At 36.8% G+C, this 144179-nt stretch overlaps 1 protein-coding gene across 2 annotated transcripts; it reads left to right on the top strand.

Annotated features, from left to right (window-relative positions):
* Positions 1-36215: 36215 nt before the first annotated feature.
* LOC131030638 (ribonucleases P/MRP protein subunit POP1) lies at positions 36216-115485 on the top strand. 2 transcript variants are annotated; one of them, XM_057961540.2, is made up of 10 exons: positions 36216-37336; positions 49154-49250; positions 49566-49679; positions 49793-50026; positions 108657-108775; positions 108938-109570; positions 113476-113584; positions 113790-114445; positions 114685-114858; positions 114960-115485. In XM_057961540.2, the coding sequence occupies exons 1-10, from the start codon at positions 36867-36869 to the stop codon at positions 115150-115152; spliced, it is 2799 nt and encodes a 932-aa protein (XP_057817523.2). In that variant the 5' UTR covers positions 36216-36866; the 3' UTR covers positions 115153-115485. The 2 variants fall into 2 exon arrangements, with proteins under 2 accessions (XP_057817523.2, XP_057817524.2); XM_057961541.2 differs by lacking the exon at positions 108938-109570 and having other exon boundaries at positions 36217-37336.
* Positions 115486-144179: the final 28694 nt, after the last annotated feature.

Below are 144179 nucleotides of genomic sequence, written 5' to 3'. Positions count from 1 at the left end.
ACATAATTAATTCATGATGCACCTTTTAATGTTTTTAATTCATGTTCCACCTCTAGCAGGTCCTAATAGTAGAACTATGCCACCCCGAGGAGATGGAGATAGGGAGAGTGACTATATATGTGACATTTTTTAAACTTTGTGTTTATTTAGGGAATTTGGAGTGTTTATTAGCTATGTGATGGATGTTGATTTAAAATACATATGTGATGGATTACATGTTTATGATGATACATGTGACATTTTTTGAACTTTGTGTTTATTTATAGAATGTGGATTGTTTATTACCTATGTGATGGATGGTGATTTATGATACATATGTGATGGATTACATGTTTATGATGACACATATGTAATGCTTATGATGCTCAATTACATATTTGATGCTTATGATGCTTATTATACATATGTATTTATTGTTTATCAACTTACAAATGTAATGCTTATGATGCTCAATTGATGGTGCTGATTTCATGTACATATTTTGTGTGATGCTATCACCCTTGGTGGGAACATGTCATTGACTACAGACATCATCAACCCTTTAGTTGAGGATCTTGCATAGTCTACATAAAGTAAAGGTAAGGAATTAAAAAATTTACAATGATTATGATGACAGCATATTTTTTTTATTTAATACTCTTTTTGTCAACAAAGTTCATGTTGTTCATGTTGTGTACTATGTAATTTTTAGGTAACATAAGATAATTGAATTACATGTGCAGGAACTTGAACCCCTTTGACGAGGATCCTGCACAGTCACATGGACCGACAAGTATGAGTCAATACACCTTATAGAAATAGTTTATTTTTAAAAAATTATTTGGAAAACAAACTTCCTCAGTTTATCAAACCTCGACATTAGCAGCAAATCTAATACAATTATCAACACTTGAGGCCCCAGTTGGACTTATTCAAATTTTTATCTCAACATCAACTTTAGGGTTGACTTCTTCATCAACATTACCCTCCTTTGCAAAATATCTCTCTCATTACCAACTAAATATCTCATTTGATGGAGTGCAGGTACCACCAAATAGGTTTTTGTCAGATGTGTCTTCCTCGAGTGAGGGAAATGCAGGAATAGAAAATGAAAGTGAGACATGTAGTAGGTCTACAATAGGGAGATCAACTAGAGGTTAAAAGATTAGAAGAAAATTCAATAAACACATGGAATTTTTCCTTGCTCAAGGGGGGTCATGTTCTTATGATGATGAGACCAAAGGCGACATTGAGGTGCCCTTGAGGTACAAACATCTATAGAAATAATGGGTACCCAAGGAACTTCCTCCAATAAACACTAGTTTTTGTGTTAATGATAGGATATATTGTATAGCACCTTCGTCATTACATGGTTTGGGCCTATTTTCCATGGATGAAATAAAGGTCTATTACAACAAAGTTGTTGAATTGATAGAGTTTGTCGGACCTTGTTACAATTACAATAATTGGATGCAGATTGTTCGATATAAAAAAAGTATGCGTAGGTATGCACTGTCAGCAAATTATATACAACAGAAAGATAATGATCAAAGTAAACGAGTGGTTGTATACATTGATGGAAAGCCAAAAGCAACAGGGAATATTGCAAGTTTTATAAATAGTACGCGACTAGGGTCAACTAATAAACAACCCAATTGCATATTTGAGGCACGCGAAGGAAATCATGTATTCGTATGTGCGATAAAATCAAAAGTGTAGGGGAAGAGTTGCTAATCGATTACAATTTAAACCGTATAGATATAAACAAAGTTACTATCATGGGGGTGGTACGTACTATATACCATTTAAATTAACCAACCTCCAATTAATGACTCCAATTTACCATTTTATTATGAAGTTTTTTTGCCAAGTCTATTGGTTTAATTTCGCTAACATTTTTATATTTTTTCTTTATCACATGGCAACATGGATCCATCACATAGCACAGACAGGGATGTAGGTTGCGACAGGGATGGATCCATCACATAGCACAAACAGGGATGTTTTAGAGTAATTTTGTAGTTTTTAATGATATTCTTGTCACAGATGGATGTTCGGGGAAAGGGAAAGGGAGCTGCATTACCTAAGCACCTCTCTAGGGATGTGGACTCAACAGGATTAAGCGATGATAACATCACAAATTCCACAAACCCTATAGATTTGATAAAAAAGGTCTATTAGAAAAATTAGTAGAGATATTGTTTCTTTGGCATCTGTGGAGCCTCAGACTGGTGAGATACGAGAGAGGGTGCAAAAATTGATGTGGACAAAAAAAAAACTTGCAAGTAAGTAGTAATGAAAGCTTTAATTATAATAAAAGTTCAATAATGGTTTATATTTTATACTCTTTTATGTCATTAACTAAAATATGTACGTGTTGTTTTTACAACAATTTATGCTTCCTCATCAACCTAGTGGCCATGATCAGGGTATTGCAGGTAGTTCAGGTGATGACGATTTTCTTGACTTATCACTTTGAGTACCCAAAATACATCATACTTGATACCGTCAATGTTCATAATAAAGATTCATCCTTGTTTACAATTCTTGCACTTTTCATATATTTAATGTTTTATATATTTAATGTATTATTCTTCAGGTGTTGTCAATGTTCATGTGCAAATGTCGTCAACACCTCATCATAAGTTAGCCCCACCTGTATTGCCAACTACAATGTCGGCAACATGCAGCATGCAGACATCCTCTACTGCATGTCATATTGGCCCACCCATTGTTGGTAGATCCCTCTTTTGCTCTATTTTCTGTTATGTGTTTATTTCCAGTCAAGCATTCTTTCTTGGGGGCATTTCATAGTGGATTCATTTTCTGCAGCAGGACATGCACATGAGGATGCACCAGAGGCGACTACTGCTGATAACATACCATCATTTCCTGGATCTTCTCGTATTGCTAGTACGAGATTGTTGCAGGCCACATTGGTGGTGAGCGACGAAGAAATGATTACCTTAAAGATACAGAAAGTTCCAGGTACTTTAAAATTATTATTATATATAGTCTAATTGTAATTTACTTTCTGATCACTCGTTTTGGACTAATGATCCCATGAATTTTTTGCAGGAAATGATATTTTTTATAAAAATCTTAATGACATTGCATTGCAGATATTTGGGCCCACCATACGTAAAAGGTGGAACATCATATGTGAACTAACCCTAATCCACTATTTTGATTTCATATCATTGCTAGAATAGTTTTCCTTTGATCCATTTCTTGAACTATAATAAATGTATCTTCAGTTCATTTTTGAATCTAACAGGTTTATTTTTTCTTTAAAAGGTGGAATGACCAAGAAAAAAGGTTAAAAGATGAATTGACAAACCGTATGGTTGAGTTGTTTGGAAATGACACATTCGACAAAACGAAGCTCCTTGAAAAAGCTGGCACATATCTAAAGTATGTGAGGGACCAATACAGGACCCATTTAGAGAAGAACGTAAAGTATGGGCGTCCCCCCATGATTCCAGAGAGGAAGTGGAAGGACCTGATTTTGGATGCCAAGGAGAGAATTGAAAGGAAAAAAGAAAATACACCACCAAACGCCAAAAGAAGGTAGGGGACACTATTAAGAATGTAATTATGTACTAATTAATTACTCATTATATTTATATAATCTAACACATTTCAAACTTTTCATAGACTTAGTGACACATCAAAGGCAACCAAGGCAAGACAAGAAAAGAACGGGAAACACAAACTCGACTCTGGTGGTTATATGAAACTTGCCGCACGAATTGTATGTATCAGTAAATGAAATATCGCATCAACATATTTATAAATTGGAAACGATTTTTTTTTATCAAACAATGCAAGAAAAATTCACGATACCAAGCAAAAATGCAGGGCTCTGAATTCAATAGAGCACCCATAGAAGATGACGAGAGAATTGCCTACCAGCAACGCTATACAACCGTGGTTGGACGACTATGAGAATTGAATGGGCAAACACAAGATTTTGGTGCATCCGTCACATAGGTAAATAAGATAAATGAAAATTGTTTCAAATTGAATACTTTACCAATAATCTAATTGATGTTGAGTTCCAACATAAAGTGACTATATCTGTTTTGAATAAGCAAGCAATGATAACAATGTGCATGACATTGGAATGCAGCCTACTAATCGTGAAACACCACTTGCACATGAAGGTCCAGATGTGCATCCCAGTAGTGGAGGTATTCATTTTCTATTCAAATTTTTTTATGTAATTATTAATATAATTAAACATCTTAATTTGTAATTAGAGTAGTAGTTAATGTAACCTTTTTTGTTAATATTTTAGAGCATGTAGTCGGTGGTGACCAAGTGGAGCATGATTCGGGTACACAACATCAGGAACGTGATGTTCCCCAATTAGGTAAAGAGGACCATTGTTATTCCTTTAAATAAATTTAATTGTAATTGGTGTTCAACATTAATGTAACCTTTAGTATTTCAACTCCAGAGGATCTAGAGGGTGTTCAGCATGTTGAGGTTGAGGCTAGACAAAATGATGTGGCCCCATCAGGTAAAGAGCGCAACATTTATGTTCTGTAAATTAATGAAATACTTGTAACAATAATAAAAAATGTTTTGAATTTAACCATTTCCTTGTTATTGCAGAGGACCCCCCTTCGCTTCAGTGTCCTTGTCCTCAATATAGGAGTAGGCATACATCGAGATCATGAGTAGAGGGCAGAACAACTGAAGAGGGGGCAAATGATGAAGAAAATGATGCTCCACTTATTCTTTTCATAGCTTCAAAGAAAAAACAAAAAAACAAATGAATGTAATCTACCTTATTTGATAATGACTGATTTTTATGTGTTAACATGAATGTAATTATGTGCTAATGAATGGTTATGAATGATATGTGTTAATTAATATTGATGAATGTTGTGTGTTAATTAATGTTAATCAATGTTATGTGTTAATGAACATTATGTGATATTAATGAATGAATGTTATATTTTATTAATGGTAGAAAAAATGAATGAAAGTTAGATGTTAACGGGGAATTTAGAGTGATGATAGGGGGGAGAGGCCAAATGAGCTTCCACCTTCACGTGGTTGGCCCTATTAAGTAGAGAATATTAAACTATTCTCGAAACCAAGCGAAGCTCAATAAGATAACACACTTTTCAATATTTCATTATGTTGCACAGTTAATCTTATTGAATAATGTATATTGAATCTTAATTGCAGGGTCCAATGGAGCCAACATGAACAACAACACCACAAGTTGCTAGGTATAATGAGCTCCCATATTGTCTTGTATGTACACTAACAGTATGAGTTGCTTCTAGTGTTGATATCCATGGCGGGACTGCAAAAGTTATGAATATGCCTCATCCTTGTAAGTTTTTTATTAGTTGACATTTTCTTTAGCATTTTAAAATTTTCCTTATCATTTTAAGTCTAACCACTTTTATATGAAATTTATTGTTCTAGTTTTTTACTATCTACCAAACATTATTGATACAAGGACTTGCATTGCATCCATTTTTTGAATTAGGTTGTATTTGTAAATATCTCTTTGAGTTCATCCAAATTTTATAACTGTTACCTCACATCTCGTTATTGCTTCATATCTCTATGTTCTATGAGGAGAACACCTATGTTTTTCTTTGCCAGTCCTCTAAGACAGTTTATGACTGCTAATAATTGTATATTTTGATCATTTTATATTGTCTCATACCCATGATAATAGTGATAATGTATCAATAGAATAGATGGATATAAAGTTCTTATCATGCTATAACTGTACATTGGACAGTGTTCTTTGACTCCATGGTTGCTTTGTGTGAGGATTATTATGACTATATGTTGCTATTACTTGGTGATTCATATGGACTATTAATTAGGCATTCTCCTTATCACAGTTGTATGATCTACATGGTTTCTATCTTATATTTTTCAACCAATCTTAGATTTTCCCTCGATGATCATGTATTTTCTTGCTATTTGTATTCCCCATAATTTGAGTCTTTCTCATACTATTTTTTATACGCTTTCTCATCGCCTAGACTAGTGCATAAAGTTCTATCATAAGCTAGATAGTCCCTCATTGTTGAAAAGAAAACCTTTGAATAGTAGCTGTGATTGTGAACCAATAACTAAGCAAACCTTTGGTTGTCCTAAGTTAACAATGATTGTGACTGTCTTAGCAAAACTAGTGAGACAATAATTTCTTGTTTGCCAAATAGGGTGTGATGGGAAGTTCAGTGGTTGGAGTTTTGGGAAGGTTAGTACGTGGACCCTATGAAGTCTTAGAAGCCTTTTGGAGGCACTGAGGAGAGGGGAGGAAGGCCATGTTCATTATTGTCCCAAGCCTACATGATTGGAACGAAAGGACAACGGTGTAATAGTAAGACTTCCTTTGTACTTTGGTTGGTTGGTTGATTTTATAATGTATATAATAACTGCCTTATCTAGATTAGAAACTAACTTAGTAAGCCCTTTGCTAGCCCATAGAGGTAGGGCCCATCCACTGTAGAGAGTTCTAACTAATTGCCTTTACAAGTATTCTTTGTTCTTTGTAATGTTCCTAGTGTGCAGCCTTTTCTTACAAGTACAACTTATAACTAAGAGAAACATCATGAGACATGCCAAGTTCTCTCTTCTCAAAATCAATGGAGTAAATAAAAGGGGACATTACAAGTTCTCTCTTCTCAAAATCAATGGAGTGTTGGATGTTCAAATATCTTTGGCTCCTCCAAAGTAGCATTCTTTGTAGGTGGGTTTCTTTAGTGGGTTGAATATTCTATGATTATCTTGTCCCTCAGTTTCTTCTCTCATATGTCAATGATGGCATTTGGAACCAATATAAGTTTCTCCTTATCATCCAAGGGTAGTAGATCAATTAAGGATGCAATATTTTAGCCAGGTACCTTTTGGGGGCAAGACACATGGAAAACATTATGAAGCTGACTACCTGTGGGAAACTTTAACTCATAAGCCATTTCATGAACCCTTTTAAAAAATTTATATGGTCCATAACACAAGCTTTGAGCTTTTCAAATCCACTTCACTTTATAGTAGTTTTCTTATAAGGCTATTGGTGTAGGAGCACCTAGGACTTAGGCTCATAGTCCTTCCACAATTTTGGCTTGTACTGACCTTAGCCAAGTCAGGTTCCTAATAAGGACTCCAGGAGTGTCCAAGGTGTGTGAGTAAAGTTTGTTTTGAGTCAAGTGTAGGCCTAGTTAAGTTAGTTTTCTTCCTAGGTTTGCACTTTGTGAGTAGGTGGTAGTTTGAGTATGTAAATGGCCTTCTTGATGGTCAAAAGAGGCATAACTTGGTAAGAGAATTAGAGAGGTTTATAATAGTCTTAGGAATGTTTCAAAAGTCATGAGTAATGACTTGTAATAGGTTGCTTAGGTTGAAAAGACAAAAAGTGGAAAGTTGTAAAAGTTGTCATGACAACTTTGGTCCTAAAAGTGCTTAGTGATGGAGTTAGGGTTAGCACATTGTCCTAGGATGCCTCCACACATGGGGAAGACTATTTAAACCTCCTCTTGCATGGTTACCAAGGTTGGAAGTTTGTTTTTGTATGATTGACAATCTAAAACTACTCATTTTCGGACTGTTATCATTGTTTTTGTCTAAATTTGCATAAAATATGAGCACAAATGGATTGAATCCATTGATCCAGTTTTGGATTGTAGTTCTTTGGTGTGTTCTAGTATTATTTATTTCATTTCATGCTTTTTATATATGGTGTGTTAGTACTTTCATTGTTTTGTTTCCAAACAGCCAGTTTTGGCTTGTAAATAGCAAGTTCTTGTAAAATGGTTGCCCCATAAAATCCCTTTGTGCGACCATCATGGACTGTTGGTAAATAGAAGGAAACCCTATGTACAATGTAAATATGTAGGGAGGAGTTCTAGAAGTGGAGTTCATCATGGTTACCACCTTGTTCTAGGCAAGTCCAGGAGCAACCCAGCTAGAGAAAACAAGGTGAAAATTGAATGCATATTGCAGGGGTGAGTACCAAACCTTAGCCAATAAATTTGGGATGATTCATGAAGTCCATACAGAGTTTTAGTAGCAAGGAAAAACCTTGACATGTCATCTAGATGCCCATTTCACAAACTTGAACAGTCATTGTTGGTTAAAGGCCTAGAAACCCTAGCAAACCCTCATTTTTGGGTTAGGGCACTGTACGGTGAGTTGGAAGACTAAAACCAACAAAATATCCTAGGGTTGGGTGAGTGTTTGAAGAAAAATAAACCTTGTTGCAGGATCTTTTGGATCGATTCCCTTAAAACCCTTGAAAACCGGATTTGGCTTAATAGGGGCTCATCCTTGTAGCCCTATTTCTAGGCAAATTGGTGAAATCGGTAAGGAAGATAGTGAATACAAAACCACAAATGGGCCAAATTGAATTCATTCCATGGTAAATGCCACCTCCACACCTCTGCAATGACTCACAACGATATGGGGGGTGAAATTGACAATTTGTTGTCAAGATAGCAAGATTGAGCATATGGGAAACACTTTGAAATGGTAGGGTTTCTAGTCAAACACTTATTGCAAACACCTTGAGATTGGCAAAGAGAAATTCCTAGAAGAGATTGGGAAGGACTTAGAGGTATTGGAGCATAGCTAGACCTGGTGAGGTTGGTGGAATTGAGCAACACCAACTAGGTGAAGTGTGAGCAAGCTAGAGAAACCCTATCAGCTATAGGAGTTGAAAACCATATCTCCCACATTTAATGATCTCTTGATATGGTGTTGATCTGCATACAACTTTTGTTGAATGAATTTTAGGTGACCTCAAAATGTCTTGGTTATCTTTCACCAAATCATTGCTGCTGATACCCTGTTAGTAAAATTAGTAGATGATTTCCTTCGTTTATTTTCATGCATTGCTTTGTAAATATTTTAAATATTTTGCACCTAATTCTTGATGGTAATTCTCATGCCTACATATTGAGAAAGTCACTATTCATTGAATAATCATGATTGTTATTTTGAAATTCAGTGTTTATTCAATAGTTATTGAGTATGGCATTTCACTTCTAATTTACTATTGATGTTCTATTGTGTTTTATAACTTAAAACTTAACAATACCTAAAAGCTTTGTATTGTAGTAGGTTTTAGGTTAATATTTAAAATATCTAATTTATTATTGATGTGTTATTGTGCTTTATGAGTTAAAATTTACAATCAACAAAAGCTTTGTATTGTAGTAGGTCTTAGGTTGATAAATGTAGCTTTGAATGCAACTATTGTGTCTTAACATATAGCATTGTGTGTATGTGCTTGAATGTATCCAATTCGTGTGTTCTTGCATTGTTAGGAGTGTTTAATCTTAGGATTTATTTTCAATAAAAAAAGCATAGAATTCTTTGTCTCATGTTGAAAGAGCATCTCAACCTTTTACCTAGACAAACCCAAAAAGACTCATTTTAAAGTTTTTTAAAGTTTATATCGTTAGGAACCGGGAAGGACAACTGAGAGGGGGTGAATTAGTTGTGAACCAATTGTCAATAAATTATAATCCAAATGCAAATTATTCCAACTTAAAATTAGTGTCGGTAAGCCAAACTTAAGTGTCGGTAAAATAGATTAATAGTTATAGCAGTACCGATATAACTTAATGCATAAAACATAAAGAGAAACAACATCCACAACACATGACACAGAGATTTTGACATGGAAACCCGATAAGGGTAAAAACCATGGTGGGAAACCTTACCCACAATCAAATGATACTACTATAGATAGTAAGTGTATACAAATGGGGTTTGCACATGCAGAAAGGCCAACCGCTTAGAGCTCACTGCTCAATCACAAAATAGGAATCACACTGACTACAATTGAATGGTTAAATTCAATGATAATGTACTGCTCAAAATAACATCTGCAATGCTGGATTCAGTACCAGTTTAAGCTCTGAACATGAGTGTCAAACACCTTCATAACCTTCCTTCAACCTTCAAATAATGTCTGCGTGATTCGCACAAGGATCTGCTTATTTTCGCTCTTCAATATTCGAACACACTCATACCATATATGATCTTCAATAAGATCTTACAATCATATATACAAAACCTAAGACCAAATGTATAGGTCAGCTCACTAAAGATATTACAATTAAATCAATTACAAATAAGTCTTAATGCGATACAACATGTCGGCTCAATACATTTATCAATTAATCAACCATTTCCAAGACGTGTCATGCTGATCTGGAGTACCGGTCCATAACCTAGACCTATATGTTGGTTAAGACAAATCTGTCAACCCGATTAGACCAATAAGCAAAACACCAAATCCTAACTTCCAGTCCATGTTTATCATCACTGCCGGTGAACAATATATCTTGCTGGTGAGCACATACCGGTGACTGTGCATAAGTCACTAACCATACCAGTGAACACAATATGTCGGTTCAACAATAAACCAATATAACCATAGTGCCAAATCAACAATGTAGACCTCCAAGAAGATAAGTGTTGACATCAATGACAAAACCAATGCAACACATGACGAAGTCATCCATAATACCAACAATCTCCCCCTTTGGCATTGATGGCATCACTAAATGGAAAAACATCTAAGTGCCAAGAACAGAATGCCAAAAACCAATAAACCAACAATCTCCCAAAGATAGATCAATACAAAGTTCTATAACAAAAACAAAAACAAAAACCAAAAATACATATATCTAAAGAGTATATCTCTCCCTTAAGGTATAATGTTTTTCCATAGATATCTCTCCCACTTTGACATCAAATACCAAAGCAGTTAAGAATTCAAAACATAACATTCAGCTAACTACTCCCCCTGAGAAGTAGCTCTCCTTCATCAAAGCTGGAAAAAGATTTTTCTATTAGTCCCTGTCGGTTTTATGCCAATCTTCATTATTCAAGTCTCTGTCGATTGAGACAAATCTGTCAACCCGATTAGACCAATAAGCAAAACACCAAATCCAAACTTCCAGTCCATGTCTTCAACATAACAAAATGATCTCCAAGTTAACATTAACACCATTGGCTATTCCCCACAAATTCATGTTCATCAATTGTATTTGGTTTTTTACTTTCTAGGTGTGGAAGTTGAATTCAAAATATTTTTCTAATGGAATTTTCATTCCTAGACCATAGAAAATAAGGCTCTTCCACAAAAATCAAAATTTCCTAAAAAAATCACACTTTGGAAGATTATTTGAAAGATTCCTTTACAAAATTTGTACCTCAAAAAAAATTATTGAATGTAGCTGATCTTTAGCATTCACCCAAACTTTTCACAAACTATTCTCCCAATAAAACCTACCAATATAACTTTTAACATAAGCCCTAATGAGTGGATTCCCTATGCTTTCTCTCTTTATGATGTGTCTAGCTGACCTATTGTCATGGTCCCTACTTCACTACCAACTTCTACCATTTCCTCCATAAGTAATGTTTAGACAGTCATTCTAAAGTGAGGTACCAATAGAGTTGGTGATTTTTAAGGCCTCCAAACTGAATTTATCAAATATGATATGGACACCTTGGCCTCCTCTTCAACAAAGATTTTCAACAGAGTTATTTGTTCAAGGTTTCCCTGATCTTGGTCTCAACATAAATTCATTATATTCATGGCTCTAGGAATCTCTCCAATCCTAGCAACTATAGGACTATAATGATTGGTCATACATTTGTCAAACTTTTTGCCACAATGTTAGACCTGCAATTTTTTTATGAGTACCTAGAGAAAGGTAATGTTCGAGCTTGTGGGAAAGCTAGCTTCAAGGGAGATTATCAAACCATTGACCACATATTTACACTCTAGGCTATTGTTGATAAGGCTCACCACCGCTCTTCCATAATCTTTTGTTGTTTATAGACTTTTTGAAGGACTTTGACTCAATTGGGAGACACTTGCTTTTCCAATAAAAACATGATGTCAGCATTTTGGATTCTCTCATTAGCATTGCTTGTAGGCTTTATGAAATTTATTGTGTAGCTTCATGCTTACAATATCTTCAACTTGATGAGGAGAATAATTGGGGTCAAACAAGGGTGACCTATCTCCAACCCTTTGTAACATCTACATTGACAAGTTGGTGGAGCTTCTTTGACTACATACTCATATGGATGATAGTTGAAATTTTACATGAGGGGTTATTTCTAATCTACTTGTTGATGATATTGTTCTTCTCTCTCATTCTGCCAAAGGGTTGCAACATTACTTTCTTTTTCACTCATCTCTTCATTGGTACTTTAGAGTTGTACATGCCATCATCGATCCCTTTTGCCAACCCCTACCTTCAAACCGCATTCCTGGCATTTTTTATTACCCCTCTCAACCTACCACCCTTGGCATTATGAATACCATTAATGACTACAATAATTTGTAGCCTTGTTGTACCCCTTCAAATGCTTAATGGCCAAAGAGAATTTTTGTAGATAGATCATCCACTTCACATGCCACACATTTTTCAATTTACTTTGTGAGTAGTAATTGAAGTGGGCGATGATCAATTAAATGGTAGTCTCTTTGTTAAGAATATAGTGGCACCATTGTTTGATGACTTATATGAGGGTGCAAGGCTCCTTTTCATAAGTTGAATAGTGCCACAAGGTATCATTAATAGCGTTTGAGTGATGGGCAATAGGTTGCCCATGCCAAATTAGCATGATACCTAGTACATAATCAAATGCATCAATCTAAATATCAAATGATTTTGTAATATTCACTAGAGTAAATGCTAGCACAAAGTAGAGGTGTTGTTTGAGTCCATTAAAGGCATGTTTTTTGTGGATTCCATAGCAATGTTACCTTGTTGCATATAACCTTGTTGAGTGATCAAGCAACATGTTAAAATCCAAGGACTAACCTTTTATAGAAGTTCTCAAGTTTGAGAAAGCTGTGCAATTATTTGAGTTTGCATGGGTATGCTAGTATCATGTCACCTTGATTTTTTCAATATCAACTTCAATGGGAGAGTGGTTGATAATGTAACTAAATTTGCATGGTGTCAAAATTTCATTTGTTGAGGTTGGTTTGCAACTTGTATTGGCATAGCATATGTGGTACATGTGCAATGTGTAACATATGTTCTTCCAATATTGTATGGGATAGGCTAGTATTTAATCACCTTGATTTTCTCTGGATCAACATGAATGCAAGTGTGGTTGATTATGTAACCAAGGTGTTAATTTTGTGTGGTGCCAAAATGCATTTATCAAGGTTAGCTTGCAACTTGTGTTGATGTAGTGTATTTAGTACTTGTGCAACATGTAGCATGTATTCTTTTAAGATCTTGTTAAAGATTAGGATGCCATCCATGTAGACAATGATAACATTTTTTTTATCAAGAACGAGTGTCACAAGAGCATTAGAAACTGTCAAAAGGCATAGCCATCCATTCATAGAGTCCTCACATTTTGAATATAGTTTTCCAAAAAAAAAATATTGGATCGAAACTTGATGATATGTTGATTTGGTTTAGTGTGCCTAGAGATGACCCAAGTGATTGTTGATGTGTAGAAAGAGATACATGTTCTTCATTGAGATCTTGTTGAGACATAAGAGTCAATGTAGAGTCATCTTATGTCGTCTTTCTTGGGTGCAAGCATAATCAAACTACCACAAGGATGAACTTGACTTGATACTTCTTGAATTTACTAATTTTCGGACTTTGAGTTGATTTTGTTCTCCTAAAATGATGTGTTAAAGATATATTTGGAATAAGAGATTTGAGAATCAAGTCAATTTTGTATTGTATGAAGTAGTGCATAGGAAGTCTTATCGATAAAATATCAGTGTGGCTTCATGTGGGATTCCAAATGGCATTGAAACTTATCCCAGTATACTTGAAATTGAACTACTTGGGTCCATCTAGTAGGACATGCTAAAAGGGAACCAACAAGCACCATTGTAATTGGCATGTCTATTATTATTATTTTTTTAAATAAATCACCATTGGAATTCTGACATTGTCTCAACTTTTTACCGACGACCAAACCATCGAACAAACATCATCCTCGTCGATGCATAGTTCCTAGCAGGCGTCTAAATTTTGATGCAAATTGAAGAAACATCCGACAAGGATGTTGTATGTCTGATGGCATTTTATTGTTGAATGTTCATTGTAATCGTCATCGCTGCAAGTTCCTGGTAGGCGTCAGAATTTTGACGTCCATCCGATGAGGATGCTTTACGCCCAATGACATTCTTGGCTGGATGAGCGATCATGGCCATTGTCGGAAGAGTTCAGGATGTCGTCGAAATTTCGACGTTATATGGAACCGTTGGAATTACCGACGATGAGTTTTCAATGGCTTCATTTGTCGGCATTCCGACGAAAAATAGTCAAAATTCCGACGATAGGCCATTGAAAATCAGCCCCAAATGTACTAGTGAAAAGATCAAATCCATCATTTACACACAATCCTTGAATGCAACTTAGCAATGCTATAAAAATGAGAAGCCTCTATGATTGGAAAATTATAATGTTGTTGTAAGCACCCACATTTCACATGTTTTATCAACAAATCTTATCCAAAACCACATATTCTTGTGTGTAGCAAGGGGCTTCAATGAGACATTCTTGTTTTAAGTATTCCATTATTACTTTTTTCTCTTATGTTCTAACGAAGATAATGATTTTATATAGAATTTAAAAGGTAAAATGAATATAAAAAACACAACATACAAGGCATAAGAAAAAGGGTTAAGGCATAAAATCAAATAGAAAAACCAAATGGCAAAAATAAATGATATCCAACTTCTAGGTATGTGTGAATATATTCTATATTGATGTCCATAGATCATCGAGCAAACTTCTTAGATACTAACTTTGGAACCTCTATCTATGCCTTAATTGAATTATATTTGTTCCAAAATGTAACATCTGATTTATCTTCTTATTATTTTTATTTTTTGTTCTTCTTTACTTGATTTTTTAATTACATGTATTTGTTCTTGATATTCCCATTTTCTAGATGAAAACATATGTTTAACAAGTGTAACATTAGGCACTTTTCTTTTTACCCATTCTTGCTTTTAAACCTGTAGTTGTGGTAGAATGTTAAGCATTTCATGTACACAATGTCTTTCTTTGATTTCTAGATAGCCTTGTGTGTATGAAACTCAAGTGTTTGTATTTTTACTTCTTTTATTCTTATTTGATATTTTGTTACTTTTTCTTTGGTACATGCTTAATATGTTGCTCATAAGGAACATCAAAAATCATGTACATATCAAGACCTTTGTGAGAATTAACCTTTGGTTCTATAGCTTGAGGTTGTTTTGGTTTTTGAAAATATTTGTCTAGCCATTTTTAGATCCTTTATAACTCATCAATATATATCTTGTACAAATCATCTATAACATTATTTCTTTCATAAAGTAAATGTTGTGGTGTTTTCACAAGAGTGTCAAATATAAAGTGTCTAACATTAGATATTGGATTGTAATGAACCCTTTCAATTAACTAATGTATCAAAAAGGAATAACTTTATATTAACTCTTGGAGTAATTAGGACAATTATCTAATTAGTTAATTGATTGGGTCCTTTAATTACAAATTCACTTAAGCTAAACTTAGGTGTTTTTTCCTTTTATTTAATTAGGCTAATAATTTAGCTTAAGTTGTCCCATTCATTATGATTGTGACACTCGGTGCATGCTAATTTAATCTATCCTTTATCATTTGCATCTAAAGTTTTCATTCATTCTTTTATAAGGATTCATTCATTCATTGCAATGTATCTCCAATTATTTTTGTGTGCAATCAATACAAAATTCTTAGGTTATTATAGAGCATATTATCATTTCTTGATCTCTTTTGTGTAATAGGTGTTTTGCTTACAGATGATTCTTGACTCCTTTGTTTGTACATGGCATCAATGAAGATCTATCAAGTTTCTATCCAGTGATTGAGGGATCCAAACTTGAGTGATATTTTTGTGCACATTGGGCTCAAATAGAGGCTTCCATCATGTTTGCAACATCCCAAAACCCTAATGTTGACTATTGTTCCTTTAAAATCTAACTAGTTGAAGTTTTTTATCAATTTGGATGAGGGCACAAAAATCAAGGCAAAATATGGGGGTAGCTAAAAAATCTAGGCAATTTAGAATGAAGCAGATGTCACCATTATGCTCAGGGAGCCCGAGAACCCCAAAAATGCTTGCTAATTCATCAAAATTAGAGATCAATGAAGTTTTTATAATTTTTTTAGGGGACACAAAAAATTGTGTTGTACTACATAGATCCATAAAGTCGTATGGACCCCCGTACCCATACATAGATGGCCTTCAAAATTTTGCACGCAGGCAAAGGTCAAAGTAACAGGCGGTCACAAAAATCACGATGCTCATATTTGTTTTGAAAGATTTTAAATTAAAATTTTCTGAAATTAGAAGGGTCAAACATTATTTATAAAAGGGGATCTCAAAAGAAAATTGGCATGTAATGTACTTTATGTACAAGTATCTTATAGTAGGCATGCACATACAAAACATTCAGCCCCCATTTCATCGACCCTCCTCCAAATCAGTGGTTTTCCCTAAACTTATCAACCCTCTATATTTAGTGTGAATTCCTCTTTTTAATCAGCAAAATCTTGTGAGATTCTAGAGAATATTCTACATTTGGGAAGGAGGATAAATTTATTTGGCATAGGGATCAAGGATATTCTATCGACGTCAGCCCACTTATGCATGCCTTTTCAAGCCTTCAAACCCCAAAAAAGCTACTTGTAGTTTTTTGCAATAACTTGAGCATACGAGGTCAAAGTTGTGCAAACCCTATATTCTAATTAATCTGCAAAAGGATGAAAATAATTAATAGAATTTTTTTTGGCAAATATATTCTTCTTACTCAGCTATTGGGAAGTCATGCAATGTCAAAAGCATGTATCATGAATACTAAATACATAAATACATATTCACAATCATATACAAGACACTACAAATCACTTGTATTTACCAACAATATTCTACGAGTCATGCCTAGTGTCATTTTCATGAGAAAAGATATGGCCTCTTGTTTTGATTCGCATTTAGCTGCTAAAAATGCAGATGTCTCCTTCTTTTAAATCATTATCATGGACAAAACATCTCCAACCTACAAAGAAGATATGTGTATTATTGTCAATGATGCATCAAACTTTCCATTCATTGTCTTGCCCAACCAAAAGAGCTATTTCACTTTGTTGTTTAGGCAATCAAATTGCATTTGCATGGCACTTCTAGAGTTTATGCATTTGCAAATCATGTCATTTACAATGTTATTTGAACCAAGAAATCATTTTGTTAAATACTTGTAAAGTTATAGATTCTCTAGTTTTAATTTAAATTTGGAAATAAAAATATAAGGAAAGAAATTAGAGGATTTGATCTTACCAAGATCAGTGGTTGGTCTATGTTCCAGGATTTCATAACCGTTCTACAAAAAGGTTTATTTGATCTAAAAAGAGTAGCAAACTCAATTGGCATGATGCATGGTTGGCCTACAACAAAATTAAGTTTCTTGTTACATCAATTGTTGTAATTAAATCGAAATTGGAATGATTAATTTGAACGGTTAAGCAAGTAATGAGATTTACAAAACAAGAAATCATTTTACTTTTTGAGCTAAACTTTTGCTTATTGATTAATGAAGATATTTTTTTTCTTTTTGGTTTTCAGTGACTGCTTCAAGTTCATAATTGTTTTCATCATTAGAAACTAAATCAATCACCAATTTATTGTTCACTGTTTCCAGTGAACTATGCTTTTTGGGAGCAAGGAATTGAAAGGTATGAACGCTGGAATTTTTTTTGCACCCAATTCATGCATACATATCAACCTCCAAGCAAGAGTTCCCTATGTAGTTGAAGACAAAAAAATCTCCAAATTCTAGCATGTGATATTTGACAAATTCTTTCTAGCCATGCCCAAATTCCAGTTTATTGATTTTGTTTAGTAACTGCACCTTCCATTGTTTCCCGCTTGTGCCTTGCAATACCACATGTCTAGCTTTCTCGTTTGATAATCCAATAACAAATTCAGGGGGAATGATCTACATGTAACACATTCCACAATTGAATTTAACAAGTTCTAAATAATTTACATGGGTTTTTTTAAAGACAAAAATGTTGCAAGAAAAGAAGTATAGAACTTACCGGCTTCTTTGCAAATTCTCCAAGCATGAGATTAAAAAAAGGGGCATATTTGCCATACTTTTTATAACAATTATGGATACATGTTCTACATGGTACAAAAATGTTTTCTGATTTTTCTTTCTCCATGGCAAGTTTAGCTACAATGGCTATAAAAATAATAGAGGATAAAAGAAGTAAAAATTTGCATTGGTCTATAGGTTTACCGCCGAACTATCTTGATGCTTGTTGATAATATGATCCACATTGTAGGCATGAGAAGCATAAAACAATGAAAACCAATGACCTGTTATTTCAAAATGCTTTTGGACAACAATATTGTAACCTATTTTGTTTTAATTTCAAACTACAATCCTAAGAACAATTCCTACATGTAAATTCATAATGCGTAGAATAAATAAACCACTCTAAATATGAGAACACGTGTACAAAAACAACAAGTGTAGATAAGAGCAAGTGCCAATTGCAACCTAGAGAGAATGCATGAGATTTGGATTATGAAAGCTACAAACATTTCATATTGAAATGAAATAAAATTGTGACAATGAAGATGAGCAATTAGAAACAAATAAAAATTAAGCACGCCAAAATATCAATTGCATTGCATTCATATATGTGTTTGTTGTTTTCGATGAATTGGAGACAATAGTTAGTGTCCCTACGTTCATATTCGAATTTTTCCTTTATTGTGAAGTTTGTAAGGTGCACGCTTTTGCCACGCACTAGCTGGGGAAACATTGTATCAATCAACTTATTGTTCATGTTTGTTGTTATAGTCATTTGACGAAAACTATCAGCAAGGTTAGTTTGAGCGATTGGTGCTTTTGGTTGGCCTGTTGTATTTTTAGCAAATGCAAGGCCATATGTGACCAATAGCAAATTGGGTTGTGTAGATCACTAATATCCTTGATGCATGTGCAAGCTCTAATTTAGATATGTGGTTAGGTGTGACATAAGAAAATTTGTTGTGACAAAGGCAAGTGGTGTGTTTCACAAACCTAACAAAAATACTTATGAGATATGTGAAAACACTTGCCTTTTTCGTTGTTGATTGTCATTGGTATGGCTAGGTCTTTGTCTCGATGAGGAGTGACTATATGTGAACTGTAGTGAAAAGGACCATGCAATTTACAACTGAATTTGGCAAAATAGAATAGAAGAAAATGCAGAGTTTGCTATAAATAAAGAATAAGATAATGCAAAAAAAAAAAAAGGATGTATAGGAGATTGGATTTTGATCGTGAGTCCATTTTTTGGACGATAAGTTTTGTTGGCCTATTGCATTCTCCATTGTGCTGGTAGCTAGAGTCTACTATGTAACACTAAGAAATCAAACTTCAATGTATCAATATAATGCTTCACAATGCTGTGTAAATATTAATGGAACTAAACTTAGCATTATCTTGTAATAAAATGCTAAATGGATAGAAAAATAATTAATTGAAACAAAGAAACCAAACATTATTTTTATGGCCAGATATATTAAATTAGAACTATTGGTCAAGCAATAGTATTGTATATTTCTATGCACTTGCTGGTTACTTGCATATGATATGTAAAATGTGTTAGCAAACACAAGGCAAATGATTTGTTTCCTGAATGTTATCTAGTGAATAAATCACAAATAAATTCTCTTAATTTTTTGGAAGGATTTCTATTGTAATTTTTAACAATAAAATTTAAAAGACGTTGGCAACAATATTATGAGTAAACAGTAAATATTAGTCGCTTTTTTATTTTTATTATTAAAAATCAGAAGGAAAATATAATGACATTCAACAAATAATTCATGTGCCTTGTGTCTGCTAACATATTTTATATGATATTTGAAAGTATGATGATTAATTTTCGTGTTTTCATTTCTTCATTTAGCTCTAGTGGCTGAGCCTTTTGATTTCATATCGTTGGATGAAGATGTCATTTGCAAAAGCTAATGGGTAGTTGTATCTTTAACATTTACATTATTGAAAGAGGCAAGTTCTTGAAAACAGAAAAAAAAAAATTGTATGAACATTGTGCTACCAGGCTAGGCAGATATCATACTTTTAACAGAATATACAGTAACCTACATATGAAGTTGCAGTACATAGAAAAAAGTCTAGGATAAAAAAACTACCTCTAAAAATAATAGATGCTTCAAAATAAAGAATTCTTTTTTTTCATTTTAATTATGAAAAATAGGGGAAAAAAAAGTGTTCATGTGTGTTGTCTTCGTAATACTTGTACAACTGCAGGTACACGCCAATATCATTTATGATGTCACATTTAAGTCTCACACAGTATCCATGCTAGAGTTTATTCTGATGATTTTTTTTAAAACTCATATTATTTTTTTGTTTGAACAAGAGCAAAGCAAACTATTCATAGCAAGTTTTATGTGAAGATACAATATGACATTAACCTCTTCATCTTTAAGCATTGGTTATATACCGTTTTCAACTTTTTAAAGTTTTAGCTTTACCTGTAAGGTCACTTATTTTTGAAACTGTTCTTTGTTTGCTCCACCGTTAAAACAACTTACAAATTGTTTAGAATATGGAATTATAAAGCTAGGCATTCTAACAAGTACCATGCATTTAGGTTTTAAAAGGTTAGTCTAGAGTGAAATGATCTATTCCCCTTGGAGAGCTGAAGGTTTATAGTTAAATAATTGTTTGAAATAGTGGGTTCCTTATTGTTGGGTATATGAAGCCCAACAGTCACATGGTTGTTTGTCTTCCCCAAAAGACTCTTCATTTCATATTTGATATGTTTATATAAATGGTTGTGTGCAGCCCATACATGATGTATTGTGTAATTGGATATTGGTTAATAAGAATTCTCCTTGCATTTCTTGTGGACGTAGCCACTTAGTGGTGAACCGCGTTAATCTTGTGTCTTGAGTTCTTTGTTGTGTCTATTATTATTTATGTTGTTTTTTGTTCACTATTATGTGTTTTTTCTGCTTGTTTTTAAACTAACAATTGGTATCAGAGCCACGGTTGGCTTGAGCAGAGATGGGATTCGATTGGATAGTTGATCCTAGATATGGGTGCCCTTACTTTGTGTTTGATCCCGGAGCTGGGTGCTTTTATGTTATTGACAAATAGACTAAAGTTTCAGATGATGAGGCCGAATCAGATGATGAAGCCGAATCAGTCATCGAAAAATTTCTTGGCAGTCTAGACTCGGTAGAGAGTGATGTCCAAGTGGAGGATGAAACCAAACGTTATTGGTGGGATGGCTGGAAAAAGGAGGAGACTTCAGCTGAAGAAGAAGAGGGTTTGTTGTATTCGTTGTTTGAAGAAGAGACTGGTTTGTTTCCCTTCCAAGATGAGGAGGATGCCTCTCGAGGTGAGGAGGATGTAGTCTCAAATCTAGAGAATGAGGATGACCCTGAAGAAGAACAGGCAGATTGCAGAATTGATGATTTATTGTTGCAGATTGCAGTAGTGGAGGCAGAGTGGAATGCATTGATTGCACACTCCTCTCCCATGCCTTCAAACCTAGGAGTTGGGTGTAATTGTGGTGTATATGGATGGGCTTATCTTTTTGGAGAATCAACTGGGCTTTGGTGCAAACATTGCCAAGCTTTGGCTCCCGAAAATGCTGCGACTGTGATGGTCCTTAAAGGAGAAGTTGCTTTGGCAACAATCGTTGCTGGTAATACTGAAGAAGTTTCGGTTGCGGAGAAGGGGAGCATTGGTGTTGTTGACTGTAATGGAAGAATATATTTTGAACTCGTCGAATCTAGTGTTCTTGGTTATGGAATACGAGGTCAATTTGTTCGTGGAAGATTAGTAGGAGAAGATGTTTATAACTCTGATTTAATTTGGAGAAGATTAATCCGCAGTGTTCGTGAACAAGACTTCGCAAAATTAAAGTCTTGCCAACTGGTTGTAGTATGAGCCTTGGAATGGAGATGCAGGGAATGTTATAGGCTGTGTCGATTAGACTTCATGAGGGAGATTGTTGGGTATATGAAGCCCAACAGTCACATGGTTGTTTGTCTTCCCCAGAAGACTCTTCATTTCATAGTTGATATGTTTATATAAATGGTTGTGTGCAACCCATACATGATGTACTGTGTAATTGGATATTGGTTAATAAGAATTCTCCCTGCGTTTCTGGTGGACGTAGCCACTGCTTGTTTTTAAACTAACACTTATTTAATTGTTTAAGAATTAAATATTCTTGCATGCAATGATTAATGTTCACAGAAATGCAGAATCAACAGGCTTAATTTATTTCCGTAATACTTTGCAAGTGACCAAACACATTGGAAATGTAGAATCAACATACATGATTTTCGTTTGATTCAGAATTTAATAAATGCTTGTATTCTTCACATACCTGAAAAAACAATTCCAATCAGATTGAAATCTTTATCAGAAGAAACAATTCTGGCACCTCATGGATTGGTCAATTTTCCCTTGTACAAGGAGTCACCTCAATCCTTAACACTAGCCACTACCTATGATGGTTCAAACTGGTCAACAAAACAGAGTTAATCCATATTGCCTCCTATATCTTCTGAATCGCTTATTGTCTGTGGACACTTGGCTTTCAATCAATGATCCTTACTGATATAAATTATTCCCTTCTTAATTTTTATTAAATCTAGCCCAGGGAATTAAAGAGGCTAGAGTTTGACTGTCATTAGCCCGTCAAAATAACGGGGACATTACATAGAGCCAAATCAAGAACAAATTTTAAGCTATTAACTTTATGTGTGTATTGACAATGAAGCAAGACATGAACTATGTCAAATAAATAATCCCCAACTATGTAATTGAATAAGTTAATTTGGAAACATTGTGCATTATCTAGAGCTTGATAAATTGATATTATTGGTGAATGGTTTTGTGGTTTGTGTGTTTCTAATATGATCGAGTTTTGTGCACATTTTGTTTGTTTGTAGCAACATTTGCAAGCATATTGATGGATTAATTAATCATTGCAAAAAAATTTGTCTTTGAAATGTTTTGATTATGCACAACTAACTGTTTATAGCTTTGACATCTCTCTAGTTACCAAAAATTGGAGATGAGAATAGAAAGTGCAACTCAATGTGTGCAAAAAATTGTTTTTTTGCATTGCACTAGAGGTTAACCAAGGAATAGAAAAAAGAAAAGCAGTGACCATACCTATAGCCAAAGATATGTGTTCAAAAGTATTTCCTCAAGCGTGAATGCTACTAATATTATATATTGTTGTGTACCTACACAAATTATGCAAAATGTGTTAGCAAATATAAGAGACATGGTCTATTTGCTGAATGTTGTGCAATGAATAAAACACAAAGAACTTATTATAATTTTTTGGAAGGATTTGTCATCTAATTTTTAACAATGAATTTATAGAACACTACCAAAAATATAATGAATGGACAACAAATGCTAGTTGTTTATTCATTTATTATTATTAAAAATCAATGGGAAAATTTGATGGCATTCAACAAATAGTTCATGTGTCTTTCTCTGCTAACACTTTTTGTATGATATTTGCAGGTATGGCAAGTGACTTTCTTGTTTCTATTTCTTCGTCTAGCTCTATTAGATCAATCCTTTGATTTCATAACTTTGGCTGTAGGTATCATGACTATTTTTATTTTTATGAATTTCTTTATTTAGCTCTTCCATTATTCATAGTTCAAACTCTACATTGTCATTCTTCTATTGTCTAAACAACTTACAATTTGTTTAGAATATGCAATAAAGCTATTTTGTAAACATTAGCTTGCTTCCTAGAACAATAGTGTTGATAAGAACAATTCAAAATCAATTGCATTACATGTGCTATAATTCACAACTAGATTTAAAAAATAAATGGTCATATTGAAATAGCCATAGCTAAATCAAGAACAAATTGGAAATCATTTGAATAGTAAAGCAATGGCAATCTATAGTTTAAGCAAAAAGTCACAATAGAACTAAACCAAGAAATGTCTTAAAACAAAAACAATCACCATATGTCAAAGCTATTACTAAGCCCTTGCTCCTTGATCAAACATAGTGCAAATAATACGAGTTAAACAAATCCCATCAAAATAAACTCTGTCATGAATATTGTGTAGTCTTAAATGTTACATTAAAAAAGATGTACTGCCTGCACTCGTAGAAGTGTTACAAAGACAACACATGTGGACACTTTTTTTGTCCCCTATTTTTCATTATTTAAACTTTGCAAATGAGAGTATGATCCTATTTTATTTCTTGGCTATATAGTAATCAAGTCAAGTTTGTAGCTATAAGTAAATGTGGTCATTAGGCAAATACAATCATAAAATGGATACTTGCATTGTTTTATATGGTGTCATAAGGCAGCTAATAAGAAATACAATAGGAATAGTTTCATTTATGCTTTGTGATTGCAATTTTTTTTTTGCATGGCTTTGTTATCTTATAAATAGAGAGAAGTCTATGTGAATATTTTCATGCCCCATTCTCATTCTACATCTTTAATTATTTGTTTTTGCCACTCCAAACTTAACATAGATGGTTTTTACTTGGTCCAGGGATGCTTCAAGCAAAACATCACAGTGGTCACCATATATGCATCTTCGGAAGAGGAGGTACTCATTCATTCATTAATTCATTCATTTAATGAGGTTTGTTACCAATCATCTAGGTTCTTGGTGCAACTATGTTTGGTAAATCTTAAAGTATGGAGTAAGAAATTTTTAAATTTGTCTGTGCATTTATATTTTAATTTTATTATGAATAATTTTAATAGGATGTTTCCTTTATAATTTTCCATCCAATACACAGTTTTTAAAAATTGTTGATATTGTCATTCTAATTAAATAAGTTAGAGCCAAGAAGACAGTCACACTTTGCATTATGGAAGCAAATTTATGTCATTCAATCTAATGTTCCATGTCAAATCTTATGGTCTTAAACAATATCAAGATTTTAATAGAAAATGTGTATTGACTGAAAACAATAAAGGAAAAAATCATGTTAAAATCATTCTAATTGGTGGAGTTAGAGCTAGGAAGACTTATTTTAACAATAAAAGTAATAGCAAATGAAGTCCCACTTTGCATGATGAAAGCAATTTTATATCATTCAACCTAATGTTCCATGCCAAATCTTATGCTTTTAAAAAATCAAATGTATTCTGCTATTTTTTATCTAACATTTCAAGTACACCGAAAATGCTATTTGTGAAATCTAGATGTTAGAAATTATAGAAAAGGTAAAAAAATATCTTTAATTTGCATAAATTAATAGGCAAGAGCTCAACCAGAAACATTAGTTCCTGGCCTATATAGGGGTAGGGACTAATAATAATCCCTTTTTCACTGCTAGATTGTATAAAACCCCATCAATTCATCTGTAATATGGTATGTTCCAGTTACTTGCCAATATGGTGTATGAAACACACTAATGGAACTTGTAATAGAATATACTATAGCGTATATACAAAATGGTTGAGTATTTGTTTTGTATATGACAATAGTTTGAACAACAAGTCAAGCAAAACAAATTCAAGAAAACCCTACAATTGGACTCATTTTAGCCATTATGAGTAAGACTAATAAACAATTTTCTTCCCGCCAGAAGAACATTTTTAGGTTATCTTATCACATTCGAGTGACCACAGCTAAAGAAAGAACAAATTCTAACCCATTTTAATAGTGAAGATATGACAATGAATAGTTCAGACAATAGTTCACGCCACACCTAAATGTAAAAATCAAATGAAACAAAAAATAGTAACGATACCTTAAAGCCCTCACTTAGCCCTTGCTTGGCTCTTTCTGAGCACTTGCTAAAATAAAAATATCAAATAACAAATAGCAAAAAACCAACAATTTTTTTAACAAATTCAAGAAAGCCATGCAATTGGACTGAGATCTAAAACACATGCAATTTTGGTGATTGTGAGAAAAACTAATTCACGGTTTTGTTTCCACCAGAAAAATATTTTTAAGGTGGGTGATCATATTTGGGCGACTATAGCTAAACCAACAACAAATTATAACCCATTTCCTAAACCAAAACATCAAACAAAACAAAAAAAATTACAATTCTTCGAACTCCATGCCCAACTGTTGCTCAAATGATAATGGTGATAACAAACAACAAAAACCCACACAATTTTAAAACAAATTCAAGAAACCTTGCAATTATGTTGTAAAACCCACGTGCTTTTGGCCACTATGAGGAGGACTTGTTCACAGTTTCCTTCCCACTAAGAAAAATATTTTTAAGATAGATGATTATATTCGAGTCGCCATAGCTAAACCAACAACAAACTATAAACCATTTTAATAATGAAGCAATCACAATGAATAGTTTGAACAACAAGTCATGCCAGAGCCACGTCAAGAAATTAAACAAAAATAAATAAATAGTCACCATACCTAAAAACCCTTACTCAACCCTTCCTCCACTCTTTCTCAACCCTTGTTCAAATGCAATGCAAAAAACAAACAATACGATTTTTAAAAAATCCAATCAAAATAAACTCTGGCACACATATTGTGTGAGTCTTAATTGTTACATCAAAAATAATGAATTGACGTATACTTGCAATTGTACAAGTATTACGAAGGCAACACATGTGAACACTTTTTTCCCCCTATTTTTCATAATTAAAATGAAAAAAACCACCAAGAAAATATAATGAGCCAATCAGAAAAAAAAAATAAAATAAAAAAAAAAAAAATTCATCGAAGATGCTATTATGAAATCTAGTGTTGGCATAACTGATGAAGATAATGATGGGAAGATTGTTGGCATATGGAGATATTGATGAGATGAAGATGATTGGTAAAGTTTATGGAGATTGTTGGCTAGATGATGATGATATAGTTGTAAGTTGTTTGATGACTTTATTTGTGTTGTCATTGATGGCAACCATGTTTTCTTAGTCATCTAAGTCATCTAGACCTACAGGTATATCCTAACCAGTAGAGGAATGTGTTAGAAAACAAAACTGCTAAGTTGTTGTAAACCGGTAAACATGAACAAAGTGATGATCAAGTGATTGGTATAGACGATCGGTGAAGAGTTAGGTGTTGCGGTTTGGAATATATGTTTATGACATTGGCATAAGTCTATGATTGCAACCGCATCAACAGATTCGGTATATTGAGTGAGTTATGATTGGTTGTTGTAAACTCTATGAAGAAGAATGTATACCAGTAACAGATCTTTAATCGGTAATGATTTAAGGTTTGGCGGTGGATCTTATCATGTTCATAACTTAGTGATGACATGTCAGAATCTGTGTCTAATGATAAGATGGTGTTTGAGCGTGTACAAGGGTCAAATTTCTTGGAAAACAACAAAGTGCTTAGTAGAATGTGATAAGGGTTTGATTGCTTATCAAATTGATGTGCGGTGATCATTCAATGGTGGAAATTGTCTAGAAATTTGTTCTAATGAATGATTTGTAATGTAAATTCATTGTATTTTGAATGTAGTTAGGGTTATGTAGCTGACCTAACTGAAAAGTGTATTTAAGGCTAGTTGGAGAAGAGATTTTATGTCGGTAGTTTAAGAAGAAGGTGTCGTCGAACCAGAGTGAAGTGTTTGCATGTGTGTAGAAGAGTTGAGTTGAAAAGGATCTATACTAGCAAGCAAGGAAGTGTTGTGATCATATCATTTGCCATGTTGTTCCCTAACAGTTACAACAATTTGAAATCCCTTAACCGGGTAGATCCTAACAGGTCTTATGTTGTAAATCCCTTCATCGGGTGGCTCATTAGCTTGAGTTTAAAATCCTCTAACAAGGTTACTCCTAACAGAGTAGAGTTGCTAACAGGGCTGAGCCAAATCCCTTAACCGGGTGACTCCTAATAAGGTTTGCTCTTAACTAGGCATATTGTAAGCTCTTAACCGGGCTAGGCCTTTAACTAGGTGCATTCCGAAAGAGTGCAAATATTTTGTGGGTGCTAGTTCCCACCGTGGTTTTTCCCATTTGGGTTTCCACGTGAAAAATCTATGTGTTCATATGGTGGTTTCATTGTTGATATGTGCATTTGATATCTTTACATTGTTTGCATAATGATGAACACTTGAGTGAATGGTTTGTTAAATTTTCTAACCGGATTTGTTTGAGTAGTTACCAATACAATTTTGTGAAGTATTGCATAATTGTTTTACTATTGATTCATCCCCCCTCTCAGTAGTTACCAGATCCTCATAATAACAATTGGTATCAAAGCCTAATTCCCTTCAAGGCTTAACCGCTTGGGAAGGATCTCTAAGGCTAACATGGGGGAAGGTTCAATGAGTTACAAATAGCTTTCAAACAGGCTTGCAGAATCTAAAGAAGCCCTTGGTGAACTAAAGGTCAAGTACAAAGCTTCATTGGCTAAGAGAAAAGAGTTGGTTGAGCAGTTGTTGGAACTTAGTGAAAACAATTCATCTGATGAAGCAAACATTGATGCCTTGGTTAATGAGTTGGAAAAGCTTAATGATGATAAGACAAATCCGAGGAGAGAGCTGGAATCCCTTACCATTAGGATGAGTCAAGACTTGGAAGCCAAAAGGACAGCTGAAGACAAAATAAGAGATAAGGAGGATGAGATCTTAAAGCTGAACAGGGAAATTGGTACCTTGCATGTACATCTTCAAGAGGAAAAAGAGGAAATGCAAGCTGATCTAGACATGGCTATGTCTCTTAGAGAAAGTCTCACAAAGAAGAATGAGGTGCTTACCAAGGAGTTGGCTGATGCAAATGAGTTACTAGCTAAATTCAACAAGAGCACTGCTATGCTTGATGAGTAGATTCAGTCACAAAGATAGAACAAAGATACACATGACTTGGGATACACAACCTTTGAACAAGGAGAGCCATCTAGTACCAAGGACACCATTCATGAAGCCAAATCTGCACCAAAAACCAAGAAGAACATTGGTAATAGAACCTACAAACCAGTATGTTTTAACTGTCATAAGGTAGGTCATACTGTAAATGTTTGTAGAAGTAGATCCAGTACTTTTGATGGATATAGACCTAATGCATATGAAGGATATAAGCCTAGTACTTTTAATGGATATTGCTTCAATTGCAACAAGTATGGACATAGAGTTGTTGAGTGCAGGTCAAGAGTGAACAATCAGAGATCTTACATGGGTCAGAGGTCTAATGGTGAATGGCAGAGATCTTGCAATGACCAGAGGAACCCTAATTGGCAGAGACCTTATGTGAACCGGTCTAGTCCACATGAAATGGAGAATAGATGGAATGTGACATGTTCAATCTGTCACAACTTTGGTCATTTAGCTATTAATTGCCAGAGAAGAACTAATAGAGGCAATGTGGGACCCTAGAGAGCATCTGGAATGACATGTTTCCATTGTCACAAACCGAGACACCTTGCAAAGTTTTGTAGAGATAGAATGAACCATCTGGTTAATAAGTTTGTTGACTAGAAAGAAAAGAAGAAGGTAGATGTGGAAGAAACCAGAAGTGAGATGAATAAGATATGGAAGAAGAAAGTGAGGAGAAACCATCAGAGGACTCCAATTCTTCACCTGGTGTGGAGAATGCCTCACCGAAAAACTAAGCTATGTATGAAGCTTAGGGGGAAAATATTGTTAGATCCATTTCTGGACCCCCTAAATGGTATGCGATAAGTCAAATCTCCATATTTTGATGCAATATGATTTTATGAAGTGATTTTGAACTGGTTACATTTCAAACCGGTAAATTGGATGTGATATGTGAACTGGTAGCAAGTTCTATGGTGGAACGATGATTAGGGTATGTTCAACCGGTTTAGCAAAAGGCAAATAAAAAGGTGTTTTATAGTCTTATTTTTCACTTAGCATTTTTGAGAGCACATCTAGAGAGCAATAGAAACATAGAAGAGCTTTCGACTGCTACTTTGGCGAAGTTGATAGCGGATTGTGAAGATTGTGGAAGAGCATTCAGATCGAAAACCCTAGTTGCGAAAAAATTGGATGATACCAGCAAGTCTGATGCAGTAGATAAACAAAAGATAGTGATTATTGAACCGAAAGTTCAAAATGATGTTGAGCATAATAGTGTGGAGGATACTGCTCAACCAGAAGATGAAGATGAAGAAGAACAACAAGAAGAAACTTCTATACCAGAACCGGTTATACCTAGATATGTAAAGTTGAATCACTCTACAGATCAGATAATTGGAGACAAGAATGTTGGACTACAAACAAGAAGAAAGATCAGAGAAAGTGCTTGTCTGATTTCCACAGTTGAACCTAAGACAATGAGGGAAGCTCTCAAGGATGATGATTGGATAAAGACTATGAATGAAGAGCTTGATCAAATAGAGAAGAACAATACTTGGTCACTTGTCCCCAGACCGATTGATAAAAATGTGATTAGTACTAAGTGGGTGTTTAGAAACAAATTGAATGAAGATGGTGAAGTGGTTAGGAACAAGGATAGACTAGTTTGTAAAGGATATGCATAAGAAAAAGGTGGCGATTATGGAGAAACCTTTGCACCAGTTGCTAGACTTGAAGGAGTAAGAATGCTACTTGCATTTGCAGCATTCAAAGGATTCAAGGTTTAACAAATGGATGTGAAGTCTGCATTTTTTAATGGCATTATGGAAGAAGAGGTTTATATTGAACAATCAGATGGGTTTGCATTGATTGAAGACAAGGACATGGTGTGAAAACTTCATAAAGCTTTATATGGATTAAAGCAAGTTCGAAGAGCATGACATGAGAGACTTCATTCACACTTGATAAAGATTAGATTTCAATGAAACAGTGAGGACAACAATATTTACTTGAAGACAGAAGGAGACAAGTTATTGATTGCATAAGTATTTGTAGATGATATCATATTTGGAGGAGATGATGACATGAGTTTAACTTTTGCAGAAGAAATGAAAAAGGAATTTGAAATGTCTTTGATAAGAGAAATCAAAATTTTCATTGGTTTCCAAGTCCAATAGATGAAAGGAGGAATCTTTATCAGTCAATCCAAATATGTGAAGGAGGTATTGAAAACCTTTGGAATGGAAGGTTGTAAACGAATTGGAACCCCTATGGTTACTAGTTGCAGATTATCCAAGGAAGATGATTTAGATCCAATGAATAAAACTGAGTATAGATAAATGATTGGTAAACTACATTATGTTGTTCATAGCAGACCGAATATTGCTCATGATGTTGGTATAGTGGCTAGATTTCAGAATAATCCTAAAGAGACTCATATGGTTGCAGCGAAGAGAATTTTTAGGTATCTTAGAGGAACTATTGATTATGGATTATGGTATCCATACAAAGGCAACTTCTCCTTGAAGGTGTTCACAGATGTTGATTGGGCAGGTAATATAGATGACCGAAAGAGCACAACCGACGGAGAATTCTTTCTAGGAGGAAGACTGGTATCCTAGACTAGTAAGAAACAAAGTTGCATTTCTCAGTCTACAACAAAAACCGAGTATGCGGCTGCATCTATGAATTGTACTCAAGCAATATGGATGAGACATGCATTGGAAAGATTCAAGGAGAATATGACAGAACCGGTGGTCATATATTGTGATAATACAAGTGCAATAAGTATTTCAAAGAATCCGGTATTGCATGCTAGAACAAAGCATATTGAACTGGAGTATCATTTTCTGAGGAAAAGAGTGCAGTAAAAGAAAGTCAGGATGGATCATGTGTCAAGTAAGGTGCATTTGGCTGACATCTTCACTAAGCCATTGCCTAAGGCAACCTTTGAATATCTTAGAGGCAAGCTAGGGGTTATACCCCTACAAAAGGTCAACTAAGATGTTGTTGCAACATCAATCCAGTGGATTAATTGAAGATCTTTTACTGTGGATTGATGAGAAGTGGGCTACTCCTCAGGGGGAGCAACAAAGATGAAGAAAACACTAGCAACAGAAGGTGAATTTGACACTTTGGACCTTTGGCATTGTTGTCAAAGGGGGAGAAGTAAAGCAAAGGGGGAGAAGAAAAGCAAAGGAGGAGAAGAACAATAAATAGCAGAATTAGAAGAACTGATAAAGGGAGAAGATCAGTGTACAACAGTCATAACAGTTAGAGTTCCAGTTTTGCATGATGAGCTTTTGGTATTGCTATTTTGGTGTTGCCATAAATGCCAAAGGGGGATATTGTTGGCATAACTGATGAAGATAATGATGGGAAGATTGTTGGCATATGGAGATATTGACGAGATGAAGATGATCTGTAAAGTTGATGGAGATTGTTTGCTAGATGATGATGATGATATAGTTGTAAGTTGTTTGATGACTTTATTTGTGTTGTCATTGATGGAAACCATGTTTACTTAGTCATCTAAGTCATCTAGACCTACCGGTATAGCCTAGCCAGTAGAGGAATGTGGTAGACAACAAAACTGCTAAGTTGTTGTAAATCGGTAAACAGGAACATAGCGATGATCAAGTGACTGGTATGAACGATCAGTGAAGAATTCAGTGTTGTAGTTTGGAACATATGTTTATGACATTGGCATGAGTTTGTGATTGCAACCGCATCAATGAATTCGGTATATTGAGTGAGTTATGATTGATTGTTGTAAACTCTGTGAAGAAGAATGTATACCGGTAACAAATCTTTAACCGGTAATGATTTAAGGTTTGGCGGTGGATCTTATCATGTTCATAACTTAGTGATGATGTGTCAGAATCCGTGTGTAATGATAAGATGGTGTTTAAGTGTGTACAAGAATCAAATTTCTTGGGAAACAACAAAGTGCTTAGTAGAATGTGATAAGGGTTTGATTGCTTATCAAATTGATGTGCGGTGATCATTCAACGATGGAAATTGTCTAGAAATTTGTTGTAATGATTTGTAATGTAAATTCATTATATTTGAATGTAGTTAGGGTTATGTAGCCAACCTAACTGAAAAGTGTATTTAAGGCTAACTGGAGAAGAGATTTTGTGTCGGTAGTTTGAGAAGAAGGTGTTGTTGAACTAGAGTGAAGTGTTTGCATGTTTGTAGTAGAGTTGAGCTGAAAAGTATCTGTACTAGCAAGCAAGGAAGTGTTGTGATCAAATCATTTGCCCTGTTGTTTCCTAACAATTACAACAGTTTGAAATCCCTTAACCAGGTAGATCCTAACAGGCCTTATGTTGTAAATCCCTTCCCCAGGTGGCTCATTAGCTTGAGTTTAAAATCCTCTAACAAGGTTACTCCTAACAGGGTAGATCTCCTAACAAGGCTGAGGCAAATCCCTTAACCGGGTGACTCCTAACAGGGTTTGCTCTTAATTGGGTTGGGCCTTTAATCGGGTGCATTCCGAAAGAGTGCAAATATTTTGTGGGTGCTAATTCTCACCGTGGTTTTTCCCATTTGGGTTTCCACGTGAAAAATCTTTGTGTTCATATGGTGGTTGCATTGTTGATATGTGCATTTGATATCTTTACATTGTTTGCATAATGATGAACACTAGAGTGAATGGTTTGTTAAATTTGCTAACTGGATTTGTTTGAGTAGTTACCAATACAGTTTTGTGAAGTATTGCATAATTGTTTTACTACTGATTCACCCCCCCTCTCAGTAGTTACTAGATCCTCATAATAACAATCTAGATGCTCGAAACTATAGAAAAGGCAAAAAAATTACCTTTAATGTACACAAATTAATAGGAAAGAGCTCAACTGAAAACACCCTATGTATATATAGACATGGACCAATAATAATTTAATATGAATTATAATGTAATTTATAATAATTTTTATGCCGAAGGCATACCCTATACGAAGTTTTCAACTTACTAATTGAAATCAATGGTTCAAAATTGACTAGAAGGATGCAAGACGATTGTATTGATCTCAATCGTATATTTACATTAATATTAATTAAAAAAATGATAAAAAACTAAAAAAACATATTTTAATATGATTAATTAAAAAAAGAATGTGTACAAAAGAAAAATCTACTATTTTATGCTTACTCACAGTATTTGTTTTGGCAGGTTCCCTTATCATAAGTTCTCTCCTGGTTTTTGGTTTCATGTTAATCAATGGGTTGCAAAGTTGTGCTTCGTAGACAGGGATGGCTCAGTTTCAATGTTTCTTCTGGGTTTAGTGCACTTCTGACTGATGTTCATTCTCATAGTTCTTTATTGTATGCCTCTTCTGGCAGCTTCCTTTATATCTAATGAGATTGGTTATGTAATTGGGATGGTTTTTTGGTGGATTGGGCCTATGGGCTTTTTGTAATGGGTAGATAGGCTTATGTTACTTGAGCAACATTGAAGGGTTTTCTTACTGGTTCTTTCCCTTTAGTGCTCTTTGAACCATACACATGTAAAAAATAAATAAAAAATATTAATATAATTCAGTGGTTTCATCCACTTTTATAAAAAAAAACAAAAAAACAAGTAATAATTTAGAATTATTAGAATTCATTTAATTTATAGTTATTTGTCTTATTAAAGTTTAAATAATTGTAGAACACTTATTTTTTGAATTAGAAATCTATCATTTATTTATATTTTCTTTTGATAAGAACATTTTTTTTTTGCGCCAGTGGTATCCCCACGACCCAGCCCAACGCCCAACCTGCCTTACCTTGGACTTATAATGCCAAGTTGGGGTTTAGGAAGGGGCGAGCTGAGGCTAGACTAGTCCACTGGGGATGTACCAAGCCGCCCGCAAGCTAGGTGCATCGGGTGAGCTGAGGCGAGACTAGTCCACTGGTTGATAAGAACATATTTTAATTTAATCTTCTTTTATTAGGATATTCTATCTTATTTAATATTCAATTATTCTAATCATCATCTTCTTCTTTTAATGATTAATTTAAATCAAGGTAAAATTTAATTTTAATTATTTTTGTCTTATAAAGTTACAAATAATAATTTTAAACGATAACAAAATTAATTTAATTTATAGATTTGTCTTATTACTTTTTAATTCAATGTAGAATAATTATCTTTAAATTTTTATTTTTATTCTCTCTCTCTCTAACTCATAAACACACACTCCTTGTTTCTCTCTCTCTCTCTCTCTCTCTCTCTCTCTCTCTCTCTCTCCTTGCATATATCCATCTCTTGCTCCTCTTCCAATATACGTCTATCTATCCCTCTATCTCCCCATATTTCTCTCCCTCTCCCTTCATATCTATTTGTCTATCTCCACTTCTCTCTCTATATATCTATATATAAATCTTTGTATCTCTCTCCATCTCTCCCCCTCTTTGTCTCCTTATATCTTTATATCTCTATCACTCTATCTCACCATCTATATATCTCTTTATCTCTCCATATTCCTCTATAGACCTCTTTATCCCCCTATCTTTATATCTTTATTTGCCACTCTACATCTCTTTATCTCTATATCTATTTTATCCTCTTCCTCTCTCACTCTATCTTCCTTTCTACATCTATCTTTTTCTCCCCCCTTTATCGATATACACGTCTCACTCACATATTCATCTCTCTCCCCTTTTCTCTTTCCCTATCCCTCCTTTTAAACCTCTATATTCATATCTATTTTTCTCTTTATATCTATCTTTCCATATTTCTTCTTTTATATCCATCTCTCTCTCTCTTTACTTATTTTTTGAGCTTCCACATCTATCTAATCCTATCTTTTCTCTCCCCTTTTCCATCATATCTCTCTCCTTTTCTCCATATTTCTCTACTCTTTCTCCATATTTCTCTACTCTTTCTCCATCTCCATCTTCATCTCATCTCCATCTCCGTCTAATCTCTATATTTATCTCTTTACCTCTATCTCTTTCTCTCTTGCTTCCCCCCTTCTCCCTCTCTCTCCCTCTCACCTGATTGCAAACATAACATGAGCCTATTGGTTATGGAACTTGATTATCTTCCTAATTGAAAAGTTTTGTTTTAGTTGTAACTAGAACATTGTAAGAGGATGCAAAGTGGATTTGAAACCATCACTTCTCCATTGAGACCTTTGTTGCATGAGCAACATTATTTTCTAAATTTGGCCTATCAATTGATCTCATGTACTACACAAATTTATCGAAAAAATTGACCAAATTTTGCCCTAATTGACCTTCCACACCTCTTCCACATACCCATTGCACGCTAAAGTGCAATTGCTAATTATTTTTAAGTAGAATAATAAAAAAATTAGAGATGTGTCTGCATACTTTCTTGTATTTTTTCAAAAATAGATATGATAATTACTACAACTTTTCATTTAAAACTCTTCATTATCACTTCAAAGATTTATCTCCCTAATTTTTAAACATCAACGAATTCATCAACCCCACTTTCAAAAGACTTATACAAACGCCCTCTGCAACGTCACAAGTAGCAAGACCTCGATTTTTCTTTATCTGGATATCTAAAACCTTAAACCCTGAAAAATGGACAAATAAGAAACCTGAAATTGTTGGGCCTTCCGCTTGTAATATTTTTACCTCCGTTTTTTTTTTTAAATCATTCCGCATGAGACCGGACTGTGATGATTCAACGGTCCGAGTTCACAGACGTCTATGTATAGCAGACCAAAGTTCTACAGAGCTTACTAAAATTGTTCAAAATTACAGTATATAAACTGCCGAATGATTTCTTTAATGATTTCCAAACATTTTAAGTCGTAGCTGAGGCGTTTTACAAATAATGATTTGCTCCTTTTCCGTAAACGAGGTTTTCCATGTTAGTGTTTAGTAGTTTACAAAAAATATCACACACATTCTAGAATCAGGGTGTGTTTGAAGGAACACTTGCTGACAATTCGTGCTCAGAAAGGGACTTTTTTTTCAAAGGTAGAGAAAGCTCAATGCATTCAGAGAGATAATAGAAATATTTGGGATTTTAACAAAATAAGAATGGATTTATTTATCAACTAGGTTTTTTTAGGATTTTCATTTATCAGTTAGGGTTTCAAGGATGAAGCGCCCTCCACCTGCCTTGAATGTAAAAAGGCTCGCAAATGCTAGAGCTCCGGAGGTCGAAGCTTTGTACTCTATTATCAAGAAGAGAATCCGTAAAAGGAAAGGACCGGACGATGGAGAGCAAGATGATAATCAAGACTTTGCCGTGCCCAGGACTGAGCGGCGCAGGACTACCGGTTTCATTAACCGAAAGGCCAATTTATGGAAGAAAAGGAAGCGAGATGCTCTGAGGCGGTCCACTCGTTTCAAAATTAAGGGAGAGGAAGAGAGGGACGGAAAGGCAGACACGGTGAAGAAACTCTCCAGGCGTGTTCGCCGAAGAATTGAGCTAAAGGGCGGGAGCGATGGCGGATACGGATGCTCCACTGATGGTACTATAAGACTTGCGACGCATGTCTGGCATGCCAAACGGTTCACAATGACTAAGAAATGGGGTTATTATCTTCCTCTGGGACTTTTTGGCAGGTAAACTCCAACTCGCAATTTGATAACAAAATGCAGTTTTTTGTTTTATTAGTGGTGTTGTGGTTCAGTAGTGACGATCTTTAATGGTGCACATGTAATGATGGGAAGTTCAATTACACCAATTGTAGGATAAAATGGGGCATCTACACACCCAATGTTGAATTTAGGGAACATTGTAAGCAACGAAAAGCATTGTAGATTGTATAATAATACACAAATCTTTCCGTTTTGTTTTTTATGCCTAATATCAAATAAATCGGAGGATTTACTAATAATGCTAGCAAGATTGCTGATAATGCTTGCGAGATTGCAAATATCTTAAATTTTAAGGTTATTTGTTTTGAAAATTTTCCTAATTGGAAAAAGTTACAATTCAAGTTTTTTAAAAAAATTAGCCAGTCAATGAAAGTAACCCATAAAAACATATTTCCACGTCGTAGACTCCATTCACCATAACCTTGAGAAGTAGCTGCTATTTAAAGATGCATAAAATTGTGTTGGTATAAAAGTAGGTTGAATATGGGTGGTAGACGCATGCTGATGTTAGCTATTCATATGACGACACCATGTGCCATTGCTTAGTAGGCCTAACAAAATGGATGTGTATTTCACAAGCAAACTAAATTTTGATGCTAGGGTCAAGTTGATTTGTGATTAGCATAGATATTCAATAGCTAACTCATTAGCATTAATCTTAATCTATATATAATTGTTTTAGTGACCCATTCTTGCTTTCCTCTAAAACTTTTTCTTAAGAAACGGTAAATTACTTTCTAAATGAAATGCATAAGTTCTGAATATAATTATAAATTTATATGTAATTAAATACATGTGTTAAAATAAGTATAGAACTGGAACACCCAGAATAACAGGGCTCAACTCAATGGACTACCTTGCAGAAAGCCAATGCGGTAAAACTCCAGAATAGTAAGGAGTTTCATCTATCTTGCCTCTATCCTCCTGCAATATGACAAGCCAATTGCCTTCTTGAAGCCTCCAAGAATATTAGGAGCACATCGACAATGTTTTTCTAGCTTGACATTAATCTTAATCTACTCACAATTGTTTTAATGATCCATGCTTGCTTTCCCTTAAAACCTTCCCTCAAGAAACAATAAGTTATCTAATGACTCAGAAACATAAATTCTGATTATTATTGTACGTAGTTAATTTCATGAGTTGAAACAAGTAAAGAGCTGGAACACCCAAAAGAACAGGGCTAAACTCAAGAGATTACCCTACAAAACCCCAATGTGGTAAAACTCCAGAGGAGTAAGGACTTTGGACATTGCCTCTATCCTCCTGCAATATTACAACTCAATTTTTTTTGAAGCCTCCAAGAACATCGAAAATATATCAACAATATTTCAGTATCTTGACATTAATTTTAGTCTACATACAATTGTTTAAGTGCGCTATGCTTGTTTTCTCTAAAATTTTTCTTAAGAAACGGTGTATTAGTTACTACCTTATAAATGAGAAACATAAGTTGTGATTATTATTATAGGTCGTTAATTACATGAATCGAAACAAGTAAACAACTGGAACACCCAAAAGAAGAGGGCTCAATTCAAGAGATTACCCTGCAGGAACCCAATGTGGTAAAACTCCAGGAGAGTAAGAACTTTGCCCTATTTTGCCACTACGCTCTTGCAATATTATAAGCCAATTGCCTTCTTGAAGCCTCCAAAACATTATAAAGACATCAACAATGTTTTTGTAGCTTGTCTTAATCTGTAACTTTCTCCAACGCACTTGCCTACACTGTAGTTACATGCTACAACTTGGGTAAAATGTACTCAGAAGATTTTATGACCACCACGGTGTATATTTGAATACAACCCTAGCAAATGAAATGAAAAAGATAACAAATGGCAAGGGGACTTTTAAGGACATAATTCCATGCACTTGAGCTTCCTTGGATTCATTGGAAGTGTACCATTTTGTATAAACTATAAACTTAATGGTTTAGGCTGACGCATGTTATGGACCTGTGCATCATGCTTGTTCTGTGCAGGACTAGTTGAGCATGTTATGATACTGCCTGATGGGTAAGGCTGCAAACAAACCTGTTAGATAGGGTGTTTTGAGAACTACCTCTTAGCATCACAGTGTCTGGACCACCACTGAACCGTTCTGTAGCTATGCTAACCGTTCTGCACCTATGCTATACCCATGTGTCTTCTGCCAACTTTATTTCCATGCTGAATTCTCTTGTAAAGAGTACTGGGAGTATACAGTTACATTTTATATTATTGTCTTAACCCTGAAAATCTAAAATCTTCAGTACTGTGAGTGTTTGAAGCTTCTTTGCTTAGTCATTTTGACTGGCAAATGAGATAGTCAGCACAGTTGAACTGAATCTAACTTACTTTCATGATCTATTTCACATCACTTATTCACAAGTTCTTTATTACCCTAGTAATTAAATGGAAGAGTCAAATCCTTTGGGATTGAATAAAAGCTGGCTATGGCGAACCATCAAAGCTTTTCGGAGAATGTCAGGACATATACAATATGATTCTAATTGTTTTGCTTAAAGTGAAGGGTGTGAAAACGTTTAAAAAAACATTAATCAAGATGGAGAAAAGTTCAGTAATTAGTGAATATACAACTGCTGCTCATGCCTGTGTTGTCAACACCATATTCAATCATTTGTGTTGGAATCAAATTCCTGAAAACCATCTAACATGCAGCCAGAATAGCAAACAAACTTACCAAGCAATCAGGTAGTTCATAGCAAGAGTGTTGATGCTGTGGCTGTACCTGAAACATTTCTAGTATTGCAGTCTTCAAGACTAGGCTCTAAACTCCATAAGACCAATTACTCCTTTAGCCAGGATGCAAGGGCTTCCTATAAGTTCATAACAGACTGAATAACATAATGAGATAGAATTAAGATATACTTGAAAGTGGAAATCACGCAGTTTCATATCACTCCATTGTTTTATGGCACACGGGACTTTTCTTAAAATCACCAACATTTTTTAGACTCTTAATGGATACAACACCAACTTAACTAATTTGCATATATATATATATATATATATTAAAAACAATAACATAATACATAATTAAAATCACAAGCGGCAGCAACATTTAGCTAGGAGTCACGTTAACAGCCAATCAATTTTTAAAACAACAAATTAATACTTCATTTAGTTAACAAACATGACATACCTCTTTCTTACCCAAGTTGCTCTTGCCTTTCTCTACAATATATCCTCTTTGCCTCCAATCTCTGTTCCTGCAACATGTCTACACAACTAGATGTACAACATAAGGTCATTTGATAAGTAGTTACATGATCATCAAGATAAGCCATATCATTAGATTAGTTAGATAAATACAAAATTGTAATGATCTTGATTTGTGGCTGGGTCGACTAGTCCAAAATAATAAATAAACTAACTATTAAATAAATAATAAATTATTATTTTTTAAATAAGTGCTGGTAAGCTTTTTAAACATGACCGGTGATGCTGGCACAACACGCCCTCCAGCTCCATGTGAAATGCTTTTGATCCAAAGCTATGAACTGGTGAGGTCACAAATAAGTGCTGGTAAGCTTTTTAAACATGACCGGTGATGCTGGCACAACATGCCCTCCAGCTCCATGTGAAATGCTTTTGATCCAAAGCTATGAACTGGTGAGGTCACAAATAGGGGACCTCATCCCGATATAACAATGTTTAGGCTCAAACCCGTGAGCACATTGGATTAGCGAAGTCACAAGCCTTGCAATAACAATGGCCCAATGGGGGTTTGAATCTTGGTAGTCACAACAACACCACCACTTAACCAACACACTATGGGAAGAACCCCAATAATAATTTAAGCTTATTAATAAATGAGAATATTAAATAGTTCTGGGCCAACTTGGATGTGGCTAACAACTTCGGCTGACTTGTTTTATGGATGATAATTAATAATAATTTTAATAAAATCTGCTAGGAGGCTGACCTGCTTTGTGGTGGTTTCTTCTTTTTGTGGCCGACTTAAATAGATTGGTATTTATAGGTGTTTTGGAATAGTTTTTGGTATCAAAGATTTCATTTATCTTTGCATTAAATGAATGCTAACTCTTGTTTGGACGCAAACCTGGAAGGAGGTCTTTGTTGGACGAAACCCTTGTGAACACTCATGTTCATGCATGGATGCCAATCCAAGTTCTCATATCTGATTTGCAGTTAGTAGGAGATACCGGTAGCTGATCCAGGCCTAGCAATAATCTTGCATCCAGACTTGCTGCACATGTAGACGGCAGCAAGCCTACATAGGCAGGCCATTTGCTGCATACTACTTTGGAGCAAGGATAAGTGAATTTGAGTGTTAGTTAGTGAAGAAACAACATTAGAAGTATGTATACAAAAGGCTCACTTCATATTTGTATTTGTGAAGAATCAGGTCTGTAAGTGATTGTAAATTGAATGCATGATTAAGAGTCAATATGTGGAGCTGTGCCTGTTAATCTATATTTGTAATAGAATCCGCCCTAAAGTTTGCATAATTGAAGACTCGCCTCTTCAATGGAATAGTTTAGATATATACATTGTAAGACTGAATGAAGATATCTAATTATTGTTTACTGATTGAGTAGCCCGAGAATTGATTTATTGTTGAGATGTGCAAATATTGTGACTTGGTGAATTTCAGTGTATAAATTAGTTTCTGGTTTAGATTTTTCTAAATTTTAGTTTGGTGTATTTTAAAAAGTAGTTTACAACTGTATTTGTAAGGAAGGATTGAGTATGCATATAATTAAGAAGGAATAAGTTTAAAGCAAGTTTTAAAAAGATAGGACCTAAGGGCCAAACATATGCATCAGGGGCTCATCTCTGATGGCCTTGCCTATGCAAGCTGCAAGGGCTTCGTAGTTCAATGTTTCCACCTCAAACCTTCTCAAACTTGGTTTCTCGCATTAAGGGTATCTCCCCTTGGGTCCAAAATATAACTTTACTTCCATACAATCATAACCCAATAACATTGATATATGCTAAAATCAATTCACTACTCAATTATATCATATGCTCCCTATTCTATGAGTTATGAGAGTGGGTACAAAACTCTTTCTAGGGTCTAGTTCCTCAGACAGTTTGCTTGTTGGCTGCCACCCACTCAAGTGAAACAGGGACAAAAACCTAGCTATTCCCTTTCACTTCTATGTCTCTTTACTTTATGCATGAGGACATATCCTGGTAAGGTACCAATCTACATTTTATTATTAAAGACTCATGTAAGATTATATGTTAACAATAGCATGCAAAATCTACCAAGCAATAATGTCCTAACTGATACTCATTGGAGTTCATAACACTTTCCAATAATCATAGTTCTCATATTTAATGACATCCTATTCGTTTGACAAACGTCTTATGGTGATATAAGGTTAGCCATTTTCTTTCTTAGACATTTGACTTAGACTAAGATTTTCCATTAACATGCTATATAAACTACTAATGATGACTACTTTTGATTATAAATATAAAAGAACCTATTCATTCATTTTCTAATCAAGTTCTAAGAATAAGATGAGATATACATCGTTTTCTAATTCTAGATAAACCATCTCCTTTATTTGATTCTAGGGACTTCAGTGACTCATACATTGAAATATAACATTCAAGGAAACAATATTCTTGCACAATAATATCATTATCTGGCCTATTTAGACTTCTTCTACGCTATCCAATTAACTATCAAACGAATACTTAATCTAAAGGCATAAATCACCCAACCAGGTAATTTACTAAGATAATATAATTGTTATCATTCAATGAATATTCAGCAACATACACTTTATAGTTTGTATTTCTTAGAAACCCAAAAGATTTATGATGTGAATGAATTTATGTCAAAAACTAGTTGGATTTGGTAAACTTTCACCCTATTACACAGTAGACCCATTTTTTCTTAACACGCATAAATTCTACCTTAAAACAATGTAGGCCTAAACATCAAGTCCTTGATTAGTTTTAAAATCAATTATAATTTTATTCGTTAAAAGAAGGTAATTAGATAAATTTCCACTATAAAGGTCAACAGTACTAGTCTCTACATTTAGACAAGGCATAGATTAATTTTTTAAGCTAAGTGAAAATCACTTCGATACAAGTATTACTCTTTTTTCCTTTTTAAACCAAAAGTCTCTAATACTTTCTTTTCTTTAGTAAGATTAACTAATTTATTGGAGATTAATATATCTCCACAGTAGGGATGGTTTTTTTCCCCAAACAATGTTGTATATTGGTATCCTTTCGGAGTTGCTCCTCATACCTTCTCATCTTATGCTTGTTCCTTAACTTCGTTTCATAGTACTCTGTAGAAGACATATCTTGTCGTATGGCAGCACTCGAGGCATTATATTGATCATGTAATTGTGTCATTACATCTCCTTGAGTGGGTTGCTCCTCTTCCATGGTTGCTCTCCCTTCTATTTCCAAAAATTTGGAGCTGCTCCCTTCGTTACCTTTTTGAATGGGCCTACCAACGTACAATTGCTGATTCATGCCTCTTAAAAGTTGGACTATTTCAGCCACAGTATCCCTCATATTAGATTGAATTCTTTGGTTCCTCTGATGAATTTCTGAGAGTTGTCTTCATCTATGCCACCCATAACATCTCTTTCCTCTTCTTCCTTTGCTGCTACCTCAATTCTCTGTCACTCGAGCTTATAAATCTGCATCATCAACACAGGGTGGCAAGATCCCGTCGCTCTGATACCAATGAACATTCCACATTTCCCTATGAGGGTTATTACCACATTCAACTTGCACAGATTGCAAAACTAACAATAGATGGATAACATTCAACTTGCACAAATTGTAGAACTAATAGTAGACAAACAAAGTAACAATTCACACTTGTCTAATCGATGTTCTTTTCCAATTGAAACCAAAATTCAGTGTACTTTATTGAAAGAATTTCAAGCCTTTTATAGGCAATTTCAAGGCAGTTGTCCAAACTGGGACTAACCGTTCACAGGAGTTAAACTAACTCTAAAACAAACTCTAAAAATAGAAACTCCCAGTTCTATCATGAAGTCTCTAGAAATATAATAACCGATCTAAAAATATAACTAAATGACCATTAATAAACACATAGCTAAAAATAACAATTAAATATTCTAATACCAATTCCAACTTGAACAAATTACAAAATTATCAATAGTACACCACCAATCACTGGAGATTCAGAAAGAGTATTACATAATTTTAAATTCTGTTATTGCTAAAGAAATTACAGTCAAATGATACCCAACACAATTAGTGCTACTCAACTTTGATAGGCTGAAAGCTTGAACTCAGGGCTTGACTCAAAAGTATAACTGACCTACTATTTGTATGATCCAAACAACGTCTTCAGTTGGAATTCCAAGCAGGATCGGGTCCTTGTTTGTGTAGGAAGAAATTGCTTGGTGGTTGCAATTTAAGATAGATAGGCCGCTTCTTATTCTTCCGCCAATATTCTGCCTTGACTACTTATCTCCTTTTGTCCTCCGTTTTCTATTTATTGGTAACAAGTTTGATGATTCAATCCTAGCCTTTGTATTGAAGAATTGGCGAAATATCAGATAGGGGTGTGGTCCTACACGGCGTTAGTCATCTAGGGTTTTTGTCCCATCAGACCTGCACATCATTGGAATGCGATTAAAATCAAATTCGTGATACCTTCTTGAGAATAAACCAACTTCATAAATACCTGAACATGCTAAAATGGAATACAAGTTGGCCAAGAGAGTGGAAGGGGGTCGGCCAGTAAGATTTGCTAGGAGGACAATTCAAAATTTTGAAATTTATACTATATATTATGTATTTGTTAGTTAGGAGGGTGTTCAAAAACACCATTGTAAGTTGTTGGGCCGAGTCAGCTCAAAATTTGTAGTAGATGATAATGCAATAGCTGTCTATTTCTTCCAAAACCACGCAATTAGACTAAGATCAAGGCAGTAGATAAAACCAAATGTAGATTCAGGCCAAAAGTAGATGGAACCGTAAATCCAAGAAGCTCTTGATGTGTAGTGAATGCCAAAATTTGAAGTGCCTTGGATATACCTTAAGCTACATTTCACTACTTTCCAATGATTCTTGTGAGGATCTTGAGAGAAATGGAAACAAGACTAATGCCAAAAGAAGTATCAAGATTATTGCATGTCGAGTACAGAATACCACCAACCAATTGCCGTAGATGTAGCATCAAATGTTGGTGTAATGCAATTGGTAGACAGCGTGACACATGATTGGAAGGAGTAGGGTTATATTTGCAATCATTCATGCCAAATCTTTGAAGAAAATCTAGAGCATACTTTTGTTGAAAATTGGAACTCCTTTCAAAAGTCTAAAGAATGCTCTATATTTTCTTCAAAGATACAAGCTTTTTCTCCAAACTTTAGGGCCAAGGAAGAACATAGAAGCTTGAGATTGGTCATATCAAATTGCTCCATTGATGCTCTTTGAGCACCTTGGATCATGGAGGTGGAACTACATGTGAGAATCAAGTCATTCACATGTAGAACAAATATCAAAAGAACCTCCTCATGTGTTTGAGTGTAAACAAATGAATTAGAATGGCAGCGAGAGAAACCAAAAGCAAGCAAGAGGCTGTCCATCTTCTCATACCAAGCCCCAGGGGGCTTTTTGAGACCATACAATGAATGACAAAGCCTACAAATAGGAGAAAAGTCTTGCACAAAACCTGAAGCTTGCTCCATATAGATATCCTCATGAAGATCAACATGCAAGAAGACAGTTTTCACATCCGTTTGATAAATTGACCATCTTGTGATGCAAAAAGAGAATGTAAAAGAGGAATAGAGTCCATCTTGGCATTAAAGGTCTAGAATAGTCAATGCCCTCAGCTTGTGAAAATCCCTTAGCCACAAGAGGTGCCTTGTACTTGGGAATGGACCCATTTGTTGCATTATTTGGTTTTGTACACCCACTTTCACCAAACTAGTTTTCTTTGGAAGAGGTACAAAATCTCTTTTTTGATTCTTCATCAAAGAAGAATACTCCTCGACCATGGCATTGCTCCACTCTGGAGTACCTATGGCATTTGAAAATCTTTGAGGATCACTTGAGAGTGCACGACTCAAAAGATTAACAGTTTTTTGTGAATGAGTTAGGTAGGAATCTATAGGATCAATAGTCAAAGGTCTAACCTCCTTCTGTAATATGTGTTCAACGGGGCAAAGACCATCATTTTCATCATCCTCAAGAAGCAAATAGTTCATCTTACCAAAAGAAGACATACTGAGCTATAAGATCAAATAATTTGTAAGCCTGCACATCCTCAAATTAGCCAGCAAAAATCAGGCTAATTAGACTGCAATATGTATGACAGTCATACTTAATTTCATATATATATTCATAATACATAAGAAATTAGTATACTTAATAGTCTAAATCATGTTATTACTCAGTAATTAAGAAGATGGGAATGAGATGTTCCAAAGAGGGGTAGTTTAAATCCAAGCAATAGGGTAAGTCCCGAGATAGGGTGGGGATCAGTGACCCATAAGCCTTGAGGGTATAGACCCAAGATAGGTAAGGGCTTGGATCTGTAAACTTTGAGGGAACCTATTGTATATGGTCTCTAAGTGCTTTGGTAACATACATAAACCCTTCTCCATTAAAAACTGAAGTAGTTGTAGGGTCTGATATCTATATTAAGAACTTTGAATAATGAAATTAATCATCTAATGAGGAAAATAAATAAGCACTTGTTAATAACTAATTGAAAAACATCAATCAATTTTAGTATATTGACATAGATCAGGTAGAGGACATTACAGCAACTTGAAAATTTGTCATCGAAAAATTAACTAGACGACAATTCCAAGAAGGTTTTAAAGTGCCCAGAACCGAACAAATCCACAATGTTGCTAACGAATAGATTTGCAGGGAAAGGAAAAAGTTTGCCATTTCAGCCAAAAGATTGGATGCTATTGAAGAAGCTTGTGGCAAGAAAGCTTTTGAAATTAAAGCATGTACAGTGGGCCCAAGTGAAAAAATGCTAAGAAGAAAATCCTATCACAACAGAACAAAAATTATTATTGCAAACAAAAATATCACCTCTAGAGACATTGAAACCCTTATAAGAAATGCTGATTCTAAAAAAATGCATGCCCAGAATTTTAGAGATGCCACCAAGGAAGATCGCTACCAAAAATGATTAATAGTCCCAAAAAATTGACACCAACCGCAGGAATTTCGTTGAAAACATGGAAAAATTCTGTCAAAAATTGCCAATTTTTTTTTAAAAATCTAAAAAAAAAAACCATTTCAAATTAATTTTTTGTTGAAAAGGTTATGAATATTGTATGGTTTGTATGGATCCGCAACAGTAGTATGGAAGTTTTTAGTCTCAAAATTTGTACTCGCAAAAGAATTTGCCTTTTCTGCAACTAATCTAATTTTGATGATTGGATAGGTGAACTTAGGGGTTTTGACCCTTCAGACGCAACGGTGAGATTTGTTTGTGACGAAAATGCACCAAAAATTTGTCGAAGTCCATATCTTGTAGAAAACAAATACGGAATTGCAGATATGAAGCTCTGATACCATGTTGGAGTTGATCCCTCAACCCCACAGCTCCTGAGGATCACTTGCAATCAAGCATCTGTCGTAGAACAAGAGAAAAACAAAAGCTATGGAGACCATAGGTGAATTGATCCAGAAAGATGAATCATGTTGATTAAACAAACATCTTGAATGAATAGTAATGTTACAATGAATCCTTATAAAAGAAAACAAAACCTAAAAATAAAACAACCTATAAATAGGAAAAGAAACCTTAGGAGCTAGGAATCCTGGGCGAGGATGAGACTAGATCATGATATGTGTCCTCATCTTGAGACTTAGACACACAAAAGTAACATGACCTAAGCTTAAGCACTAGAGTACTAGATCACTCTAACAGTAAACTTTGAAGCATGGTACACAAAGGTATTACTGTTTTTCATATTGCATATGCCTCGTGCATATTCAAATCTTTTCCTACCATTTATCTCCAAGAGTTTGCTCTTGGTCTCCCTGGGTGAACTTTTGCTGCTTTAGATGTTTCTAACTTCTAACTTTGTTTTTAGCTAGAACGCTCAAGAATTAAAAGTGTAATCTTGATCTGTAACTTTGATGCAATTTATTCTGCAAAGTGAGATGCAAGTTTATGAGGCTGAAACTGCTTCGTGTGCTTATCTTCATCAGTTTTTCTACTTTGAATAATGACAAACAAAGTGCATGGTAATAAATATAAGTATTTTTTTATCATATGAAACTTCTGAAGATTTCTTTACTAGGATAATGTTTTTGTGGGTTGCTCCATTGTTGTTAAGTGGTAAGATACTAGATTTTTGTTGGTTTGAGGTTCAGTTCTATATCTGCAAAGCACTAATATTAGTCCTCACTTGGAGCATAATGTCAAACAAGCAACTTAAAGTTACTGAGAATAAATCTTATTGTCGGTGTTGCTTGTGATTTACAGAAGTGCTCAAGTGCTTCAAGGAACAATTCTTCTTGAAGTATATGTAATTGCCAATAGTGGCAAATTTTGAAATTTGGAAGAATGAAAATACATGAAGATTCAGATTAAAACAAGTACTGAGCTAGATTTTGGCAAGATGAGTTCTAAAAATTTGGGGAACATTTCAGGTTTAACTTTGTTTGGCAGCCAAAAAAATAATATTGATATTTAGCAATCAAATTCTCATTAGTACAAGATAGTGCCCAGGTTTATATGCTCAAGGAAGAGGCTGTCTTTACCTCTGGTTGCGGTGAAATAGAAATGCATTCACTTGATATATTGTTCTTTGAGATGCAGAGGCAGAGGATCAAGGGCTGTGTTGAAGTGGTCAAAGTCCACTGCATTGTTGCATGATGCAAGCTATTATAGCGCTGTTCAGCTGGAGGGTCCCGAGGCAAGTCCTTGCCTCCTAAAAATCATTGTTAACATTGGCATTCTCCTAGAGGAAGTACTGAGATCAACATATTCTCTTTGTTGGATTAGTCTTTGAGAAAAATGCAGATATTACGTCTTGAGTTGATAAGATGACTTGCCAAAATTCTTTTGGGCTCTATTACACAAGTTCTCTTTTTGTTTGGAATTCGCATATGTCTATATCATTAGGAAGAAAATCTTTGCATGCTATACAAGTCCATCATCAGGCTTTTTTGCAACCTTGTTACTATCTTTATATTGTCAATTTTGATGGTGTCCTTTTTCTTTTCATCAGGATTCACTACTGAATGTCTTAAGAAAGGTACTTGAGCCTTCTCCACCTTTAGTAGAAACAATGTCAGAGATGTTGATAGCTGAATTGTGTGGACTATGCTATGGGACTGCAATGGTAAGTTGTTTTATATAGGAAACTTGTGTATCCACTTTTTTTTTTGTATATTCTCAAGCAAAGTGTTCTGTATGGCATGGCAAAAAATATATCCATAACTGAATATTTTACAGTTGCACAAAGTTGGGGAGTCACCCTATGGATCAATTACGCCCGTAACATATTTATGGTGCCCATATTCTCCTGATGCTTTTAAAGCAACAGTAGACAGAGACATGAAAGACAGAAGCACTTATAATGATAAAGAAAAGAAGCAGAACAACCAGACACGATATTTGTGGATATGGATCCATGCTGCTGCTTTTCATGATGCATTTAATTCATTACAGTCTGCTTGTCAGATACAGGTACCACGTGTATGCATATTACATACTGTTTTTCTTTTTTTTTTCTTGTTCATGGTATTTTCCTTCTACCTTCAATCCAAAGGATGAAATTGTTTTACAAGATCCTGGTTTTTGACAAAGTAGAGTGTTGACATAAATGCAGAAGCAACTCACTATGTAGTAAAACAAGTGGTTGGGATCCAATATAGATTTTTTACTTATATTGCATTTCAATCATGTATGTGTTAGGAAAGAAAGAGTCTGACACAGCATTCTTTGGAAGATCAGACTGCTATGCATAGATGACCACCTTTATATCAGCCAATTTAGACAAGACATGATTCTTAACTAATCTCATAAGTGGTTAAGGTGTGCATCACCTAATCGGTCATTAAGATATGTTAAATTTTTTGAATTCAATGCTACAAGATAAATACATTTATGCATTATGATTTACATTACATGTAACAAGTGAATGTTATATTATATTTATTAGAATAATATCTTTCTCTTTGTGTTATTAATGGTCATTTAAGTTGTTTCTAATTTCACCTCTAGTTAACGATTGTTTCTTTTAGAAACATCGTCTTTGTAACTCTATTTAAAGGAGCTTTGTCTCCTTGATTAATTGAACAACATCGATTCTTTGAAATCCATATGCTTTTGCATTTGTATTATGGTATCAGAGCCTGAATAAAGAATTTGTGAATTCTTTTACGAGATTTTTCAGGCCTCTTAGTTTTGCTGCAGAGTTTCGAAAATTTTTTGTGTTCAAAAGTCTGTTTTGGACTGTGTTTATGCCGTGTAACGGGATTCTTCCAGTTTGCGTCTGTCTGGCGAGGGTTTTCGGCATTTTTCGGCACGGTACAGACCCGCCATTTTTTCTGCAACCTGCAACTTGGTCAAACCCGCGTTTTTTGACTTTCGGCTAGGGTTTTGACCCTCCAGATTCAGTTGAATTTTTTTTTTGAGTACAGATTCGTGGTGGGTTTTTCGAGATCTCAACTGGGTTGTCGTCAAAATTTTTTGGGTGCCTCGATTTTCGTGCCTCAATTTTCAAGCCAGCGGATCTAGATTTCAACAGTAGATTCCTTCTGGGTTTTTCGCAAGGATTTCTGGGTTGTCTTCGGATTTTTTTGGGTCAGCCAGAATTTTTTTTCGAAATCCATGCCATCCGTACTTCATTTTTCTTGAAGTTTGTACTTGCATCTGTCTTTGTTTCTGCATTGGGATTCAAATTTTTTGAATTTCGTGCCAGTGCTTTTTCTCGGTTTTTTTGTTTTCCGTGCATTGGGAAACGTGCAAGATGGCGTCATTGACCAACTTGATGTTGGAAGGCAGTCAGGTTTTCTGCACTTAGCATCTTCTCAGCACCTCATTTTTTCGTGCCTCGAAAAGCGTGAAGATGGCTTATGGGCATCGATGTTTGTTTCGGTTTTTAATATTTTTTTACTTAAAAAAAATTCTGATGGGTTTTAATATTTTTTCCTTTAAAAAAATCAGTGGGTTTTAATAATTTTGTCCTAAAAAATTATCTGTGGGTTTTTAAATATTTTTTGTCCTTGTAAAAAAAAATCATGAGGGTTTATGATTTTTTCCTCAAAAATTGTACTTTGCTATAGTCTGTTTTTCGTTGCACCTGGAGCTGTTGTGCGAACATCTGCACTAGTCTCTTATTTGCAGTCTATTTTCGGGCATCTTGCTCATCTGCAATAGTTTGGAGGGTTTGCCAATTTTTTCCTCAAAATTGTGACAACTGTTCTTGGTGTGTCTCTGGTTACAGGGAGGGACAATTCTCCAACATCAGGTTGGACGGTTGGTGTTGTTTTGGGTATCTCCAGAAGTTGTGCAGTTTCTGGGAGGGTTGGTGGCAGACTCATTTCAAGTGGCAGAGTTAGTGGCAGGCTCTTGTCTTCTGTTGCAGCGTGTTCTGAGAAGAAGGGGGCAACCTTCTCTGTTATTTCTCTTGGTAATAAGAACGATGACCATTAAGGGAGGGTATTAGAATAATATCTTTCTCTTTGTGTTATTAATGGTCATTTAAGTTGTTTCTAATTTCACCTCTAGTTAACAATTGTTTCTTTTAGAAACATCGTCTTTGTAACTCTATTTAAAGGAGCTTTGTCTCCTTGATTAATTGAACAACATCGATTCTTTGAAATCCATATGCTTTTGCATCTGTATTAATATTCATGTTCAATTTTGATCCAAAATCACCGCCTACTATAAATTCATTGTTTATCCACCCTAAATATGGTGTATGAAACCAAAGCAGTTATATTGGAAAATGAAATAAAACCCTGAAATGATTATGTTCTGAGAAGATGATTCGTTTAGCTCATATATGATGACCAATTAATTCCCCGTTCCTACTTGTGTAATTGTATACCATGCTTATTAGATTTGAAAAAATTGATTTGTTTGCAAGTTCAAAAGTAATTGGTTATCCAGAATGAAAAAAGTAAAAATCCGTAAAATTTCTATAGGATTTAAGATGTTTGGATTGACTCAGGCGAATCTGGCCAGTCCAAAAGACCCAATCAGGCCAGATTTTGTAACTAGCCTACTACAATAGGGACATTATAATTACATTTATCCACGACATCAGATATAATCACCATGGCTAGCACCAGGTACAGGGCCCCATTGTCTTGTTGGATGAACATCTGTCACATCTTTACTTTTGAGATGTTAGCAAATTTGTATTCTCAGTAATTCTGCAAACGTGGACAACCCTTACCATTGTGTCGGCAAATTTTTCCTTCCACATCTAAAGTCTTGCCATTTTGTGTGCATCTTTTTCCTCCATGTCCATTTGGATCACCATAGTCATGACAAAATCATTTCAAATAATTGTCAATATGTATTCAAAACTCCAATCATCTTAGCTATTATTAATTTTTGAAGGATATCTATGTGGTCTTTTGTTTCTCAAGCTTTCACATGTCATCATGAATCTATAAAGGTGCATTCTATAGAAAACACTGATCGAGCCAATTGGTTTACATTTGCTAGAATCATATTTGCCAAGTTTGGGATCTATTCAAAAGAAAAGAATCCATAAATCTAGATATCTCAAAGACATTCAAAAATTTGGAATTGTTATATATGTTTAAAATTTGTATCTTACATAGATATGTAACACATACAAAATATGAAGAAAGGCATAACAATTAATGCACATAATTTTATGTTAAATTTGAACCAAAATAAATAGATAACAGAAAACTAAACTTATGAACAACACAAACACAAGAACTTATCCTCGGAAAACCCTCCACCTGAGGGTGAAAAACCCAGCCCACTCAAAAATGAACTTTATTATATCTCTGAAAATGAATACATCTGTTGATAGTTTCAGATTACTATCAATCACAATAAGATAAGTTTTATTCTCCAGAAATCAATCATGACAATGAAGTCAAATGATACATCTCATGTACATTCTATGAACCTTCATAAGTCTGAAAATTCTGAACACAGAAAACATATAATATTGCTGATCTGACAGACTTCATACACGTTATTCTTAACTTGCTCTCTAACAAATGAGAAGTCACCAATATAACTATCAATCTGTCAAAGAAGAAGATCCACGAAAATGGAAGAGCGATGAATATAAAGAATCGAAATGCGAATGAAGAGACTCCACGATGGAAGAAGAAAAGACATCGACAGCCACATAAACATGAAGAGTCACTGACAACCACAAATACATCTTCACCGACAGCCACCAAAGCGATCATGAAAAGAAAACGGAAGCCAATGAATCGAAGCAAGAAGAAAACGGTAACTGAAGCCACAAAATAAGTAAGAAACATTGGAGAGGAGAATAGGTATCATCTTAGATCTCTATCTCAGCTATAACTTCAAAACTCCCTCTTAGCAAGAGAGAGATCTTCATTTCATCATCTCAAGACAGGTATATACAGCTGCAATCAAAGAAGGTCAACAAAGTCTCATCATAGATTTTATTCAATAAGGTTGTTATCTCATCATAACAATATTCACCATGGCTACTCCTAGAGGGTGAATGAAAACATAAATAAAAAAACATAAAGTCATACACATGACTTCCACCATAGCTACTCCCAGAGGGTGTATCAAGGGATTTCACCTCGAACTTCTCTCGCAGAGAAGAACTCATTAACAATAAACAAAACTCAATAACACTGAGACTTTCTCTTAGCAAGAGCTTCATTCTCCACAATTCAAGCTTATCTCGGAAGTAACAAAAGTTCACTCTCGAAAGCGGCTTGGTGAGAATGTCTGTTGTTTGCTCTTTTGTAGAAATATACTTGAGTTCAACTGCTTTTCGCTGAACCATCTCTCAAGTAATGATATTTAATTTCCACATGTTTGGATCTATCATGAAATATTGGATTAACTGAAAGCTTCACACAACTTTGATTATCACACATAATCATAGTAGGTTTCAAAGGCTGCCCAAACAAGCCTGCAAGTAATTTTCGAAGCCACACAACTTCTCTTGCAGCCACACAGACCGCAACATATTCTGCTTCAGTTGTACTTTGAGCAACACAAGATTGTTTTCTGCTGCACTAGGAAATCATAGCTGAACCTAGACTAAAACATCAACTTGAAGTGCTTTTTCTGTCAGGCACACAACCTGCCCAATCTGAATCTGAAAACCCCAGCAAGTTCAGATCTTCACAAGAAGAAAATTTAAAGCCAAATCCAATTGTACCACGTACATATCTCAATATGTGTTTGGCTGCCACAAGGTGAATATGCCTTGGTTCACACATGAACTGACTCAAGGTATTAACTGCATAGCATATATCAGGCCTTGTGTTAATCAAGTACATTGAAGGGCCAATTAATTGCCTATACATAGTAGGATCAACTAAATCTGAATTTGTTGCATCATCATGTAATTTTTTCAGATTTACCTCCATAGCAATCACCATAGACTTACACTCTAACATGTCAAATCTTTTCAAAATATCAATTGCATATTTTTCTTGACTCAATATGATTTCATTGGGTCTTTGTCATATTTCAAGTCCAAGAAAATAATGTAACAAGCCAAGATCTTTCATTTCAAATTCTGAAGCTAACTCCTTGCATTTGACAATGAGATCATCATTACCAGTGAGAAATAAATCATCAACATATAGCACTAAAATCAGCACCTTGTCATCACATACCTTGAAGTATAAATTTGGATCAGCATCATTCTTTAGAAAGCCCAAGCTCAAAAGATAGTGATCTATCCTCTCATACCAAGCACGAGGGGCTTGTTTAAGATCATATAAGGCCTTTTTCAGCCTGCATGCATGTGAGTTTTTATTATGAATAACAAAGCCCTCTGGCTGCTCAATGTAAACCTCCTCTTCAATTTTACCATTCAAGATGGTTGTTTTCACATCCATTTGATGAAGTTTCCAACCCTTAACAGTTGCAATAACTATGATAGTACTGATAGAAGTGTAATGAGCTACAGGTGCAAAGGTTTCTTCGAAATCTATGCCTTCCTTTTGGGAAAAACCTCTAGCTACAAATCTGGCCTTGAACTTTTCTATACTCCCATCAGCTGCATGTTTGATTTTGAACAGCCACTTAGAAGAAACCACATATTTGTTTTTAGGTTTTGGAACAATATCCCTTACATCATTTTTCATAATAGATTGATATTCTTCCATCATGGCATCCTTCGACACTTGCTGATTTAAAGCCTCTTCAACACTCGAGGGCTCAGAAGCTATCATATGACTCATCAAAGATACATATCCAACAAACTTGTGAGATCTTTTATTTTCTCTGAAAGTACCACGAGGTGCTGCATATTTTTTCAGCCTCTTCCATAGTGTGCCTAGCCCATAGAGGTCTTTTTTGATGAGCTGAATTATTACTGGGGCCTGTTGTTGTGACTATAGAGTCAACTTGATCAATTGGATCAGCTGGATCAGCCAAATCAGCAGGATCTTCTAAATCAGTATACTCCCTCTGAATGCCTGAAGATAGATTCGGATCAGGTGTATCTATATCTTGAGGATGCTCAAGATTTTCATCAGATTTCAAGATAGTCTCTTTGGATTTCTTGCAAGCTACATCTTCATCAAAAGAAACATCTCTGCTGATTTCAATCTGTTTTTGACCTGGAATGTATATTCTATATGCTTTTGAAGATTCACTATAACCAACAAAGATGCCTTTCTTGCCTGAGGGTTCTAATTTAGTTCTTTTCTCTTTTGGAACGTGAATATAAACATGGCATCCAAAGATTCTGAAATAACTGACATCAGGTTTGACACCCATAAAAGCTTCTTCCGGAGTCAAGTTGTCTAGAATCTGATGAGGACTGTGATTCTTAATGTGAACTGCTGTCCTGCAAGCCCCGGCCCAAAGAAATGTTTGAAGACTTTGGTCATGAATCATAGCCTTTGCTGCCTCAACAATTGTCCTATTCTTTCTTTTAGCTACACAATTTTGTTGTGGATTATAAGGGACATAGAACTCCCTCTTAATCCCAGCTTCAACACAAAAGTTATGAAAAACACTAGAAACATATTCTCCTCCATTATCAGATCTAAGAACTTTTATTTTCTTGCTAGATAAATTTTCAACTAGAGCTTTGAACTCTTTAAATCTGGACAACATTTCATCAGACTCTTTAGACTTAAGAAAGTAAATCTAGCACTTACGTGAAAAATCATCAATGAAGGTGACATAATACCAAAAACCACTAAGAGAAGCAACTGACATAGGTCCACATAAATCAGAATTAATTAATTCTAGAGCATCCTTTGCCCTCCTTTCACTACTATGAAAGGTGCTCTTAATGTTCTTACCCAAAGCACACCCCTTGCAAACACCTTCATGATTTTGATTCAGCTTAGGAAGACCATTGACAACCTTCTCCATTGCAAACAAAGTTTTGAAATTTAAATGACCAAATCTTTTATGCCACAACTCATTTGAACTTGAAGAATCATGAGCTAAGACTTGAATGAGAATAGCTGAAAGTTTATAAAGACTATCATGACGAACACCAATAACACGAGCTGAAAGTTTATAAAGACTATCATGACGAACACCAATAACACGAGCTGATTGAATACTTGAGTTCTTCTTCCATGCAAGTACTTTTCCATCAGCAAAAGCAACATGATAACTTTTGTCTTCTAATGCAGAAATAGAAATCAAATTCCTCTTAATACCAGGAACAAATAAGTACATCACTTAGATGAAGAGGAATACCAGAGTCCAACTGAAAGGAAGTAGAACCAGCACCCTTCACAGAATAGCAAGCATCATCACCATTGATAACTTGAAGATGAGAGTCTTTTTCTTTCAAGTTAGAAAGGTGTTCACGATAACCAGTGATATGACGAGATGCTCCACCATCTATCAACCACGTATCACTGTTAGTAGGAACATTACTAGAAAGTGCAGAAATAAATAAGAATCCCTCAGAATTTTCACTTGACTCTTTTTGAGGAGAAGGATTCTCAACATTTGCAATAGTTGCTTGAGGCTTTGACCTTGATACACAATCTCTAGCAAAGTGACCAAATTTGTCACACCTAAAACACTAAATCCTAGAAAGGTCCTTTCTCTTTTTCTTGACATCAGGAGCTGATTCAAAATTCTTATCTCTAAATCTTTTAAAGTTCCCTTTACATGTGTGAGCAGCTAGCACATGATCATCTTCCTGATGAGGTTTGCGACCATTGCCTCTTGCTTCTTGTTTGCATTCTTCCTGGATGCAATCCGCCCTCAACCTATCAAATTTAGGAAGTTCATCTCTTCCACTGATGCCTTGACTGAAGGATTCCCAAGAGTTGGGAAGTCCATTCATAGCTAAAATAACCAAGTCTTTATCAACAAAAGTATCTCCAATTGCACTAAGTTGATCTTTTAACTCAGAAATCTTCATGAAATAAGAAGTAATAGATTCTCCTCTAGACATTTTCACATGCAGCAGTTGACGCCTCAGAGCTAAAGCTCTGCTGGTGTTGTTGAATTCATAAAGGTCCTTTAGAGTCTAAAACATTTCCTTAGCTGAATCCAACTTAGAGATGATAGGTACCAGATGATCCTTAACAGAATCAATCAGAATTTCCTTAGCCATGATCCCATTCTTTCTACATTGAACCTTCTCTGCATCAGCAGAAGGTTCTTCTACATCTTTCGAGACATAGTCAAGGAGATCATTTTCTTCTAGAGTGATCAGAATTCTAAATTTCCAAGAAGAGAAATTTGATGACCCATCTAGTCTATCTTCTACTTTCAATCCATTCACCATTATAAATAACTTAGGCAAACAAAAGAAAGAAATAAAGAACTTAAAGATTCTGGTTCTGGATCAATCTTCTAAACCCGCTCTGATACCATGTTAAATTTGAACCAGAATAAATAGATAGCAGAAAACTAAACTTATGAACAACACAAACACAAGAACTTATCCTGGGAAAACCCTCCACCTAAGGGTGAAAAACCCAGCCTACTCAAAAATGAACTTTATTATATCTCTGAAAATGAATACAACTGTTGATAGTTTCAGATTACTATCAATCACAATAAGATAAGTTTGATTCTCCAGAAATCAATCATGATGAATGAAGTCAAATGATACATCTCATGTACATTCTATAAACCTTCATAAGTCTGAAAATTCTGAACACAGAAAACATATAATATTGCTGATCTGACAGACTTCATACACATTATTCTTAACTTGCTCTCAAACAAATGAGAAGTCACCAATATAACTATCAATCTGTCAAAGAAGAAGACCCATGAAAATGAAAGAGCGATGAATATAAAGAATCGAAATGCAAATGAAGAGACTCCACAATGGAAGAAGAAAAGACACCGACAGCCACATAGTCATCTTCACTGACAGCCACATGAACATGAAGAGTCACTGACAGCCACAAATACATCTTCACCGACAGCCACTGAAGCGATCATGAAAAGAAAATGGAAGCCAATGAATCGAAGCAAGAAGAAAACGGTAACTGGAGCCACAAAACAAGTAAGCTACGTTGGAGAGGAGAATAGGTATTATCTTAGATCTCTATCGCAGCTACAACTTCAGCATTTTAAAACTGTGCAAAAATGAGAAATGCACGAGTCAAATTCCTGTAGCTTTTGAAGGTGGTAAAATAATCATACTTTAGTTATAAGAACCTTGACTCAAAATTGTAATGAAAATTGAATGTTTAAACATCTGCAACATGAGAATCCTATTTCACTATCGAAATTCCTTAAAAATAAAAAGTAGTAATTTCTTTATCTAATTTAACATCAGGTTCTTCAACATAAACACATTTTTTTCCCTTTCAAAGCTTGGTTATCTGGATCCCAAGTGAGACTTGTCATTTTCTCTTCTAATAGAGGTTCTGAACAATTGTAAATTGTTCTGGATAACAAGTTGTCACAATGTTTTAGACCATAATTCCTTAGTTAATATGAATTAACTCACATAAAATCCAATTTCTCTCACATGTGAAGTACCAAAAGCTTGGTTCTAGATTTGTATGACAAGCATTTGCAACCCTGGAGTAGAATTCCATAATTCAGCCACCATCGATGGGTATACCACATAATCATGACTTCTTGTGCCTTCCTGAAGGCAAACTTGAAAAGAAGAAGCTTTTTTTTTTTCATTTTGTTTCTTATTTTCATGGTGAATCAGCCTGTTTATTGTTGCAACTTTGTCTTTCATGTTTCCTAATCTCAATTATGCTCAGGATTTAGTTAACATGCTGCTTCATGTAAAGGACAGTATACTAATGCTTCTGTTTTTTCCTTTTGCTCTATTTGCACTCTCATAATCATTTTATTATCTTATAATTTTTCCAAAACATGGCAGTCCCATCCACAATAAGCTTTCATATATGGATTGTGAATATTTCATCATAAACATTTTTTTTTCTGATGACTTTTATATAAACCTCAAAGAAGATTGGGACATATATGTTGCTGTTTTATTTGCTGGATTTGATTGCATCTCGTATGGAATCTAAATAATATTTAGAGGCATGGCTTTTGTATAAAAAGATCAATCCACAAATCTATCCACAACTTTTATTTGTCATTTTTATGTATATGTCAAAGAAGGTTCAAACATCCAAGCTACAGTTTTACTTGCTAGGGACAATGGACTGAAGTTAATTGAAGGAGCCAAACTGAAATACTGTGAAAGATTTTATCTTTCTTTGTAACTTCAAAAGCACAATGTTGTAGATTGGATTCATTTTTGCTTTCATTTGCAAGAAAAACTTGCTTTAGCCATTGCTATTGGACAAAGCTTCAACCCACCTGGTAACTAACTCTGCTCTGCAAAGTACTTCACAATTTGCATCCTTCAATATTAAACATGATTAGGTTTCCACAATCCATATGATTAATGGTGGATGCTTCTGGATATTGGAGAAGAAATTCTGATCAAAATTGTAAAGAATCAAGTGAAAAACTTATGAGCAAAATTTTCATTTATTTTGGACACCATTTGTAGCACATTTTTTTGGTACTTTATTTGAAGATCTTCATCTAAAAATGTTGGAGTGTGCAAGTGATTTTGTGTAGAAGGAATTGAATTTTTCATGGTTTATGTTTAATAATTTCTTGTCCTTGTAGCATTCATTTGCAAAGTGTAAGCTTAAATCCCTTGTTAGAACAAGGTTTAAAACTAATTTTATCATTTTGTAAAGAGAGATAGATAAGACCACAGCATTGAGAAAGCTTAGTTGTTAGTAAAGAATTAGCACGGTAACAACGGAAATGGACTAGGAGTTCATGGTAACTTTCCAATTTCTTGAAGTTGTTACAAAAGAAGATGTCAGTCCTTGCTTTAGAGAACCCATATTTTGAGATCAATAACATGGATGCAAAACTCACCAAAAACTTGTATAAGTTGTAAGTACTCGTAATGTGTAGAGGGTGTTTTGTAATTCCCTCGCTTAGGGGTGAGTGTCGATGAATTGTAGATTAGAGCTCATGGCAAGTCCATTCTTGAAGCTTGCTTGTTTCTTCTTCTTTGCCAAGTTCCAATTTCTTTAGGGTTGTGCTGAATTAATTATTCTTTTTAATTCGTCGAGTTTTTGTCAAGTCACCAAGCTCGAGTCGAAATTATTATGAAAATTAAACACAATGATAACCAAGATATTTGGTATTGAACAAAGGTGTGAAAGCATTCTTAAATAAGATTACAAACACTATATCCAAATAGGATAAGAGAGGATAAGACTTACAACTAATAAAGCAAAAATAATAAAGAAATTCTTAAAGTTTATTTTTAAAAGCTAATTGACTATTATAAATAAAATATTACTTTAATACCCTCCTCCCTTAATGGTCAATCTACTAACTACACCAAACTTATCCCAAGATTTTACAAGTTTGTCAAGATCAAAACTTGGTAAGAATGTTTGTAGTTTGATCCTAAGAAGGACAATATTTTAACATAAACGATTTGTTAGAGTTATTTTTTATTAGCTAATAATTATCTATTTAATTATTAGTCTATTATACTCTATACTTAAGCTAAGCTTAGGAATCTTATAATTCTTTAGGGTTTTCACCTTTAGGGTTTCGAGTATCCTTTTATAAAGATTCTCTCTTTGTATTTTCATAACAATTGTAATTCTTAAATTGCATTCTTGTTGCACTATCAATATGACTCCTCTTTTTTAGATCTTTGAATTTTGGCCTCCATAGCTTTTTTGCTTCTCTCCTTCTGTGACAGGTTTGCATGCAGGTGATCTTTGGGAGCTATAGAGTTGATTTTTCTTCAATTCCTATATGGTAGCAGAGCTCTAGATCTGCATGCCCCTGTTCTCTTCATGAGAGATTTTGGGCCTCGTTCTTCAGATCTGTGTTTTCGGGGGTTTGTGTAGTTGCTTTTTCCCATTTTTGGGGTTAGATGATTTTTTGGTACATTTTGGTGCCAAAAGGACCTCTCGGTTGGATTAAGGAGGCTGATTCCACAAATTTTGATATATAATTCGACCTATTTCGGTGACAAGGGCATCTGGGCCATTATTTTTTCATTGGCACGGTTTATGAGGCACACAAATCCATACAACTTTACCTGCAAACGCGTCATAAAATTTATGTCAAAAATTAAAAAAATAAAATAAAAATTAACCTTCTTTATACCCTAAAAGAGGGGTTTTTTTCTTTTGGCCGCAACTTGGTCATACAAAGGCGTTTTTTCAAAAACTTTATATCGTCGAAAAGCTCTTTTTGAGCTCTTTTCAGATCTGGAGGTTTGAATTTTTGATTTTGCTTTTTTGATGGTGTTTTTTTTTGTCAAAGCCAGAGATTCATTTTTGCACATTGGGAGACATAACTTGAGCATCTGAACTCCGTTTTTCGAAAACTTTATATCGTTGGAAAGCTTGTTCTGTGTACTTTCCAGTCATATGAGTTTTCTTTCCAGATTCTGCTCCGGGTACATTTTATTCAGTTTTTTGCTTTTCAGCACTTTGGTGAATATCTTGGATGTTTCAGGTCTTGGGATCTCTTTCTTTGAGTAGGATGTCTCGTCTTTGGCTGTTCTTTCTCTGTTTCCAGTCTTCTGTCTCTTCTAATCATTGTAGACATTTTTTTGTAAACATTTTCTTTATGTAAACGCACTGAGATAAAGTGCCACTATGCATTGTATACTTGGGATCTTGCACATCTGGTACCTTTTTGTACATGCACTTTATTATAAAGTGCCATGGGGGGTTGATGTTTGCCTTTGTTTGCCATCTACCTTTGTCACGTGAGTGTTCCTTCCATGACATTAGCCTCATGACATATGTGTCAAGTGAGTGTTTCTTCCACGACACTATGTACTTTCTCTGCATCTTCGATGTTCCTGGATCTTCGTCATGCAATTCTTGTTGGCCGTCTTTTTCGGTGTACTTGTCATCTCTCCCTTGTCAGCGTTATGGGGGGGTTTCTCTTGTTGTTCTAATGCTTCCTTGGTTCGATTGATCAACTCTTTAAGCTTTGGTGTTTTATACTATCTGTATCTTCAAGTTCAGTTGTTTGCCTTTGTTTGCCATCTGATTCGAGTAGTGTCATTTGAGGGCACTCATGCAAATTACAGTCTTCTCTACTTGGTCATGTTCTATTTTAGTGGAGGTTCTTCAGATCAGCAGTTACTCTTCGACAGTGTTTGCAGCTTCTTCATGCTTTAGTGGTGTTCTTCATGATCTTCCTTTGTTCTTGTTTTCTGGGACATTCTCTTGTTTGGAGGCTTCTTCAGACCTTCTCTAGTCTTTATCTCTTTTTGGAGTAGAGTTTTTTCTCATGTGGTTTTCTCTCTTTCTTTGCCTTACAGAGACTCTTTTGTACTTGGGTACCTCATCAGGCCTAGTTGCCAGGACCCATTGTTGCTTTTATGCATTTTTGTTACATGCATTTTTAGTCCTTTGTTGTTTTTTAGCTACTCGCTAAGTTCATCTTAAGGGGGGGTGTTAGAGTTATCTTTTATTAGCTAATAATTATTTATTTAATTATTAGTCTATTATACTCTATACTTAAGCTAAACTTAGGAATCTTATAATTCTTTAGGATTTTCACCTTTAGGGTTTCGAGTATCCTTTTATAAGGATTCTCTCTTTGTATTTTCATGACAATTGTAATTATTAAATTGCATTCTTATTGCACAATCAATATGACTCCTCTTTTCTGGATCTTTGAATTCTGGCCTCCATAGCTTTTTTTCTTCTCTCCTTTTGTGATAGGTTTGCATGCAGGTGATCTTTGGGAGCTGTAGAGTTGATTTTTCCTCAACTCCTATATGATCTATATTCTACAAGTTGTTTGATGAAATGACAATGAAGTTTGACATGTTTGGTGTGCTCATGGAAGACTGGATTTTTGGCATATTTTAGCACCCCTTGATTTTCATAGAACAAGGATGTGCTTGAGGTATCTTCATGTCTAAAAAGCATCCTTCTGAGCCATACTACCTCACATGCTGCTTTCAGTGCTCTTGGATATTCTGCTTCTATCAAGTATTGAGCTACTACTTGCTATCTCTTGTTGGTCCATGTGATTGCACCTGTGCCGAGGCTGAAAACATAACCAAAAATGTATTTTTTATCATCTATTGTTTTTGCCCACTTTGAATTTGTAAATCCAACCAGACTAGGATTTTTGCTTCTGCTGTACAAAATGCCAAAGTCAAGTCTCCCCTTCACATATCTCAACACCCTGCTTGCTACAATACAATGTTCTACTTTGGGTGTTGTCATGAATCTAAAAATGAAACAACATAGCTCAGATCAAGTATAGTGGCTGTAAGATATATTAAGCTCCCCACTAATTTCTTGTAACCTGACTCATTGATTGTCTTAGAGTCAGTTTTGGCTGAAAGCTTCACCCCTTTCTTTATGGATATTGATGAGTTTTTGCAATATGTCATTCTAAATTTGTCGAGTGAACTCCTAGCTTTTGATGATTTACTCTCGACCATTTCACTATGCTGAATATCTCCAATGGTGCTTTACCACCACTTTGGTCTCTTCTTAGGATGGTCACCATGACTTGGGCTACCTATTTTGTGTCATTTGGATGTTGATAGTAGTTATCATCAATAATTATGGTATTGTTACTTGCCTGGGAGACTCATGCTCAGATACCTCCCCCTGCTTAGGTCGAGCCAATTGAAGTTGAACACCTAAATCCTAAGCCATAACAAGAAGATCTTCAATAATCTTGATATCTGAAGAAGGGTCTAGATTCCTCATCAATCACATCTTTGTTGAAAATCAAGTTGTGCATGCCAATATCAAATAGCGTGTGTGCCTTGTGATTGTCATTGAACCTTGTAAGCATTAATTTTTTACCGAATCCAGGTGTATGAAATAGAACCAATGACCTTAAGATGACTAACTTTCAGTTTCCTCGTTGACCGTGCTTCCTCTTGGGTCTTTTACTACACCATTTGTGCTGAGATTTGTTTAGTAAATCATTTGTAGTATATACCACTTTAGCCCAAAACCTTGGGAGCACTCTTGTTCTCCATCATATGTCGGACCATCTTTGTGATAGTATGTGTTCTTCTCTCAACCACTGCATCAGGTGTTGTATGCTGTTGTTTTATGCCATGTTTAGTACAAAAGTCATTGAAATATTTGGAACAAATTTGGCCTCCATTGTTATATCTAAGAGTGATTATGTAACCACCATACCCATTTTCTACTAATGCTTTGAACTTTTGAAATTCATTAAACATATCTAATTTTAATTTCAGAAAATACACCCACATTTTCCTACTAAAATCATCTACAAATAGAAGAGAATACTTTGCACCTTTGATCAATGTTGTGTTCATTGGTCCACAAATATTTGCATGAATGACTTATAGGACTCTCTTTGCTCTCCAAGCTTGTTCGTCTTCAAATGGAGTTTGGTGCTACTTCCTTGCTTGGAAAGCTTTGCAAATACCTTGTATCCACTACTAGATGGCAAGTAATCCATCTGCCAAATTCTCTGGAGTTGATAGAGAGAGATAAATTAATTTGAGGTGCCCATATTGCTGATGCCAAAGTGTACTTATACTTGATGCACTCTTGGTTGCCAACGCATGCTTTTTGACCTATCCAATGTCAACTAGTTGATATAATCCATGATCTATGATGCCAACTACAATTGTATTTTTGAATCTTTATCAACTATATAGCATTTATGTTTGCTAATGATGACATCCAAATTGGGACAATGGTGCGTAAATTGATTCATTAAGAGTAAACTAAGCTCCATTAATTTTTCTCTTTAGAGGATATTTGCATGCTACCTTTGCCAACAATTACATAATCCTTAGCACCATTGAAAATCACTAAATTAGAGCAAGCTGTGTGCTCTATCACCAATTTTTCTTGTGGGTGAAATAATGAGGTGCTCGTGAATCTATATACCATGCAAATGGCTTGACTAATTTGCTAGTCGTTTGACCGTGAATGCATAAAAGGTTGATTCTTTCTCCTTGGTGCTTCTTCATATGACCCATCTTGCCACAATAATGACGTGATGTTTTTCAGATTCCTTAAAGTATCCTGATTAGTACCTTTTCCTTTCTTCCTTTGCCCTTATCTTTGGTTGCAAATGCCTCTTACACACTGTGTCTCACTGCTACTACCAAATTGTTTCTTCCATCTATCTTGTTGTAAGGGCTTATTGTACAACTCTTCAAACATTAAGTCATCACTAGTAGAGGTGATTTGAGTGTCTCAATAAAATGCTTATAAGCACATGGTAAGATTTTTAGTGTGATTACCACCACGTCATCTTCTTCCATATTTTGACCTATGGCAAACAACTGATCTTGGGTAAATGCTCTTGCAAGGATGTTTTCTCAATCATCATCATCATCGAAAAGAGCATTTTCTTTAGAAAGAAGGCATTGCCTTTATCTAAAGTCTCATATAGTTCTTACAAATGCTAAGAGATCCAATAACATCACTGCGAAAGCTTCAATTGCGAATAAGGAACACAATCATGACACCATGATCTAACCATCTCCTCCTAGGACATCGCATGCACCAATGCACATATCATGGTCTCAAGAGAACTGTTGACGTGTATTTTGTACACAATCATACACAGAATAAAATACCCAAGGGTACCTTATCCTCTCTTGAATAAAGCCTCTGATTGCTGAAGATGTCGCAAAAAAAGGATCAATCAGGGTGACTCCAATGTTCTTTTATGTAGGGTCTCTACGTGTGGATAAGCACCAGTGGTCGTTGTGAATGCTGTTTCATCAAGGGGCCTTACGTTCTCCGATTTGCAGGAACAGGAATTTCCTAAAACTAACAAGTTCTTCAAAAGATCAAAAGGTAGAGTTTGCAAGGGATAAATTCTAATCTAATCCTATGAATGACCTAATGTAGGCTAGATTTGGCAAGATTCTACCAATTTCAATATTGCCATGAAATAACAACCCAACTGAAATTGATGCGATCTTCTAAGGTAACAAATGATTTTCAATTCATCAAGGATCATGGACACTACCACAAAGGCACATATCCAAAGCTCAATGACGATTGAAGGTTTAAGTAATTCAAGTCTCTCCAGTTGACCACACAAGGCGTTCCCACAATCATTAAGAAGCTAGTGGTTTGGAACGTGAATCTCACCAAGATCAAGCCCAACACTTAGTCCTTCAAACTTAAATACTACTTCGATTGAGAATGATTCAAGAAAGTAAACAACCATGAAGATAGCCACAAGAATTGCAATAAAACACCATAACTTCAATATTTTATTGATCTCAAAGCCAAAATAGACAACAATTGCTTGAAATTCCTTCTTCAATGCTCAATCTTTCTACAAAATAACTTTCTTCTCTCCAAAACTCTAAACTTCTAACTATTTCTTATTTTCTCTCTAATCTCTAATTTCTAATTTCTAATTTCTAATTACAAAATGAAAATGAGTGAGGGTATATATAGCATCCTCAATTACAATGAACAACCCAGATCAAAAGAAGATCAATGGCTGAGACTTTGACACCTAAACCCTAATTAGGGTTTTATTACAAAAGTTCCCTTTTTATTGCACAATATTAAATGCATAGCCAAATATTTAATTTGGCACAAAAATCTAGGAAACATAGACCAATGACAATTAAGGTGCCATGTCATCTATAACAACCTCTCTTCTAGAACCTTATTCCCTTTCCAATGCTCCTTTTTAGCATATGCAATGAATCTGGACACGATTCCCTCAATCTCAGCAATAGGAATCTCAGGAAGATTCCTCATTCGTTCCTCCAAGTGAATAATCTGATCAAAGGCCTTGAGAAGAGCTGCATCCCATTCAGGTTCGAGTTCCTTAATTTTCTCAATCAGGAGCATAGTAGCAAACATTTGATCTCTTTGCTCATCTGTAATCACATTCTCATCCTTGCAAAAGATGACTTTGACCCTTTCTTCTAATTCTTGAAGATCTACATCTGTCTCAACTTCGATCCTTCTGCCAAGAATAGTACATAAAACCCCAAACACCTTGTCCTAGATTGGATGGATGACCTCCTCTACTTGATTGCATTTAGCGTTGGTGTCCTCGAAGAGAACTTCCTTCATCTGGAGTAAAGTAGACCACTGGAGTAAATTATGAGCTCCTCCATCCATTATCTTTTCTTGTGCTAAGATCTTTCTTGGTGTTTGCCTGATTACTTGAAGGACAGGAATGATAACATCTTTAGTATGAGCAAAGGCGGCTACTGTTATCATTAGGTTGTGGATGATCTCAAGGACCTGGATAGCCCGATGAATGGTCTGCATCATTCTTGTTGCAAACTCAACAGCAACTGTATGGGATTTGTCAATCCAAGAGCTCATAAGCTGGACCAAGCTCTTAACTTTCTCTGCTTCACCAACTGATTCAAGGGGAAGTGCTTGCACAGGAGATACGGCTAGATCCTGACGTCCCAAAGGCTGACTGAGGTGGCTAAAGTAGCCTCTCCAAGCACCGACTTCTCTCTCAAGTTTTCTACTCTTTTCCATCTCTTCCTTAAGTTTATCTTTAAGTGCCTCAAATGAATCAGTTGCCTCATCCAATGCCTGCTCGGTGGTGAGTGGACCAAGCTCAACGGTTTCTACATCATATTCTTCTGCAAGGATCTCACCTTCATATTTGTCCACTGCCGGTGTAGCTATCTGCAACTTCCTGGACCCTGTCTCATCTCTGATCATCTTGGACATTTTGGTGGCCTTCCTCTTTTCTGTTACTCCTTGAGAATCTCCAACAAGGCTATCTAAATCAATCACATTATCTTCGTCTTCGATCACAATTACCCTTATTAATCTCTCCTTCAACCAATCTGGAATGGCGGACCTTGTCTCTCTAACTCGTATTTCTTTAGGTAGTGACTCTTCTTTCCGGAGAGGAGATGTCGCTTCATCATCATCCTTGTCTTCATGTAGCTCATTGACCTGGGGAGATTGACTTGATGATCGTTGAGATGCCTGTCCTTCTTCAGGTTTATCATTCTGAACCATTGACTCCATAGATTCCTCAACTTCAAGTGTCCTCTTCTCCTGTCGAGAAGATGTGCCGGATGAGCGATCTCGATTGGCCTCTTGCTTCTTCTTGGAAGATTCTCTTTTCTCAGGTCTTTCCTTCCTCTTCGCACCTCTATGATGGGGATTGCCTTCACTTACGCTTCTGGGGTGAGGATTGCCTTCGCTTGTGCTTCTAGGATGAGGATGGCCCTCACTTACGCTTGCTCCTTCTGCCGACCTTTCCTCCAAAGTAAAAGTCATTGATATATTTTGCTCTCTCAACTTTTGATGTTGCACATCAACCCATCTGCGAGTACAGGACAAAACTGGAGCCATCAAAGTCTTCAAGTCCACAACCTCAGGTTCATTCCAATCTATCTTTATTGCCTTGTCCTCTCTATCATAAGAGGATTGGAGGTGCCTGCCACTATCCTGAGCTTGATCGGCCACTCTGTAAACTTTGCATTTCCTGATGAAATCCAAAGGCAATCTGGAATGCATCTTTCTTTTCACTTCCAAATCATCTGAGAGATTCATCCAAAAGTCTTCTACCTGACATTCATGCTTGTATTTTCTACCAACTGTCTCCTCTATATGTCCATAAGGATCAAAATTCTCTCTCAATGAAAAGAATGAAAATGAATATAAGGCCAACTCCCTTTCTGCATCATCTAAAGCTGGAACATTAGGACATACCTCAACTGAATTTCCTAGTATGATAGGTACAGGAATCCCATTTTCATGCCTGTGTCTGAATGCCTTCGCATAAGTTGCCAATTGCCTAGTCACCTCAAGTAGTACTATTCTGTCTGTCGGATATCTTGGCAACATATATGGAGGTGAAGGACACCCATGAACCCTGATATATGTAAACTTCTGGAATTGGATAAACCAAGCACCATACCTCTTTACAAGTTCTTGTGCCTCCTGAGATAGCCGATTATGAATCCCGCCTTGCAGTGTCCTTGTGATGTTCATTGTGAAGGTATCATTGACTAACTTGTAACTACTCCCAGGTGGATGATGCAAATGAACATAAGAGTCACAAACTCTGACTTCTCCAGGTCCTCTTCCAATTGCCCCTCTGTGAGGTAGTCCTGCATATTCAAAACTCCTGATCAAGGCATATATGATGTACGAGCTCATGTGGAAGGATTTAGTAGCCTTCAGTCTTCTCAACTGTACGTTCAAGCAATGGCTAATGATTCTAGCCCAATGAATTGTTCCTTTTCCTTGAACTATCACTTGGATGAAGAAGAACATCCACTTCTCAAAATAGAAGGCTTGAGGAGCCCCTGTAACTCGATTGAGTAAGGTTATCAAATCTCTGTACTCCTCCTGGAAGTCGATCCTATGTGGTGTGTTGGGAATCTTGCTCAGGCGAGGACGACTTTTGAGTAGCCAATTCTTGTTGATGATGCTCAAGCAAGTATCTGGATCATCTTCGTACATGGATCTAGCTCCTTCCAAGCTTTTGTAAATCATATCTTTATGTTCTGGCAGGTGGAGAGCTTCACTGATAGCCTCATCTGAAAGATAAGCCAAAGTGTTTCCCTCCTTGGACACGATCGATCTTGACTGTGGGTCATAATGGCGAGCACACTCGATCATCAGCTCATGGCACTGGATTGCTGGAGGGAAGCCGGCCGCCTTGATAATGCCACTCTCAATTATTCTCCTTGCGACAGGTGATGGCTTCCCAATGTAAGGGACCTCTCGAAACTTCTTCACACTGAAGTTTCCCAAGTTGGTATCTCCAATGTTGCTCCACTTCGACACGATCTTAGTCTCCAATTCTTCATTCTTTTGATCTTCCTTCATAAGGGCTGGACGACTGGTGGATGCTCCTGCCTTTGGGGTCGCCATCGTGATACCTACACAACATTTCATAATGAGCAATAGATTTTGCAATGTAGAAATATAGATTAGAAAGAGGATTTAAGTTTTAAAATTTAGGAAACTTCATGATAAGTCTTTGAATTATCATTTCCTAAATATAACGACGCAATTGGAAATTCAAAATTTCAAAATTTCAAAGTTGGGCTAGGAAGATCCTGCCATACCTTTCTTTGAGAACTAGCTCTAAAAAGATGCAAAAAAATCAGCAAGTTTGCTAGGCCAAAAAAAATGTGGATCGAAGTCTTCAACGTGAGCTTCCTCTAGCAATTTCACCACCCTTAGCCTTCAACGCCTTGAGGAAAATTCGCTCCTCCTCTAACCTCTAGCAAAGCTCGCACTTCTCCTTGGATTGAAAAATCGCACCTTCTCTTTGGATCAAAATTCGCCCTTCTCCTTGGATTAGATTTCGCACCTCTCCTTGGATCAAGATTCGCACCTCCTATGGCTTCTCCAAATCGCATTTGAACAAATGAATGAATGATGGATTAAAATCGCTCAACACCCCTCCACTATATAGGCGCTCATTTTGGCAATTTCCAATAGGCCGACTTGGAAAATAAACCTAGAATAAACAAAAATTAAATAAAGAGGAGGCCGACCTTTGTTAAAATATTTAAAATAAAACCCCAAGCGCACTCCCTTCACTTAATTTAATAATTAATTAATTAAATGCCTTTGCAATTAAATTTCGATTTTTTTAAAAGGCTAAAACCAATTAATAAATGTTAGGCACTCTCATTAAATGCCAATTTAATTTCAAAATATCTTGGAGTTTTAGCGAAACTGGCATTTAATGCACTTAGAATGATATTGGCGCCCAAGCATGGAAAACAATAGATATTAACAAGATCGCTCTGGTCCCTTGGAGAGGGACAAGAGCGCCTATACCCTTTGGACCTCACACTTCTTGTTTTTTACGTCCAAGACCTCATTTCTGACGTCCAAGATGGCATTTTTACTTAGAATTTCGAGTTTAATTTATCCGATCTTTGAAATGAGTGCATTTTAAAGCATTTTCGCCCTGGTCCTTGAGTGAAGGACAGGAGCGCTATTTAGTTGATTGTGCAAATTCTTGATCTCATCGTCCTTGAATTACCTTTAAGGCACAACACATGCTTTCCCCATTTTATCTTAAGTCGTGAAAATGAGAAATGGTATTTTAATCGTTAGGCTATTAGGCATATTGAACATTTCGCTCTGGTCCCTTGGAGAGGGACAGGAGCGCCCCAGCCATTTTTTATCAACTTGATGGCCTTTGTCACTTCATTCCTCCGTGAAACCTTTTAAACATCACTTTGACCTTGCGTCTTGACTTGGATTCGTCCGAATTTGGAGAGGAAGGTTGGCTAGTGTGTTTTTCGCCCTGGTCCCTTGGTGAGGGACAGGAGCGATTTTGTCCTTTTGTCCTTGATCCTTGTCTTTTTAATTGCCAAGTCAATTTGTGAGGTAGGCAAGGATCATCCTTGTTTGTTCTATGCATGTTTAACTTGCCTTCCAAGACAAAATGAGCTCCTCCAAAGATTATCGCCCTGGTCCTCCAGTGAAGGACAGGAGCGAATTTTATACTTGAGCTTAAAATTGTCGACTTTTGACGTTAACTCCTTATCCATCGTCTTCCTAAAGACATTTTGGACCTTGCATGACTTCGCCTTGATGTGGTTTTGGAAGGAAATGACTAGTTTAATAGAAATCGCCCTGGTCCTCCAGTGAAGGACAGGAGCGAACTTTAGTCCATGGCGCAAATCCTCAATCATATAGATACCAAATTGTCTTCAAGGCGTGAAATGTTATTGCTTACTCCATCCTGAATGTTTGAAACGAAAGCGGCATCTTAGAATTAGGTACTCTTGAATATTTCGCTCTAGTCCCTTGGTGAGGGACAGGAGCGCTTTGGCCATTTCCATCAAGTTCTCGTGGTCTTTGCAACTTTGTTCCTCTTCGAAGTGTTCCTAATATCATCTCCATCATGCGCCTTGGCTTGGATCCGACCAAACTTGGAGAGGGAGTCTTGACAATCTATATTTCGCCCTGGTCCCTTGGAGAGGGACAGGAGCGCCTTAGCCAATTTGGGTTGATTTTCAACTTCGTAGACGGCTCAAGTTATATTCAATGAACAAAGCCTTCTTCTCCCGACCTCCTTAAATCGCAAAATCACTTAACTCTTGTGTGGACAACGTAAGTTTGGAATTCAAGCTCCGGTCCTTCAGTGAGGGACAAGAGCGATCCTTGTCATTTTAGCATATTTCCTTGTTAGTTGGTCGCTCAAATTATATTCAATGGACAAAACGTGCCCTCCTTGACCTCTTCCAATCAAAAAAATGTCTTGGCCCTGCAAGGACGGTGCAACTTTGAAAAACAAGCTCTGGTCCTTCAGTGAGGGACAGGAGCGATCCTGGTCCTTAGGGTCAAATCTTCACAATTTTCATCTCAATTCTCTTTTGCTGGGAAAGATATCATCATTTTGCAAGCGATGACCAGGAGTCAAAATCCCAAAAATGTCCAAGGAGATGTGTTTGAGGAAAATCGCTCAGGTCCTTGGGTGAGGGACAGGAGCGAACTTGTCTTGAATCTTCAAAATTCATCGTTTTTGAGTCTTCGAAATCTTCAAAATCTTCAATTCGTGTTCGATCATATCCCCTGGCGATCCTGCATAAAACAGATTAAGCAAGTCAATAACCAATTTGCACTAAATATCAATTTTGCCCTGGTCCCTAGGTGAGGGACAGGAGCGATTTCACCTCTATAGGCTAAAATATCCACATTTTTGGTCTTCAATCACTTGACAAGGCAAAATTAGGCCATTTCCAAGGCCAGGGGCAAGTTAGTAAACTTTCCAAAATTTGGTCAAAATTCACCTGGACAAAATTGCATAATTTAATCATTGAAATGCTAACACCTTTAAACCTAACTTGAATGTGCCTTCAAAATTCTGACTGGACTCATCCTGAGACATACTCAACTTCCTGACAGACTCAAGCTAATTCAAAATTGCAATCTCAGCGAGGATGTTCAATAATCTTTCTGGACTTGGCTTGAAAATATCAAAAGGCAACTCCTAAAGCTTAACCCTAATCCAGACGACTCACTCATTTGATTCAAAACCCTAAAGCAGAGAGAAGAACAGGCAAAACAAAAGCAAAAAAAGAGGGGGTCCCCATTTTAATGGGGCGATGTGTGAAAAGGTCACAACAAGAACCCATATCATGTCAAAACGCAAACCTCGGATCAAGAGTAAACCATGACACAATACCAAACACACTCTAAACCAAGGATCAACATATCCATTCACATGAAGATAACCATCTGTTAATATTGAACATGCAAATGTAAAAGAATTCCCATTGCAACAACAGGGTTCAAGAGCTCCTCCAAAAGATCCACAAACATTGAAGATCATCCATCACCAATGATGAATCCACATCATTGCCGAAGTTCATTTGAATTGTGATATTGAGCTACACATGGCATCATGATAACCATCTCCTAAATGACGATCATCTAGGTCCCCACACATACAACTGAAATGTCAATAACACCATGTAGATACGAGATCTCAAAGCTAAGAAGGTTGCCATTTCACCACGGAGAACCAAGATCTCCAAGCTAGGAAGATACAACCGCAATTAAAACATCAGGTATTAATCATACATCGGTAGTCCATCACTATCAAAAGCTGAATCATATAATTTTGTATCCAAGTTATCCCTGACATCGTGATATAACCACTTGCTACTAGCCCCAAACGCTGATAATCTCGACACTCTAATTATCCATCCTCTCATCCCAATGCAACACATAACAACATACAAATGACCATAGACAAGGCCAACTAACAAAGTTTGCATGAACATCAAGTCAATCTCGTGGATATAGACAGTTCACAACCGAGTCATTTAACTGCAACCAATAGGTTGTACACATCTACAAGTTGCATAACACGTAGATCACAAACATTGAAACATGCAAATTCATCATGACATTAGTAACTTGCAAATCGAGATATCAAAGAGAATAATCATGTAGAAATCAAGACTCCCAAATCAAACATAGATTTAATTCACCAAACATGTCCACAAATGAGTAACTATAGTCAAGGAACCAAACAAGCATTTAGGAGGTAGAAACAACCTCCTAACACCAAACCAAACTACCACCAATCAATCACAAATTTGTTCATGTCATTTCAATGCATAATTGTACCTGTGTAATAATGACACCATAATCATCACCATTGCTATACCTGCACTCAACTGTCACCCGCATGAGATTCCATGTTAACAAATTTAGTATACATCTCCATCAAAGTCCAACTCTAAAAAACACTTGTAAATCTGCACTAGGAAGCACCAAAATTGATAATCAATTGTACCATCATAAATATCACATAAAAACATGTACATAGTCAAGGTTTTGCCTCTTGATTCGTCTGGATGCTCACAATATCACTCCTCGACCTTAGGCACCTACAAGTGATAAAATAAGTACAAACCTTTCTTTACATCACAAACTGAAAATCTACTTGATCCATTGTGTAGTATATTGCAATTGCTCTCTAGTGCCTGTTTCAAATCGAAAATTCGATTCTTTATGAGAAAGTTATGTCCAAAACCGTGTAATAGAGAACATTTGATTTCTAGGTTCCAAAAAATGATAAAACAACAAAATCAGGGAAAGAGCTACTGCCTACTATATCGTACTGGTCCATGTGACGGCACTCATGCCCAGACTAAAGAAATACCCAAAAGTAGACTTCTTGTCATCAATAGAGCCTACTCAATCTGAGTCTGTAAAACCAATCAGTCGAGGATCTTTGTTTCATACAAAATGCCAAAGTTAGGTGTACCCTTCACATTTCTCAATACATGCTTTGCTGCAACCCAATGTTCTGCCTTAGGGGCTATCATGAAGTGAGATATGTAGCTCAGAACATAGCTAAGATCAGGTCTAGTGGCTGTTAGGTAGAAGAGACTGCCAACTAGTTGCTTGAAAGCTGATTCATTCTCCACAGGTGAATTTGATTTGGTTGATAGTTTCAACCCTTTCTCCATAGGTGTAGATGAAGGTTTGCAACCATTCATTCTGGATTATCTAGCAAACTCTTGGCATACTTTGACTAAGAAATAAAGATACTGCCACTAGTGTGCCAAACCTCTACACCAAGACAATAATGTAGAAGTCCCAATCTGTCATATCAAAAGATTGACACAAATTTTGTTTGATTTGCTCAATTGAATGTGTTGCACTATCAGTAATGATCAGGTCATCGACATAGATGACAAGAAGAAGAATCTCACTACCAGTATTCTTGACATACAAGTTGGGATCCGAAGGACGCCTTTGAAAGCCTTGTCCAACCAAATACTGATCAATTTTTATGTACCATGCCTGAGGAGCTTGTTTGAGGCCACATGGTGCTTTTACCAATCTACCATGCCTGAGGAGCTTGTTTGAGGCCACATGGTGCTTTTACCAATCTACATAGGTAGTGTTCTTTACCGACAACCTCGAAACCTTGAGGCTATGTCATGTAGACTTCTTTCTCCAAATCACCATTGAGGAAGACATTCTTGACGTCCATTTGATGGACTTTTTAGCCAAATTGTGCTACAATGGCTAGAACAAGCCGGATGGTGCTCATCTTGGCCATGGGAGCAAATGTCTCCTCATAGTCGATGTCCTCTTTCTGTGAGAACTCTTTAGCCACCATTCGAGCCTTGTACTTATCAAGAGTTCCACCAACCTCATACTTGACTTTATAGACCCATTTGTAGCAATTGGGTCTCTCCTTGGTGGAAGATTTGATATAACCCATGTTTTATTCTTGAGAAGACTATGATGTTCAGCTCTGTAGCATTCTCCCATTCAAGCTTTCTTTGTGCTTCGGAATAAGTTTGAGGCTCATAAATACTTTGAAGATTTTCCATGAGAGCAAAATTTACTGTGTTCTTTTTGCTCTTGCCTATAGAAGATTCCCCTCAACAAGCTCATTAACACGAACAACAACAATGGTCTTTGCCCACCATTTAGGCCAGAGAGTAGAAACACTTGTATTTGACTCAGGATGATCAGCATGGGAAGGATTGTTTGGAATAAATTCATCTGGATGTTGATCCAGGTTTTCTTGAGGAAAGTCCGGTGGAACAAGATCCTGTTGAGGAGAATCAACAATCTCTGTGTCAGAATCAATAGAATCCCTCACTTTAGGTGGAGCTAAGGGAAGTCGAACACCCAAATCCTTAGCCTTTAGAGGCTGATCTTCAGAACTGAAAATAGGAGAAGAGAAATGAAAATGCCCTCCATCAAATACAACATCTCGACTGAATACGAGACGATCAGTGTCTACATCAATTAGCCGATAAGCCTTGTGATTATCACTGTAGCCTGTGAACATCGATATTTGGCCCTTTGAATCCAATTTTGATCTTGTTGCATTTGGAATCCAAACAAAAGCAGTACGGCCAAAATTTTTTAAGTGGCTGATTTTGGGCTTCCTCCTAGACTAAGCTTTTTTTGGGTTCTTCTTCTTAATGGCTTTTGTGGGAGACCGGTTCAGAAGATACACAACAGTGTAGACTTTTTCAGCCCAAAATTTCTTAGGAACATTCCTATGTTCCAGCATAGACCTGGCCATTTTGGTGATTGTGCGGTTCCTTTGCCCAACAACACCGTTCTACTGAGGAGTGTAGGGTGTGGTAAGCTGGCACTTATTATTGTGTTTTGCACACAAGTTGGAGAAATCAATAGAGCAAAATTCCCCCCCATTATTTGACCTAAGAGTTTTTATGGGATATTCCGACTCTTTTTCAACTAAGGTCTTAAACTTCTGAAATTCAGTAAACACTTCTAAAATGTTTTTAAGAAAAAACACCCACATTTTTCTTTGAATTCATCGACAAATAACAAAAAATACCTAGCGCCAGTGACTAATGCAATGTTCATTGGTCCACATACATCTGCATGAACTAGCTGCAAGACCTTGGAGGCTCTCCAAGCATCGCCATCTAAGAAAGGAGTCTGATGTTGCTTGGCAAGCTCTGCAAACACCATGACTCTGGGACTGAATCTTAGTAACCCACAAACCAGATCCTTCTGAGCCAACTGAAGACTCAGGTGCCCATACCGCTGATGCCAAAGAGTGCTGATGGAAGAACTCTTTGCTGCCATGGCATGCTCTTGAGAATCACTATTGTCAACAAGTCTGTAAAGACCATGATCCTCAAGGCCAATAACAACTGTAGTGCGAGTCTCCTTGTCAACAATGCAGCACTTGTGTGCATTAAAGACGGCATCTAATCTGACTGACTGAGAGAAGATTCAGTTCTGTTGTGACGTTTGCACACATCACCTCCATTGCAAATGGGGACCCTCACTTTTCACTTTCTAGGTTGGTTGTCTTGGTTTAGTCATCTGGTGGCTATTAACCTTTTTACTTAAGGAGGTGCAGTGTCTTAGGTTGCCAGTAAGTGATCAAGTCCTGTGTCTCTCTCTCAGTTAGAATTGAGGTCAGTTTAGCTTTCAATGCCTTAGAAATGAACGATTTAAGATGAACATTCCATTTGATTATCATCATTGGCTTTGAAAATCAGAGATGGAATATTGAGTCTTAAGCATGGAGAGCTGTTAAAAAAAGTGGAATGCTTGAGGAAAGGGTAGTCAGGGCATAAAATAATGATGAACGAACCTTGTCAAGTCCTTGAGATGAATGAAGCAGCAAAAATGGAAGAAATGAAGTCACTTTCAGTGAACCTTCAAATCCCCGACCAGCTTCATTGTCACTACCAGTGACAGCCAAGATCTCTGACCTACCTCTTCTAGCATTGCCAGTTGATGGTCGAATCTCTGACCTGCTTGGTGTCATTTTCAGTTGCTGGTCCAAAGTCTGATCAGGTTGAGATGATTCATATATTTGGTGAGATCAACATTTCTTGGAGTAAACGTTTACGTATTTTAAAGTTTAATGATGTTTGAGATGAATGAGGTGTAAGTGGAAGCATGCTGAAAAGCTAAGTAAGCACTCATATGTCATGTCCCCTCGTGGATCGTTATATATATACGGAGAGAAAGGGAGAGACCCTAAATGAAGAAATTATTATTATTAATTAATATAATAATTACCAATGAATGATTATTCATTAATTAAATATTATTTATGACGTAAATATTATATATTATCAACATAATTTATATATTCAATAATAAATAATAATGGATGAGGATGTGCTTATTATGTATGGTTAATATATGAAGCCTGACAATGTTTTATGCAAAATCTAATAGGAATATTAATACATGAATATTAATATAAAATATTAATAGTAATATTTATAGACAGCAATACGTATGACAATCATTTATAATATCATATATAGTGGCAGACCAGATCTGACACATGTCAGATCTTTCTGCCTTTACAGCCATTAGATAGACTAATAATTAGTGTCTAGGCAATGGTAGTATTAATAAATACAATAGGTAATATTATTTGATATATATATATATATATGTTTTCGCTTATCAATGAATATAACCTAAATGTAGCAATTAAATTATTAATTAGTTAATGTTTATTTATTAATTTAATACATTTAATTCGAATATGAAATAAATATAACAATTATTATTAATTAATTAATCAATGTTTATTTAATATTATTATCAATTAATTAATAGTCATTTATTTATTAATATCTGAAACTATGATTAATTGATTAATATTTATTAATGAAATAATAATAATCAATACACCAATTGTGAAAAGGCATAGAGACAACGATTAGCCAGAATCGGTAGTCATGAAGACTACTAACTGATTATGTATAAGATGGCGGGATTAGTATAGAGAGAATGAGATACAAATTATAAGGACAATGATTATCTAATCGATGTTATGAAGAGATTGATATTAAATCAAACCTGAAAGGTTGCCACCTTTTCTGATTTAGGAGATATAAGGGCAAGTTTAAAGCACATTCCTTGGGAGGGAGGGGGGAAGGAAGGAATACGATGGGCTAAGGTACCAGCGCAGTTATTTAAAGATGGAGATTATTGGACAAAATCGATACCTCAATATTAAAGTATAAGAACAGACCATAGTAATGATATACAAAGATACCGTAATTCTGAAGTAACACAATATGTTGACGCGATGAAGTAACTAAGGTGAAATCCAATAATACGATCTGGTCAAAAATAATGAAGAGGTGCAATTCATTAGTTTCCTGGAGAATTATTATCCATAGGGTGCGGTCACATAATCATTAATTAGAGAAAGGGGGCGATGGGTTTAAGAGAGCCTATCTATTGTGAAGAGACGTGTCCCAAGAAATGTTACCAACCAAGGTATATAATGAATATCAAAACCGTTCTATAAAAGGGGGAAAAAGGGGGACAGCGGGAGGTATAAGGAAAACTGAGAACAGCAACATGGAACTGCAGATTGGGAGCCACTACTACGGGTGCAGATAGGTAAGGGATGTCACAAATATATACGTAAATAGATATAGTTAATATTTTAATATATATATTAAAGAATATTAATAATGGATATTTTAATACGTATATTAATGAATGAATATCAATGAGTATTAATCATGAATATTTTAATACGTATATTAAATATTAATAATGAATATTTTAATACGTATACTAATGAATATTGTAATACATATGTTGATGAATATAAGGAATGAACATTTTATCACATATGTAATGAAGGGTTCTTAAATGTTAATAAATACATCTCAATGCATAGTTAGGAATATACGTTAATAGATAAATATGAATATTGGATAATGGATATTTTCTGAATATATGTTAGAGAATACATGTTAAAGTTGGAATATGTAAACATGGATTATGGAATGGAAAATAGTAATAAATTGTCAAATGCAATATAAATATGATTAAATAATGGAGGCCATAGGGAGGAAACTCCCTTAGCCTAATGGAGGGATACACAAATCCCTGGTTGGCAGTATATATATATACTAATGGTCTATATGCATATATGAATGGCTTGGTTGACAAGTTCATCCAAGAAGAGACGGATTTGGCCGGTCCCCTCTAATGGACTTGGGTGATGAGATATATCACCCAAGGCAAGGAATTGACTTATGGTCTTCCTTGGATGGCTTGGGTGTAAGAAATTACACTCAAGACAGGGATCGAATTAACCTTCGATTTCCTGGATGGCTTGGGTGTAACAAATTACTCTCAAGACAGGGATTGAATTAACCTTCGATTTCCTGGATGGCTTGGGTGTAAGAAATTACACTCAAGACAGGGATCGAATTAACCTTCGATTTCCTGGATGGCTTGGGTGTAAGAAATTACACTCAAGACAGGAATCAAATTAAACCTTGGTTTCTTGGATGGCTTGGAACCAAGAGGGGTTCCAAGAAGGCGAGCTTCACAGCCGCCTAAGGACATACCTTTGTATGGCATTCGTATCCTTTTCATAGATGAGAATTGTGATTAGTGCTAATTAAGTGTTTAAAAGTAAAATTGCAAGTTGATTTAGTTAGAAGTTGATATATATGTTATATTCTAACAATTTGTTTTGCAGGACAGTGATCTCTAACTAGTAGGGACATTACATCATACTCATAGTCACTTCCACTTGACCCTCAAATCCACGATCCTTCTTGAGGGTGACTTCCACTTCATGACAAAATCTCCGACCTGCTGGAAGGCACTTCCACTTGGCCCTCAAATCCACGGTCCTTCTTGAGTCTGACTTCCACATAATGACAAATTCTCCGACCTGATTGTCAGCACTTCCAGTAGGGGTTAAAAACTCCGATCAACTTATAGCCACTTCCAGTCTGACCTCCCCTTAGCTAGTGTCAGTGGCATCTAAAATCCACAAACTCCATATGTCATTTCCAGTGCAATGTCAAAACCCCAACCTGCTCCAAGTTACTTCCAGTGCATGCTCAAAAGTCCGATTAAGCTGCTGACCACTTCCAGTTGGGGGTGAAAAGGCTGATCAGGCATGTAGTACTTCCAGTATGATACCAATGCCACACCCAAGATAAAGTCAGACCTTGAAATAGTTTAAATCAGAAACTCAAACCAGAATCAGAGTTAAAACATTATAAAATCAGACCTGAAGAAGTGAAGTCTCAGACTGAAAGTATGAGCAATCAGACTTTAAAATATCAGAAAATCAGACTTTGAAATGTGAAAATCAGAAATCAAACAAAGGGAATTTATTTCCAGATTTAAAGAATGAAATTGTTCTCTTCTATATCTCAATCAAGGTGTGTTTGCTTTTCAGGTTATGGAAGCAAGGGAGAAGGAACTTCACCACGTAGAGAGAGATTCAACAATGCAAGCTCATCAATACATTCAATGAAGCAGCTGACATCAAAGGTTCATTCGGAAGCAAATCAAGAAGAATACTACTTCACCAGCAAATACAAGAATACAATGGAGGTCAGCATCAATATCATCAACATGAGAGATGGAGCAAATGCAAAATGAGGATAATGAAAGTTCAACACTTTTGAAGGTGGACTAAGAGAGAAGAGGAACACTTCAGCAAGGCAAGGAAGCGGATTGCTCCACGTGATGACCACCCCAACACTCACCAACATTGCAAGGGAAGAATGAAGATTCATCATCGCAAGATCAAAATCAACATCATGAAAGAGTAAACACTTGTGATGAGTTACAAGGAGCAAGTAGCTGAGGTGGCGCCCAGTCATCACCAACTCACTTTCACACATCATTTTACTTCAAGGTGTCTAGATTCAATGCACCTAACTCATCCAACGAGGTGGATAGCTACCACATGTGGGCACAAAGTTCGATGTACCTACCCTTGTCATTCATTGGTCAGTCAAGGAAGGACGTGTCCCATAAAATGTAATTTTATTATTGGTCAAGCATTAAATGCTATGTAATTTATGTAACAAACCCTAAGTAGGGTTTCTATCTTTCGATCTTGGCCATTGATTATGAATCAATCTGAGCCACTCATTGTAAAAAGCTATGTAAGGCTCATTTTTCGCATTTGTAAAGGTTAATAGTTTAGTAGTAGACAATAGTCAATAGCTAGTAGGTAGCAAGTAGTTAGCAGCTAGAGTAGACTAGGGAGAAAGGGAGATTGTTGCCAAGACTTTGTTGCAAGAAGCTTATTATTTTCATTGAAGATATGGTGAGTTTCATTTGTTGATTCAACATTTGCATGATCTCTACTTCTCGTTTATTTTCATGTTGGTTAGATGGATGGAAGCTATTATGGATGATTAATGGTGAAATTCTTATGTTCATACTACTAGTATCTCGCTGATTGTGAAATATCTTGCTTGGTCAACTGAACTCTCTTCATGAGCTTAACTTTGATTGCTACTTCTTCGTTGATATGCATTGTATTGATGGTGTCTATGCTGTTGGTAGTAATTTGAACATCATTTTGCTCTCCTTAAAAGATCACACTAAACTTTGTGGAGTTGTTGCTTTGCATGGCAAAGCAAAGTCTAGTTGAATATCACTAAGTTATTCATAGTCTCTTACATTCTAGGATTAGATTAGCTTTCTCAACCCTTTATCCTTTTGCTAGTTTTTAAAAGTCAAGCAAAACTCCACGTTCCAGCAACATTTAAGCATTCAAGTTCAATGTAAGTCCCTCTTGTTATTCCAGCAATATCACATCATATACATTGAGTCTATCCAAGAGCATGTCAATACCTGACATTCAGAACCTTGGAGTCATCCCATTTGATCATGTAGTTTAGCACTTGGGAGAATTTTGTTCAAGAGACGATAGAATACTTAGTATTTTATTCTCTGTTGCATAGTGCATAAAAAACACATCAACAAGCTCCATGCTTGGAACATAGTATACATTGAGAAATAACAATTTTCTCCCTCCAGATTAAATCTAGAGATTGCCCTTGCGAACAACTCTTCTCCTCCAAAAATCATAGAATTATTGAAAGCCATGTACTCGGAGAACCAATCCTGTCGATTCGTGAAATGTTGAGAAGCTCTAGAGTCAATGTACCAAGCAAATAATCTGACATGATTAGTTGGTCTTTTGGCCATAAAAGCATAAAAGGCAGATTCCTTCTTAGTATGCTCTGAAACATGGGCCTTTTGCTGAGACCCTCCTTGTATAGATTGTTCATATGCCAATCGTTCTTGTAATATTTCCTCATATGACCAAGCTTCTGAGAGTAGTTGCATGTAATATTCTTCTTGGAGTTCTCCTAGTCCTTTCTGTTGGAAGGACTTGCCTTTACCTTTGTCCTTATCTGAGGCTTTGGCAATGAATGCTTGTTTAGTGGAGGATGTGCTAGTGCTGTTGCCAAACTGTTGTTTCCATCTATCCTGCTGCAGAAGCTTGTTCAGAGTTTAGAAAACTTGAGATCAACACTAGTGGAAGTAATATTGAGCGTCTCAATAAAATACTCGTAGGAGCGGGGCAAGCTTTTAAGCGTAATCACCACCATATCTTCTTCCTACATTTTGCGACCAATAGCTTCCAACTTATTGCATATATCCTTGATCTTCGTAAGATGCTCTAGTAGAGACATCTTATTGTCCATTATTATGGAAAACAACATGTTCTTCAGAAAGAACACTTGGCTTTTGTTAGACATTTCATGAAGGTCATTCAAATGTTGCTTGATCTCTAGAGCGCTCTTACCAGATGGGACTTGAGAGAGTTGATCATCAGTGATAGATGATTTGATGAGCATGATTGCTTCCCGATCGTGCTCATCATATTTGTCTTGATCTTTTCCCGCTGCTGAAGGTTGAGTTGTAGTAACCAAAACGACCTCATCAAGGCACCAATATTCAAAGATGGTTAACATGCGTTGTCTCCATGTGTTATAATTGCAGCCATTGTACTTTTGATTGCTTTCCAATATGATGTTTGTCAGAGACGCCATCTCACTAACTATCCAATGCACAAAAAACGAAAAGCCGTTGCAAAAGATTGATGGAATGGTAAAATATCACTCAATTCGAAATCACTTGCACAAATCCCAAGGTGCACAGATCTTGAGGAGGAATTTAAAAAAAACTTGATTTTTGTACAAAAAATCAATCAAAATTGTGCAGATGTAAAGGTCTATATGAAACCCTAGGTCGCCAACAAAAAACACCAAAACAACACATGTAGTAGAACACCCTTAGAAAACCCTAGGGTGTGACCAGAAAAATTAGAAAACCCTAGTAGAGAAAACTTCCATTGTGATTTGGAATGTTGTTGCAGGACTGTGAAGAAAACCCTCGTCTAGTAAACAAAAACAGTAGTCACAATTTTAGGAAAAAGGAAAGGCTCGTCACGTCTGAGAAAACCCCCCCCCCCAAAAAAACATTGTATTTTGCATTGCAAAAGAGCAAAGGCGACACGAAAAAAATAGAAGCGGAAAAACCCTTCATGCGTGTGCTGAAAAATGAGGTCACTACGCCAAAAAATCGTGTCGCAGTTTTATGTAGTTGTAGCACAAAAAAAGCAACAAAAAAGACTTTGATTCTTCTCGAAAATGCTTAAGCGATTTTCAGGACACAAAAAATGCGATTTGTAGAGACGATCCAAAAAAAAAAAAACACCCTCAATTTTGATTTTGAAAAAACCCTTGATTTTTCCTTTAGATTAGCCTGCGAATGTGCAAAAGAAACCCACGATTCGAATTTTTTTCAAGCTAGATACGAATTTTTATTTGAAAAAAAATCGCCAAAAAAATTGAAATTGACTCTCATACCGAAATGGTAATTGCTTGATTGATTAATGAAAATGAAGTTGTACATAAAGGAAATTACAAGACGATCTTTCTAAAAGAAACAATTGTAAACAGAAGCAAAAATAGAAACAAACTAAAATAACTAATATACACTAATGACCATTAAATAGTAATTAAATACTCTAATAAAAAGGAGTGATTTATTTTTTATTAAACTCTTAAAAAGTTTTAAAATGTTCTTAAAGTGGTGGGTAGGGGTGAGTGTTTAGGTGGCTGGTGGTCGAGAACCACCATTGCTGTACCTTGCAGTATTGTAGTACCACAAAGGTACTAATATAATATTTTTAATTTTTAACCTATTTTTTTCAAACTTAATTTTTGTGGGAATTTTAATTTTAATTTTTTTTTTTCATTTTCGACCGTCTTGCAGACATGATGGATGTACGATCAAGGGTTTGTGTAATGTCCCTTTCCGCTTGATGATTAATCAGGAGAGAATTATCTAGCCTTTCAATTTCCGAAGGCTAGAACACAATTACTATAAGGGAATAATGAGAATAATTAAATGTGGCCAAAAAGCTAAAGTTGCAATTAATTTATATTTAATTATTCATTATTAGATGGGGCCACTTAAGGAATGATTTGTTATTTACCTAGGCCAACTTATTAATAAAGGGGGGCGCTTTATTCATATGGTAATATTCAATAACATTATGTTGGCCATCCTTTCACTTAGGCGATTTAAATAAATACAAGCCCAAGTAAAAAATTTAATTAAATGGAGTGGCTAAGCTTGGGCGACTTAGACCTGTGTTTTTGCTAAAGCCAATTGAAGAAGAAGCAACTCTAGAGGTCGAGGAAGAGGAGACTCACATCACCGATGATGTTATGATGGCTTATGATCGGTACAAAGCTCTCCTAGTTGATGTTAGGCAATTAATGAATCTAAATCAGTTTACAAATCAGCGGAAGGACAAGGCTCGATATTGCATGGAGAGGCAAGAAAGGAGGCCTAGAGGGCAAACTAGGCAAGGCACTCAACCTAAGGAATTTAAGGATGCATTGAATAAGGTTTCATTGCCCACTTTTGATGGAAGCAGTAAAGTAAGTACCAAATCATGGGTGCACAAACTGGATACATTCCTGTCACTGAAACCTATGAGGAAGAGAATTCTATACAATTTGCCACGATGCATCTGGAGGGTGTAGCATATGATTGGTGGCACCATGGGTTAGTGTCACAGGACCATGTGATAATAAATTCCTATGAGGAATTTGTAAACAAGTTGATTGCTCATTTTGACAGGAAAGACATAGAGGTCTACTACAGATACTTGGCTCAACTCAAGCAGGTTGGACATGTGGAAGCATACATCAATGAGTTCCAAAAGATTGCAGTTATGGTTCTTGATATGTCTGAGAGGCGAGTGACTATGCTGTTTGTTGAAGGTTTGAGTGACAGTCTAAGTGGGTTGGTCAAGACTCATAAGCCTAGCACCTTGCATGATGCCATTGGGTTAGCTCTTGATCTTGAGACCCCATCTTCTTTTCAGCCACATAAGAAGAACTTCAATAATAAGAAATCAGATGATGAATCAGATGGGAAGGCTCTTAATCAGCCCAAGATCACATCTCCTAAGGTAGAAAAAGAGTCAAGAAATGAGTTAAGCAGGAAGAACCTTGGGAACCATGACATAGATGTCTTGGTAAGGACAAGGCTCATCTTATTGAGGTGATATCTGATGTGGACAATGATGAGGATAATGAGCATGATGACAAAACACATGGTACTATTGCTTCCCACCTGGTGGATCTAGAGATCATCTTTTCATGTTAAAAGGGATTGTCAAAGGACAGGAAGTTGTGTGTATGGTGGACAGCTGTGCTACACATAACTTTATTGACGAGGACTTTGTAGTCAAGGAAGGACTACAAGTAGAAGACTCCAGATTGAGCATCATGTTGGTAGACGGATCCAAAATCAGCTACACAAGAATACTACCAAGGTTGAGCATTCAATTAGATGATTATACTTTTGATGATAAGTACTACATGGTTGGTATTGGTGGAACCAACATAGTATTGGGAGCACCATAGTTGAAGTCTCTCGGAAGACATATCGAAGATTTCAACACAATGGAGCTTTAGTTTAGTCATGGAGGTAAACAAATTGTGTTGAAGGCTACTGAAAATGATAATCCAAAGGTTGTGGCAAGCAAGTGTATGCAAATTACCTTGATGATGAGAGACATGAGTTGCCTAATCCAAAATTTCTAGTTGAGATAGTTGATCATTCTTATGATGGTGATAGTGACTTGGTTGATGACTCTCTTAGTGGGCCAGCCACTCAAGAGTTGTCTGTGTTGGGCGGTAATGGCATACATTCTTCATTTTTTAGTTTCACTTATTTGTCTTGATGTGGCATTGATATATTTGTTGATTGGTGACTTAATATTCTTTGATTCCTTATGGACTAGTGGCTACCCTAGTTGGAATCATATAGCACTCCCTGATTTTGCATTGACTATATCAATGATTCATGAGTATGGGAATGTTGAGGGGTATTTCTTTTGGATAGAGATATAGTGTGGAGTGATTCTCTTTAATTGGCATTAGTTTGATGACATATTTGATATCATCTATGTTGCTAATCGATATTATGACAGCGTGGTTTGGTGGCCATTTGTGTTGGTTTATTGGCATATGGGAGTTCATCTTCTCATTGTCTTGGTGTCCTACATGCATGGATGGTTACATAAGGGCGATTGGTTGACAAACTTCTTCTTCATCTCTTTTAGCAGGTTCTACGTTTTGATATGGGATACGGGATTTGATTGGTAGTTTGCATGGATTCCATGATGTTGCTTTACCGATTGTGGTGTATGGTGTTCTAATTAGAGTGGAGTAACGGGTTGCTTGATGTTTGTTTGAGGGCAAGCAATTTTGGGAAGGGAGGACTTTAATATCCCTTTTTGCTTGATGATTAATCAGGAGAGAATTATCTAGCCTTTCTATTCCCAAAGGCTAGAACATGAAATTATTATAGGGGAATAATGAGAATTATTAAATATGTGGCCAAAAAGCTAAAGTTGCAATTCATTTATATTTATTTATTCATTATTAGATGGGGCCACTTAAGGAATGACTTGTTATTTACCTAGGCCAACTTATTAATAAAGGGGTGCGCTTTATTCATATGGTAATATTTAATAACATTATGTTGGCCATCCTTTCACTTAGGCGATTTAAATAAATACAAGCCCAAGTAAAAAATTTAATAAAATGGAGCGGTTAAGCTTGGGCGACTTAAATATTCAAGCCAAATTGAAATATTAAACATTAAAGTTAGGTGCTAAGATGATTATCACATTTTTGGAAGGAAAAGGCAATATAAAAGGGGAAAATCGTGGCTCTGGAGATTTGTACAGTTTTGTTATTTTTCACTTATTGAAATCTCTCTTTGATAATCGATTGAAGAGTTCTCTGCCCTAGGACGATACCCCTAGAGGTTCAATGGTCTGGACGTAGCCCCAGGTCATCAAGTTCAGTAATATCCATTGTCAAGTTGGAGGATTGATTTTGAGATTGGTAGGTTCGATCTATATTCATCCATCAAGCCGTAGGGTCTCATTGCTTTGCTAGGTGATATCATCAACTTCACACATCATTGGAAGTGCGGCTTACAACATCTTCTAGGCATCCAATAAACATCCACACTCTGTAACTACCTTATACAACCGCATGGTTTGGAAGTATCAATCTAGAATTTGGTTGGGTATGTAATGCATGTTAGCATATAATCATTTCCGATCTGTAGTAGCAACAGATTCTAAAGTTGTCAATCGTTTATTATATCTGAATAATTTTGGTGGGTTCTTAAGCATATGTAATAAAGAAAAAATATTATTATTTTTTCTTGGTCGATCTATTTCATTGCATGTTACATATTTAATTCTGGCGAAGCACATAAATTTTGGAAACAAATAGATTTTTTGTTCGTCAAACACAAAACAATAGCCAGGAATATTTCAGTCTGTGGGCCAAAACATTTTTTCTTTCAATTGGCCGAAATAGGGTAAATTTTATGTCAATCTTTGTTTCTCGATCAACTTGGATCCAATTGTAAGGTCCCTTTTGTGTAAAGAGTTCATCTGTGAGACTTCCATTACAAAGCTCTCATAAGAAAGCCCATTCTAGGAATCCCTTTTGACCCAAATTTCTCAAACAGAAAATCTTCAATAAACCCAACAAATCTGCAAACCCCAAAAGCCTAGATCTATAGAACAACACCTGCACAATGTGTTCATACCTTAATGTCTTAGATCTATCTTACAAAGCCATGGATTCAATTTTGTACAAATCTACTCAACCAGGGGTTATAACTCAACTTGAAACACGAAGCCTCTCCAATGCATCCTCCGTGTGTTCAAGCTTGAATCCACACATCGCATTCCATACTTCACATATGCACTCCTTAGACTCAATAATATGACAACCCACTCACCCAACCAACACAAATCACTAAACACGTGCTTTCTTAATGGACTCAAGCTCACATAAACACAATAAGTGGTAAGATAAAATGATGTGCCTCAAAATCATTGACCCCTTAATATTGGATACCAAGTTTACACTTTATATAGTATCTTTCCCGAAATATTATTTGATTATTCTATGTCTCCCACACATAAAATAACTAACCCAACTTTACAAGTGGTCCCTTTTGTGACATTTTCACACATCGCTCCATGGCAAATGGGGACCCCCACTTTTTCTGCTTCCTTGACTATTTTTAGTGTCTTTAGCTATTAAACCTTTCACTCGAGAAAGTATAGTGTCTCAGGTTGACAAGAGGTGATCATGTCATTTTTCTCCCTTTGAGTGGAATTGAGTCAGTATGGATTTTCAATACCTTAGATCAAGTCATTTCATGATGATCATTCCATTTGATCATTATCATTGGTTTGCATAATCAAAGATGAAGTGCTGAGTTTGATTAAGGAGAATGGTTAAAGGAGAATGAGTGCTTGAAAGGAGGACAAGTTAAGGCTTAAACAATCATGAATCGGCTTAAGGCAAGGTATTTGCATGAGCAAATTGAACACTTGAGATCATTTTCTTTGACCTCCTAAAACCCCGACCTAGCATTTCCTTTGCTTGGTGAAAACTGTGACCACCCCTCATGCATTTCCTTTGCCCTCTTGAAAGCCTGATGCAGCTCTCACTCATTTCCTTTGACCCCTTAGATCTCCGACCAAAGTGATGGAGTCTCTATGCTTGGTAAAGGTGAACTTTGATTGAAAGATCATGGCGATGGAGCTAAGTGAAATCTCCTTGCAGCGATTTGAAATGCCTTGAACTGATTGATTGAGTGAGCATAGTTGATATCTTTGACACTGTCAATGCACCCTTAGATCCCCTATCCAGCTCACTCACTTCCTTTGCCCCCTTGAAGGTCTGATCAGCTTTTGAGAACTTCCTTTGACCTCATAGAAGCCCGATCAAGGTAGAAGACCTTTGAAATTTTGATTGAGGTTGATTGTTTGATGTTTTTGCAGTGATTTGGGAGATACTGATCTTAAGCGAACAAGGTAGGTGCATTTGATGACATTGTCTTTAACCCCCAAAATCTCTGATCAGCTAAATCCACAAACTTCCTTTGGGGTGCTAAATCCACGAACTTCCTTTGACCCCCTAAAACCCCGATCAGCCTGTGCTTACTATCATTGACCTATGTGAATAAATATGTCTTATTCTTGGTAAATTTAGCATTTTTGTGGTCAATACTCTAGAGATTTGGAAGGGATGTTTGGAATGAGTAGGATCTGCTGAGAATGAAAGGAAGTACCTTGATATGTTAGTTGAGCAGGTTGTATTGGCACCTCATGAGAATTTCCTTTGCCCTCCTAAATCACTGACCTGCTCATGGTCACTTCCTTTGCCTAGCCAAAAGCCCGAACTTACTTTGCCTAGTCAAATCTTTGGCCTGTTCCAAGTCACTTCCAATGACCTATCAAAAGCCTGACCATGCATTTGTTTAGGTAGGAATCAGGTCAAAGGCATCAAATCTGATAAAAGCTTATACCCAAAAGATTAATCAAACCTTGAAACATTTCAAATCAGAAATTTAAATCAGAATCAGACCTGAGATACAAATCAGATCTGAAAATGAGGTCTCAGACTGAAAGTGTGACACCTCACGCTTTAGAACACTAGTGAATTAGATCTTGTAGTATGAAAATTTAGGGATCAAACGAAGGGAATTCATTTACAGATTTAAAGAATAACTTTGTTCTCTTCTTGATTAAGGTGTGTTTACTTTCTTTTCAGGTTGTGAGGGCAAGGGAGAAAGAACTTCATCACTTGAGGGAGGCAAGGATATGCAGAAGATCAGTTCATAGTGTTCAAACCCAAAGAAGTAGATATCAAGAAGACAACTAGGTGAGGATGAACAGCATTCACACCCCAACATGCTTAAGGCAAGCTAGAGAAAGAGATTCGAGCTATGAAAAACTTATCAACAAGTGATGAGGATCAGCTCCAAGATGAAGGCTCATCAGCTCACCTACAACATCAAGATCACACCGTTTGAGACTTCAGCATATGAACTAGGGTCCAAGACATTGGAGCATTCCAGGTCTCAAGCTCATGCAATGAAGCGTATAGGATGACTTCCATCATAAAGGATAGACACTATAAACTTGTTTCACGAAGAGAGAGATCTCACCACATAGATGTGTTCCAAGTTCAAGGAAACACACGATTCACAAGAGCAAGCATGAGAGTGCACGAGCTAAAGGAAGAAAATTTTCACAATCTTGAATTTCCTTCCGAAATCCAAGAATCAATGCTAGTACATCAAGAGATTTTCTGATGCATGAAGTTAGAAAATGATGCAATTTGGGAATATCTCCTACCTTCATCTCATCCTTCATTGTAGGCGCTTGGATAATGTTGAGTATCAACAGATATGCCTCATTCATTTACAACTTGTGATGAGTTACAATGAGTTAGCTAAGGTGGCGCCCAGTCATCACTTATCCAATCACGTCATCTCAAGATAGGGCATCCAGGTTTGATGCACCTGACTCATACATTGAGGAAGATAACTGCTACATGTGGGCACAAAGTCCAATGCACCTACCCCCATCATCTATTGGTCAAATATTCAAGGAAGGACATGTGTCCTATATTTTTGTAAATTTATCATTGGTCAAACATTAAATGCTTTGTAGTGGGTGTAACAAACCCTAATCAGAGTTTCTATCTTTCAATCTTGGCCATTGATTGTGAATCAATCCGAGTCATTCATTGTAATGAAAGCACTATATAAGACTCTACTTCATTTGTTAAGATTTATAGATGAGTAGCAGATAATAATTAGATAGCAGCAAGAGTAGAGCAGGAGGAGAAGGCAAAGATTGTTGCCAAGACATTGTTGTAAGAAGCATGTAAACGTAATTGAAGATATGGTGAAATTCATGTTTTGATTCAGCAATTTGCATGGTCTCTACTTCTCATTTAATTTCCATGTTGTTTAGATGAATGGAAGAACTTTGTGCATGATCAATGGTGAAATTCGTACATTCATAGTACTAACACCTTGCTGATTGCGAAGTGTCTTGCGTAGTCGACTGAATCCATCTTAGCCAAGCTTAATTTCAATTGCTACTTCTTCATTGATATGCATTGTCTTGATGGTGTCTATGCTCGTATTAGTGACTTGAACATCATACACTTACCTTAGGAGATTGCACTAAACTTTGTGAAGTTGTTGCTTTGCCATGCAAAGCAAAGTCTAGTTGAGTTTTACCAAAGATTGTCCATCGCTCTCGCATTTTTAGGATTAGATTAGCTTTCTCAACCCTATCTCTTTTGTCCTTTTTTTTTCAATCAAGTTAATTTCCACATTCTAGCGACATTCAAACATTCAGATTCAGTGTAAGTCCCCTTGTGATTCCAGCAATATCATATCAAATACACTAAGTCTGTCCAAGAGCACGTCAAGACCTGACATTCGAAACCTTGGAGACACCTCTTATGATCACGAAGTTTAGCATAAGAGGAGATTTTGTTCAAGAGAGGATAGAATACTTAGCATTTTATTCTGTGTTGCATAGTGCATAAAAACCACATTCAACAGTGACCAAATATTTATGTAGTGTGGCTAAGCACGTCTCCTAGATACACCACAACTAAATAATTATTTAATTACAATATTATAATAAATTATTTTATGCAATGGTGTACAATGCCATAGCCTAACACACGTTATCTTCAATCATTGTTTTTTTTTAATGGGTAATGGGCCGAAACCGATGAGGTGTACATACCCTACCCCCTTGTGGGATTTGAACTTGTGACCTCTCTTTGGAGAGCACAAGTTCTCCACCACTAGGCTAACTCAGGTTGTACGATCTTCAATCATTGTTTTTCACTCAACCAATGTGTTGATTTTCTCTCCAATGACGTATATTTCATGCTCAAGCATTAGTTTTTCACTCCTTGTGTTTGAAAGTGAAATGAATGTGTTTTTAGGACATGTATTTTGTAGATTTTGTGACCATGATTCATCATTGGTCTATTACTTGGTTGGAGTTATAGTTTGATGGGGATTTTGGGGCAACCCTCCTTGTGTGGTTCGATGGCAACACTCTTGGTGCTTTCCTTGTCATGATATAGGGCGAGGTTGAGGGTTGGAACCCTTGTCACCATGCCAAATGAAAACCTTAAAAACTACATAGACCTTCATGGTACACATCTTTTTCATTTTTTTTTGTAAATTGTAAATGGGAATGTCATAAACCAAACAAGCATTGGAAGGTTACAAGTTTTTTTTATAAAAGTAACTAATATGTCAGATTAACATTTTATGTTTCTTTTATTTATTTTTTTCAACTTTTTCTTTCCCCAATTGTGATCAAGTCTAGCTCGCAAGGCTCACTAGGTTTGGTGGTTTAGCCTAGGATGAGAAGCATACGAGAAACACTGAGAGGGGGAGGGGGGGTGTGTGAATCAGTGTTTCAGATTCTTCAAAATTACTGCAAACTCAAAAAAAACATTGAACACAGAGATATGAAAATGAAAGCATGACACAAAGCAAGAACACATAATTTTTTTTTCTCGTGGAAAACCCTTTTGGGTAAAATACCATGGCAAAAAGTTTCTCTAATATTTCAGAATGTGCTCCAACCCATATCACAAAATAAACAACAAATAGGAGAGCACCAACTGAGATTAATCAGAACACAAACTGCAGAACATAAGAGAGCTCCAACTCCCTTCAGAATAGTTACTTTGAAAAACAAATTCTGGAAATGTAACCCTGCTTTGCTTGCTGAACAAAACTGCTGAATACACAGTCGAAGCTGCATTCAATAACTCTGAAATCATCTTCAACAATCTGCAATCCAAGTCTCAATGAATTGATGAACCAGAAATCTTAATAAATTTTTTTTCTCCCAAATAGACAATCAGCACCATGAAAATATGAGTTCCACTAGACACAGACTTGAGAACCACCACTTATTTCTGAGAATATACCACCTTCAAAAGCACAAATTTTTCTGTCAAGAACAGATTCTTTTCAATAGAAGTTCCCAAACATGACTGTTCTATGAGAAAAAGATAATTTCTCACACATGGCATAACTCATAGAGAGGATGAACTACGCTGCCCAGAAAATACACAGACTATCAAAACATCTTCAGCATCGCCAAGGTATTTTCTTTTCCCAGAAGGAGGAGTTTTTGACACCAAAGGAATATAAGCACACATGACTTCACGAGTAATTACGGCAGCACTTCTAACGGCAATCATAAATAACCAAAAACACCTCCATATTTCTCAAAAAATTGAAAATCTGTAACTCTGGCGCTCAGCAAAAATTAAGTTCGTATATATCCATTCACTAGCAAAAATCCAAAAAGAACAAGTAACCGCCATCGAAAATTGTGACTTCAACATCGTAAAATATATGTCCGTTTTTTAAAAACACACCACCACTCTCTTTCACCGCCCAGGATAGTATTAAAGATTTTTGAGCATGCAACCCACTAAGGCTCGTGACACATCAATTCCAAGCACTCCTCCAAAATCATTAAGTTTGACGGAAGAAATAAGAACCAATTCCATGCCAAAGAAGGAAGAATCGACGACCTGCTGAAGGAAATTTATTGGTCTTTAAGATAATCATTTCCCACTACGCATGATCTCCAAATGATATTTATTTAAAAAAAATATCGCCCAGCTGAAAAGACACCTTATGTAACACATAGTACCCCACGAACTTTATAACGGCAGCCTTAATTTAGGCTCCCCAATTGATGAGTCTACCAAATGTATTGAGCCTTCCACGGATATTAAAATTCAGCTAATAAAAAAAAATATATCAAAACTTCCTTTGACAACACAGAGGTGACATGGCAAAGAATTTGACTCAGCAGCTGACAAAATGACAAGTAGTCACACAACCAGCTGATGCAGACACCCCGGCAGCTCAAGCACGTCAAGCAGCTCAAGCAAAAATAAGATCATCTGATGAATAAATAGTAGCTCAAAAAGAACTTCAAACTCAGTCCAAAATTACTTTGAGTAATCCTCTAGCTTGAATAACATAGGCTTGACAAAAACCACTTGACATCAATAACAAAATGTCTAACATGGGACTCATTGGGTCTAGCGAGTCTCCCAGACTCATTGGGTACCTAAGTCTCAAGTCCCCAAGACTCGGTTGAGGTCAATTGGACTCACTGAATCTAGGCGATTCATGTAGCATTGACACAAATACACATTGAAAAGGTAAATATGTCATTCCCCAATGGACATTCCTTTGCTTTGTGGTGCCGTTAGCTATTTGTCATAAGCTCAATTGTAAACTGCATTGCCAGAAATTGGGCTTAGCTCCATTGTTGGTGAGACTAGATTGTAATTACTCCATTAAATATTATACTCTTCATGAGCTATTCTCTACCAGTGGCATAGCATACTTGTTTGACAACTCAAGTGTGTCCTAGTGTAGAGAAACAATCATGTTATGCATGGTTGTCCCCAAGGCTTGGAAAAACTCATCCAATGATATGACATACACTATAAGCTCTCTAATTTCTGATTGCATTGCCCTAAATTCCACCATAGATGACGCTGCGATAATATTACCTCTCATATCATTTGCTATCTTTACCTTTTTAACTTTGCTTTCTCATCCACTTCATCATCCAATCCAGAAAGCAACTAATCCAGTAAATCATGCAACTTGAGGATGGACGCCCTTGACCTCATTCTCCCATTAACTGCCAAATTTTCCACATCTAGGATAGCTTTTATAACCCTAAGGTTACTTGTTGGCTAGTGTAAGAACCTACCGAGGGCTCTCAACTCAGACAACGGAGGTTTTGTTGAACCTGTTGCGTTTTATGTTTGTACTTTGCAATTTCTAACAACAAGGGCTAGTTTTGAACAAATAGTATGCAAAAAGCAATATTGGAAAGAGCTGGAAATTAATTTAACTTCAGAAAATAGGATTATCAAACCCTTATTACATCCAATTTGCATAAACACCTTCAATAAAGAAATCAGACAAGACCAAGAAGTTTTATTGTCAAATACCTCAAATTTATGAAACCCCTTATTTGTCCTTGCTGCCGTACAGCAGTAAATAATGACAACAAAATTATTGATCAGTCCAAACTACCCGGAATGGTGAGTTTAGCAGCTCAAACTGAAGCTACTAGCTAGGCGTCTCCTTTAGGATTTATTTCAGAATTTTTGGACTCCTTCAACAAAATCGTACCATTTCAAGGAAGAAAGGTACGACAGATCTGCAGGCCGTACATGCACAAAAAACCCCAGCTGTAAACACACTTATTTCTGCCTCTGCTCTGACTTTGTGGCTGCAATCAATCCTTTGCATAAAAAGAACAAAACCCTGTCTAATTTGCCCAATCTTGGTTCCTGGTTAAAACCAACTGAAAAGCAAAATCAAACTGATATTTCACAGCCTCTAATGCTGATGCACAAAAATCCACCGTTTTCTTGTATCGATACTCTCAGACTAAGTTACCGGTTCTGGTTCGGATTCAAGTTTGGATTCGCGGATTTGGCAAATTTTTTTTTTTTTTTTGGGTACGGGTACGAGTTCGTCCGTACACACATATATATTTTTTAATTTTTTTTTACATATATATGTTCAAACTTCAAACATCAAAATTATATATGTTCACAGTTCAAACATACAAATATGAAACATACAATGTAACTTTCCCATACAATGATACATAAATGATAAATGATAAATCATAAATCATAAATCCATAATTGCTAATGCCAATAAATATTCTGATATTGATATATCGTAAATCATAAATGTAATATCATATTCATAATTTGCAAAAAAGATAATATTCAAGTTTCAAAATGTTAAAATAAGATTAAAAAATTTGTTTTTTGATTGTTTTTCTTTGTTTTCTAACCCGTGGGCCTTGTTTTTGGGAACCCACGGGCTTGGGTTCACCCGGGTCCTCCCTGGTTCTACCTGGGTCCTGCCCAGGCGGCTGGGTTCCCTGTGGTTCCTACGTGAGGCTCGAACCAGGACCGGGCATGAACCAGGACCAGGACCCGACCATTTTTGGCAAGAACCGGTAACTGAGCTCTCAGATCATCCGCAGGAAGAAACCCCTGCTGAAACCCTCAAGCCAAAATCTCCTCAGAGCAAACTCAATATCAAATCATCACATAATGAAAAGAAGACCTAAAAACTTCTTTTATCTCCTCCTTTAGGGTTTGGCACAATTCCCAAGAAAAGTACGATTTGGCATTAAAATGATGTTTTAACTTTTAATATTTATTTTTGACTATTGAGGCTTCAAAAATAAATCATTTCCAGTTTAATATTAAAGTGGCCCCATCCGATGAGAAATAGACCCTCACTTAAGTTATAACTTAAAGTGACTTTAAAATATTAAAACATTAAAGTTTTCCACATAATATTTAATATTGAGGGCACAAAGTTTAAAACATTAAACTTTAAAGTAATTAAATATTGATATCTCTCCAAGTACTCATCAGAAATGCCTGCCGTCAGAACTGGAGATTGCCAAACAATACTCTATCACTGCTCATATTGTTCACTCTGAAGATGGAGAATCAGTCTCCAGGAGACCCTCTAACCAACCTCATTAGCCTACGAGGGTCAGTGATAGGCTAATCTACCAAGCTGACAGATGTCAACTAGAAGGGGACATCACAGGTAGCAATCAAAGATATGTATCAGCCTACGATCTGAAACTGGCCTGTGTCTCGTAGGGTCTTGCATCCTTTGCCCACTAGCCATAGCTAGAGGACGACTAATACTCTCTAACAATATCAATAATAACTCTTTCACAATGTCCCCAACCAAGTGACACACACAGACAGAAGAACAGTAAACACAAAACACTTGTTATCGTCTTATAACGAAATCTCCTCCTGTATCTAACCATCTGCATTGATTAGCACCATCTTATCATATGTACAAAATGGCTAATGCAACTCATACTCCTACCTCCCTGACACTTAGCCATCGGATCCATTGTTATTATCCCATTGTATTATGCTACCCATATGTAGAAGAAGATCCTTTACCATAATAATGCGATACCCTACCATGATCCTATAACACTTACAATCACGAGGCATGTTCCTTAAACAATATACTATATAAATTTTCCCAATCCAATACTTCACTACTTTACGATGTAGAGAATTCAAGGAGATTTGCACCTTGATTGCTTGACCACTTGATTCATCTCTCTATAGCAAAGAGATCCTAACATTCTCAATTTTTTCTATCCTTACAAAAATCCTCTTCCAATGTAGCTCATAATTGTCAAGTAGGGCAATAATTTCTATTTACTGCAGTAACCACCACCTGAGAGTTTCCTTTTATCTCCACCCTATGGATGTTGCCAAGAATAATCATTATGTTATGTTGTCATATTATGTTTATGTTGTCGTCGGTAATAATGAGTTACAACAGTCAGTTAGTCATCCCGAAGGGCAGTTGGACGCGAAGGTTGGTCGCATCCCTTCGGGTATTATATATTGCATACGTTTCCTTCTTAGTATCATCATGATAGTCGTATCTGGGTGTAATGTTATAAGCACTTGATGTACATGGACTGTTGAATTAATACAGAAACTGAGTTTCTTTAATATATTTCCATTATGTTCTGTGCATTTACTTTCGGCATTTAATCGTTTATCCGTATGTGGTAAACATTTGGCGCTGTTGCCTAGACATACTCGGGAAAGGAAGGAGCGGATGGCGTACGGACATGATGGGCCTACCGGTCGGTGAGATTAACCCAGAGGCCGATGCCGCACAAACGGAACAATCGTTGTGGGACGTAGAGTGTGATGGCAAGAGGCGAAGGGGAAATTGAACCCTGTAATAATCTTGACACAATGTTGAGATAAATTGTGGCCGAAAGGGAAAATAATAAAAAGTTTTTTTTTTTGTGTACATGGTGTGTGCTTGCTATGTACGAAAGTGATTTATGCCAAATATACTAAATAAGGACAAAAATAAAAAGATACAAAGTGATGAATGGGAAGTGGCACAAAGAGCGTTGAATCTTAGACAACAAATAAAACGAAGGCGTAGGCTAAGGCAGCTTGCCGAGGGACGACCGACCGAGGGGTTGCTCGAAGGGAACCTAGGAGGCATCACGGAGGTTGCGGAGGCTGAGATAGACAGAGAGAATTACACTCTCTACACTGTCGTAGGGTTGCCCGAAGGGAACCTAGGAGTCACGGAGGGTGCCGAAGGAGAACTCTACAGTTCGCCAGAATGTCGTAGGATAAGAAGTCGTGAAGAGTTGGTGGAACAAACAAGGCGAAGTCTAAACTTGATCGACGCTACCAGAGACCTACTAAAGAACTTGTCCATTTCGGAGGACAACTGGAGGGAGACGATCGAAGGTGACGGTACGACCGACGGTGCCGAGGGAGCACAAGGGTATCGTACGGGAGGCAATTTGTTCGGTTCGGGGTCAACAACCTTCTCCGGAAGACCCACGAGTGGAGGGTCAGGTGCAAGAGGCGGAGGATCACCACGTACAAGCACACAAGGCACCAGAGGAGTGAGACCCAGCGGTGGGATGGCAAGTAAGCAGAAGCTGCCAAAGTTCAACGACGACGGGAAGGAAGATCCCGTCTGCCATTGTCGCACTTGCGAAACCATATGGTCAGCGAACGGTGTTACCGACCAGGACGAGTGGGTAACACAATTTCCAGCAACCTTAAGGGGAGTGGCCATCGACTGGTACTCCGATACGGATAAGGCCAAAGTCGGCACATGGCCCAACCTGAAGGAGGAGTTCGGGATAGAGTTTCGTCTCCTCAGAGACGACAATGAAATAGTAGCCGAAATCTATGGCACAAAGCAGAACAAGAACGAGACTGTCCGAGCCTATAGTCGGTAGCTCAAGGAACTGTTGGGGAAAATGGAGAGTCAACCAGCGGATGGGTTGAAAAAGAGATGGTTCGTGGAGGGACTGAAACACTCCATCCGGAAGAAGATGAAAATTGTTCCACCAACCTCGTACGAAGATGCATATAATAGAGCGATGGATCTCGAGATCGAGACCAAGACATCCAAGAAGAAAAAGAAGGATAGCTCGTCCGAGGATGATGACTCTTCCGAGGGAAGCAACAGCGATGGCGAGTCCGGCAAAAAGGTGCAAGCCCTGCAAAAGGACATGCTGAGGATGATGAAAGAGCCGAAGGTTAAGGTTCGAGCAAGACCGACGAAGGGGAGCTTTGGTGCACGGAATGTAAGACGGACGGCCACACGAAAGGCTCCTGCCAAAAGAAGGCCTATTGTGATATATGCCAGTTGATGGGGCATCCCACCAGGCAATGCCCCTACAACATGAAAACACGAAACCAACAAGTATTGCTTATGCAGGAACAACCAACTACATCGGGCGGTACCAACAACTCCCAAGCGAACAACAATGCAACATCGGGAGGCTACCGAGATAACCGGTGGGGAGGACGAAACAACAATAATAATACAAGGAGCCGGATCCAATACGACTCCAAAGGTCGACTGATGGTATAATGCAGAGCGTGCAACCAGTGGGGGCACTTCGCCCGAGACTGCCCGAAGGGAGAGGCCACACAATATTTGTGCAAATGGTGCGGACCGGGAGACCACGAAGACGCCACCTGCCCGAAGTCCGACGTCAACTTGCTCAATATAGAGGAAACCAAAGAAGAGGAAGTGCTAGCCGTAACCTGCGCCCAAGCCAAACACGCAATGTGCCCAGACCCGGAGACGGAGAAGCGAAGGGTATGGGAAGCGCGGGAAGAAATTGAGAAAGAGATATGAGAAAGGGCGAAGGCGAAGGGTACGGTGGGTACTTCCAGCCGACCGGAGGCGAATGAGGCTATACTAAATCAAATTTTAAAACTGGAGGTGCCTGTGAAGGTACACGACCTCCAGACGATGCCTCAATTACGAACGGTGTTGTTGAATAATCTCTCCCAACCACGCACCAATACCAACCACCGCACAAATGTTTTTGGGGGGTCTGCAATAGACCCCATGCTGCTGGCAGTTAACACTAGAAGGAACCCGACCATTGTGGAGATGGGTATCCTTTGCACCATTCTAACCGATACCATCGTCGATGGTGGATCGGGAGTGAATGTTCTTCCAGAAGAAACCTGGCGGAAATATGAGAAAGGGCGAAGGCGAAGGGTACGGCGGGTACTTCCAGCCGACCGGAGGCGGATGAGGCTATACTAAATCAAATTTTAAAACTGGAGGTGCCTGTGAAGGTACACGACCTCCAGACGATGCCTCAATTACGAACGGTGTTGTTGAATAATCTCTCCCAACCACGCACCAATACCAACCACCGCACAAATGTTTTTGGGGGGTCTGCAATAGACCCCATGCTGCTGGCAGTTAACACTAGAAGGAACCCGACCATTGTGGAGATGGGTATCCTTTGCACCATTCTAACCGATACCATTGTCGATGGTGGATCGGGAGTGAATGTTCTTCCAGAAGAAACCTGGCGGAAGCTGGGGAAGCCGACGCTGTGGCCATCTACATTCAATCTGTTGGGAGCAGATCAACATGGAATCAAACCCATCGGGACACTAATGGGCCAGCAAGTTACCATCGGGACGCAACCCTTCATACTGGACTTCGTGGTAATCCCACTAAAGAAAAAAGGGTATGATGCGATCTTAGGGAGAGGGTGGCTGGTGGCAGCCAAGGCCACCCACAACTGGAAGAAGAACACTCTGTCTATGGAGAATGGAGGAAGGAAGTTTATCATAGACCTTGAGACACAATTGGTTAGTGAGGAACTGGCATCATCTTCGGAATCAGAGGGTGAAGGAGAAGGCGACTTGAGGAACGAAGGACAGGGCTGCAGGGAGCCCAACGATGAAGGGATTCTCAAACTAGGAGAGTGTTCCGAGGATGAGACGGGGTCATTGAATGGGCTCTTCCACTGGCAAATGGAGGATTACGAAATGTTCCAGAGCTACAGGCTCGAAGTAGAGGAACCAGAGCAAGCAACAGAGGAGGTGTACCTGTCGGAATACAGAGAATATTGGAAGGGAGATGCCCCAAACCTCGGTGACGTAGATAATCCCAAGATCATTCGTGTCGGCAACGATTGGAACCGTGTGTGGAAGGCCGTAGCCTTCAAAATCTTTATTCTTCTTCTTCTTCTTATGTACGGGAAGGCGACTGTGGTTCGTGTAGAATTTATGGTTCCAGGTCTTCGGATGGCCATTGAAAATAGACTTGCCATCAACGGGTCCAAATTGAAACCCTACCACGAGAAGCGCGCAGGGGACCAGAGAGGCCGGAAGGACACCCGAGAGTCCGGAGGGGGACTTGAGAGGCCGGGCAGGTGACTTGACCGACACGGGACCAAAGTGGGAGACTCTCGGGCAAGGCAAACCGAGAAAGGGCAATCCCAGAGGCACGAGACTCGAGCCGAAGACTAGATTAGGGATTTAAGAAAAAAAAAAAAAAAGAAAAAAAAAGAAAAAAAATTAAAAATTAAAAAAATAAAAAATCTTTGAAAGTGGCGGTGGGACCACCGTATGGTGGAACCACCGCGGTGAGACTACTGTGTGGTGAGACCACCGTACAGTGAGACTACCGTGCGGTGGGAACCTGTGTGGTGGAACCACCGTACGGTGGACCACTGACGACGAAGGACACTTGCGGTGGAATACCACCGTACGGTGGACCCTTGTACGGTTGAACCGCATTGGGCATGCGGAAGGAGGACAGTATGGTGTGGACGGTTGGTCATGTTGTCCGTACGGTGTCATTCATACGATGGAGGGGTTACTGTACGGTAAGGAGGGTGTTGACCGCACGGGAAGGTGGCCGTACGATTGGAGGTGTCAGTGCTGTTGTGGACCGTACGGGGAGGTTGTATGGCCAGGGTGCCATTGGGGACATTACAGTGGAAAAAAAAAACGACAACCAGATTGAAAAATCATTCGATGACGTCTGGAGCCAGGACGCTGAAAATATTAGAGTGGAGAAGAAGGGTTTTGGCATCTTAAAATATCACAGAAATGATGTGCGCCATGGACTTTCGTATGGTTTTGAGGGTTGTAAATTGGTGTTGGCACCTGGGGCGTTGCCCCCAGACCTCGCGAGGGGCGTTGCCCCTTGACCCCGTTGGGGCGCTACCCCAGACCCCAGTTTATTTTTGAGCTACAATACACTTTTGAGTTGGGCGAAGGCATCAGAGAAGTCACGGTTAGTGTTGGGGTTGTTCCGTACTGTGAGAAAGAACCCTGAAGCTAAGCATTGGCGGGGAAGCCATAAGTCGTAGAGGGAGACGAATTTGGAGGTTGCGAACAAACAGAGTTTGAGGGAAGGCATTGCAAGAACGCGAAGTCGTACGACATCAGGGAGTTATTCAGTTCCGTTATCAGCCTTTGGGGAGTGTGATGGAGGATTTGAGGTGTCTCCTAGCCTTTGTGCCAGAGGGTTGTGGCCACTTCCAGGCATGAATGGTACGCTTTGAGGCACTCGGAGTATGTCTCGACTGGATGTGAGGTTGCCTTGGTGGATGCACAGAGGGCTCGGGAGGAGTTGACCACTAGGTTGGAGGCAGTAGTAGCGTGAGACTTAGCTCAGCGTACCCAAGAGTTGGATGCCGAAAAGCGCAGCACAGGTTTCTATCGAGGACAAATTGGCTAGGGAGACAATATCATTTGAGTAGCAGTTGGTGGAGGCTGAGACTAAAAAGCGTGTGTTGCAGACAAGTTTGGTTTAGGCACAGGAGGACTGTGATCTCAAGGAAAAAAGAACTCCTTGCGGAAGTAATAATGGTGACATCCGCACTTGAGCATCAAATGGTAGCAGAAAAGGGTTTTCAGGCGAGGACGCAGCAGGTGTATGAGTTCCACGCTCGACTGGCGTTAGCAGTTCCTACAGTTCTCTACCTTGGTTTTGTTTAATGTCATCTCTATTTTGTATTAAGTCGTCCAGAGACGACTTCTTTTCTCGGGGGGGATGATGTTGCCGGGAATAATCATTATGTTATGTTGTCATATTATGTTTATGTTGTCGTCGGTAATAATGAGTTACGATAGTCAGTTAGTTAGTCGTCCCGAAGGGCAGTTGGACGCGACGGTTGGTCGCACCCCTTCGAGTATTATATATTGCATACCTTTTCTTCTTAGTATCATCATGATAGTTGTATCTGGGTGTAATGTTATAAGCACTTGATGCACATGGACTGTTAAATTAATACAGAAACTGGTTCTTTAATATATTTCCATTATGTTCTGTGCATTTACTTTCGGCATCTAATCGTTTACCCGTATGTGGTAAACAATGGATAGCTGCAATATAGGCAGTCTTAAACCCTCCTAACAGATCCGGCCATTTCTCTGTATTATTAGTTTTTATTCGAAGGAATAGTGAGCCCCTTGTTGTCGAGAAATTATGTAATGTCGTAATTAGAATGTTAAGTGTGTTAGGGGTCGGTGGTTACCTGACGGTTGCCGGCAGTTGGCACCGGGCAACCTGTACCGATACCTATATATATGTACTTGGGTCTCTTTTTTCAGGGTGTGGATATTGCTTAAGGAAACTATGTTTTGAATGTACTAGCATTTTGGAACAAATGTGCGTTAGGAAGGTCATCATTGACTCCCTTCGGATAGCTGAGGAGGACAAGTTAAATACCACCTTTGTGGTGGAGGATGGAGTATATGTGTACAACTGAATGCCCTTCGGTTTTTGCAATGCTCCGACAACATTTCATAGGATAGTTCTCCACATCTTCGACCAAATGTCTGTGGGAAACTTTAAGGCCTTCTTGGATGACTGGTCTATTTTTAGTAGCGAAGACACTCACTTGGTGGCACTGCGGGAATGCATGGAGAGATGCCGGAAGGCCAGGCTAGCCTTGAATCCGAAGAAATGCAGATTTATGGTGCCGCAAGGGAAGCTGTTGGGGCATATTGTTTGCAAGGTTGGATTAAAAATTGATCCGGATAAGGTATAGGTAATTGTGGAGATGGAGCCGCCCATTGACGTGACATGAGTAAAGTCCTTCCTCGGACATATAGGATATTACCGGAAGTTCATTAAGAACTTTGCTCAACTTTCATTCTCATTGGACAAGCTGACACGGAAGGGCAAACCATATGTGTGGGGACCGGCACAGGGGGAAGCATTTGATGAACTCAAGAGGAGACCGGTGGCCGCACCCATTTTGGCCTATCCAAATTGGGACCGAGAATTCCACGTACATGTGGATACCTCGAACTATGCCATTGGGGCTACACTAGCACAGGAAGGAGGACATGGGCTGGACCACCCCATATATTTTGTCAGTCGCTTGCTATTAAAAGCTGAGAAGAATTATAGCACCACCGAGAGGGAAGCCCTTGGAATGGTCTATGCCGTACAAAAATTTCTGCACTCCTTTTACTTTTTATGTGGATCACCAGGCATTGATGTACGTGGTGAATAAACCCATTATTCAAGGCAGAATAAGAAGGTGGCTACTACTCCTTCGAGAGTTCACATTCACAATAATTGTACGGTCAGGTAGGAGCTATGTGATCGCGGATCAATTGTCTCGGATTAATTCGGGAGAGCCATCAGAGGGAGCCAATGATGACTTTCCCGACGCACATCTGTTCCAAAATGCCAGTACATTCAAAACATAGTTTCCTTAAGCAATATCCACACCCTGAAATAGAGACCCAAGTACATATATATAGGTGTCAGTACAGGTTGCCCGGTGCCAACTATCGACAACCATTAGGTAACCACCGACCCTTAACACACTTAACATTCTAATTACAACATGACATAATTACCTGACAACACTCCCTTGAACAAAATTTCCTTTTTACATGTTCTCAAATATGGGCTGCAACAGCTACTTATGTGTTCCCTGTCAAGTTACCATCAAAATTTAACTTCACCCCATTCTGCAGAACATGCCATTTTTCCTCCTTTCTATTATTAGATTTCTCTTTTTACCCTTGGATAAATCATTGGATGTAATTGTTAATCCATGAACACTAACACAATTCTTTGGGTTGATAAGTGAGTTGTATTTAAAGGTCCCTCTCTCCAATGAAATAGTTACGGCTATACGCCCATAGGCTATCAACTACATGGCTATCTAAAGACAAGCCAAAAAGCAGCCCCCACAACCATGACCTCATCAATGGGGTGCCATAGAACAAATCAGATTAGTATGTAAGAGAAAGTCTATGAATTGTTCCCAAATGGGTTTCCCTCTGGAAATACCAAGTTGTAATCAGAGATTGTCTTTTTTCTTCCATAAACTACTATAATAGCTGAAAATGAGTGACAGTCCTTGCTGTTTCCTTCCATCATTGCTGCTGCATATTGTTGTTTGTAACTAGGTCAATATGGGTTTGGATTGCCTTAAGGCAACATCCGAACCCATTTAGGACTGGGCCCTATCCTAAAGGGTAACGTGCCCCCAAGATCGAGCCCAGCCCTATACTTGCACGCCACCCTAAATACTCCATGCCACAATAAATATATTGGCGCCAAAAAGGAGGAGGCCGACTTGAATAAATAAAGGCTAAAGACACATATAAATAAAGACATCTTTGCAAATACAATTCACTCATTTTCAAGCATTCTGCGAATCAGCTCTACATGTACAAGGTGCGAATTTACACAAGGAGGGTGCGAACTTGTCTAGGCTTGTGCGAACTTGTCCAAGAGGACATAGGCCGTTTTGGTGCAGACTTGAAGAGCTTAGAAGTGCAGATCTGTCATACAAAAGGGATCAGATCTGAAAAGGAAGCTAAGTATTGTATTTGTTATATTAAGGGAGAATATATAATCTGACCTGTGGGTCTTTAATGCTGGGTTTTCTTCCTTGGAAGTTTTCCCAGGGTATTTGTGTTTGTCTCTTGTTTACTTCCTTCATTTCTGAGTTTACTGAATTATGGTTTACTAAAATGTTACAAATCTGATTAACGAACTAGGGCATAATTAAAGGACATAAATCTGATTACTGATCTAGGGCACAAAAATTACAGCCATGACCTCATCAATGGGGTGCCATAGAACAAATCAGATTAGTATGTAAGGGAAAGTCTATGAATTGTTCCCAAACGGGTTTCCCTCTGGAAATACCAAGTTGTAATCAGAGATTGTCTTTTTTCTTCCATAAACTACTATAATAGCTGAAATTGAGTGACAGTCCTTGCTGTTTCCTTCCATCATTGCTGCTGCATATGAGAACTGTGTGAAGCGGCTAGTTCCAATGAGGAGTGTACAATTAATTATAATTTGTGATCCAAAATTAATAAATTTTGAATCTTTCTTTTATTATTCTAGCAGTTTCTCTAACCCCAAATGAATGTTAATATGATTGATTTCATTTTTTTACATGGATTTTTTCGTGTTAGATAGTTTCTTGTACAACTTAAAGAGTTCATAGATCAAACAACTTGAAGTTGCATTCACTACTCAGCTAGCAATGGATTGTTTGCTACATTGTACTCACCTCATAAAGTTGAAATTTTCAGAGTGAGGAAGATGGCACAATACTCATGTGCTTATCCAGACAACATGACCTTGGGCGGCTGGATGTTATTGGGTCAAGGGCTTTGAAACTACTGCAAAAGATATTGCACCCCATTTCTAGGTAATTCTTTTACCTTTGGCTACAATCTTTTTTAATCTGAAACAATATTGTGGAGAAGTAAAATTCACTGCACATTATGTTTTTTTTTTAACAGGCTCACAATGCTCTCTTCCAGAGATAAATTCTGATGATAATAAGTTTCTTCCCTGTTTGCTATTTAAGGTTGAATATCAGTGCTGAAGGGTCTAAATTTGAAGGTTCTTTAGACTTTCATGGACTCTCAGTTTCCAGAATTTTTCAGCTTCCAGAAGCATATCTTTTGGAGAATGCTGATAAGTTGCCAGTGAATGCTGTTTTATCTATGGATATTCATGATCCTCGTGATAGTCTTGCTATGCAAGAAAAATTTCTTCCCAATGTCTCTTCTGTGGCTAAACGTGTTGAGACTCAACAAACCTGCCCTACTGTTTCTTGTGAAGTCAAGTCAGATGTTAGTAGTAAATTACTAGACTCAGAAATGTGCGGAAAGTGTGGAAATGAAGAAATCACCAGTATGTCTGATGACACGTGCTCTTTCAGTGCATCCAAAGAAGAGTCCCAAAAGGCATTTGACACCTTTTCTGAACATGTACCTAACAAGACATTATGGAGTTCTCAAAAAGAGGGTTTTTCTCTAGGCATCCCTCTGAGTGAGAATATTCTTAACCAGAAGCGCCATCTACAGCGTCTAGACTTCTTTTACCTAGATAAGGGTGATCATGGAAACAAATCAATGGAAGGAGAGCAAGGACGTTTTAGCAGATCATGCCCTATTATCCTTTTGAAGAATGATAATAAGAAGCCTTCTGCTTGTGGGTAAGTACAGTTCCCTTTTTCTACAGAAATGGATCCTTCATTTATATAATTGTTTGTCTTAAAGATAATAAAGATTGGCTGTGCATGGCAGAACCCTGGTTGAAATATTTTTATGTGGTGTTTTATTTATCTGTGGTTTAGTTTCACTGCTATTATGATATATGTATTTTTAGATTTGTTAATCCTGTTACAATACTGTAATGTCCCCACTTTGAAATAGAATTTAATGATAAATAATAATAGTAAAATTATAATGCAAATAAATAAAAATAAAATTAAAATTAAAATCTAAAAAAATATAATTAAAATCTAAAAAAATATAATTAAAATTTAATTAAGTTAATGAATGGTTAAAAGACATGGAATGAAAAGTTGGGGCTTCCTCAAATATGAGATATAAAAGGGAGAAGAGAACCTCGTTTGAGATGGGGATAATTGGAGAATCAAAAGTGGAGATCTGATTTAAATAAGAAGTGCAGATCTGATCATTAAATGTTGTGTCCCTTTCAAAGGGCAGATGTAATGAAGAGTTGAACTTCTAGAAAACAACAAAATTGACCATGGCGTGCATCAATTTTCTGCTTTTTTAAGACGTCAGGAACAAGGCCAAAGAAGTCAAAATTCTGATCAAGGTGCATTCTCCTGTACAGGAATTGTGTTTTCTGACTTGTTCTTTCGTACAGACTTGTGCTTGTCTCTTGGTTGTACGATGCATAGGTGTGTGGCTTGAGACATAGGGTCATTTTAATTTTTTATGTGGTGGAATTAAAAAAAAAAAAAAATTTGCAAAAAAAAATCCATTTTTGGGCTGTCAGACCCTTGGGTTCAACTTGGGTCCTCTTGGGTTCGCCTTGGTTCGAACCAGGCCTGTGAACCACGAACCCTGTCCGAACCACAGGCGAACCGGACCCGAACCCCGAACCAGGACCGTACCGGACCAGTACCAGGGGTCTAGGGGGCCGAACCCGGTAACTTAGCTTTAATTAAAACAATAATTAACAAGTCTTTTACTATTTCTATCTGTGTATGAAATGTGACATTCTTTAATTAAATTAATAATAATTAACTTGTTCTTTGCTATATCAACATGCCTTAAAGGATCGTACTTTTGTTTGAAGGAAGATATCGACTTGCTGCATCTGCTTTAAAGGATCAGGCTTTTGTCTGAAAGAAGATATCGACCTTAATATCTCTGTTCTGCTGTAAGGATATCTGTTCTACTACAATCTATAATCAAGACATCAATGACAATTCTTAACAAAGCCAAGATCAGTTTCCAGGTGGCAACGACAACTGTCTCAAATCATTTGTGATCAAAGTGGCAATGATCTATAATGGTGGCTGCATACGCAACAAGAAGGGCTTGGTATTCAAGCTTTTGATGCAAGTGATTGGACATGTTTGTCCCTGATCATTATTTTTGGTTGTTTGTGAATGGATGTGTTTGTCCTCATTCACAAGATGATGTAAATGATTGGATGTGTTTGTCCCCAATCACAAGAGTTGGTGATTATAATTGGATGTGTGTGTCACCAATCATAATTGTTGTGAGCAGATGTGTGTTTCCGTGTTCATAACCTTGATGTTTTATAGATGTGTTTGTCCCTATCCAAATTTGATGTAAGACCTTGGATAGATGTGTTAGTCCCTGTCCTTAGTTCCATGGGTAGAAATGTTTGTCCCTATCCTTGAATGAAGGTATATTGAGCATAGTGAGGCTAGTTCCACTATTGCTTGTCTTGAGTAGATGTGTATGTCTCTACTCATACCTTATGATGAACTACTGAACATGGTCGTTAAGTATTGCTGGTCCACTATCCCCTTTTGGAGAATGATGCAATATGGGGGGGTGTTAGGAACATTGCATCATAGGATGCATAAAATAAATATGTTTATTATAGTTTGTTAAGTAGGTTAAAATATTAGAGGTACAAACATGTTGAGTAAAACAACTCAATATATTTGGGAAAGCTGTTGTGGGAGTTTCCTATTTATGTAGGAGATTAAACTCCTATGTGTGATGTATTTGGTTGAAAATAAAGAAGCACGTATATTCAGTTTTTTATTATTGCAGCTTCTGTCTTTGTCTGATCATACTTCTTATGAAGGGTATAAAGGGCGCCAAGTTTTATGAAGAGTTTCCTGTGGTTTTGGACGCCATACTTGGGAGATTTAGAGCTGGGCAAGTATTCTTCTTGCTGGCTGTGCTATAAACCCGAGATTGTGAGGTTTAACCAAGGGACATGGGGGCTGATTGAGCTTCATTTCAGGACACAAGGGCACTTTCGGAACAAATGTGAAATGCTATACTCATTATTGCTGATGTTGTGGAGGGATAGGAGCTGCCATAACTGAGTCTTGTGGGTCGAAGCTTCCTTTAATGATTTAGTGTTTGCTGAGCACCATCATCTTACTTTCATATTGTTGTATGCTGAGTAAGACTGCAGAGATGTTGCCGATAACAATTACAATCTGGTTATGCAATTGAAGATTAGGGTTTTGGAGCTTACTCTTTGCACTCTGTTTCAGTTTTATGACTTTTCTGAGCAGCATTTTATGGCAGAATAAATATTTTTTTAATATCAGATCAGACCTTTCTGTTTCTGTTATTTAATATTGTCAATGGTATTTTCTTTATCATGTTGCATACATTATTCTGCGATTCTGAGTATCATTCAAAACATCTTCCATCACTTGCAACAATGAAATCTTGAAACTTGGTTTAAAACCTAAGGAGATTTATAGATTACTAGGAACCAGCTTTTTGCACACAAATAAATTGCAAGACTTTTTCCTCACTAGTGGTTTCCAATGAAAGTCAATCAGTCATGAATATTTGCTAGACTAGGCAAAAAAAATTGGAATTTGCAGATTAGAGTAACTTGCTTCAGCTTCTCTTGCTTTTCAGCTACGTTTTCCAAAAATCATTGTTTAAATCTGCTCAGAGGTAAAGTCTGTATTCTCTATGGTTCTGCATTTTGTTTATTATGATCAACCACCTTGGAATTCTTGATAACTCCAATAGAGGAGCTCAAAGAGCAACCGATTTGAACATGGGAAGTCAGAGAATTTAAATCTGTTTTGAGTCATAAAGAATTTGCAAAAGATTGCCTGGAATGTTTCTGCCGAGTAAACAGGAGGGATATTGAATCATGATATATTATAGTTTCTCATTGTTACAAATTACAATCACCAAATGGTTGAATGAAGAGCACTGTTCTGCAAAATTGATTTTCGTGGCAGTAAAAGTTATCAAGGGCTCCAAGAGCCTATGGGGGTTAATCTACATGGATGATGAACTCTTCAGTGTAAAATTATGTGGGGAGTTTGGATTTTCCATCCAAAACAAAGGTTGGAGATTTAAAGCAATAAAATTTATAACATGATAGTACCTTCATGCTTTAAATGGCATGTGGGACCATTTCTTAGAAAAGAGTTTGTAACCTTTTTTACTCTTCTATCAATCTTTATGGAAATATTGTAATTGATCAAGGTCAATGGTGTTTGACATACTAAAAAGGAATATTTTGAATTTTTATATCATTTAAATGATATTTTGCATTTCTAAATTGAGATTAGCTATTCTATCCATACATTTTTGCTACTAAGCATGGAGTAGAAATATTCTAATTTTCTCCTGTGCTTTGTTTTTCCATATTTTAGCAAATAGGATAAAGTTACTGGATACTCCACTTAAATAACCATGCTTTTTTTCCAGCAAATATTTCAGGACATTGATGATCAGTTCAATTTAATGATAATCTGTATTAATATAAAGCACATTTATTGTTTCTATCTATTGAATTATTTAGCTTAACGTTTGTAGTTGTAGGTGATATTTTTGCATATGCATTGTTAGTGTTGTTAGTGCAAACTTTCTATACTCATCTTATGCATTTTGTTAGATGGTCTATTATTCTTCCAGTAAGCTGGGTTCGAGCCTTTTGGATTCCTCTTGTCCTTGGAGGAGCTCGAGCTATTGGATTGCGGGAGCGACGGTGGCTGTCAAGTGATGTGAGCTTTGGATAATCACACTCAAAATTTATGTTTCGTTCGTGTTGTTAATTGACATTTCAGTTACTGAATGCTTTGTCAACTAAGGCCTCAGTAGTTCCTAATAGGATTTATATTTATGTTTTCTTGTTGCTGGTTAGTGGGTGGTTTTTAATTCTGTGGAGTATGTTTTCTTATTGATGGTTGATTGGTGGCTTATGTGTAGGCAGGAGTATCATCATTTCCGTATGACTTTCCTGACTGCAAAGCATACTGTGACTATATGAATGAGGAAACTGCAGCATATGAAGAAATGATTGCTAGCAGGCCACCTTCTAAAAGACCTCCCGCAATTTTACTTCCTCCACCATGGAATTCTATACAAGGGTATGTAAAAAGAAAATACAGTGGAAGTGCGGCCCTGCTAGCAGATATTACTAAGCAAGAGAGTGAGAAAACAGAATTAGTGGAAGTACAGAGACTTCACTCAGTGAATTCCCTACAAGACAAGCTCGCAATTCCAGAGGTTATAAATAAAGAAGATTTAGGTAGCCAAGGTTTTTCCTCAATACATGAGAAGAAATTTATTTTTCCTGGTCTTATAGCCAGGACATCAGCAATATTGAAGCAGCATTTGAGAAGAGTTGGTGGTCTTCACCTCCTCCTATTTCCAGACACTCATAGTAGTCAAAAGAAAGACTATTCTCACTTACTGGATGAAGGAAGAATTTGCTGGAGATTGAAAGATGTGAATAATATAATTCTTGAAAATGAACCTTGCTTTTTGAAAGTCCTCCTTTATGCTCCAGGAAAAGGTCTTTTTGAGGAAGGTGCTGTCGTATGTGCACCAATTGAGAATGACTTTTCCTTGTGGTGCTCAAAGTATGTACATTGCTGAAGCTTTGCTGTTATTTTTTTTTTGTTGTTGTTGTTGTTTTCCTCCAAATTCTTTTTCCTTCCTATCTATGAGTGTGATGGGATGGTTTGTTTCAATATCAGGTTAGCGATAACCATTGTTATTATAAACAAATTACTTATGGACTATCATTTAAGCTTTTTCTTTGTTTTGTCACTCCAAAAGTGATGTATATCTGGCTGACGGATTATCTGTGATAACACAGATCTCGAGGATGGCAAGGGCTTGACATTCCACCTACTTTGAGGAATGCAGAATGCAATCAACAGTGGATAACTAACAAAGAAATGGGGCAATGGGGAGGCATTGTTTCAAATTGTGGGCAAGAAAATTTGCGGATGCCAATAGGCTTTGTGACAACAGGTGCCTGTCGTGGAAGGTATGGTGTAGCATACTCCATTTAGATAAAGGTACTGATTGGAATAGAATCTGATTAATAATTCAGAGACACTGATTATGTTTTTTTCCTGTTTCTAATAGTGTTCCAGCTTTGGCTGTAGCCATGTGTGAAGGAACTATTCTAGGACATCTGAGAGCAGACCAATGGAAAGACTCAAAGTGGAGGAATAAGTCTGAGGTTTTTGTACTAGTTAGGAATATGAAGTCAACTGTGTACCGACCTGCTCTTGCAGCCATTATTCTCGAAGAAAATGAAGATAAATTTTATTGGTAGAGGAAATTAATCAGAGTTCTTTTTGGTTTTGCAGTGTTTAAAGATACATTTTTGGGTGATAGTGATAAAATCAAAATTTTAAATAAAATCTTGGACTACACGGGGGAATAAGAGGAATTTAAATCAGTTGGAAGGAGACAAAAGTGTTTTAACACAAAACATCCTATCAATTTCAATATCATATAGATAAGCTACGTGTATAATTTGATGCTTTTTGGCAAAAAGTTTAAACAGATGTTTCACTTCCCATACTGAATTCAAACTGTAAAGATACAATGTTCATTGCCCTTGACAAAATTATTTATCCACTTTCGTGGATATTTCCTTGGGTCATGTCTACAGTTCAGTTCCAAGTTGTCGTTCATGTCAATGAAGTTTGCATAACGTGGGTAACCATTTTGTAAATTTTCTTGCTTGGTTTTATTTATTTAACTACTGCCACAAAGAAGACATCAAAGATAGATTTACCTTATACCAATTCTTCTGCAATAACAAGAGTTGTTATGCCCAGAGGTGTTTACAATGGCAGAATGGGGATTCAAAATGCATGTACGTAAAATTCAACCTTTTCAAGGATAAGGACAAATATAAAATTAAACAGATGGTTCACTTCCCATACTGAATTCAAACTGTAAAGATACAATGTTCATTGCCCTTGACAAAATTATTTATCCACTTCCCTGGATATTTCCTTGGGTCATGTCTACAGTTCAGTTCCAAGTTGTCGTTCATGTCAATGAAGTTTGCATAACGTGGGTAACCATTTTGTAAATTTTCTTGCTTGGTTTTCTTTATTTAACTACTGCCGCAAAGAAGACATCAAAGATAGATTTACCTTATACCAATTCTTCTGCAATAACAAGAGTCGTTATGCCCAGAGGTGTTTACAATGGCAGAATGGGGATTCAAAATGCATGTACATAAAATTCAACTTTTTCTTAAGGATAAGGACAAATATAAAAGTAATATATAGTATAATATACTATACTATAATTTAATTATAATATTAATATATATACTACAGTTTTAATATAATATAATATTTAAGGTTCTATTAATATCATTTAGAGTTTTGATTATGGTTTAGTTATGGTGAGAGTATGTAGGGTTAGAGTTCAGATGGGGCTAAGGTTATTGTTGCGAGTAGCATATGGGTTCACCTAGGATATAGATACAAAGTTGGACTAATGTAGTGCAAATAGTATGTGGGAATTTTATTCTTGATGAAGGCTTTCTTGTTTGTTTATTTTATTTTTCCACCTCTGAAATGACCCCTAAGTAAGATATGATAACCTTAGTTGAAGAAAAATTAGCAACATGGTTAAACCATCAATCATGTAAGGATCCTTGGATCTAATCATTAAATATTGATTTAATCTTGAGCTGGAATCTCAGTTAATAACACAACTAGATAATTCACATCACATTGATAGAAAACATATATATAGATCTCAAAATAGATCCCTAATTATGAATCGTTACAAGACCAAATACCAAGTAAAATATGCTAGCACAACACTTATTCACTCCTAGGTGGTTGTATATTTGACTACCCTCCCTACTAAGTATTTGCCATGTCTTGTCCTAGTGGTGTTAGTTAGATATGATCTTGATGCCTTTGTTGCCTTCTTATTGTATTGGATATAGGGCGGTCTAATGGTAGATGCCTCTCAAACAATAACTAAGTCTAATTGTGAATGGCTATCACTTGAAGTATAAATTGAATATAATTATTGTTCGCTCTTAACAAAGAATGAGTACCACTCAAAACTTGACTTATATGCATTTTAACAAGTCTTTGTCAACCAATGCCTTTGGCTATTAGAAGTGGCAATTACCTCAAGAATGGTCAAGTAGATGGCAGCCCACCCTTGAAACTAGTCTTGTGCAATAATGTTTTTTTATCATAATTATGTGATCTTAAAGGAAAATTGATAGAATAAAGTTAGGTTTTTTGTCTTAACCTTTGATGGTTGTTAGGATTTGCATCCCAACAAGCTCAATCTTAGGAGACAACTCCCAAAACATATCAATTTTTTAAGGTGAATTGTCCAACCTCAAAAAGTTTATAAAGTATGCATTGGAGTAGGGCATATGGGCCCAAATCCAAGCACTAAGGTTTGAATTGAAAATTTGATTTAATATTAAACATTTTTTAGCAAATAGTGCCAAGGTTGGCCTTAAAGAAGAGAAGACATGATAGTCCTCTCTCCCCAAAATCACTTGCCCCCAAACAATGTCAACCTTGGATTCTTGAATATCTCCACTCCTTCCCTCATGGCACCTTCAACTAGAAGATTTATACACTTCATGTGATTTGGGATTACCTAGTGTTAGGGTCTTTTATCTTTAATATTGATGACAATCTTGGGCTTTAAAATCAATTTTATTGAGATGGTCCAAGAACCATCTCAAGGCATGCCACATGAAAACATTGTCATTTTTGTTGTTTTCTAGAAGTTCCAACTCATATGCAACTTCTATCTTTTGTATGATCTTATAAGGCCCATAAATTTTGTGGTTTGAGTTTTTTTTCACTAATCACCTTGATAGAAGATTGCATATAGGGTTGTAACTTCAAGAAAACTATCCCTCCAACCTCAAAAGTTCTCTTCAAGTGGTGGTGATCATAATACATTTTTTGTTGGTTTTGGACCTATTGTAGGTTTGCCTTGAGTGCATTACAAAGACTAGACTTTGTTGTACTAAATCTCTAGCTCTTGGAACTTTGTTATATGAAAAAAACAATTCTGTGAATAATAATGCATTAAGCCCTTATATTGCTTTGAAATGAGTCATACTTATGGACTTATGGTGAGTGGAATTGTAGCAATAATCCTTAAGATGAAGCCACTTAATCTATGTTTGTTGTCTTCTAACATAATTTCTCAAATATATTAATTTGTTCACAATCTCAATTTGCCCATTTGTTTGAGGGTGGTAGCTAGTATTTGGAGTCAATTCTATACTTGTCAATCGAAATAGTTCTTTGCCAAAATAAATTAATGAACCCGTTGTTTCCATCACTCGCAATATTCTTTGATAGTTAAGACTTAAAAAAATAAAAATCAACTATCTAAGAAGCTTTATATTATGAATATATAGCATAAAAATGAGCATACTTATTATCTACTATAATAAAAATACAAATCTTATCTTACTTTTAGAAGACTTGTGATAAAATCGTGGATATGATCTCTCATTTCTGATTTGGGTAAAGGTTGCAACAATTCAATTGGAAATATATGTTCTACTATGCCAAACACTATTTAACATGCCTCAAAACATTACTCTTGAGTCTTTTCTATGGGAAACAAAGTTACCTACTTGTATGTCTTGTAGTATCCCAGGTGATCAACCAAGGGTATGTCATGACAAGGCCTCAAAACTTTCTTTATTTGCAATTCTAGAATGAATTATGATTTCTCCTTATATAGATAATTAGCTCATTAACCACCTTGCACCTGTCATATTGTAACTTGCCTTCCAAAATTGAATACAAATGTGTTGTGGTTGAATACAAATGTGTTGTGGCATTGAAGTTTTTCAATCAATATTCATTATAAAAACACAAATTAGGCTCCTTAGATAGCATATCAACCACAACATTATTCTTCCTTTAACATACTCAATGTCAAAAACATAGGCTTATAGTTTACTTATCCATTTTTTTTTCCTATCATTTAAATCCTTCTAGTTGAGGAAGAACTTCAAATTATTAAGATATGTTTTTACCATAAACTAAATATTGCTTGAACATGGCTAGTGATGGCAAACATATCCTTATCATAGATAGAAACTCCTCTTTGTTCCCTTGAGTTTCCTACTCTCCAATACTATTGAATGGTTTTTTTAGTATAATAACCCCTCCAACCCTCTCTTGAAGCATTACACTCTAAAACAAAAGGAAGTGAAGAGTTTGGAATAACAAAACAAAAAATGAGCTAATTACTTCTTCGAGCTTACAAAAAACTATGCTAAATCATTCCAAGAGAAAGCTCTCTTCTTCACCAAATTGGTCAATGGATTTGCTAATCAGGGATAACTTTAAGAACACCCCCCCCACCGGGCAACTGTGTAAAATCCTGGCGAATCAAACATTATTTTCGGGGGGAAATTTTCATATCGATGGCGAATTTTTTTTTTTAAATGAGGAAAAAATTATTTTGTATTGATGATTTTTTTTCTAGGGTACGAAAATGCCATAAATTTCTGGCGAATAATACCTTGTTCTATGGGGAAAATATTTATTGTGGGAGACAAATAATTTTTGTTAAAAAGAAGAAATATATAATTGTATGAGCGAGAAATTTTACTTCGAAGGAAAAATTATTTAAATGTATTGGCGATTTTTATCCACCACTTGAAAATTATTTAATTTGTTTTGGCGAATATTTTGTTATTTATGATACAATATATAATTCATTGGCGATTTCATGAATTCATTGCCATTAATAGACAAGGCACATCACATCACATCAGTACATCACATCACATAATACATTGAGTCCGGACTTTGCACGATGTATCAATAAGCACGGCCTCTTTAACACATAAAGGGTGACACATACCTAAAATCTATCAATGATTTTAAACCGTTCGATGATCGTAGATCAATGGCTGAAGTTTTATTTCGGCCCAATTTTCTGAAAAGAACATAGCTCACCAGAAAGTGCCCAGAATGGAATTGGATTCAATAGACACGTATCAAATGTCACGAATCACGATCGATAATTTCGTTCATTTAATATATATCTATTCACTTACGACAATCCACTCTGTCCCCATGACTTCCAATGTGATACTTGCCAATTTGGTACTGGTTCATAGCTGTTTCCATTTTCGCACAATAGTGCATTTATGGGAAAGATTTGCAGAGATACGAAAGATTTAAATTTTTTTATAGCAGTTAATACTGTTAAAGAAGTAATTATTACAATCAAGAGCTTCAACAATTTATAAACGATCTCTGATTCTTTCATCTTCAATTAGACTTTGCCAATTGGTAGATAAATCGTCGGAGCTCACGGTATTTTAGGTTTATAAGCTCACTGCTCAGGTTGTTTAATTTGTTAATCTGTTTTCTCAAGATGGACACTCCCATCCACTTGAGAAGCATTTCTGTAGAGGACCAGAGGGCCTTTCTAAGCTCCGTTAGAGACCCAACCCTCCAATCAGTCTGCAAGGAGGTTGGGTCGTTTACCAATGAGGTTGTGTGGATGGTGTTGGGCAGAGAATTTCTGCGAAACGAAAATAGGTACCGTGTTAACACAGACCTTACATCCTGCTTTTTAGCGTCTCTTCTGGACTTAGGAGGAGACAAGGTGGATATGTTGATGCTGTTGAGGAAGGTTTTTAAGGAAGACTTCCTCGGAGATGACATTACTCTTGTTGTTCTTGCAGAAGTAGGGGTGGGGATCCCTTGGGCGAGTGATTTATCCAAGCTTCTCCTCCTTGACCAAACACTGCCAGTGGCCAGGCAACCGTTTCTCCTAAACCTGAATGCGGAGTAGCTGGCGCGTCACAGAAAATGGGCGCGGATTGGCAGGGACTTCCTCTGGAAATGGTTCCTCCTGGACGACTTTCCAAACTACATGTGGCTTGAAGAATTCTCTCAGCTTATGCTGTTTGAAGAATTCTACATGGAAGGAGGGCCAGATTCTTAGGGCAAAATTGTAAACAATTCCACTACCTGTGCCCTAGCCCCGCCCCCCTGTAGTTTTTTTTTCCTATGTCCTTGAATCCTAACAGGTTGAGTGCTAGTGGCTCACTCATTTTGGCTTTTAAGTTTTGGGGGGACTCAAGTCTCAGATGAAAAAATTGTAAATTTCAAAAGTATAAATATTAATGATAATTTTTCAAATTCCAGTTTGTTTCAGTTTGCCTCTTATAGTCTTATGGATATAAAAATGCTTTCTATAATTCTATTTCATTTTTATTAATTAATTTCTTTCAAATGCTTTTTGTATATGAGCTACATTATTTCAATTATTTGTTAAACAATGGAAATAAATTTAATACCATGATCTTTTTTATGTAATGCTATAAAAAATTCAATTCAATTTGTTCCATTAATTATTTGTACATTGATTATGGTTGATTATAATTTTATAAATATATAATATATATTCATTCAAAATACAAAATTTCAAAAGTTTCAAGATACAAAAGTTTATCGGTAAAGGTTTTTTCATTCTATTAATTCAAAAGTTTCAAGATACAAAATTTGCAGTCATTCATGCATAAACGCAGACAGAGAGAAAACCATACTGCCCACAACTTATAGAAAGCAGACAAAAAAACTAGTTCATTGCTGATAGGTCACTCACTCAGTCTCACTATCCCCCTGGGTCGCCTCCTCCCAGTCCCTTCCCTCCTCGGAGGTCGATGCTTTGGCTTTCCCTTTTGCCGCTTTAGCTTTCATTTTTGGAATGCAGTTTAGGCACCCGAAGTCGGGGTCCCCTCCAAGCTTGCCAGTAGCTGTATGGCCCTTCCTTCTTCAGCCCTATCTCTCAATTCCCTACCAACCTCCATCCTTGCCACCACATGCAAAGTCTTCAGGACTTCATCCACCCTCGTTAATTTCACAAAGAGTTTCATCGCTTCCCACCCCACTCGGGCTTGTTCACGACACTGGTATTTGATTTCATCCTCTAGGCCACGAATAAAAGGAAGCAATTCCTCCTGGTCGTCCCCTTCCTTAATTCAAATGCCAACTCCCGGCACCACCCACTCCAAGATTGAATCCAAGTTAATCAAAAACTCCCCATCAATCAATTTGACCAATGTGAGTTTTACCTTTTCCACCTCCGATTCGAATTCACAGGCCCACACCAGAATCAGAGAGTAAACCTCCATGTTAGTTCGATACCGGTGACTGATATGTGCCACCTCCTCCGCAAGCATCAGTCGAGCTGCCACCCACAACTTCTCCTCCTTAAACCTGAACAGTCCTTGCATTCGTTTATCAGATACTTTGCCCAAAAAGGGCACCAACTTCTTGTCTGTTCGAAGTGTGAAATTGGCCTCCATGGTCACCTGGAATTTCAAAATCACTTCCTGCAAAAAATGTCTTACTGAAGGTACGATTCTATGAACTACATATTTGTTCTGCTTCAAAGCAAAAACTGGTACACAGATCAAAAGGTAATAAATTCTACCTCCGTCTTCTAGGCCGGGTAATGAATGTGCACGATAAGGCATTGCCGCATTAATGCCATGAGATCAGGAAAAAGATTTCCTGCCATCCTCCCCTTCCTCTGTTCGTGCGACATGTCGCAGACAACTCCCTCTGCAACAATTAATCGCCACCTTGGCATGTGTACTTTCCAAATTTGCTCGCCTGAACAGGTTGAAGACTGCAGTTGCACATTTTTTTAAATTAATACACTAAATTTATGTTGAACTTTTATATAGATTTTTAAACTATTTTTTAAAATTATATATCGTAAACATATTTTCAAAGAATTTCGTTAAACTTTAAATTAATATTTTAGATTTAATATTGAATGTTTTCTTTTTAATATTAAACTTTTACCTTTCAAATTGTATATCAAAATTTATATTTATATTTAGTTATTTTTTTTATTCTAGAAACTAAGTTTCATGTTTTATACTATTTTTGAATTTCAAATTTTTACAAATAATATTAACATTATATTTAATAGTTATCTCAAACTATTGCTCGGAATTGAACATTTTAAATTTAATTAAATAGAATTAAGTCTATAGTCTATAGACTATAAATCTCTTTTTCGGGTGGAATTTTAAAATGATTAAATAGACTTTAAAAACAGACCCGAAAAGTGACACGAGTATGGATGTGCCACAAAAATGGCAAAAGTCGTGGGACCCACTTCATCTTAAAATAGGTACCATTGAGTCTCGACCGTTGGATGAACAAAGATCAACAGCTAGGGTGGATTTCGGCCCGAATGTGGGAAGTGAACACCTTTCTGAAAACTTCGCCAGGAATTGGACGTTTTAAATTTAATTAAATATAATTAAGTCTATAAAGCTTTTTTTCGGGCGGAGGTTTAAAATGATTAAATAGACTAAAAATCAAACCCGAAAAGTGACACGAGTATGGTAATGTGCCAGAAAAATGGCAGAAGTCGTGGGACCCACTACATCTTAAAACAGGTACCATCAATCGTCGGATGAACAAAGATCAACAACTTAGGGTGGATTTCGGGGTGAATGTGGGAAGCGAACAGATTTCTGAGAACTTTGCTCGAAAAAGTGACACGAGTATGGTGACGTGCCTGAAAACTGGCAAAAGTCATGGGACCCATGACCACTGACAACAGGTACCATCGTTCGTTGGATGAGCAAAGATCAACGGCTTAGGGTGGAATTCGGCCTGAATGTGGGAAGTGAACACATTTGGGAGAACTTCGCCCGAAAATGAAACGTTTTAAATTTAATTAAATATAATTAAGTCATTAAAGCACTTTTTCGGGCGGAAGTTTAAAATTATTAAACAGACTTAAAAAACAGACCCGTAAAGTCACAACAGGTACCTTGGACCCTCGTCCGTTGGATGAGAAAAGATCAACGACTTAGGGTGGATTTCAGCCCAAATGTGGGGAGTGAACACATTTGGGAGAACTTCGCCCGGAATTGAAACGTTTCAAATTTAATTAAATATAATTAAGTCTATAAAGCACTTTTTCGAGCGGAAGATTAAAATTATTAAACAGACATAAAAAAACAGACCTGTAAAGTCACAATAGGTACCTTGGGGTCCCTCGTCCGTTGGATGAGCAAAGATCAACGACTTAGGGTGGGTTTCGGCCCGAATGTGGGAAGTGAACACATTTGGGAGAACTTTGCCCGGAATTGAATGTATTACATTTAATGTCCTCAGAATTTATACAACATGATTCATAATGTCCTCGGAATTTATACTGAAGTAATGAATGTTTTTTCCTTCGGCATCAAATAGTTATTAATAGTAATTAATAAAATTACAACATGATTCTAGATATTTTGCCCTTTAGGTTTTACTTTTCTACTTTTCAGATTTTTCAAAATAAGACCTGTAAAGTATTTTGCCCTTTAGTCTTTCATTTCATGGACAAAACTGTAAATCGAGGGAGATTCAGAAACAACTGCTAGATTGAGGAATGCAAGTTGCAACAAAGACTGTCTGCGCCAATCTAGTGAAATAGAAATTCCAATTTCTGGGTAAAATCTAGAATACCTACATCCCGTCTTTCTTGCTTTTGGTAATCTCGTAGTCCAATTTGAGGGTTAACATTTTCAGGTTTTTATCTAGCATTATTTTGAATTATTAACAATAATAGTGATGGGGAAAATGGGAAGCAGTAGTTCAACAAGAAGCCAAGTGAAAAACAAAATGTACCTAACCGAACTGGTTAAAACACCAGGTTTCACTGATGAATACCATGATATTGATGACCCTGCTATCCATGGTGAAAAGTGTATCATAGATATTAGATATACATTGTCTAGTAAGGCGGGAGATGCATCCAGGGCAAAATTTATTGCTTTCAACCCAATGTTACAACAAAAAACAAATAAAATCGCATTGTGGGATGCTGGATTGGGAAGCATGATGTTACCTGAAGTATTCCCTTGCCCTGATTTTGTCATGGTCTGCGCCGAAAATTATGATGAAGATAAAAAAAGCAATTGTCAATAAAAATACAAAAGAGGAAATTCTATCCATAAACGAGGGAGAATTTGCTCGTTTGTTGAACCTAGGATTTGAAGCCCAAAACTCAAACGTCCAAATTGACCTTGAAAAGCTGGCAGGGAATTATGAGAGTCTCGATCCAAATCGTAGAGATTCATTTATCAAAGTTCTAATAAAGATTGGTACTAGTATTGTGTTGGATCAGATTCATAAGCCTCCTTATGATTCTAACATTTTTGTTCCATGGGTTGATACTATTTCCTTGCTGTCGTTTTGCCTGGGATTGGAAAATGATAGGGAAGTGGGTGCAAGCCTTCTTGAAATGATGTATAATATCCATTGTGTAGGTCAGCCAATAAGATATAATTTTACTGAGCACATTGTAAAATCCATGCAAAAACAATTACTAATGATAAAAAAAGGTTCCTGTAAGACATTTAGGTTCTCATCCTACTTGTGCTATCTCCTTCTATCCAAGTATCGTGCAATATTCGAGACCAACAAGCTTCAAATTGTGAGCTATAAGATTGATGAGAAGACTGGGAAGAGAACAGAGTGTCCAATATATGATTGGACCCCAAAGATAAGGATGCATGATAATAGAAAGAACTACAACCATTTTGTAGACTTCTTTTTGGCACCAATGTATAATGAAATTACAAGCACTCCAGTGCCTAGATTGCCTGTGTCTTGTAGAGATTGCATTCAACTCGGAAGTCAAATAGAATTGGCTGACTGGTTCTTCATGGAAGAATTCACCATGTTAAGGTTTTACGGATCGACAGTAAAACCATACAGACTTCCAATACATGTGACAGAGAGGGTATTTGCATTAGAGTATGTACGGCAATTGGAGAGCATAGATAGGCACTTCCATGGTCAGCAAAAGAAGAGCATATTTCCTTCCTTGCCTTTCTCATGTGGAGGGTTCACATTTGAGAGAAAAGCATTCAATGTGGCACATTATTTTTTGACAGTTTTTAACTTTGGTGATGAGGGTCTCTGGCAGTATGATCCAATCGGTGTAGTTCAAGCAAGGCTTAAGAAAAATGGGAACTCTTCAGCGTTATGTCAACATGAAAGTAAACCATTGCTTGAAAAGCTTAGAAACAAGGACTCCTGGGATGAGGTTAAAAAAGAGATGGAGAAAATTGTAGCTGACAATAACATTTCAACAGAAGAAATTTCATCACAAATTATGGCATTGCACACACATAGAACAACAGAGGAGGGCCAGGGCATCCAAAATAGGAGGTCCTACAATTTCTACCTAAAATTTGCTAATCCATCTAAGAAAACTATTCCCAAATCAATTCTGCATGAATGTAAAGAGAATTATTGGACTCAAACCAAAATAAATGATTTTTGGACTATGAGGAGGAATCTCGGTGAACCAAATACAAGTGCAGAATTTGAGAGCATCAACGAGGATGCAGAGTTTAGCAAATTGTGGAATATGGAGAATCCCACAACATCATATGACAAGAGTGAAGATGTTGATCAGTATGAACCCGAGGTTGAGCCCACTCAAACAAGTACTACAGTCCCTAAAATATTAGGTGCAGTCCATGAGGCAATGAAAGACAAATATAGCAAAGGGGCAAGCATTGTGGAAAAAATGGGATTTGAAGGTGGTGGTCTAGGTCCCAGAGGAGAGGGCATTTGGTATCCACTTCAGGTACAAATTCCATCAGGGTCAAAATCAAAAGGTCCTTATAAACCAGTCATTGGAATTGATTTTTCAGATTCATCACCGATAGGTACTACTCATTACCCTCAGAATCCACCTACATTTGTTTCAGGTTCAAATCCACAACCACCACCACATCATGGTATTCCCATTGGTGGTGAATCAAGTGCCACTGCCACTGGTGGGGAATCTGGGGATAGTATTCTTATTATTGTTCAGTCAAGTGTCGTTGTGATTGGTGATGTTGGCATGGGTACTACTACTGATACTAGTTGTCTTGGTGTTGGACAAGGGCAACAACAAAATATATCTCGCAAGAGGCCACTAGAGGTAGATACTCAATCTCATACTATTGAGAATCCTATATCAAGTGCCACTGACACTACAAATCAATCATTTGCAGCTTCAGATCACACACCTCAAAAGACTATGAAAACTACACATGAAAGTGTCAGTGGGACTGGGACATCATCAGGAACTGTTGTTGGTAATCCTGGTCAAGCGTTAGTTAAAACCACAGGAATAAGTGGAACTAGAGCCTATGGTATTCCTATGTCACCTTTCAAACATTCAATTGCTTCAGCAAGCCCAAATTTTCAATTTCGTGATTACTATAAAAAATATGAACACACAACAAAAGCAAATAAAGAAAAAAAGAAATCATTTCATAGGGTTTCCATGTCTGAAGTTGTAAACGAACAGCTGCAAGGAACGGGGTATTTCCAACATATGACCCACATAAAGATATGATGGAGTTCATGGTTGTTATGCCCCCGGCCCCATCTAAAGATAAAAATCCACCACACAGTCAGATAGATCCCTCTCAATTTCAAGTTAGCACCCTCCAAATGGATTTTTCCAAAGTACATAATGTGGACAAAATTAGTGTGTCAAAAAGGACTAATGAAGTGGTCTACACTTCACTGCTAAAGGTGGAGAGAGAAAAAAATAAACTGGAGAAACAAATAGAAAAGTTACAAGCAGACCTGGAAAATGAAAAATAAAGGAGGAAAGCAACAGATAGCAAGTGCAATGATTTACAGAAAATGATAAAAAATTCGGGCTCTGCAGTATAAATTGCAGAGTAGGAGAAGAAGGATGCAAAATTGAAGGACTTGACAGAAAAACTGGCTAAAAGCAGTAAAAAAATTGTTGAGGAAAAAGCCAGTTTTCAAAAATTATACAAAAGTTATGAGTCTGCTACCACTGAAATGAGAAAATTATAGGACCTATTGGATCATGGGAAGGAAAAAGAAAAACATTTTCAAGATGAAGTAGAGGAAGAAAGAAAAAAATGTGCACAAATGAAAGAAGACCTGCACAATGCAAATGATAAAATAAAAACTTTGGAGGATAGATTGAAAGATAATATGAAAAATACAACGAAGTATATACAAGAAAACATTTGGCGGCAAATAATGCAGAGGAGTGAGAAGTTGTGTGAATGGTTTCAATTGACTGAAAGTATGAGTCTAATTTTTATAAAAATCAAAGGGCACTATGAGAAGAGCATGCATGTTTATTCAAAAGAGGAAATGACAAAAAAGATTCTGAAAGTAGTCTACAGTTCCAGTGACAGCTACGTGGCATCCAAGGGAATTAAGAGCTGCATTGATGCCACAGTTAAGACATCATCTATCATTCAAAAATGCCAGAAGCTAAGGGAAACATCAGAAGTTATGGAAAGTTGTGGAAACAAGATAGCGAAGCTGCAAGAAAAGAAAAATAATTTGATTAAACTTGGTTTGCCTAAGCCTGTTGACACATCAAATAAATTCATTGTTGAAGAAGCTTACAAAAAAAGCATGGAGATAAAAATGAAGTCTGATTTAGACTTGCTTTCAAAGGACACAACTCCCAAAAGCTTTCTAGAATTCATCCAACCATTTACAACTCTAAATTCGGTATTGGATGAAACAATGATGCCAAGTAAATCTTCTAAATATGGAATGTTGACGTAGTTGGAGTTGACTTTCCATAGTTTATAGAATATTGACCTTCCATTAGACGAAGAGTGGAGCACCCTACAAAAACTGGCACATAATTCTTAAGAATCATAGTATGTATTGCACAATTTTCTTCTTTTATTCTTAATTTCAAGGTTTTATGTTTTTTCTGTTTGCTATTTTGCTAATCCAGCCTATGAATCTATGATGCACTCACTATTGCCATTTTGTTAATCCAGCCTATGAATCTATTTTATGAATAGGAAAAAAAACAACACTTGCTATTGCTATTTTGCTAATCCAGCCTATGAATCTATGATGCACACATTGCACAGTGCAAAACTTCAGCCAGTAAATTTGTATTCTCAAATTCTCCCTTGCTTTAACATTTATGCATTTCTCTATTTCTGATTAGTAGGTTTTAGGCACTGGTATTATCTATGTTTAATTTGTCATGGCGTGAATTAATATTTAATTTTGAACTCTGTTTTTTGAACAAGAGACATCAAACATGTAGCAAATGTTAAATTGCTAATACGACCTGTGATGGCCATATAAATATGTGCAGAGTTTGTGATTTTGGTGTTCAGTGTTCACATGTTGTAAATTTGCAATTCGACCTGAAGCTGTTGTTGCTCCCTTGTTTCTATAAAAGGGAATTCAGGGTCATTTGCAATTTTGCAAAGGGTTCTGAAACTTTGTATTCACTTTTGCATGGACATTGGAGAATCACACAGGAGTTGTTGTTGCTCTCTTTTTTCTATAAAAGGGAATTCGGGGTCATTTGCAAAGGGTTATGAAACTTTGTATTCACTTCTGCAATTGGCATGGAGAATCACACAGATTGGTGTATTACTATTGAATGAATTGTATCATATGGTTCTGAGATGTATCACACAGATTTGAGACTCAAACATGTATAAATAAACAATAAACATCTCTATATCAATAAACACATTATGGTTTTTTTTTTATTATGCTATTTTAAATTTGGAAATAGAAAGTTGAAAAATACAATTACAAATCAATATTAAATTCTAATTGCAAAAAGTAATATGCTTTTGTAATATGAATGATGAGATACAGTAATAAGATTAATAAATACCAATCTCTTACAGTTGCCATTCATCCTCACCAAATTCAGTGCTTTCTTGATTCTTGTCTGTGGTTTCTTCACTCAGAGTCTGAGTCTGCATATCTTCGCCGAACTGCATCTCAATGCTACCAGTAGGTCCAGTAGTCCCACTGACACTTTGGTTTGAAGTGTTGCCCAAACCTCTTCTTTCACATTTGGACCTCCAGATTTGCAGTGCCCTATCGTAAGGAAAAGTGTGGACATCATACCTAGATGTATAGAGCCTCAAGCAATTTTCCAAATTTTTGTCTAGTTTGTTTCTTATCTTTGATTTTAGGAACCCCAAAGCACTGAAAACTCTGTTATCTTCCACTGAACCCAATATCATGGTAAGACATAAATCAACAAGCTTCACATATTCTGGCATTGAATCACGCAAGGATGTGTTCTCAGCTATATATTTCCAAAGCCTTGTTACTGATCCCTCTTCGTAGGGGTTTTCCATTTTGGCATATTGTTCTTTCATAGTGTATGCAAAACGAGATGATTGCTCTCGAAGATGAGTTTCGTCTAATATTCCATTTATAGTTACTAGTCCATTCAATTCTCTGGCTATGCAAAACTGTTTTATCAAAGTTAGTAGCTTACTTCGAAAATCATATGCACTGTTGAGACTCTAATAATGAGGAAACACAATAGACATGGCTTCGAGTAGGTTGTTAGGAGGGAATCTGCTTCTAATTTGTGAGGAAAGATCATATGCAATTTTCTTCACAAAAGTAGTTACAGTCTCAACAATCTTGTCGAAATCTTCTTTTTTAACTCTTGCTAGTTTCTTCCTGGGGCGCTTTCCTGGTTCCTCGGGGTCGACCGTGGCATAGAAGTGCATTGGTATCTCAACTCCCCATACATTGGCACATACCTCCCCGTCTGCACCGATTTGTAAAAAGTTATCAGGATTGTTCAAATCTGTGAGTGTCCGCCACTTAACAAATTTTTCATCAGATAGTGTTGGTTGATTTCGATAGAGCTAGTCGAGGGTCGTGCATGTCATCTTACGCAGCGTAGCATATTCTGCAATATACAGAGCTCTTTTTTGGGCAAACTTCATAATACTCCTCATTTCCTCTAGCATGGGCAAAAGAGCTGCTAAAGTTAAGAGTGTCTCTAAATTACTTAACCTGCCAAGAAGTTCAGGAAATTTTGGTTGATCTGATTCGTCGCGAGTTGTGTGAAATAGTCCAATCAAGGATGGATATTCTAAAAACACTCGATGCGCTGGACCATCCAAAGAGATCCATCTGGTATCATTATCCTTGAGAAGCTTGTTCCCATTAGTTAATCCATCAACAAAGTGTTGAAATTCCATAAACGCTTGGGACTTCGACAGAAGTGTGAGTAGAGCTCTCTGATTAAAATTTCAATTTTTTTAACCGAAGCAAACTTGCTCACAATTTCAAAAGCTAGATTCATTCTGTGAGCCATGCAGTAAATTGCAGTAATGTACGGTGCAAATGAAGTTTCAATCTTTGTACAAAGACCGTTCCTGTGACCTTGCATTACTGAAGCTCCATCTGCTCCAACACAAACCAATTTTTTGGCTACCGTCATGTCATCCATACCTCCATATTCAATTAAACTTCTCTTTACTAGTTGAAATAAATTTTTTGCTGTTGCACTCTCCTTCATTTTAGCAACAGATAGTAGATGAGGTTGGTGGGTATGATTCTCTACAGTATAAACATGCATGCATACCCATGAAGTATTGTCTACTGTCGTAACTTCGTCTAAAGAAAATGCAATGAAGTTTGACTCTCTTATTTTTTCCTGTACATCTTCTTTTTCAACCTCAGCAAGACAACCTGCCCATTCCCATCCACTGTTTACTAACCACTGTCTATTAGGATAGTTAGGAACTTTCAAAAAGTGTAATAAACCACTAATTGATGGGAAATCTGTCATAGCACGCCCTCTGCTCAAAATATGAAAAACAACTCTTAACTGAACAACTTTTCCCAGATGTTCTATTTGCATTGCTTTTCCAAAAACAACTTCAATAGAACCTTTAACTTCAGTAGGCTTCATCTGTAATTTCTTAAGAAAATAATACTCTTCGACATTCCTCACATGCTTACATTCCTCCTTTGTTTTCCATCTTATTACTGATTTTTCAACCCCGTCTATCATTTGTTTTTCATAAACTTTACCCATATGCTTTTCTATGGTGTCAAATTTTAGCTGCAACCTAATTTCCTTGTTATGTTTCCAAGTGTAAATCTTACACCTGCATTCTATTGGAGGCTCGCCTTCAATTGGATTCTCCGCTGGTTCAATGAATGGATACTTTGATGCACAATTAATTTAAAAATTCCTCACTGACATATCCCACTCCTGATCCTTTTTTGATTGTGGTTCACCATTTTTTGATATGGATTTTCTTTTCCCCTTCCGTGCATTATCATCAATGGCATTATCACCCAAGTTGATTATATCATTCCAGCTAACTTGGGTATCTACCAGATAATCTTCTTCAAGATCATCTTGATCTGAGATATCAGGTTCGCTGTCGTCTTCAACATGCGGTGCAGGTGGTGAATTTTGTACTTGTACTTGTGATGATGTACCTTCCTGATTTTCACCACAATCTTTTCCAATTCCAAAGTACGAAGACAACATTCTACTTTTTGTTGGCCTCTCCTGGCCTTCCCAACATTTAGGTTTCCTACCCCTCTTCCTGTTCGACATCTCCAACGAAATAAAGGCTGCCAAAAAAATATCAATTTGTTGAAGAAGCAATAATAGACTATAATGTATAATATACCACTTCAAAAATATGATCGCTCACCTTTAGGATTTAGGTCATTAGCAGTCGCCAATGCAGTCAACAACAATGATTTTCCTTGCTCTGAAACTTCGCTATTGATCAGAATTCAGAGCCTAGAACCCACCAGATTGTGTTGAGATAGATCTGATCTTTGCATGTATTTAAATTTTATACCAATCCTTATATGGCGAATTCTGCGGGAATTTTATATGGTATAAAAATATTTGGCGAATCCCGCGTAACTATAACACGACTTATGTAATTTTCAAGGTGATTATAGGTCGTTCAAATACAACTTATGTAATTTTCGAGGCGATTATAGGTCATCCAAACAATAGGCAAATACAATATAGTTGGCGAAAGTTGGGGTGAATGGAGACACGCGTCGGCAAGATGTCGGGCGAATTGGGTCCCCCTGGCTAACAAATCTTCACATGCCTATAGGTGAATTAAGGTCATCTATTAAGGCAACCTCATAGAGTGTAGGTGAAACAATTAAATTTACCATGTGTCCACCATATATTGTATTGGCGAAATCGTCGCATAGAAACATTTAATTGCATAAAACATATGATGATCGGGCCGTGACTTTGACGGAAATTGATAATGTTCTGGTGACATGGCCCCCCCCAGTCGGTACAAAATATTTGCCATTTCCGACATGGCCGACGTGAAAAATTCGCCATTGACGAATATTCACCACTAAAGTAATCTCTGTTGCTAATGCTAAAAACCCTTTAATAAATCTCTCAAAATTATTGCAAAAACAAAAAGAAACCTCATAAGTGTGTTATATTCTTGGTGGCTGCCAATCCATAATCATCTTAATTTTCTTATCATCCACGTTAACCCCTTGAACACTAATTTTTGCCCTGGGTATAATATTTTGTCAACCCAAACTCGCATTTTGATGTCTTGGAAAAAAATGACTATTGCTCTAGAATACTAAACTTCATTAATATGCCTCATATGATCTTCCCATTTTTACTATAAATCGAGATCTTTTTAAAGAAAGTGAAGACATTTCTTCAATTCCTTAATAAATACTTGGTTCATGCAAGATTTAAAAGCGGCATGACTAAGAAGTCACAATAATCAAAATGACACCAAAAATTATTCTAGGCACATCCTCTCCCATAATCATCTTAATTTTCTTATCATTCGCGTTAACCCCTTGGAAACTAATTTATGCCCTGGGTATAATATTTTGTCAACCCAAACTCGCATTTTGATGTCCTGGAAAAAAATGACTATTGCTATAGAATACTAAACTTCATTAATATGCCTCATATGGTCTTCCCATTTTTACTATAAATCAAGATCTTTTAAAAGAAAGTGAAGACATTTCTTCAATTCCTTAATAAATACTTGGTTCATGCAAGATTTAAAAGTGGCATGACTAAGAAGTCACAATACTCATAATGACACTAAAAATTATTCTAGGCACATCCTCTTCTCTTACCTTTATCTGATGATACCTTGACCTTAGATCAATATTGAAGAAATACAATGCACCGTGAAACTCAATTATCAACTCATCAATCTTGGGAATGTGGTAGTAGTTCTTGAATGTCTTTTTGTTGAGGCCTCTATAATTAGTTAAATCAAATAAAATGACTAAGAATTCGTAATGCCCATAATGAAACCAATTTTATTTTTTTATGGACATCCTCTTCTCTTACCTTTATCTGATGATACCTTGACCTTAGATTAGTCTTGAAGAAATACTTTGCACAGTGAAACTCAGCCATCAAGTCATCAATCTTGGGAATATGGTAGCAGTTCTTGATTGTCTTTTTGTTGAAGCCCCTATAATTAATGCACATCCTCATTGTTAGGAAATTAATGTCTCAACCTTGCATTTACATAAGGTTACTATTTATAGTAAATTTACAATTGAGCACAACTTGGTCTAATTTTTTTCCCAAAGCTACGGATTGGCTAAATACGCATGCTAGTAATTTTTTGTTGCAAGATCATGTCTAGATTTGAAGATATAATGTTTGCATTTTTAAAAGTTTTTTAAGTCAATTTTGAAGGCCATAGAGCCTCTGGATGGGCCCAAAAGTGGTTGTAACCAACATAGTGGTTATATCTTGATAGAGCACTTCACGAGTTTTTTGATGCTTTAAATGGTTCATCAATGGGAAACCTAGATTAAAAGTTATGGCCTCTAGAAGTTGGGTCTCCTAAAATGAGAAACATAAAAATGTGTTGGATAAATAAATTAGTTGTAAAAGAGAGTTACATGTGTTGGTGTGCGTTTTGATACATAATAAGGCATCTTGGATTAGATATAAGCTAGGTGCCACTTTTTGGGTGGTTTTAGCTCATGATTTTCTAATACCATTTGATGGTTTCATGTATTGTATCTCTTATATATTAGGTGTGTGAGATGAAGGTTATGTGTAAGAGCCTTATAGCTATTGAGTTACCTTTAGATCTTTGGATGGTGATACTCTTGTGAGAAGCTTGCTCTACAAGTATATTGTGTTATGTTGTTGATTTTTGAATAATATATTAGGTGACTTTTGGAGTGTGGAGTTTTTCTCTGGAAAGGGTTTTCCTCGCATAAATCATTGTGTTGTGGTATGCATGCTATTTATGTTTATTTCTATTAAGTTTTTGTAATTGTTGTAAAGATTTGAAAAGTTTTGCATAACTCTCCTCTCAAGGTTAGTGTCGGAATTTGTATTGCTACCTTAACTTCCTTTCACTCATAGTACCATCCTTATTGACCAATACCATCAAAGAAGTAAATAAACTAAAACTAGGTCATATGTATCCCATATAAAACAACACTTTAATCATTATCTCAATCTCTTTCTTGTGCCTTCTAGGATGACGATAATGTGTTGTAATGAGTAGTTTCACTCCTTCCTCCTACTCAATCACATGTTGAAATCCTCTATCCAGAGGAAATCCTAAAGGAATATCATTGAATGCTTTGCTATGCTTATCCAAGATGGATTGGATGTCAAACATGACAAGATCTCCCATCCTTGGATGAATTTGTGTTTGTAATCAAGCACCTTGTTTCACAAGCTACTTGGTCTTTATGAAAAATTTTCTCCATACTTTTTGCCAAAGCAATCCTAAAGGTCCCATTGGATAGACCTCAAAGAACCACTTTTCCTTCAGAGTTGAATCTCAACTCTATAAGTTGGTAGTTTTGTACGATCTCACCAAGTGAATGCAACTATTGCATACCCAAAACCAAATTTGATCCCCCAATGCCAACTATTAAGACTCAAATTTGTAGTGCTCTTTTTTATTGAGTCACTTCATTTTCCATCCATCATCTTGGCCATTTATGACCCATTTGTTTATAATCAATTTGAAAAATCTTCTAAATTGGGTCTCCATGTTGAAGAGTGATAGGAAATGTTTAGGGAGTTTATCAAAATAAGTTAAAATTAAGTCAACAATTATCTTACAAGTTTTACCCTCCTAAATGGACTAGATTTGATTCACTTTGCCTTCTCCGCAAGGTCTGGTCGACTTAAAATTCCCCGCAAAAGAAGAAAAAATGTTGTCTTTTGTTTGTGTAAACTCAATTTTCTAGAGAAATTATCATTTTAAAAGTACAAGTGCAGTTCAAATGCCTTTTCCCACATGTCCAATTCCCTTCAAGATTTTTGTATGTTTAAAAAGACCTTTTGCAAGATCTTGATGGCTATATGAACTACACCAAGAAAAAGGTAAAGGTTCAGGTCAATAATCTTTTTTGACACATATGGTTTATAACTCAATGATGAATGAATAGTACCAAATCGGTACTGAGAGGGGGGGGGGGGGTGAATCAGTACAGGCAAAAACACACTCTTAAACTGGTTTGTCAGCAGACATTGTGCATTGACAAAAAAATAGTAACACCGGTCCTAAAACAGAGTACAACTGGCAAAACCCAGAATAACTGAGACAAGCATAAACCAGTTGACACTTATCTTCTCATATAATCTAACACTTCATTTACATTTCACCCTAATGCATGAACAAGTAATCTACCTTCAAAGATATACATATAAGCAACTAGATCAACATGATTCACCGCTTAACAGAAAACAACATAGCATCACATGAAAAAGACATCACATATGACACACATATTTTTCACGTGGAAACCCAACTGGGAAAAACCACGGTGGGGATGAATACCCACAAGCTTGTTTTTGAACTCTTTAGAAGTCCGCTCTATTAGGAGCCTTGTCCGGTTAAAGACTGATACAATAGGTTCTGTTAGGAACCGATCCTATTAGGGATCACCCGGTTAAGGGTTAAACCCTGTTAAAGGTTACCTTGTTAGAGGATTTCAAGAACTCAATGGTTTTGAGTCACCCAGTTAAAGGATTTACAACAAGCCAGTTAAAGCTACCCTGTTAAGGGATTTGTCAACTGTTGAGGTGGTTAGAGATCAACAGGTATTACAATGATCTAGTAACAACACTCAATGCCAATGCAGATCTGCTTAAGTTCCTCTTCACCTTCTGCACTTACACTCTGCAGGTATCACTTCTCTCCTCTGGTCTGGCAAGAATCATGTATCCCTTCTCTTGGATATACACACACAACTTTTTCCAACAACCTCAGAAAGAATCACAACATCGACCTTATAGGAAAACATATAGGTCGGTAGCATAAACCCTGAACCTTAAACCTGTTAGGTTAAGGAATTCAAACAGTTCAATCCTGACCGTTGAGCACACTGCATTAATCTCCATCGTTCGTTTTCCACCAATTTCATGGTGGTTGATAACCTATCACACATTATCACCGTTTACAGACTCCGCACATTCCCGAGGTAGATAAGAACAATCTCCTTCATGCAAGATCCTTCACGCACACAAGGCATACGTGGCAACACGATCTGTTCTTCGTTATCATGCTAAATCATCACACAAAGTCACCGGTTGAGCCACACAGGCTTGAAGCACTTCAATCGGAAACCTTGAAGTTGAGACTACCAACCGGTAGTCATACAATGCTTCCATGTCCTGGTTCCCATAACCATATGTCGGTTCACCTTGAACAAACACACCGCTCCACTTTGGCACAAATGCTGGTTCACAGTGTTATATCGGTTCTCACATATGCCGATTCTCACCTCTTCAGCATATTGACATCAATGACAACATACAATGTCATTATGTCCTCATACCGGTTCACATGTCCTCATACCAGTTCACATAATACCAACAATCTCCCCCTTTAGCATTGATGGCAATATATAAAAGATATCTCTCCGCTTCATATCTTCTCCCCCAATTTTTGTAGATATCTTCTCCGCTTCACATCTTCTCCCCCTTTGACAACAATGCCAAAGTGGAGGCACAAGCTTCCCTGTTCCATTATGCTACTCCCCCTCAGAAGTAGCATCCTTCAACACATCAATCCAAATAAAAATTGACTATGTGATACCTAACTGATGTGGAGCATATGCCTTTAGTTTACCTCCTGAAGGGGCAACACCCCTAATTCACCTCTTAAGTACATAAATGTAGCCTTTGGGAGAGGCTTGGTGAATATGTCTACTAACTGCTCCTTACTGGAAACATGTTCCAGTGCAATCTCTTTGTTTTGAACCTTTTCCCTCAAGAAATGATACTTAAGCTCAAAGTGCTTGGTTCTAGAATGTAAAACCGGATTCTTGGAGATGTTAATTACATTAGTATTGTCACAAAATATACTTACCGGTTCAGATACAAGAACTTTGAAGCCATTTAATACATGCTTCATCCAAATTGTCTGAGTGCAGTTCATGAAAGCTGCAACATACTCTGCTTCTGCTGTAGAATGAGAGATACAACTCTGCTTCTTACTCATCCATGAGACCAGTCTACCACCGAGAAAGAATGCACCACCAGTTGTGCTTTTCCAGTCATCTACATTACCTGCCCAATCAGCATCTGTGTATACTTTCAAGTTGAAATCCTTGCTATATGGATACCACAATCCATAGTCAATTGTTCCCTTCAGATACCTAAGAATCCGCTTGACTGTAACCAAGTGGGATTCTCTTGGGCTTTTCTGGAACCTTGCAGTAATGCCAACTGCATGTGCAATATCTGATCTGCTATGCACTACATAATGCAACTTACCAATCATTGATCGGTATTCCTTCTCATCAACCAATGTTGAGTCATCCTCTTTGGATAGTTTACAACCGGTCACCATCGGAGTACCAACCGGTTTGCTATCTTCCATGCCAAAGGTCTTCAACACCTCTTTGACATACTTGGACTGAGTGATAAAGATTCCATCTTTCATCTTCTGGATCTGCAGTCCAATGAAGAACTTAATCTCCCCTATGAGTGACATCTCAAACTCTTTCTTCATCTCATCTGCAAACTCATGACTCATCTTGTCATCTCCACCAAAGATAATGTCATCAACAAATACCTCACAGATCAGGATCTAATCTCCTTCAGACTTCAAGTAGATATTGCTATCTTCACTTGTTCTCTCAAATCCAGTCTTCGCAAGATGGGAATGCGGACATACATATCAAGCTCTAGGTGCCTGCTTTAGACCATATAAGGCTTTATGTAGCCTACATACCATGTCACTGTCTTCAAATAGGGAAAACCCATTTGGTTGCTCTATATACACCTCCTCTTCAAGTACACTATTTAGGAATGCAGATTTTACATCCATTTGATATACTTTGAAACCTTTAAAAGCTGCATATGCAAGAAGCATACTAACTCCTTCCAATCTGGCTACAGGAGCAAAGGTTTCTCCATAGTCTTCTCCTTCTTCTTGGGCATATCCTTTGCACACCAATCTGACTTTGTTTCTAATCACTGTGGCATCCTCATTCAACTTATTTCTGAAAACCCATTTAGTACCAATGACATTTTTATGCTCCGGTCTGGGTACCAAATACCATGTACCATTTTTCTCTATCTGGTCAAGTTCCTCTTCCATTGCCTTGATCCAGTCTTCATCTTTATGTGCCTCTTTGAATGATTTAGGTTCAAATTCAGAGATCATACATGAGTTTTCTCTGACCTTTCTTCTTGTAAGGATTCCTGCATCCTTATCTCCTATGATCTGCTTAGGATCATGATTCAACTTGACATACCAAGGAATGGTCTTGATAGATTCCTCTTGCTTTTCTTCTTCATCCTCATCTCCATCAGTGTCAGCATCTACATCTAGCGGTGTAGTAACACTGTTACTAGTACTTGGTTGACTGACAACTGGTTCCCAGAAGGTTACAACCGGTTCATTTACCGCTTGCTTACTGCCGGTTTCCTCAATTTTCTTAGAGGTTTCATCAACTCTTACATTGATGCTTTCCATGATTCTCTGAGTCCTATTATTGAAACACTTGAGAGCTTTTCTCTTGGTGGAATACCCTAGGAATATTCCCTCATCACATTTCGCATCAAATTTGCTCTGGTGTTCACTCCTCTTGATGTAACATTTGCTACCAAACACTCTAAAGTAGCTAACCATAGGTGTCTTACCAGTCCAATACTCATAAGGAGTTTTATCCTTACCTTTCTTGATGAGTACCCGGTTCATTGTGTAGACTACAGTGCTCACCGCTTCTCTCCAAAAGGTGTGAGCTACCTTTCCTTGAATCAACATGGTTCTAGCTGCTTCAACCACAGTCTAGTTATTCCTCTCTGCTAGGCCATTCTGCTGTGGAGTCTGGGGGGCAGACAGTTGTCTCTTGATGCCATGTTCTTCACAGTACTTGTTGAATTCATCGGAAGTGAATTCCCCTCCTTGATCAGTTCTCAGGCACTTGATTCTTTTACCGCTTTCCTTCGCTACTAATGCTCTGAAAGCTTTGAACTTCACAAAAGCTTCAGATTTATCTTTCAAGAATGTGACCCATATCATTCTTGAGTAGTCATCAGTGAGAATCATGAAGTACCTATCACCCTACACACTCCTGGTTTTCATAGGGCCACACAAATCAGTATGCACAAGATCAAGCAAATTGTCAGCAGTGGAAGATTTACCTTTAAAGGTTGAGGAAGACATTTTCCCCAATTGACATTCTCTGCACAAGGTATTATCCGGTTTGCTTAGCACCGACAACCCTCTAACTGCCTTGATCTTACTAGCCTTCACAGTGTTATCAAAGTTTACATGGAGGAGTCTCCTATGCCATATCCAGCTATCATCAAATTTAGCCATAAGACATGTACTTATATTTGCATTCAGCTGAAATAGGTTACCTTTGGTCTGCATGCCGGTGGCCACCAATTCACCATTCTTTCCTTTGATTCTGCACACTCCATTCTTGAATTCCAGAGTGAGACCACTATCGTTCAGCTGGGCAAAACTCAGAAGATTGTGTCTGAGACCATCAACCCAATACACATTATCAACACTACTCTTTCCATTTAGAGAGATGGACCCTCTGCCTTTGACCATGCATGGTGCATCATTACCAAAGCGAACCACACCACCATCACACTCTTCCAAGGATAGAAACTTGCTCTGGTCACCAGTCATATGGTGAGAACAACCACTGTCAATGATCCACTCATTGGAATTATCAAACCGGGAGACAAGAGCCTTCTGGTCTGACACATCTTCCTTGACAACAACAAACACAATATCTTCATTTTCTTCATCCTCTGATTCCTCATCTATGACACCTTCATCAACTGCCACAAAATAGTTTCTCTGGTTTCCTCCTTTGAATTTCTTGAACCTTTCCGGTTTGTCCTTGTTGTCACCATTAGGACAGTTTACAACAATATGTCCTATCCAGTTGCAAGAAAAACATTTCAAAGGAAGCTTACCTCTGTATTTGTCGGTTCCTTTAGGAAGTTTCCTGGCAACGAGAGATTCAAATGCCATCAGAATCTCCTCATCATCCATTTCTCTGCTCTGTATTGGTTCACCACTGGTGCTAGCTTCTTTTCCTTTCCTAGATGGTACAACAAAAGCTTTAAAAGTTGATTTAGTCTTTTGAACACTGCCATCAAAACTATTTAGCTTATAGGCTATCAACTTTGCAATGATGGAGTCTAGGGATACCTTAGTCTTGTCTATTGATCTCAACTCCTGAATAGCAGCAACCCTTATTGCATAGACCGGCAATAGGGATCTCAGGACTTTGCTTACCACAATGGAATCTTCCATTTTACCACCTGCACTCTTGATATCTCCAACAATGGTTTTGATTCTTATTCCATACTGTTGAATGGTCTCACCTTCAACCATCCACATGTCTTCAAACTTCCCTCTAAGGCTTTCTTCCTTAGCTTGTTTTACATGCTCATCACCGCCATAGATATTTTCAAGAGTATCCTATACCTCTTTGGGATTTACCTTATCTTGGACATCAATAAACTCAATGTCAGATAAACTACTAATTAGGGCTTCCATGACTTGCCTATTCTCCCACATCTCTCTCTTTTGGTCATCGGTGAGAGTACCAGTAGGGGCAACATAGGCATTCTCAACATAACTCCAGTGTTGAGCACCCATGCTTCTGATGTATATCTTCATCATGTCTTTCCATATACTGAAATTTTCCCTGTTAAACTTTGCACCTTCCCTCTTCATCATTTGACTGGGATCTTTACCTCAAGCGGTTAAGCTTATAACATGGGGGACCTAGAGGACGCTCTGATACCAATTGATAAGTCAATGATGAATGAATAGTACCAAACCGGTACTGAGAAGGGGGGGGGTGAATCAGTACAGGCAAAAACACACTCTTAAACCAATTTGTCAGCAGACACTGTGCATTGATAGAAAAATAGTAACACCAGTCCTAAAACAGAGCACAACCGACAAAACCCAGAATAACTGAGACAAGCATAAACCGGTTGACACTTATCTTCTCATATAATATAACACTTCATTTCCATTTCACCCTAATGCATGAACAGGTAATCTACTATCAAAGATATACATATAAGCAACTAGATCAACATGATTCACCGCTTAACAGAAAACAACATAGCATCACATGAAAAAGACATCACATATGACACACATATTTTTCACGTGGAAACCCAACTGGGAAAAACTACGGTGGGGATGAATACCCACAAGCTTGTTTTTGAACTCTTTAGAAGTTCGCTCTGTTAGGAGCCTTGTCCGGTTAAAGACTGATACAATAGGTTCTGTTAGGAACCGATCATATTAGGGATCACTTGGTTAAGGGATGGCTAGAATACCCGGGGTTAAACCCTATTAAAGGTTACCTTGTTAAAGGATTTCAAGAACTCAATGGTTTTGAGTCACCTTGTTAAAGGATTTACAGCAAGCCGGTTAAAGCTACCCTGTTAAGGGATTTCTCAACTGTTGAGGTGGTTAGAGATCAACAGGTATTACAATGATCTGGTAACAACACTCAATGCCAATGCAGATCCGCTTAAGCTCCTCTTCACCTTTTGCACTTACACTCTGCAGGTATCACTTCTCTCCTCTGGTCTGGTAAGAATCACCTATCCCTTCTCTTGGATACACACACAACGTTTGCCAACAACCTCAAAAAGAATCACAACATCGACCTTATAGGAAAACAGATAGGTCGGTAGCATAAACCCTAAACCCTAAACTTGTTAGGTTAAGGAATTCAAACGATTCTATCCTGGTCGTTGAGAACACTGCATTAATCTCCATCGTTCGTTTTCCACCGAGTTCATGGCGGCTGATAACCCATCACACATTATCACCGTTTATAGACTTTGCACATTCCCGAGGTAGATAGGAACAATCTCCTTCATGCAAGATCCTTCACGCACACAAGGCATACGTGGCAACACAATTTGTTCTTCGTTATCATGCTAACTCATCACACAAAGTCACCGGTTGAGCCACATAGGCTTGAAGCACTTCAACCGGAAACCCTGAAGTTGAGACTACCAATCGGTAGTCATACAATGCTTCTATGTACTGGTTCCCATAACCATATGCCGGTTCACCTTGAACAAACACATCGCTTCACTTTTGCACAAATGTCGATTCACAGTGTTATACTGGTTCTCACATATGCCGGTTCTCACCTCGTCAACATATTGACATCAATGACAACATACAATGTCATTGTGTCCTCATACCGGTTCACATGTCCTCATACCGGTTCACATAATGCCAACAATGGTTCAGTTAGAAAGCACTACAAAAAAAATTTGTGGGATCCCTTTACCATATAAACTACACATTTGAAAATTCAAATTCTTGTTCACTTGCTTTTCCTTGCACTCAACTATTTAAATAAGTTAAAATTGAATGTTTGTGAAATTTTGGTGCTTGTTAGAACCCAATCATTATCCCCTTAACATGATTGTTCACTTCACCCTTTTTGCATACCCAATTCACTCAAGTTTTCCTGCATGAATGCCTTTGTGCAAATTTTACCTCTATTTGAACTTTCTCATTTGAAAGTGACTGGTCTGGTTTCCTTAGCACTTTCCATGTCCAACCTTTCATAAAGCTCATTTTAAATGTTTGTGGGTGTCCGAGATTCACTTGAACCCCATCCTAGCTTGAAATATATTTGTTGGAGGATTGATTGAAACATTAGGATTGTTTTGGCAAACATGATAGAGAGAATATTTCATAGAGACCGTTCTAGCTTGGAATGTATTTTTTGAAGGACTTATTGAAACTCTATAATTAGTTGAGTGAACTCCTTCCGCAAAATTTGGATTAGATCTATCAACACTCCATTGTTGATTCATTCCTCTCAAAGTCCAAACTATTTTTACTATACACTCTTGCATGGTAGGTTGAAATTCATTGAATGATTCTCTATTTTCATTTCCAATGATCTTCTAGATATTTACTTCTTCATGAATGTCACCCATGGTTTCCTCATTCTTCTCCTAGTGCCAATTTTGAATTTC

This window comes from Cryptomeria japonica, chromosome 3, assembly GCF_030272615.1.
Source record: "Cryptomeria japonica chromosome 3, Sugi_1.0, whole genome shotgun sequence".
NCBI lineage: Eukaryota > Viridiplantae > Streptophyta > Pinopsida > Cupressales > Cupressaceae > Cryptomeria > Cryptomeria japonica.
Note: the sequence above shows the minus strand (reverse complement) of the source record. Positions and strands in the feature narration are given on the sequence as shown.

Bases quoted from the DNA above. Each gene is read 5' to 3' on its own strand.
- LOC131030638 (XM_057961540.2), top strand. From the start codon at position 36,867: ATGAAGCGCCCTCCACCTGCCTTGAATGTAAAAAGGCTCGCAAATGCT. The intron at 113,585-113,789 runs GTGAGCTTTGGA...GCTTATGTGTAG, and splicing joins GACGGTGGCTGTCAAGTGAT to GCAGGAGTATCATCATTTCC. The intron at 114,446-114,684 runs GTATGTACATTG...GTGATAACACAG, and splicing joins TTTTCCTTGTGGTGCTCAAA to ATCTCGAGGATGGCAAGGGC.